General features: G+C 35.8%; 1 protein-coding gene across 4 annotated transcripts; it reads left to right on the top strand.

Annotated features, from left to right (window-relative positions):
• The first annotated feature begins 65,199 nt into the window (after positions 1–65,199).
• Positions 65,200–142,275, top strand: LOC145662273 (methylmalonic aciduria type A homolog, mitochondrial-like). 4 transcript variants are annotated; one of them, XM_081727662.1, is made up of 7 exons: positions 65,200–65,288; positions 119,298–119,420; positions 121,439–121,609; positions 128,179–128,264; positions 129,216–129,365; positions 136,183–136,344; positions 141,909–142,275. In XM_081727662.1, exons 1-7 carry the CDS (start codon positions 65,264–65,266, stop codon positions 142,038–142,040), a joined length of 849 nt encoding a protein of 282 aa, XP_081583788.1. In that variant the 5' UTR covers positions 65,200–65,263; the 3' UTR covers positions 142,041–142,275. The 4 variants fall into 4 exon arrangements, with proteins under 4 accessions (XP_081583788.1, XP_081583787.1, XP_081583786.1 ...); XM_081727660.1 differs by lacking the exon at positions 65,200–65,288 and adding an exon at positions 112,763–113,546; XM_081727663.1 differs by lacking the exon at positions 65,200–65,288 and adding an exon at positions 112,765–112,983.
• Positions 142,276–144,179: the final 1,904 nt, after the last annotated feature.

Here is a 144,179-nt window from a genome sequence, read left to right as displayed (position 1 = left end):
TACAATACTTTCTTGTCTTCAACATCTTTTCTTCAATACAAACGTAGATGAATGCTTATTACGTCACTTCTTCTTATACAGGATGTTCATAAAATCAGGCTCTTCACAACATTATATAGAGTGACCAAAATTCAAATTCTCTATTTTTCTTTTTCTTTTTCTTTTTTTTTTTTTAAGAAAAGAAGCTATTAAATTCCAAAACTGATTCTTCTCTTTTCATTCGTTCTAATAATAATTAAAATGTGCCTTAATCTTCATAAGTCCCGTTACAAAACAAAACTAACCAATTGGCTAAACATACCTTCACTATTAGGAACACACAATTCACTGGCGCCTACTAATACTACGAAAGAGACTTCACTGATATAGACTATTCATACCGGATGTGAGCAATCCTTAATAAACTGATATATTTATTCATCACAGTGATGACACTTCTACCCACTTTGAGGGAAATGATAAACTGTTTTTGATCCTGCTTAGTTGGGAAAGAACTACAGTGTTATTACCATTATGAGTATATTTCACAACAAGTTTTTCATAGTGATATTGGTGTATTATAGTGTTTATAGTGTTTCCTTGTGCATAAACAGTATCTCAAGTGTTTCAGCGTTGGTACAGTTGCCTTTTACTAATTACAATTGTGTACTTTCTCAAAATAATCTTCCAGATTATTTTTTTCCAGTGTGGGGGGTGCAAGGATCCCCACATCACAACAGACGCACGTGTCAACTCAACACGTGCTATTATTTATAAACAACATAGCAGACAGCAAGCCAACGCGGAAGGACACCGAGGAACACCGAAAGCAGACGGACCTCACGAAAGGACCCGAGCAGGACAAATAAAAGGAGGAACACCGAGAGACCCAGCATCAGTCGTCCAACTGATCAAATCACCTACACCGTCCTGAGGTCGCACTGGACTAGGGGACACCCATCCTTCCCGAGGTCGCACTGGACTAGGGATCCTTTCAACAACAAAGCCTTGCGAAGCTACCTTGAGCTGAGGGGGCTATCCTTCCAAACTCACCGAACCGGCAGGCGCCTTGGAGACTGCTTTGAGAGAAGGGGCACCGTGCAAAACACCTATACTCCTCTACTTGGACATTAACGAGGAAACAGCATTATTCTCTTTGTAATCAAAGACGTTTTGTATTTATCAAATTTTATAATAAAATTGGTGAAGGGATAAATCTCGGACCATTATTGACTCTACCAAAAACATTACAATATATTTTAATAAAAGAAATAAATCTCGCCCAAATCATCATTTAGTCTCTACCTATAAAATCGTTACAATATTTACAGTAGATCAGGGGTAAAAGTGATAGCGAACACGGGGAACGCTGTCCCCCCACTTCCAGAAAATAAGTACGGCGTCCCCCAGATTCTAAAAAATTACAATGCACAAAGATAGCTAGGGGGACGACGTGACGTCATGCCGCTACGTACCGCCCCCTACCTTTCCAGATTCACTTTTACCTCTGCAGTAAATAGATGTCAATGTTTGTTAATTTTGCTGTTAAGGACAATAGGCCGGTACCTAGGATCAGGGGCGGATTCAGAGGGGGCGATCGAGGCGATTGTCCTCCCCCCCAGAAGAGGAAACTTTCTTATTTTACATATATAAATAAAACCCATCCCAAAGTTTGGAGCCCTTAAAAGTAGCAGTATGACAACCCACCGCCCCCTCTAGAAGTCGGTCCTGGATCCGCCTCTGCCTAATATAACATCTTTTGTGGTCATACTTGTATATTTATGCTGTTAAAAATATAATACGCCAGGGCCGCCATCTTCGATAGAGGTGTATATAAATTACAAAGAAATGATAAGTATTTAGTAAACGCAGGGTATTATCAGAATAAGAAATAGTTTAATTTCTTGAAACAATTATCGTAGTAAGTTGTGGTGGTAACTAGAGTAAGCTTAATTGAACTGTGGCAGCAATATTATAATTTTAATGAAACAAGTTGAAGAGATTTCTTCAGCATAGGATAGGATGAATGGGGAAGTTGTTTCTGTGATGATAAACATTTTTAATCCTTGAACTATTGAATTTAGTATTAAAATTACTCGGAGGCGAAGAAGTTATTTTACACGATCGTAGCAAAAGCGTGGCCAAAACTATAATCATGTTTATTTTTTTTATATTAGATGGTTATGCACTGTTAATGATACTAGACCCCAACCTTGAATCAACACCGGAACCTCACACACGCAATATAACCATGATAATCTTTTACTATTTCGGGAGTATGAGCAATGGAGTACATGACACAACAAAAAAGTTTATTCTCGTATTTTGTGGGTATTAATTATTCTCTTTCTTGTATACATGAAATAATGTTTTCGAGTTGGAAGGAAACACGCAAAACTTTAAACGTGTCCAATTAATTTCGTATTTAACTATTTTTTTCTTCTGTAATTCACTTTAGCGTGTAAAATAAGGGCAATATTTTAATTCCTAATTTTGATTCGCTAACCTGGATAAAATGTAGAAAATGGTGCCTGGATGACTTTTATTTTTTATTATTTTTACTAATCTTTATTACGATCCTGCCTCGTGCAATTTAGAATAAAATTTGAACATGCAATTTCAAATTGTTTCTTAAAATATATGTTTACATTTTTTAAAAGTATTAATTAATTACTTTAACCTTCGTTACTTTGTTTGGTTCTTTGAAATGCCTTTCATTCCTCTTTCTTTTAGTTTTTATCTCTTGAATAATTTTAGTTTATCTCTTGATTTATTTTTTATTTCGACTTGCGTTTCTCCCTTGAGAGAACACAATACACTATTTCGCTTCTTGAAACTAAACGGCGTGACAAACATCTTGGCCTTTGAAGGCGGCGCTCCAAGTTTCCCTTTAAATGCTGATAGCAAATGAGAGGCCAGCGGTATTGCCACGTTTATTTTGTACACATCCACGTCTATCCCCTGTCACCTGATCGCGCTGTAGTTTGTCTGCTTACCCATAGCCACACCCCTTTACCACTTGGCAACGTCGCGCCAGAGCTTACGTTTTATTCGTTTAGCTGAAATGCCAAGATGTTTGTCACAGGCCTTAACTCACTTTACCTGTTGTACAGTTACATATCCACTATCATTATTTCGGATCCTCGTCTGGAGACACAAATTGCACTATGTGGCAACGTCGCAAAGAACTATAGATTAGCTCCACCAATCCATCAAACTGTTACATCCATTCTTTTCAGATGACAGTTAAAGTCGATAGATGTTGACATTAACACCACTTAATTAGAGTAAGAATAGATGTAACTGCTTCATAGATTCGTAGAACAATGCTAATGGTTCCAAGTTAATCTACGATGTTGCCACATAGTGATTTTCCAAATTTCCCATAGCAGCTGAAGGAGGCCCCAGAGGGTATAATATCCCATAGCATTTTCTCTTTATTTTGGCCTGTAGAACAGTACTATGTTGTCCATGGGCACTATTTTTAGAACTCCCGATATATATATAAAACCAACCAAGAAAGTTCTGTCGCTTTTCCACCCACCACCTTCGAACATCGATATGTCACCTAAGATGTACCTGGAAGATTAAAAATAGTCCCCATCAGCATCGACGACTTCTGCCAACGTTCTGGAAGGCCATGGATTCCATCGCGATAAAATTTGGTAGGCCGTGAAGCGAAGAAGGTATCAAGTGCATTTTGCATCTCTAGTAGGGATTTGAACTGGCAACCTCTAAGGCGATTGTCCAACGAATGGAACAGGTGATAATCGGACGTTGCAATGTCCGGGGAGTATGGCGGATGCAATAGTGTTTCCCATCCAAGGCGTAGAATGATGTCCCGGGTCATCCTAACCACGTGGGGCTTAGCGTTGTCCTGTAACAGGAGGTAGAGATCTACGCGGGCCGGACTTGGGCCTACAAGGCATATATCACTTCGGGCCCGGGCCGGACTCGGGCCATAAATTTTTAAATATGCAACCATATTTCTCGGGCCTTTTTGGACCTAAGTTTGTAAACGCACCGTACAACGATATTTATTCGTTTGGACCGTTCTTTCTGCAGAACTTTTAAAGCACAACTGAAAATTAAACTTCTAATTGCTGTAAATAAAAATACAATTTTGCGTAAATTATAGAGTTTCTGTAATTCGGGCTTATTTCGGGCTCATTTGATTATCACATGAGCTCGGGCCGGGCTCGAGCCTAAATACTAAAACATCTTTCGGACTCGAGTCAGGCCTCACATTATAAATTCACGGGCCCGGCCGGACCCAGGCCCGAGCTAAAAATTCCAGCCCGTGCAGATTTCTAACAGGAGGACACCTTTGTGATTCAGAAGTGTTGGCTCCAGAGTTTTGAGTTTTTCTTGAACATTGCTCAACTGCTGACAGTACACAGTTGCATTGATGCTCGTCTGACCAGCTGATAGCAGTTTCCGTTGCACGATGCCGCAAGCAGTCCACAAAACACACAGCATTACCTTCTTCTGGTGCAGTGCTGGTTTCGTCTGTTTTGGAACCGGTTCATGGGATGCTAACCATTGATGACAGCTCTGTGGAGCTGCGTACAGGACCCACTTCTCATCACATGTCAACACCCTATCCAGAAATGGTCCTTCCTCTGACGAGACAGCAAAGAAACACAGGTGTCTGCTCGCGTTGCTTTCTGGCCCGGAGTCAAATCATGTGGGACCTATCGACCCAACTTGTAGTGCTTCCCAAGTTGATGGAGATGCTGGCGAATGGTTTCTCCACTCATACTGAATTTTAGTCTGAGTTTCTCACATGTCTGGCCACTGTTCGTCTCAATTGTTACCTGAAGATCTTCATTTTGCACATGTGTTGGTCTTCCGGCACGTGGTGCATCTTCGAATGTTTTGTCACCGTCCTTAAACTTGTTAAACCACCGCTGCACTGTCCGTGTAGTCACGACACCCTCATCAAAGGCCTAGCATATCTTCCACTCCGCTGCACCGGCGTTTGACCCCAGTTTGAACTCGTACAGCATATACGTCTTTATGACGCTCTGTGGAGGTTCCATTTTCACTCTGCTTTCCGCAAGTTCACGGTTAACTGAACTGCCACAACCAGATAGTATGTTGGATATACTACACCAACAACTGCCCTTCACCTTATCTCCATTCGCATTCAATTCACGGTGTGAGGGCCAATTGAACACAGACCTCCACAAAAAAGAGCACACGTATAGACTAATTGTTTTCATTCTTTTTAATCCATTTCGTCGCCCATTCTTTTGTTTCGTGTTGATTGGTTCTTGATGTGGAAATAACTGGGAAGAGGGTAGACTTTAGTTATGATTTCCTCTCCTTTCCTGTACAAAACATTCCTTCATTATTTATGAAACCACAGTACTCAGAATCTGGAATTTCTCATAACTCAATTCGTTTCTTAATCTTTAATTTATATTGATATTTTATAGTTCTGCTCTAAGGTACTAAAGTCTTGTGTTAGATATATCTTGGCAAAAGAAATCTTTGTGTTTTGGGGTCCCAATGCCTCGACGGTGACAGACAGGTGTCATTCTGAGTCCCAACCTGTGTGGAGTTGCTTCATATGTCCTCATAACAAGTGTATGAGTGCATCATTTGATTGAAAATGTTAAAGTTTGAATATTTCTTTAATGTTAGGAATGAATTCTTTATCTTCAGTTTTGCACTGTTGTCATTTTTCCAACAGTAAATTCCTTGATATTGTTTTTGTCGACTTGATCTCCCGTTATTTCAGTTGCTCGGATTTATACGCAGAATGTCGTCAAGGGGGGGGGGGGGGGCTCAACCTCTCAAGTACATAGTATTTCAGTTGTGTATACACGGAGCTTTATATGAAATGAAATGAAATCTTTCAGTTTAACGTCCCACGATTATGCCTTTTAGGCTAAGGGAGACGATGATTAAGGCAAGTGAATGACGATGGAAGAATTGGTGGAATGAGGGTGTGGGAGAAGACAAGAAAATGAAATGAAATCTTTGAGTTTTACGCCCCACGGTTACGCCGGTTAGGCTAAAGGAGACGGTGATGAGAGATGAGTGAAATGAAGAAAGTGGGAGGAAACGGGAGAACCCCAAGGAAGCCCACGAGCACGGTGTTTGTCCACCACAAAGTCCACACGGCGCGAACTGGGATCGAACCAGGGACCCTAAGCACCGGAGGTGAACGCTCTACCACTGAGCCACCGCGCCCCCTGGAGAAAACAGTACCCCGAGAAAACCCACGCGTATCTTTACATGACAAATGCTTATTTTTGCACATCTTGCTCAAGTAGGAAGAAGGGTTAAAACACCACTCCCCTTTCTATTTTGGATACTATTGTATATAACATATGTAGGCTGTATTATGAGAGGGTGGTGTATTATGGAGGTCAAAGCACATTTTTGTCCCTAGGAAGGGCAACAGTCCTAAAAAGCGGATGAATCACAAGATGGTCAACGGCATGGAGAAGTGGAAAGAAAGTGGGAATATACCACATTATCTTTTTCCCAGAAGAGACGAAGGAGAAGGATAAATAAATATAATGATGGTTCTTCCTGAGGTAAAACATTCCGGAGGTAAAATAGTCCCCCGTTCGGATTTACGGGTGAGGACTACTCCGGGAAGAACCATCAGAAGAGAAACCGAACGTTTTAAAAAAAACAAAAAAGCAATGTACATTTTGGAACAAATCATTTTTATTAATCAATGTATTCCCCTTCTGCATCGATACACATATTTGCACGCTCCAACAAGTTGTCAAACGACTTCTCCATGTCCTTTATTGGAATGGTCTTTAGGACGGCGGTCGTCGCCTTCTCAATGCATCAATCGATGCGTGCCACTTTTCTTTCATCGCCAAATGCAGTTTCGGGAACAGATAGAAATCGCACGGAGCGAGATCTGGTGAATAGGGCGGATGATGCAACCGAATAATGTGATTTTTGACCAAAAATTCAGTTACAAGTCGCGAACGATGTGATGGTGCATTATCGTCCAAAAGAGTCCAACTGCCGATTTCGCGATATTCGGGCCGAATACGACGAATTCTTGCCAGCAAACGCTTCATGACGCTCAAGTAAAACTCTCCAGTGACTGTCTGGCCGGGCTGAACAAATTCTTTGCGGATAATTCCTTTTGAATCGGAAAAACAAATCAGCATCACCTTAACTTTTGACTTCACCAAGCGACTTTTTTTGGGTGTTCCTTCATCCGGCGCTCTCCATTCAGCACTTTGCTGCTTTGTTTCGGGCTCATATTCAAAACACCACGTCTCGTCACCAGTTACAATCGATTTCAAGAAGTTTCGATCCTGCCGAGCACTTTTAATGATGTCTTTGCAATGCGCAATTCGATCAACTTTTTGGTCTTCGGTGAGTTTGTGTGGTACAAACCGCAAATTAACCTTCTTAAGGCCCAAAACTTCGGTCAAAATGCGGTATGCGGTTGTTTGAGGAATGCCTAATTCCATTTCAATAACTTTCACCGACGATTTTTTGTTATGTTTGATGAATTCACGCACTTTTTCGATGTTTTCTTCCGATAATCCGGTTCTGGGACGGCCTGATCTTTCGTCATCATCCAGCGTCTCTCTACCCGATTTGAATCGCCTGAACCACTCGTAAACTTGCGTACGGGATAGACACTCATCATCATATGCATTTTGTAGCATTTGGTGCGTTTCACTAAAAGTTTTACCCAGTTTAACACAAAACTCAATTGCAGCTCGTTGTTTGAAACTCATTTTCCGACCGATGTACACAACACACTGACAGTTGAAACGCAATAACTTTGTTGCCGTGCATCCAAACGTCATGACATTTATACCAGTTGTCAATGAGGGACTACGCCATCTACCGGTAAAATATTACAACAGATGGCACTAGTGGTACTATTTGTTTTTAAAAGTTCGGTTTCTTTTGGAATGGAGGGTGTATATGATTAGATTAGTGACATATTGCATCAGGAGAGTGTAAAAATGGATTAATTGTTTTCCTGACACCAAAGGATCTTTAGAATGTAGCTAAATACACATTAAAAAAATAATTTTGTTTAATTTGATCGTAGAAAAGTTATGATTTTGTTGAGAGCTTCAAACTTGAAATAATCACAATTGAATGAAAAGAACTTAAAAAAAAAAAAAAAAAAGTGTCAAACAGCCTAAGAGCCTGCCTTACTAAAAATAATGCAAAATTTACAATTTTTCTTTTACTTGTTTATTCATAAGTAAAAGAGGATAATGAACTGCAACTTACCACAATCATAGGTAATGTTATTCTACAACACAAATTATGAATCTGAAGAATTTTCAGTGTTGCTATCCATAGAAATTACAATGTTACCAGAATAAGAAATCCCCCAAAATCTAAGTTAAGGCAGCGACTAGAGGAACGAACTCAATTGCATTTGTTTCGATTCCCGGCGGGAGCTGATGTGGTTCGGATTCCACGTTAATCAGTAGGTCCACGTCTCATATAGCCTCGCTGCTGAACGGAACGTTAAACTCAAAATCAACTCAACTCAATTGCATTTGTTTACGTATCATGTTGTTTTGATTTCCCGTGAACTGCTTTTTAAATAATAGTATTATTTAGTTTTAATAACTGTATGTTAAAACTATTTTGTTTATTACAAACCATATACAACTATTATTTAGAAAGTAGTTCACAAGATTCCAAGATAATGTAATAGATAATGAAATACAGTTAAGTTCGTTCCTGTATTCACTGCCTTAATTTAGATTTTGGGGGAAATTTTATTCTGGCAATACTGTAATTTCTATGGATGGCAACATTAAAAATTCTTCAAGTTCATATTTTCTGTTGTAGAATAACATTATCTATGATTGTGGTAAGTTACATTTCATTATCTCCTTTCACTTATGAATAAACAAGCAAAAGAAAAAATGGTAAATGTATTATTTTTAAAGTAAGACAGGCTCTCAAAGGGACGGGCTTCCCGACATTTGGCATTGTTGCCCCCTTTATGGGCGGCCATGCTTGTAGAACACATTAGTGAGACGAAACAGTCTCGATGCCCGAAGTACAGCTCACAAATGACGAGAAGAACCCTAAAACAGGGCTAGCGGGGAAAGGTCAACGACATGGTCAAGTCCATTTTCGGTTTTTGAGGTGTGGTCTATGCTTAGATGTCGTCTGCTACTCCGGGTAGTTATCTGTGTGCTATTCCATGGTGTCATTTGAAACACCCGTGCAAAAAGTGGGCGAGCCCATACCTACGTCACACTCCTGCTAGGGTTCTTTCTCGTCATCTTTGAGCTGTACGTAATGCTTGACCAATCCATTAAGAAGTAGTCAAGGGCGGTAGAGCGTTTACCTCTGGTGTGTCGGGTCCCTAGTTCGATCCTCGTTCAAGTAAGCCTGTGATGAATAACATATGTCCGTGAGTTTTCTCGGGGTACTTCCGTTTCCTCCAACATTCTGATTCGATCAATTCTTCCTTCATCATTCACTTGACTTAGTCATCTGTCTTAGCTTAGAGGAAAGAATCGTGGGACGTTTAACTGAAAGATTTCATTTCAAGAAGTAGTGCATTTCAGTCTAGAAAACCGCAGCTATGAGCAACGTCAGTCAATGTACTGACCACACAAATCCATAGCAAAGCACGTAGTTCTTTGTGAACTACCATTTCAAAGCACTCCTATGCTGTATATTGAACTATTCTAACGTATAATATTAACTTGCTGTAGATTAGCATAGCACTGAAGACTATTTTGAATTCTGTGTTTAAGTATTCCTTGAACTTTCTTCTTCTTAAGAGTCTTCATCCCGGCGAAATTAATATACCGCTAAATTTACAGTAATTAAGTGATATCTTCAAATAGATAAAAAATAATCGAAATATGGAACAAGAGCGCCCTAGACAATATTATTTTACATGAGATACCGTTATCACGACTCACTTATCTGCTTTCGATTTCGAGCCATTTAGAAAATCGGCATTTATTTTCGCGTTTCTAACCAGCTGAAAACGGAAAGCCACTAGGTGACTTGTAATAACGGTACTTCACGCAAAATAATATTGTTTAAGGCGCTCTTGTTCCATATTTCAATTATCTATTTGAAGATATCACATAATTACTGTAAAATTAGCGGTACTTTAATTTCGCCGGGAGTGCTCTCTGGCCTGTAAGATTATTGAGCTGACCATTTGATGTTTAGTCCTCTTTAAAACCGTCTTCTTCAATTGAAGGGCTCCTTTAATGAAAAATCGATTCTTATCTCAAACACTTTAATCGCTTTTCTCTCTCTTTTCTTTTTTTCTCCTCTTGCGCATGGGTCTCAGATAGGCAATTACGGAGAATTTCTTACAATTACAATTTATCTACTATTTCACTTTCTCATATTCTACGTGATTTTTCCTGTTTCTTTTTCTGAAAAGTTTCCGTAAAATTCCCGAATGAGTCTAAGGACGTTCTCTTGTAACATTGATTTTCTATCTGCGATCATTTTACAAGATCACTAACGTTAATTACTCCTTTCTCTGGATTAAAATAAGAAAAATTAGTAATATGTTGCTTTAGTTACTTCCTTTTTACTATTATTCAAGTGTTCTTTGATATTGGTCATTTTCGATGATTTTATATATCTCCGAGCTCCCCCAAGTTATGAGGCTGAATTTGGATTTAAACAGCATCGGAGGTGTCACTGTTCATCTCAGCAACCCCGAAAATTATGGATTCGACAATAATATCTGTCATTTTCGATCATTTTTATATATCTCCTCTCCTCCTCCTCCTCTTTGATAGGTCGTCAAAGTGAAATAATAAAAACCATCCCAAGCCTGAACATCATGTTTGAGTCACTACAATATATATATAGGGTGTTTCAAAACAACACCGACAATATTTGGGAGATGATTCCTGACACTAAGACAAGACAAAAAGTATAGATCAACATGGGTGCACAAATGCTTCCTTTCGGAGTTATAGGGTGCCGAAAACATGAAAAAATGAACTTTAAAGGTCCACTAGCTTGGACCTTTTTAAAGCTCCAAAACTATTGAACCTACCGTAGTCGGGTCAAGACTTCACTTAGGAACTAAGATGTTCCCTATCCAAATATCCATGTTCCAAAATCCTGAATGGGGATGCGCACGAGTCGAGACATGTCTCGAATCTCGACTCGACTTAACTCGAATTCAAGTCGAGACACACTTTGTAAAATTCGAGACAAGTTCAGACAAACGCATTTCTCGACTTGAATTTTCGAGTCGAAACTGCTCATAAAAATCTCGACTGGACTCGAATGCCTCGAAAATCTTTCTATAATTTCTAATATTATTTCGAAAAAAGTATTCACTCAGAACCAGTCTCGAAAACAATTCCAGCAATTATTACTTTAGAAAGGTACAGAACGCATAAACTTACGTTAATCTTTCGAGGTCAAGATTTAATTTTCAGCTCAATTCAGTTAATTAAAACTAATAATTTATGTCGTGATATTTCATTATATTTCAAATATAATAATAACAACAATAATAGCAATTGATTCTCTAGTTTGTAGAAAACTATTATCCGTAGCCTGTATCTAGTTTGTATAAAACTATTGCGATGAAGTGAACTTCATAAATTCTCTGAATGAGCAATTGGCAGTCTATAGTAATTTAGCATAGTTATAATTATTGTGTTTTCGTTGTCATGAACGCAATAGGTCTACATAACTTCCCCTCTCCCATCTCATTACAGATGTCGGACGTCGTAGGCTGGGCAGACTGGTAAAACAGGCCAGGCAGCGAACTGTGGCGGAACTAACATCAGATGCTGGGCAAAGTACAAGTGTGTCTGAACATACAATGTACCGAACACTTCTAATGATGGGCCTCCGCAGCCGACGACTCATCCATGTGCGAATGTTAACACTACGGCATTGGCAACTACGACTGAAATGTACACGTGACCATCGAGACTGGACCTGGGCGCAGTGACAGAGTGTTGCATTGTCTGATGAATCCCGATGCTTTCTTCATCATGACAATGGGAGGGTGAGAATCCGTCTTGTTCCAAGGGAACAGCTCCTTGACACCTGCACTGCAGAAGGAGACAAGCTGACGGCGGCTTATGCTCTGGAGAACACACGTGAGCACACACTGCTTGCAGACTATGTACATCGCTTCATGACGACCATGTTTCCCAACGGTAGTGGCATTTTTCGGCAAGATAATGCACCATATCACAAGGCCAGCAGTGTGATAGAGTGGTTCCAGGAAAACAAGGACGAGTTCCAAGTGATGTGCTGGCCCCCCAACTCGCCGGAGCAGAACCCAATCGAACACATCTGGGATGTGATTGAATGCGACGTCAGAGTGCATTGCCCCCCCTCTTCGAAATTTACGGGAATTAGGTGACCTGTGTAAGCACATATGATGCCAACTCTCTCCAGCGACCTACCAGGGATCATTGCGTCCATGTCAAGGCGCGATGCCGTTGTTCTCTGTGCCAAAGGTGGACATACTGACAATTAGGTAGGTAGTCATAATGTTCTGGCTGATTTGTGCGTACATTTTAAATCGTACATTTTGCCTTGACTCGAATTTTAGAACGTCTTGTCTCGAATTCGAATCGATTCGAGACAGAAACTGTCGAGTTGTGACACGAGTTGAGACAAACATATTTTCAAGTCGAGACACGAGTTGAAACAACATTTTCTAGAGGCGAGTCGAGACAGGCTTAAATTTCGACTCGACTCGACTCGAGTGCATCAATAATCCTGAAGCACTTCAGCAACGATTTTTATTGAGGTAGTTGGTATGTACTTCAAATTGTATGTCCGTAGCCAAACTGCCTCTAAAAAATTGTTGTGTGAGTACCTTAGAATACTGAAACATTGATTTTTTTTTTTTTTTTTTTTTTGGATAGGGCACATATTAGTTCCTAGGTGAAGTCTCGACCCGATTATGGTAGCTCCCATAGTTTTGGTGCTATGGACCTTTGAAGTTTATTTTTTCATGTTTAGGCAGCTTATAACTCCGAAAGGAAGCATCTGTGTACCCAGGTTGGTCTTTACTTTTTGTCTTATCTTGGTGTCAGGAACCATTTCTCAAACTTGGGATATTTCAATGGTGTTATAATCATTAATGTGTTTTCACTTGAAAAATGTATCTGTTTATTTTGGAAGAGGCCAAAATCGTCTCGAAAAATGTATCTGTTTGTTTCAGAAAATCTGTCTCTGGTCTCGAAAAAAATGTCTGTTTCTATTGGAAGAGCCCTGTCTCGTCTCGAAGAAATTACCTCTTTCAGAAAAGCTCTGTCACGTCCCAAAAAATGTTTCTGTTTCTTTCGGAAGACTTCTCTCTCCTCTCTAAAATGTTTCTGTTTTTTTTTTTTTTTTTTTTTTCGAGAGAGTTCTCTGTCTCGTCTCTAAAAATATGCCTGTTTCTTTCGGAGGAGCTCTGTCTCGTTTCAAAATATGTATCTGTTTCTTTCGGAATAACTCTGTCTGGTTTAGAAAAATGTATATGTTTGTTTCGGAAGAGCTCTGTCTCGTCTCGAATCTTATCCAAATTATATTTCGCATGTAACCTTAGTTCATACTATGAGTTAAGTGCCTTGCCTCATGATCTACGATTACTCTCGATATGGGCGCACACCCAGCACTTTTATTTCGGAGAGGTCTAAAGTTTTTTTTTCTGGGGGGTCCAATATGTCTATGTAGTATTAAGCCTGGGTTATTCTGGCCTCTCCATGGGTGCGGCCTATCTAGAGACCCGGCAAGCAAAGGAGAGTCTGGTCTAGTCAGTATTTTGATGGACAATATTGGGGAAAATCAAGTGATGTGAGAGGGTGGTATTCACTCATTGTCATGAAAATAACGGAGGTGCTACTTGTACGTAAAATGTGACGTCAAGGGCTCCAGATCGCCAGTTGGCAGTTTAAGTTCTTCGTAGCTGCCATGAAGTTTAACTTATAAAGTCTTCCATGCTCCACGGTCTTCCGCTAACCTCTTCGTCTTCACGTTCGATGTTTGTGTTTTGATATCGTCCATTAATTTTAGCCTCCTTCACCCCCTCCCTCTCTTTCCTGCCACCATATCCTCTAGTACGTCCCTCATGATACAATTTCTTCTTAGGCAATTGTCCCTTTCTCTTCTTAATAATATCTAAAATTGTTCTTTTTCTCATTTCTAACATCCTCTTATTCCTTTTGCGCTCGACCCTAGCTAATTTTCTCCATTCTTCTTCATACCCAGATTTCAAAAGCTTCCGTTCGTTTTTCATCATTTCTTTATTTTTGCGTAATGTGGTAAAGATGGGAGATTAGTACATTTTCATACAGCGAAAAAAAAAACACCGATCAATTGATTATTAGCAAATTTGATTATAAATAGCTAAGCACTGCACTTACTTCCAGTAACAAGTTTGTAAGTTTGCAAGTTCGGGCCGAAATTTGATGTCCAATAACTCGGGAACTAAAGATCTCTACTTGACGAAAATTTGAAATATTGGCAGAGTTTAACAAACTTAATATGTGTGTGATAAACTGTGGTGTGCAGGTATTTGGTTCTTGAATTATTGACTTCCAAGCGTTTTGAAAAGATTAGGTTTGATTTCATAACAATTTTGTTTTTTACTCTGACGTCGTTGTTTACATGTTAAATTCCCTGTAAGTCCAAAAAGTAGAGACGCTGAGCAGACTGAGCAATTTACAGTTGTAGAAGCAGTGTTGGCAGGCAAACAAGAATATCAACGATCAGAGTTGATAATCTTAAATCACTTGTAGACCTAATTGACCCAATTCGTGATGTATGCACTCACGAGATATCAACTCACGTTTACCTCAACCTCATCGTCAAGAACTGAGCGTGAGGTAAGTGAGCTCGAGTTCCAAATCATCATGTGAGCCTGAGGTCGAGATGTCATATTGTTTACCTTGAGCTTTGAATGAGAGTGATGACTCCATAATGAAAGTTTGAGATGTCAGATTGTAAGCGTGATGTTGGACTGATGGCGTGAGCGTGAGCTTGAGTGACGTCATATCAAAGTGGGCTCCAGAATTTATGATCAACCACACACTACAAATTAGTGTTGCCCACGAGACTAAAAATGAGATTTTCTCGTCTCGTTTCGTAAATTTTGTAGAAATCTCGACTGATGTAAATTTTTTGAAGAACCCTTTCTCGTCTCGGAATTTTTCTCGTCTAACTGTGCAAAATGTACAAAATTTTCGCCCTGATTTTGATGTTAATTTCATCTAGAAATTACCATAATACTTCCGCATTACAAGAGAAATTACCACAATATTTCCGCATTACGAGAGAAATTACTACAATACTTCCGCATTACGAGAGAAATTACCACAATACTTCGATATTACGAGAGAAATTACCACAAATACTTCCGCATTACGTGAGAAATTATCACAATACTTACGCATTACGAGAGAAACTACTACAATACTTTCGCATTACGTGAGAAATTACCACAATACTTCCGCATTACGAGAGAAATTACCACACTACTTCCGCATTATGCGAGAAATTACCACAATACTTCGATATTACGAGAGAAATTACCACAATACTTCCGCATTACGTGAGAAATTACCACAATACTTTCGGATTACGAGACGTCCACGAAGGGTGTTATATAATAACTTATAGACCATATTTATTATTGGAGTATATTGTGGAATGACTTGCGTGTCTAAACCTTGACAAATGCTCTCCATTGTGTTCTTACAATCAACTTACAGTTTTTATACTATGAATCATGTAAGATTTTAGATCTAAGAATTGGGTAAACTAGTGGTGCCCGTGAGACTCGAGAAATTTATTAGGACAGGGATTAAGAGTTAGATTTCTGCGCTTTTGGGAGCTCAAACAATAGAAGAGAATTTGTAATTTCTCTTGTAATCGAACTTAAAAATGTACTTCTCGTCTCGGGGGCAAAACTATTGCCAAAACTTCTTAACACTTACCTCGTGTAAACCTCTCAGCTTCCTTGTTCTTACTGTTTCTCAGGTTCTATTCATGTACACTGACTAATTCGACCTATTGAAAACTACTACTCTAGAGATGTAACAAAATCAATTAAACTATCTCCATCCGAAATGCCACAATAAAATCAAATTGTTTCCATGGATCCAAGAATAGCAGAGGCAGTGAAAAAATGAAGGAAGAAAATTGGACGGTACACCAGTCAACTACTGTGGAGAAAAGAATTGGAAGAAGAACAGGTCAATTTATTGGGACTCACAAAGAAATATTTGAGTCACTCATCACAGATTTGAGACTTCCAACCAGGTGCACATCCAGAAATTCTTGTTGGAACGTGCCCAAGGTTTTAGGAGTTAGTCCAGTACTACAAGGCACTATATTTATGTAGTATTGAACGGGCATTATTCTGTATCTGAAAAGACAATAAGTAATTATAAAATAATTCCAGGAAAAAAGATGATAGAACTAGATTGCATTTATAAGAGAAACAGTACAGATGAAGTGTAAAATAAAATTTTCATGCTACGTCAATCATTTCCCTGTTAAACAAGTATGGTTTTATTGAGATAGCGTACAATGTGTTGAGTACGGATATTTTGGGATGGTCCGGACACTCGTGGTGAACCTTGCTTCCAACACAATACTAAGAGTCTCTATTTTTGGGTCACCCTGTAGAAATTGGCCAAAAGTTAGAAGTCTTATCCTACTTCATCCCGCCTCCATGAAGTGAAATAAATTGACTTGTCAACTATTTCAACCTCTAGTAACTGGAAATCTGTTCACAGCTGAAACAAAATGTAAGACAAAAGAAATACCGTCGAATACTTGCCTTCCTGTATTTGCTAGCAAGGGCAATCTAAATGCCATGAATGATATCCGCTTAGTGGAACTCAAAACAAAGAAACACTGATTACATAGGAGTAAGCAAAAAAGATGTGAATACCGCAGCTAATGTACTTACTACAGAGAGAATAGCGCCACCTGGGTTATGTATAATACTACAAATGTTAGAAACTAAAACAAATGTTGCAGGGAATGAGGTTCCATCAGCTGCAGAACGAACGTCTCCTTAATTAGTTGATTACAAACATCTCCCCCTTTTTTCTACCCTCTTGACGCCTAGCCCACATCAAATAAATACATAAGAAAATATGTACAAAGATAAAAATCTCTTCCTCTGTTAATATGACTTTCCCTCTGTTAATAATATTCATTAGTTCCATACCTTCATTTGAGGATATCTCTTAGCTCCCCCCCCCCTTTAAAGTACTTTGTTTAATACTCGCTTTCACTTGGCCGATCGTATATGCTATAAGTACGTTCCATTCCCGGTAGAAGAAAATTATCAGTGTTGACCCAGTATCGTGAGACAATTGGGGTGGTTCAATTAAGGAGTAGCGACTCCGCTCCAAGAAACCAGAAATAAGGGCAGTGGTTCTTATCATCACCGAAAGAGGTCATATATATTTGAGAAAAAAAATACGGAATACTTTCGATTTCAATTAACCAACAAACGTTTACTGCTTTTCTAATTTGGTCATTCGCTTGAGCTCTGCATCATCTATAGTATATATTAAAATGCTAGATAAGCTTATTTATTTGTGGAGGTTTATATATTTGTGGCCAGGGGGCCGCGGTGGCTCAGTGGTAGAGCGTTCGCCTCTGGTGCTTGGGGTCCCGGGCCGGGTTCTATCCCAGCTGACGCCATGTGAACTTTGTGATGGACAAACACCGCGTACGTGGGTTTCCTCGGGTTCCTCCCACTTTCTTCATTCCACAATTTTATTCATTACTCATCATCACCGTCTCCTTTAGCCTAACCGGTATAACCGTGGGACGTAAAACTCAAAGGTTTATGTTTGTAGCCGATTCTTTTGACAACGATATCTCGGAAACAAAAAGCTCTAGAAAAATGCCGTTTTCACTGATCGATTGCAAATTTTGTGTAGATTCTCCAGTCCCAATTGAATATATGGTACTTGTACCTATTATCACCCGGGTCTCTAATATGGCCCACCAACCATATCTCTGCAGATTTACGTTGGTGTTACTAGATGACAATATAAACTATGTCCTCTGAGCCGCGCAAATATGTTTACGCTTGTCATGACGACATATTTTATATTGTTATCTAGTAGCACCAACGTAAATCTGCAGAGATATTGTCTGTGGGCCATATTAGACACCCGGGCCATAATCGGTACAAGTACCATATATATATAAATGGTAGTTATATCTTTATTACATTTTTTAGGGGTACACTGGAAGTGTTGAAATTTTAGAAAACTAAAGCATCATAATCTACGAGTTATACTTTCCAACACCACACATTTATATACGAGGTTAGTATCTCTCCGGCGTTTGTTTCATGGCCAAATGATAATGAAAAACGAAGGATAACCATTTCTCCAGTCTAACAAGGTACATTCGCGAAGTGTCCCCTCGGGATTCATGTAAAATTGACTCAAATGCAAAGTTATCTGCACCCCAATGTGTAATGTACTAATGTTAGCGGCCCATATGGGTAATAAGCAAATTTATGGGCTTTCATATATCCGCAATTCAATCATACACTACTATAATTCTCGGACAAAATTGCTTTTAGTTTCTTTAGATGTAACTGGACATGAACGCGGGTATATGCAAAACAAATTGGATCAAGTACTGCTTCTCTGACACATGCTGCCCACCTCGGTCGCCATCTTGGATTCCGCTTTCGATTTTTCAAATAGGAATAGGTGGATGTGACACATCAGATTTATGTACAATTTTCTCATAAATTCATTGGTGTAGTCAGTTTTACCGTAGCTTGTACCGTTTGGGAGGTATTACATGTTAAATCCCTCCACGCACTTTGCGAATAGACATTGCAGAGTAATATCAATTACGCTTACGTTTTTGATGTTGACAAATCAAAACAATTTCTAACAGAAAAATACTGTAGACAGGGCCGGATTTAGGAGGGTGCAAAGGGGCACGTGCACCCCCCTTCGTTGTAAATATACACTACCTAAAGTGAGAAGCTAGCAGTCAGTTTTCCAAAATCAATTTTTAAGTCAATTTTCTGAAAGTTAAAGGAAAAGAATTAATCGAGAGCAGACACTGAGCATTTCCAGAGCAATTCCTCATTCACACAATAGATTCCTAAAGGCATTTAAAAAACTCAAATTTAATTCAAATGTACTGGCTGTTATTTGATGCACCCCATCCCTCAGAAAATCCTGGATCCGACCCTGACTGTGGGTATAAACAAAATCTTAACAACATTGGTGTCATAATCTTATTACATTTCTTTGAGTGATTGTTATTACTTACATGTTATACTATAACAAGGAAGTATGTAGGTTCAAAATACCTAATGTAAATCCAGATACGACCAGTTTTGGATGAAGACCTACGATTTCCGTATCGACGTCTGTGTGTCTGTATGTATGTACGTTCTGAGAATATTTCGTCAACGATAAATTACTAAAAGATTACATATACACACACAGGATCCTGCACAACTTTCTATTTGGTTCAATATTCGTGAAGTGCCTGACATCTAACATGCAATACCTTCCAAACGGTACAAGCTACGGTAAAATTTTCTACACCAATGAATTTCCAAGAAAATTGTACATGAATTTGATGTATCACTTGCACTTATTCCCACTTGAAAAAATGAAAGTTGAATCCAATGTGGCGGACCCAAGATGGCAGACGGGGTGGGTAGCATGTGTCAGAGAAACAGTACTTGATTCAATCTGTTTTGCATATGCCTACATTCATGTCAAGTTAGATCTAAGGAAACTAAAATCAATTTTGTGTCCGAGATATAGATTGAATTCCAGATATATATATATATATATATATATATATATATATATATATATATATATATATATATATATATATATATATATATATATATATATATATATATATATATATAAATATATGAAGGTTCATAAATATGCATATTAACCTTATGAGGCGCTAAAATTAGTACAATACACATTGAGGTGAGGAGAACTTTGCATTTGAATCAATTTTACACGGATCCCAAGGGGACACTTCGTGAATGCACCTTGTAAGATTAATCTTTATTGGCCAATGAACTCCATATATCACTGACATTATAATTAATTGTGTGTGTAAGTAATATGCTTATTACATACTGCATGCAAGAAGAAAGAAAATTCTGATCATACATGAATTAGAAACTCCAACCGGAAGTAGGCTCAAATCTTCCGAACGGTACGAGATATTGAAAAAAAAAATGATGGGAAAAACCTTCCCTTTATGGTACCCCTTGCCGATTTTTATCAAGACGTCCACCACTTGTGTCTGTAAAGCAATATGTACCGATGTTGTGAGGAGTGACAAGGGGATTTATGCTCATATGTGAATGATGCACTGTGTTGAGAGCACAGGTTCAGGTAGTTAGAATTAAATTTAAGAAAACTTAGTAGGCCTAATTTACCTCCAATCTTCAAAAGAATCACAGAAAGAATTCATGTATAGCCTACTATCTGGTTGCAACAGAACAATAAATACAAATTTGATTTATTAACAGAATGCTATGTGCATAATTTCATTTTTTTTCTTTCTTTTTTTTTTATTGAGTGCGCATCTGTGGGTCTCGTATTTATTATAATCTTCCTAGTCCCTCCAAAGAATGCCATTTCTACACTAGAGAGAGAGACGGAAAGAACGGAAGAATACTTTAACTTTGTACACAAGAGAGAAAAAAAAGACTCCCACGTCCCTCATGTAAGCATAATTCCATTTATTACCCATAACATTCCATATGAAAATAAGAGAGAGAGAGAGACAAAAAGAAAAACTAGGTAATAAGATGAGTCATGCAATGTCATTATAAGATAATTTATGAGAAGGAAGAGGACATACTTCTCCTCCCCCTCTCTATACAAACACACATGCAGGCATGAAGTGAATTATTTTTCCTCTACATGGAATGGATATGTTTACGTCTGACAATAATTTACCCTTGTATAATGTTTATTTTATTGTATAATCTTGTTGCAAGACCAGCTATTGATTCTAAAATATCACTAAGTCATGTATATATTGTACTAGTTGAAATTTCCTGCTCGGCGTTGCACGGGAAGAATAATGTTTAGGCACAATATTTGAGAACATAGAGATGAGTAGAATAAATGAAGAAGAGCAGGCGTAGTCCCTGTCAATTTCGATCCAACTGCCTTCGGCGTTCCCTGTGTCAAAAGTAATGAATTGGGTAAAATAAATATCCATGAAAAACGCGTTGCCTCTGTCAATTGCCGGACCAGTTGAAATGCATGTTCATGAATAAACTCGGGCTTAACCCCTCATGCCTCGAGTTAAATACCCATCGGCCGCTGCGAGATGTAGGGAAGAAAAAGTACAGAAAAATGGAAAGTTTAGCTCAGAATAGAGAAGAGGAGAAAGATGTGTCAAAACAATAATACAAGATATAAGGAAGAAAAAGTACAGATAAATGGAAAATAGGATGAGTAGGAAGCTGTGTCAAATGATGGGGCCTAATACAAGCTATAGGGGAGAAAAGTACAAGACATGAAGTCTGGCTCAGAATAGGGAAGAGTGGAAAGTTGTGTCAAACAATAATGCAAGATATAGGAAAAAAGAGGTACAGAGAAATTGAAAGTCTGGCTCAGAATAGGGAAGAGTGGAAAGCTGTGTCAAACAATAATTCAAGACATAGGGAAGAAAAAGTACAGAGAAATGAGAAGTGTAGCTCAGGATAGGGAAGAGTGGAAAGCTGTGTCAAACAATAATGCAAGATATAGGAAAGAAGAGGTACAGAGAAATTGAAAGTCTGGCTCAGAATGGGGAAGAGTGGAAAGTTGTGTCAAACAATAATGCAAGATATAGGAAAGAAGAGGCACAGAGAAATTGAAAGTCTGGCTCAGAATAGGGAAGAGTGGAAAGCTGTGTCAAACAATAATACAAGACATAGGAAAGAAAAAGTACACGGAAATAAAACTCTAGCTCAGGAATATAATGTTCAACGTAGACTGGAATATCGTTATCAGAGCATTGAAGAATCTGAAAGTGGATTACAGAAACAGAAGAATAAAATACCAACTTTGTAGCAACCAGACAGCTGTTATAGGAAGAGATCAGAAGGAAGGAAGAATAAATAAAGGAGTAAGGCAAGGATGTGGACTTTCACCTTTCCTGTTCAACGCCTATATAGAAGAGGCTATGAAAGAATTCTTTGATAAAAACGAGAAAGGCGTAAAAGTAAATGAAAGGTTTTCAGCACAATTAGGTTTGCTGATGACATAGCATTGATAGCGGAGAACGATGAGGACATGCAGGAAGCACTTTCAAACCTGAACGACTAACTGGAGAAAACGTGCAAAATGAAGATAAATAAGAAGAAAACCAAAGCGATAAAGTGCACAAGAGCAGGACAGAAAGGGGAAAACGTATGGCTAGATGGTGAGAAAATCGAAGACGTTAAGACGTTCCGCTATTTAGGAAGAAGTAAAAAAAAAAAAAAAAAAAAAAAAAAAAAAAAAAAAGTAAGTTTCCGAATAGCGCAGGCTAAACAAGCATTCAATAGAACAAGGGGACTGCTAACATCAAGAGATATGTGGTTGGACGTTCGAAAACGTTTTATTAAGACTCTAGTACGGAGTGTGACGCTTTACGGATCAGAGACGTGAACACTGAGAAAAGCTGAAATATTCAAGCTCGAAGCATTTGAAAGGTGGTGTTGGTGCAGAATGCTGCCCGTATCATAGACCGTAAGTAAAAGGAATGAAGACGTACTAAAGGAAGCTAATTAAGGACGACAAATCATGAAGATAATAGGAAAAAGAAGAAACAGCATGTTTGGCCACCTTATCAGGTATTCCTGTTGGATCACCGTGTTGATAGAGGGAAAGGCAGAAGGAAAACTAGGAAGAGGAAGACAAAGAATAGAATATCTAGATGCAGTTACGAAGAAGAGGCCTTATCAAAGTGTAAAACAGCTCTCCCAAGGGAGAAAAAAGTTATAAAATTTCCATTTGCTCACCAACCTATGGTTGAAGTGAATAAGAAGAAGTTCAGGATAGGGAAGAGTGGAAAGCTGTGTCAGACAATACTACAAGATATAGAGAAGAAAAAGTACAGAGAAATGAGATGTGTAGTTCAGGATAGGGAAGAATGGAAAGCTGTGTCAAACAACAATACAAGATATAGAGAAGAAAAAGTACAGAGAAATGAGAAGTGTAGCTCAGGATAGGGATGAATGGAAAGCTATGTCAAACAATACTACAAGATATAGGGAAGAAAAAGTACAGAGAAATGAGAAGTGTAGCTCAGGATAGGAAAGAGTAGAAAGCTGCGTTAAAGCAATCGAAATATTTCTGACCTGAAGAGAAGATGAGTCATAGCATCATAAAGATAAAGTGTGATCCACTATTCCTGCTCCAAGTTTAGAAGAAATCGATATAAGTATTAGGATTACAGTATGAGCTGTAAAATAGCTTACAAGAATATTTCTTTGAAGGAAGAAAATTTGTTTAATACGATGCAGAACTGTATAATATTATAGTATAGAAGAGTGTGAAGTTAGAAGAATTTGAATACAAAAAAGATACGGACTTTTAGTAAGTTTGAAGGACTAAAATCCTTAAATTGTCACACATAATAATAAGACTAAAAAGAAAAACTCTTTACAAAATAAAAAAGGGAATATATCACAAATATGGCTATTATAGATTAAACATTAATTTTGTGACTTCACAGCAGAATCTTGTGTTCTACTGTTTATACACATATCGCGTTGAACACAGAGCAAATGGTTCGGGAAAAAGGGGGGACGGCTGTGTTACCCACTCCCTTCTGTCTTTTCTACCTTGACACTGAAGTTAATCTACAGTTAAAGGGAGATTGATTCGGTATAATGAGATCTCAAGTTGGGCTGTTTATAACATTCATGACGTAGCACGCAATGTGAAATGAACCGAGAAACTCATGCATAACGTTAAAGGAACACTTCATTTCATTACCTAGCAGCTGTCATCTGTTCTTCATTTACCCAATACATCATCAACCAGCTTAAGATTACCTTTCATTCATTCATAAATTTGTATATATTTAAAAGTTAGTGGACAATATATTTATGGGAATAAAGATATATATGAAAGTAACAATATTTGTGACTCTTGAACCACTCAACCGATCTAGATCAAATTTTCAACATAGGTGAGGTTGTTTGAGCCCGGGATGATTTTTATCATTTCACTTTGACGGTACAACTTAGGGGAGGTGGAGGGGGAAATATATAAAAATAAATAAAATTGAAAGTGACTAGGTTTCTGACTTAATAACTCTTGAACCACCCGACCGATCTCGATCAAATTTTCAACATAGGTGAGGTTTGGGCCTGGGATTTTTTATTTTTCATTTCACTTTGACGGTCAACTTTGGGAAGAGGAGGGGAAGATATATAAAAATGATCGAAAATGACTTATATTAGTGTCGAATCCATAGTTTATGGGGTCGCTGAGATGAACAGTGACACTTCCAATCCCGTTTAAATCCAAATTTAGCCTCAATTAGTATTTTATGTCCAAAATGAATCATATTTTCCCCTTGCGAAGAACAGGTATCCTGCTAGTACATAAAATAAAATAAAATAAACTTTTAACTAAAATTTATTTTTGTTCAGTAAACCGTACGGACTCAGCTATTTTAAAACATAAAATCAAGGAACTGCCGTTATTTATACAACAGACGCATAATAATAATATTTATAAATTCAATTTCAGAGTGACATGTATTGTGCCAGTGTTGAACATTAAAGAAATAATAAATGGGTTCAATATAAGGCAATAACTTAAATTAAAAAGGTGACTATATGGAAACACGTGTATAGCTCAACAGTGTTCGCATAATTTAACGCAGAGTCGCACATGCAGTTCATTAACACAAGCGTTATGTTTGTTAATTGCTAATAAAGTAACAACAATAATAATTTATAACGTAATGTAATTGCAAATTTTCTATCCTTTCTAATTGTTTTTTAAATATATGTTACTTGTCTTCAGAGCAACACTTGAATGTAGTTTTTGTATGACTTGTTGAAATATATCAAATTTCTCACACGCTTGTCCGTTCCCTTACAGTAAGCGTGATTTTAGAATATACAATACATGCATAAAAATGAAATGAAATCTTTAAGTTTTATATCCCATGCTTATGACGGTTAGGCTAAAGGAGACGTAATGATGAGAGATTAGTGAAATGGTGTAATGAAGAAAGTGGGAGGAAACAGGAGAACCCCTAGAATACCCACGAGTACGGTGATTGTCCACCACAAAGTCCAGACGGCGTGAGCTGGGATCGAACCAGGGACCCCAAGCACCGGGGGTGAACGCTCTATCACTGAGCCACCGCGCCACAATACATGCATGTATATATCTTAACCTAATGAATGTATTTTGCTATAATATGTTGTTACAGAAGGGTTTATTCCGTTTAAGAGAGAGAGAAAAAATGGTTTGATGATATAGATTCAGGAAGGGTAGCGGTGCTTCAGTGGTAGGACGTTCATTTCTGGTACATGGGGTCCTTGGTTCGATCCCAGCTTGTGTCAAGTGAAGTTCGTGGTGGACAAACGCCGTGTGCGTGGGTTTTCTCGGAGTTCTGCCGTTTCCTCCTACTTCATTCATTCCACCGTTTCATTCATTTCTCAGCATCACCGTCTTCTTTAACATAGCCGATTTTTTAATATGGATTCAGGGTACGAAGAACACGTTTTATCTCCACCCCTATCTTTCTATTAAAACTGGAAGTTTAAGGGATCTACCAGTTATGGTTCGAAATAGAATTTTCATAGCGATAAAATGATAAGATATAGCGAGAAAAGTTTTATAGGTGGATTCAGCGTAACGAGAAAAGGTTTCATTTCATGTCCTATCTCTGTAAAACAGGAAGTGGAAGGGATCAACCACTTACGCTTTGAATATAGAATTATCATAGGCAGAAAACGATAAAATATAACGAGATTTTTTTATGAGGATTTAGCATAGGAAGAAAATTTCATCTCAGTCTCTATCTCTCTATTAAAACTGGAAGTGGAAGGGATCTATCACTTATGGTTTGGATATAGGATTATCATAGAGAGAAAGCGATAAGATATAACGATGTTTTAAAATCTGGATTCAGCATGGTAAGAAAATGTTTTTATCTCCATCCCTATCTTTACATTAAAACTGAAAGTGAAAGGGATCTATCACAAAGTGACCGAACCGATTTTGATTAAATAGTATAGATGGAGAGACCTTGGAGATCAGTTAACATGAGTTGATATTAATGATCACCGAATGTCCATGGAGTTCCTATAGGAACGGAAAGCAACCTCGTGGATAATACCTTCTTACAAATATTAGGATCTCAATTTTATATTAGGTTTCCCAAAACTCTTTTATGTTTTTATATTGTCAGTCCGTCTGGAAGACAAAAAAATTATCAAGAACTACTTTAGAGGGACAATAGTTAGTAACCGAGCTAGCTGATGCAGCTGATCCATCTCAAGATATAGCTCTCCAATGTTGAATTCTGATAAAAGAGTTACTATAGATTAATTGCCGCTTTGTAGTATGCAAGCCAACTGTACGTAAATGTCAGGTTGGTTGCATACATATCATTCCATTACTTTCGCTATTCTAAGCAAACTCCTTCATGTGGTATACACATGATATTATTACTTGTTGATTTATTTTATTTTATTTTCTATAATTTTGCCTTATTTTTATTGCACTTTATTACTTTTTATTCAGTGTATTTTTAATTTAAATATTCTATATAACTATAAATCTAACTTTAAAGTAAGTCCCATATGTTTTGTTCGTATTTTCTGTTTGTTTAGTTTTTATTTCTACTCATGTTCAGATATTTACCGACAGTAGCATGATAACATATCCACACAGAATACATAAATAAAATAAAATAAAAGTTCTGTGCATACGACTCCAGGATATGCATTCGATATATTTTGCTACGCTGAATCCAAATTTCGAATCCAGGACGATCAATAGTGTCAATTTTGTTTTATATGTCTCCTTCCTATCCAAAATTACTAAACTTTTTCATCCATAAAAAGAAATGGCACTATCAATCGCCCTGGGGTTTCGAAATTTGGATTCTGTGTAACAATACACATCGAATCCGTACCCTGATGTGCACTACACAGAAGTTTCGTTTTTTTTTTTTTTTTCATATGATTGTGTTACGTATATATTCCCTTTCCAAAATGAAATCTTTTAAGTTTTACTCCCACGATTATGTCGGCTAGACTAAAAGAGACGGTGATGATGGGAAATAAATGAAATGGTGGAATGAGAAAGTGGGAGGAAACGAGACAACCTTGAGAAAACACATGCACACGGTGTTTGTCGACTACAAAGTTCACTAGGAAACGGGAGAACCGTGGGAAAACCAATACACACGGTGTTTGTCGACCACAAAGTACACTTGGCGCGAACTTCTTATTCAAAATCGCTAAAGTTTTTCGCCCATAAAAGAAATTGACATGATCGATCCTCCTGGGGTTTCGAAATTTGGATTCTGTGTAACAAAATACATCGAATTCATACCCTGAGGTCCTGTAGACGGAATTTTTATTTATTTATTTTTTCTGTGTGTGTGCGTATGGCTGTGTTATTCATCGGCTGTGATTGCGTGAAAAGTTACAATGTTCGCTTCGAAATATGGATACAGCAAGTAGTAATCATCTACCTAGTTATAATAGTTTCTCCTTCAAAATTTGAACACTTTTTTTTTTTTTTTTTACTGGAAATAATATGTGCCTATATAGACAGGTTTCACTGTATACTCTTGTACTTAAGGAACTAACATCTTACCGATGCTTAACGCTGCATTTTTTTCCGACAGATAGAGAGGTAACAACTTGTGACCTTGATTCGTTTGTTGTATGCTGAATAAAACTAGCATTTACTGAAATACGATGAGATAATTGATACGCGAACAACATGCTTCTCCTCTTTGTTGATAATTGACGATCTCACCTTTTTACTCTTTTAATTGTTCTATACGATAATTTCATTTAGGCCAAGGCTACTTGTATAAGTTCTAAGACTTCCTGTCTTGCTTGTAAATTCGTGTGTATATATGGCAATAAACCTATTTCTCGGGGTCTGTACATATATAGGGTGTCCGATGAAGAACACAACTTTTGAGTACATAATAATATAAGCTACAAATTTATTGACGAAATTAAGTACTTTACATATTTACATATTTTTGCAGTGTATGCTTCCTGTAATTATGTATGAAATATGACATCACTCAAATGCTCTTTACTGCTCTACAGGCATACTTTAGTTCTTTCGATTAGGCCTAAATTTTCCATTACTTTCCGGCATATTTGCACCTCTAGCTCTGAAATTACACGCTGAATTTCATCCTTGAGCTCTAGTTTCTTGGCGTAGACACAAGGTTTCAAATACTCTCAAATAGTGTCAAATCACAAAATCTATGGTTGGCCAATTCACATCACTATTGCGAGAAATCACCCGGTCATCGAATCTCTCTCGTAAAATGTCATACAGTTCCTACCCGTGCAGAAAACAGTTGACGATCATGCGCTATTCGGCGTTCCATGCTTACTAACCACAAATACAACAAATGAAAATCGTTCAGTGCTGCCAACTTCCTAGAACAGAAATGGTGGGTATTTTAAATGTTTCGTTTTTTTTTTTTTTTTTTTTTTTTTTTTAATGGGACATCTTTTACTACTGTCTTTCTATGACTTGATAAAATATAGTAGAGTTAACACTGCAGGGACGAAAGTTCACTTTTGGACTTTATCCAGTTAGAATTGGTATTAAGTACGTCTTCAGAGGTTCCCATCTAGTGCAGAAGCGGCTTTAGGATTTTAATTTTGGGTAGGCCCGTTTCTCGCTAATGGACACACATACACATTTGATTAATTAATAATAACAGTAGGAAATTACTTTTACAGTAGTGGTTGATGTTATTTGTTAAATACTTATATACCATTAATATAAATAGTGGAAAATATATTTACTCTTTATTGTAACTTTTAGCGTTTATATATTTTTCAAAATTTTTGGCTAGGCTCGTGCCTACCTGGCCTACCCGCTAAAGCCGCCATTGATTTAGTGTTAACCATGAGACTAGAAGTGCATTTTAAAATTCAAACTGAGACGAAGAACATAACCATTGTCGTCTTGTTTTCGGGACCAGACGAGAAATTTCACGAGCCTTGTGGAAAACATTAGTTCAACCAAGTCTTAGAAACAATGTTTCAGAGTGATGTAATTTATAGAAACTGTAACTTAATAAAATGATTCAACGAACACATTGAAGAGTATTTATCAACTTCTAAAGATATAGAAGCAATTACACAATATACTTCAATAATAATAACTATGGTTGAAATGTTCTTATCCATGTCGGTCCCGGCGTCCCCCACAGGGGACATAAAATATGACGCAGTTATTATTTCTTTACAAGTTTAAAATCAGACTGGCAACATTGAAAACTGTTTATAGGGGATGATCTATCTATGATCCTGCACTAAACAGTTTTCAATGTTACCAGTCTGATTTTAAACTTGTAAAGAAATAATAACTGCGTCATATTTTATGTCCCCTCTGGGGGACACCGGGACCGACATGGTTATACTGTATATCACTCTTCGTGGACCTCTCACGACATGGAAGGATTGTAATCACTGCTAAATGAAATTAAAAGAAAAACCAGGCCTAAAGCGTAATTACATGCTGAAGCTGGACTTATCTAAAGGTTTTTACAATCTGGTGCTCCATCCCGCAACCCGCCAGTACTTCGGCATTCGCCTGGCAGGTCTTTATTACCGCTTTTGCCGCCTTCCGATGGGGTGGTCCTTGAGTCCTTTATTCATGCAGGTAGCAGTCCAACAGGAATTGCGCAACCACTTGCCTCAATCAGTGAAGTTTATGGTGTACTATGATGATATTCTCTTGCTAGGATCGTATGATGATCTCTGTGATTCAGTGCGTATTTTGTGTGATCTCTCGTGGTCAATTAACTATGATAAGTCAGTGCTTCAACCGGTCAAGTCTTTGACCTTTCTCGGTATTCAAGTGGACTTTCTTAACAATACTCTCTCGGTGTTGCCTCGTTACCTTACCATTGTGCGTTCTGTGCCATGGGAGCTCTTAGCCTACTCGCGTCATGCTCGCCAGGTCCTCGCAGGATATATTACATGGATTACACCGGTCACCTCGTTATCACAATTTTGTACATAAAACAAAACGAGACGGGAGAAATATCGAGAGAACACTAGATAAGCTTTTCGAGAATCGAAACAAGACGAGAAAGACTTCTTCGAGAATCGAGACGAGACAAGAAACTCTTATTTCTCGACCCATCTCTTGGCAACACTATGACCATGTATATAGCAAAGTTCTTAAATTCACTTACTTCACAGAGCAGTCCACTTCTTTGCTTACTCAATTATTCTGAGCTCTAATAGCCCCACTTTTATTTAAAATTTTGTTTGTTTATATGTGTATTATACAGGTTTTGCACAAATCTTTGTTAATAAGACGTTTAAAATGTTTCACTAACCGACACGGAGCCTTCTGATGCATAAAACACTTCATAATTTCATGTGATATGTTCCCTCAAGAAGGATTCTGTTTTAAATTTACTCAGTGGGAGGAACTTAAGGTACAGCCATGCTTGAAACATTATATTCCTGTAGAAAATCTGTCTTCTTATGTATGTTTTAGATTTCTTATTAGGTCCTAAATTTGTGTGGACTAACAAAAACTGGATATATTGTAAATGTGATAGTGAAGCGATAACTGGTTTATCTCTAATCTTTTTTATTATAACCGTTATAGTACTATGAAAGTATGTGTACTCAACTAACCAATAAGTAATGTTTCTAATAATCCTTTCTCTATGAGTTGGATCTCCTGCCAAGAGCAGCGTGGAGCTCTTGTGGTTTGTTGGTTAGGAATCTCCTGCCCAGAGTAGCGTAGAGATGGGAAAGGAACCTCTTGCCCGTAGCAGCGCAGACGTGGGTTATTATCTCCTTCCCAATACAGCACGGAGATGGGAAAGAAACCTCTGCCCGTAGCAGGGTAGACGAGGGTTATTATCTCTTGCCCAATGCAGCGCGGAGATCTGTAATGTTGGGGAGTCTCTTCAGCCCAATGCAACTTGCAGAGAAAGGTAGAAAGCAATCAGCTGGAAGTAATGTCTTCTGCCTATTGACGTCTGCTTTTATAGCCAGTTTTGGAGGCGAATCCCATGAAGGGGTTGTAGCTCTTAATGACTCGTCCTGTCCTTCTCGTATTTCTTCGGAGACGACATCCGTCGGCTGCTTAGTGATCCTTGTGGAGAAGCACCTGGTGTTGTTCGTAAATATATATAAAAGGGGTATTGCAATATGCATGCACAAATGCACTAAAACGTTAGAAAATATGCACTACAAATTACTTAACATGCGCTTATTAAACACATTACTCATTTCAAAATTATTTTTTTCTAATGTTGAGTGCAGAAAAAAATTTGAGAGTACGATCTAATCCCAAGCTTCATATATTGACTGTTAAATCTTTAGGTCAAAATGAACTTACAAAATCAAATAACGTAATTGGACAATATTTGTGGAATGGCTTAGAAAGTTCGGAACATTCTCTCGGCAAAGATTTACTGATCCCACACATGTATTGCTTGAATCTTTGCTAATCCTGAGTGTGAGCTAAACGCCCTATTCAATTTCTTTATAACCCTTTCTCCAGTTTTACCATGGGATGGACTTAAAGAAGTTTGCTTAACTATTTTGAATAATCGTAGAGCAGAAGTATCATTTGGGGCTCCATTGGAGTCAATTGTAACCCTTCTGAGTTTAAGATTTGTATACATTTTAATCGACAGAATAATAATAGACCAATCTACTCACGCCGGCTGATCTTGCCTTACAAACAAAATAACAAATGGCTCTGCTGTCGCAGAGTGATGCACCTTGAGTTTCCAGACGACATTTTTTAAAATTATTATTGTCGAAAAATATGTGTAAAATTAATATCTTAATAGACAATATATGTATCTTTTGTAATGCTAGGAAAGAGTAAGCAAGATATTTTCTTAAATGGTCTAACATAAACGAAACTACCGATTCAGGACGTTAAAAATATTAAATTGATTCGTAACTTCAAATATCTATATATAGAAATATTCGAATATTCTTAGAGTATGCTCTAACCTTCAAAATATACATTTGCTAATGGGCATGTGCATTTAAGAAAGAAAAAAAAAGTCCGGACCGTACTTATTAGTAGGTAGTTTCAATTATTTTTTTTTCCTCTGCCCTGTGAAACTTCAAAGACTTACTTTCGTCATACCCCCTGTCTGGGCTCTCCCACCCATTGGTATTTGTTTTCGACCCTCTAAAATTTCAGTGATGCACATTGAGAATGAGCTACCACCTTGTAAGAATTCCTGCACTTCCCTGAGATAGTATCTTATGTTATTCATCCATAATTTTATTTCCCACCCACCCAAAGACCTTTTTCCATAAGTTTTCCTATTAACACTGTGCACCCCTAATATATATCCCATGCGGGTCAACGTGTGTCTCTTTGTAGTCAAGAGATTAAAGCTTGTGTTTTCTATGCGCCTGTTCCCGTGTTCGATTTCTGACATGGGATAGTAATATCACGATAAGTTTTACATTGACTAGTATCGCGTTTGACGCTATTAGTCTACTTCTTAATTTCTCAATCTTTGTTGCCTCGAATACCAGCCCCAGTAATAGTTTGGGCCAGTGCCGGATTTAGATTTGATGGGACCGAAGCTATTGAAAGGGGTCATTTATACGTCAGAAACCCTTTACGCGTCATATACGTCAAGCTTTCTTTCTCAGCGACGAAATGGTTTTCGCTGGCAGCTTTTTAGGTTTGAATATAAGCTATAGAGTAATTCGGGGGGAAGTGAACGTAGTAAGCAGTGGTGTATTTACGATTTTGTTTCGGGGGGGGCTAACTTTCGGGGCGGGGCTTTGCCTGGAAATGTGAAAATTCTGCAAGATATTTCATTTACTTTACTATAGTAGGAAAGTGCAAAACTCTTACACAGAAATAGTAGCACGGCTGATTGATTGATATATATGAATAGGACAGACCTTCTGCATTCTGAAAATACAAGTATGGTTCATATCGTATCTCAAGTAACGTGCACAGAAAGAAATGATTCGTACAAGGTAAATTATTCACTTCACCCCACACGTGGGGGTAATGTGAATATACACATGGGGTGAAGTGGTGAGAAGAAGTGTCCTTGACATAATGTAAATGACAAAATATAAACTGCTATATAATGAGTATACAGCTAACGAAGAACACCTACATGATGTTAAGGTCCATGATAAGCTATTGTTGCAGAAATACTTAAGAAGCAAATAGACGTACCAACCCGAGATCGTGTCTAAAGTATCGTCTTGGGGGCATTGAGATATTTGATTTTAAAAGAAAGAGCATAATATTTGAGTTTCCAATAGGTCTTGAATCCAGATTTCTCTTATACGTAACTGTGCTTTGGAAGACACAAGAAATAGTTAGATGTGTAAATATGTTCTTTGGTCCATATTGTATACATGGAATGATGATGATTAATGATATATGACATAATTAACAGGAGTAGTCACATCATTCCCGTCACGTCACTTCACCCCATCTCGTCGTCTTTTTTCAAAACATGTTTTGTATCTTTATGTTCGCAATATATTGATGCATATCTATATACATGCGTACCTAATAATCATCTCACCCTGCTGTAGAAGTATTGGGTACAACACGATTAGTTGAGGAATGAATTGTCTTACTTCCTTACTGTTCCATATTACAATAGCAACAACAACAACAACAACAACAACAAAAAAGGCTACAAATCTATCCATCTTCGCTGCTGTCCGTGCTTGTTGTATTCAATAATTCGCTTATTTCCTCCGTACACTACCTTCTTCATCGGCTCAGACTCAATACTGCACATACAGGGGCTTTGCAAGGTCAGCGCCGATCATACTTTGTTGTCACATATCATTAACCTTAAGGGGCCGCGGTGGCTCAGTGGTAGAGCGTCCACCTCTGGTGCTTGGGGTCCCGGGTTCGATCCCAACCCCGCCAAGTGAACTTTATGGTGGACAAACATCGTGTACGCAAAACTCGATGTACCCTATAGTTTTCTCAGGGTTCTCCCGTTTCCTCCCACTTTCTTCATTTCATTCATTACTCATCATCACTGTCTCCTTTAGCCTAACCGGAATAACCGTGGGACGTAAAACTCAAAGATTTCACTTTTCATTAACCTTAAGTCTATTCACTTCACCCCTATGGTTACTTCCCACGAATTACTCGGTGCTAATTTATGGACCTACTGGATATGTAAATTGAAACAAGGGCCTATTACAAGCAAGGCTGGGAAAAGGGGGGCTCCATTTTAGCAGAGCTGGATAATAGGGGCTTCATTACAAGTGGGGCTTCATTAGAAATAGAGCCCTATTACTTGCTTCATAAAAGTCTAGTACATAACAATAAAAAACACCATTGTTTTATGTGCGTGTCAACTTATTTGCTTTTTCTTGTTATTTGGAAATTACATTACAATCAGTTTTTTCTTTTAATTTTTTGGGCCCCCAAGCGAGTGAGGCCCTAAGCTATAGCTTGTTTAGCTTACACGTAAATCCGGCACAGGTTTGGAGGCCACTCTAATAATTAGATCTTGTCTCACATGACCTCGCTACTAAACAAGAACGTTAAACTTCAATCGACGTATCTATAGGGTTAGCCTAAATGATTCATCGCGTTTCAGCACACTTTTATTTATAAGCATACAACGTACCAAGACGGATGATGCATGAAAATAGATACATTCAACGGGAAAGGGGTGCCCCGTTATATTGGAAGATGGAATTCCTGGAAACAGCATTCAGTGAAGGGAATAGCTGCAATAACAGCTTATTCAACAACTCCAACAGTTACTTGACACTATGAAGGTGGTTACTTGTTTAGTTTGGGCTTTAATGTAATGTGTATTTGTGATAAGAATTAGAAAACCGCAATATTCATAGATATTTAGTGGTCATTTGTTAAATATGTCATACTTGAAGGGCTAAGTGATGGAAGAACGCCTGTTTGAATTCTTGTTTTTGAAATTATCATTATACGAATTTATATATTTAAACATCTTCACTTTCTCAATGTTTCAACCTTTCAGCGGGTACTAAAAGATTTTCATCTTGTTGATTTTCGTATTACACATTTTCGTATTACACTTATTTTTCTCAGTTCCTCACTCAAATTACATAATAATTTTAAATAATTATTTTCTTCTAATGCCATGCCACCTACAAACCGTATTGTATCGAACAAGTTTTCATTTACCTGTCGTATTTTTGCTTTTTATTTGTTTGTTTCCTTCCGTATATAAATTCTACATTTTCAATTTTTGCTTTATTTGAATGGCTCGTGAATTGCAGAAGCACCGTAGGCGAGTGAATAGGCCTGAATGTCCCCTTTCCTGATGCTCTTGAGTCTTATGCAAACAATATTTCGAACCTATGAACAGGGAAAACGGCTTCCGGCTCAATTTTTATATCAATTGATTTAAGTACAATCAATAATAATTATTTAATACACGGCTGATTTTTTTTCAAGCAAAATCAACAATTATTCTCAATGTACGTTTGCAGGTTGTTAGAAAAATTTGTCACAATATTTTGGGGAAAAAATTCTCACATCAAAATAAAGTTCATATGGATCTGTAGTCAGAAGTGCATAGTTTTGTAGTTCTAGGGTGCGGAAAACGTGAAAAAGAGAAAATTTAAAGTTCCATAGTTTCACTACTATAGGACCGATCGTAGTCAGGTCAAGATATCACTGAGGAACTATGGGATTTATCGAAATATCCATCTTTCAGAACCTTCGGTACCTGCACAATCATTTTTAGAGACATTGTTTGGGAGTACTTGATCACTCTCCATCTATCTCTCTAAAAATTGGTGTGCAAGTACTGGAGCATTCTTAAACATGGATATTTGGGTAGTTCATATACCAGTTCCTAAGTAATGTCTTGACCCGACTACGATAGATCCAATAGTAGTGGAACTATGAACTTTTAAAGTTCACTTGTTTCACGTTTGCGGCATCCTATAACTCCGAAACTATCCACTTTTGAGCACAGGTCCATATGAACTTTCTTTCTTATTTTGATGTCAGGAATCTGTTTCCAAAACATTGTAACACATTTTTGTAACACCCTGTATATGTTATTTATATACAAAAATTCTATACCAATGTTGTTGAATAAGACATAAATATCTGATCCGCGGTGCCTAAGTACACGCTCACAGCGGTACAGCGCTCACCTTTGGCGTATGGGTCCCTGGTTCCAACTCCTTTCAACTGGACTATGTGGTGGGTAAATACTTAAGCGTGGATTTTCTTGGATTCTCCCGTTTCCTCGTACTTTTATCATTCCACCATTGTCATCCATTTCACCACCGTCTGCTTTAGAATCAGTGCATAATTGTGGAACGTTAAACTAAACTACTAGTATACTATTATTATTATTATTATTATTATTATTATTATTAATAATAATAATAATAATAATAATAATAATAATAATAATAATAATAATAATAATAATAATAATAATAATAATAATAAATAGAATATAGAACATACGTAAAGTAGAAAAAACCGCATACATTGCTGGGTCTTTGTGTTGTAGGCAGTGTGGTTGTGGTGTTGCTCCACCACGAACCACACATAATAAGCCAGAGGATTGCTATCAGGGGAATTAGGGGGCCAGGTGTCGGGACTGGTGAAGTCGTACAAATTGCCTTGTGCCTTTTCAGTCAAGAGTTGGCCTTTACTCCTCTCGTAGGAGTGATAACGAATATTCTCGTTCATGGTTGACGGGGCGACACCCATTTCTTGCGCTAGATCTCGGGTTCCCTTTCCTGCATTTCCCAGCACATTCTCTTGCAATTGGTGCATGAATTCCTGTGTGCGGCGACAATTGGATCGTCTTCTGTGAGCTTTTCTAGTAGCCACGGTTTTGCTGTGACCGTTGCACTTCTGCATTTCACTTCGTATCGCTTTCACAGTATTCAAGGAGCGCTCACCAGCTGTCTTGATTGGAGAATTTAGTTGGCCGGCACGAATCATCATGATGCAGATAACTCTTTCTGGATATTCTGGTGGCTCCCACTCGTCCATTGTAGTTTTGTTTGACTTCTCAGCTGTATCTGAAACCAAAGAGAAGTAATATGTGAGAAAGGCAATCCGAAAACTCATATCTACATGCAATAAAACCAACTGTCAAATCCTATATATATACAGGGGCGGATCCAGGATATGATCAAGGGAGGGGCTAAACCATATTTTGTCGTTTTATCCAGTGTAAAGCAGGATTGAAGCCCATTTTATCCAGTGTATACCTGAGTGTCAAGGGGGGGGGCTATAGCCCCTATAGCCCCCTGGATCCGCCACTGGATATATATATATATATATAAATTGATTACACGACGAACACAAGCCCCCAGAAGAGAGATAAATAAAACCCATCCCAAAATTTGGAGCTCTTAAAAGTAGCTCTAAGTAGCTGTATTACAATCCACCGCCCCCCCCCAGAAGTCCGTCCTGGGTCCGCCCCTGCACGAACACAACGAAGAACATTTAACAACGTTTAACGATGAGCAAGTCATTACATAATTTACTAATTTAAATGTTGTTACATCACGCCTTCGTCAAACTCTCGTGACGAGGAAGGAACTTCTAAATAAAACTAAGAACAAAAATCAGAGCTTAAATTTAGACATTAGTTTACGATACGAGACCTGAAAATCTTTTCAAGAATCGAGACGAGATAGGATTCTTCGAGAATCTAGACGAGACCTCGACAAAATTTCCGAGACGAGACGAGAAAACCTTATTTTTCTATTCGTTTGTGGGATTAAGATTAGTGTTATACACTAGTTTGTAACTCCATAGTTGTAGTACAATCAGTAAAATTGAAATAAATACAATAAATTTATTTAATCTTTAGGTTCTCAGCGTCTATAAAACTATACAGTCTAATGTGAATTTAATGGACTGCAATATGTTAAAATCATGAACCGTCTTTAAAATTTTGCTATCTCATTTCATATACACTGATTTTAAAAAAAAAACGTGCGTGGTGTACGCAAAAACCTACGCATAAAACGTAGGTTACATTCATAAATCCTGTAGTTTTTGGACTTAAGAGGCCTATCACTACGAAATTAAAATACCGCTAATTTTACAGTAATTATATGATATCTTCAACTAGATAAGAGATAATCAAAAAGTGGAACAAGAGCTCCTTAGACAATATTATTTTACATGAAATACCGTTATCACGACTCACTTATCTCTTTTTGATTTCCAACCATTTAGAAATTCGGTATTTATTTTCGCGTTTCTAAATGGCTGCCAACGAAAAGCTACTAGTGACTCTAAAGCGATAAATAATAAATAATATTCTCTAAAGCGATCTTGTCCCACATTTTGATTATCTTTTATCTATTTGAAGATATCATGTAATTACTGTAAAATTAGCGGTATTTTAATTTCGTAGTGATACGGCCTCTTAACGTACAATCCTATGTAACATCCAGCACCAGATGTATAGCTGAAAACGTATTTATACGAATAAATGTACTTTTTAAGTGTTCCGAATAAATGTACTTTCCGTACAAACGAGAAAACTGTACGGTATATAGGCTTTCAGTACTTCACATACAGATGGACGTATGTAACATATAGCTGACGTATGTAATATTCCGAAGACTATTAGATTTCAGAATCGTACAGGGACATAATGTAATATTTTAAATCAGTGTAGTATATAAATAACGTATGCTCCGTAATGATTTCCGTAGTAAACATAAGGATATCGTATATTTGTACAATATACCGCTGTCAAACTGAAAATTCTTGTTCCTGCAGAAACTGGTACGTAGCAATAAAAATGTATATCAGAAATTGCATGAGGAAAATAGATAAAAAATATATGTATATAATAAATTAAGAGTTGTTAAGCCTAAAGTACAGTACCTGCACTACAGGTATTTGGAAACTAAATAAATTCAAAATGAAGAATGGTTCAAGTTATAATATAAATAATTCTACAACTATCTTCAATCTGTACATAAATCAGGAACAAACTTGTTTTGTTGATTCATGAGATACTTTAATATTATTTCATGCTAGTTATAAAAAGAAAATTCATAAATATTTCAGGCACCTTTATTTCTAAACATGACACCTCCATGCAGTTTAATATTCGGCAAAATGAAGGACTATTTCCTCAATAGTTCAAATATTAATTATAGTATTCCTTTTTGTTCCATAATAATAATAATAATAATAATATTTTCGCATTGTAGTTGTCTTTTATGGTTGACCGTAATGTATTATAGTACGTTCTTAAAAACTCATTTATAATCTCGTAAAATTATGTTTTTTTTAACGACTTAATAAACAAAGTGCTATTACCAATTGACACGTACTTTTGACACGTGGATTAACTTGATGTTAACCAAAGTGCTAATTAAGAGCAATAACCTGGAAAAATTATAAAGAAACAGCCATAAAATATCACCAAATTATATTGCACATTAGTAATTAGTGTATGCACATAAAAAGCAAATAAAAGCAATGTATAGTATAATAATAATTGATAAATTTGTTTCAATTGCAAATTAGGACAAATGGATTGTTAACTTTGCTTGTCGCACAAGAAAATGCACAAGATTTGATTCTGTTCTGGTTATTTCTATATGATTTGTTAGTTTTTTGATACCGAAAGACAAAGTTATGCTCTATTGTGATACTTGTGTATCACGATATAAAAGATAAAAAGTATCTTGATTAGAATGAATTACATCTTTAAACAATAGTAATTTTTAGCCATTAGGCACAGATGCACAAACAGTGGACCATCAATATTCATATTCTGGTTCCAACTCTGATTGATTTTGCACTTTTCCTATTTTTGTATCTGCAATTTCTTGATTGGATTTACCACCTTTCAACTGTCTACTGCCCAGGGCCAGAATTTCCATTTCCTTGTATTTTTTTTTCTAAATCCCTACATCTTGAATTATTAGGATCACGCAGTTGAACTCAGTAAGATTGAAATACTACGCGAAATTCTCAAATTATAAGCGGGATTTCTTTTTTTCTGTTTCATAGAGAAAGTACGCGAGTCAATTACTGTTCTTGTTCAAGGTATTCCCCATGTACACACACACACACACACACACAGACACACACACACACACACACACACACACACATACACATACACATATACATACACATACACACACACTTGTCCCATCCATATCCACGAGGCACAGAATTCTTTGGGACAACCTTTTAACCGTTTCAGCACTTCGTCGTTGGTGTGGAATTTTTGTCTTCCCAAGCACTCCTTGAAGGGGCTAAAGATATAGAAGTCGCAAGGAGACAAATAGGGGCTATACGGGGGATTGATCTAGGTTCTCCCCACCGAGTTTGGTGATAGCTTTAACCATTGTCTTGGTCGTATGATTACGCGCGTTTTCATGCAGGATGATGACGCCACCCTTCACCCTATGTGGATCTGAGGCTGTTTTCTCCTCAAAGCCTCTTTGACTTTGATCCGGAGAAGGCTGCTGTAGTATGCCGTATTGATTGTAACTCCACGTTCGAGGAAATCAGTATAACTCCGTCTTTGTCCCAGAATACCGTCAGGATCACTTTGCCAGCGGACACTTGTGCCTTGAATTTTTTCGGTGACGGCGGGTCTGGATACCTCCACACCTTGCTGGAGCGCTTTGACTTCGGAGTGAAATGATGCTCACAGTTCTCATCGCAGGGGATTATCTTTGCAAGGAAGCTCTCATCTTCTCTCTGAAATCGCTGCAGATGCTGAGATGATATGTTTTCCCTACATTGCTTCTGATCGAACGTTAGCATTTTGAGAATCCATTTGGCTGTGATTTTCCGGAAGTGCAGGTGTTCGTGGATGATCGTTTCCACACTTCCCACGCTGATGTTTGTTTTCGCACTCAAATCTCTCACACTGATACGTTGATTACTTAGAATGAGCTGCTCCACCCGATGAATGTTGGTTTCGTTGACTGCAGTAGCTCGGCGTGGAGTACGGTCCATGTTAAGAACGGATTCTCTTCCTGCCTTGAATTTTGAACTCATTCGTACACTTGCGACTGAAAAGAGAGTTTCTTCACCATCTTACGCACTTAATCTTCTGAAGATTTCAGCAAGATAAACGCAATTCTTCAGGAGGAACTTGATTATGCAGCTCTGCTTCAGTGGAGCCGCCAGTTCCACATTGCCAGACTTGTTAGTATCGTCCAACGCTGCTCTCTGAGGCTATATCTCCTCAACTGTCGTTGTCACAGGAAAGTATCAGGACTACCCTATCACATGATGGAAATCCCATTAAGATGCCTCATATTTTAAGAAAACACTTCAAGATTAATTATCAACATCCATAAACCTCTGAGAACACGAAATGGTTATTCTTATGTTAATGTATTTTGGGATCAGAAGTTCCAGAAAATTTTCCTATTTGTAACAGTTTACACTGAGTTAAGTCTGACGGATTTCTCGATGGTAACTCTGCGACTAACGTGTCCTATGAGGTGGTATCTCTTTTCTATCTCATGTATGTGGACAATTAATTCCGTTTCCACATCGGTTTTGTTTTTCATTACCTGTTTCCACAGTTTGAAACATCCTTTCTCATGCGTTGTGCTGTACCTACACTGCAGATGTTTCTTTACAACCATTCACCTTGCAAATTCACTGCATTTCATATTTATAACTTCCCTGTTGGCTACCGTCAGTACCTGGTAGCTATGCAACCACACATAGCAAGTATGAAAATGTCAACCATTTTGTATCTGTTTGCGATGGAATCATTGTTACCAGGGGGATCACCTCTCCATCCATACCCATTTTGACTCATTTTTACTTAGCAGATTATCCGGGAATCTCCACGTCCCTTTGGGGAATCCCTTGCGCACACATCACAGGTTTTAAAACGTGTATTTAAATAGAGTAGGTATGGCTTCGAGAGTGATTTTTTAAACCGCACTCTTTAAGTTACACACACACACACACACACACATATATATATATATAATATATATATATATATATATATATATATATATATATATATATATATATATATATATATATTAATATACGATTCTGAAATTCGTCCAAAGGAGGAAAAGTTGCAAATTAATCAATTTATACAAAAAATAAGTTTTTAAGTATATAAAAAATTCAAAATTATCATCAAGCATCACGAACTTCAGCTGCTAATCTCTGTTGCTTAGTATCATCGCTAGTTCGATTAGGGATTGATTCTACGAGAGCCTAGAGGAATAATTGTCTCGAAGATGATTCCCATAAGGTATTTTGAACATTTCAATCAGAGAATGAACTAATTGGTTTCATTCCCTGAAGAATTTACATTCCACTTAATAAAACTGCATTCTGCACCATGGTTTCAGTAAGGAAAACTCAAGCGTAAGACAAGGAAAAATCTTTTGGGTTTCTTCAGTGTCACTCTCTATTTGCAACATAGTTTCTTTATTTTAGAAGAACTAATTTATAAGTAGTGTGTGTCACTGGTAGGATTATGTGTGTCACTGTCAAGAGAAATTAAACACCATAGATACAGTAAATAAATAAATAAATGATCTATTCCATCAGATTAAACCAATAGATACAGTAAATAAATAAATAAATAAATGATCTATTCCATCAGACTAAAACTATCAAAATGCTTCAGTAGTCAAGGAACGACATGCATCTTTCACGTAAAAAACACTTTTTTCGATTTTCTCAAAAAATACGCATAAGAATCCATTCTCAAACATGTAATTTTGTTAAACATGTGATATATTGTTTGATACATGTCTTCTCCTTAGATGATAAGATAATTAAATAAAAATTAAAAGAGTTTCTTTACAGTACAAGCCTTTGGTTTCGGAGATCCGTAATGGTTTAAGTGAGACGGTATGCGTGGTATGTAATACCGCCTCTGGTTTCTCAGTGATAAAGGCATATAGCCTCTGGTTTCTCAGTGATAAAGACATACGGCCTCTGGTTTTTTAGTGATCAAGACATACAGCTTCTGTTTTCTCAGTGATCAAGACATACAGCCTCTGGTTTCTCAGTGATAAAGACATACACGTACAGCCTCTGGTTTTTAGTGATCAAGACATACAGCCTCTGGTTTCTCAGTGATAAAGACATACAGCCTCTGGTTTTTTAGTGATCAAGACATACAGCCTCTGGTTTTTTAGTGATCATGACATACAGCCTCTGTTTTCTCAGTGATAAAGACATACAGTCTCTGTTTTCTCAGTGATAAAGACATACAGCCTCTGTTTTCTCAGTGATAAATACATACAGCCTCTGGTTTCTCAGTGATAAAGACATACAGCCTCTGTTTTTTTTAGTGATCAAGACATACAGCCTCTGGTTTCTCAGTGATAAAGACATACAGCCTCTGGTTTTTTAGTGATCAAGACATACAGCCTCTGGTTTTTAGTGATCAAGACATACAGCCTCTGGTTTTTTAGTGATCAAGACATACAGCCTCTGGTTTTTTAGTGATAAAGACATACAGCCTCTGTTTTCTCAGTGATAAAGACATACAGCCTCTGGTTTCTCAGTGATAAAGACATACAGCCTCTGGTTTCTCAGTGATAAAGACATACAGTCTCTGTTTCTTTAGTGATCAAGACATACCGTCGCTGGAAAGTCAATGCTAATATACTTTTCATAAATCAAGTTTTATACACAGTACCTGACAAATTGCTTTGCAGATCAAAGATTTTATTTCTTAGGTAAAAATACTTTCAAGTTGGCAACATCAACATTTTTGTTATAATTTTCCTATGTTTTGTTTTTAACTCTTTTAGGATTTCCACTTTTTGAGGTAAATTTTAGACTTTCACGAAAACAGCTACTTCTTCCTTACTATTTATCGTAGGATCATGGTTCATTCCTTTAAAAAAAATAGAGAATCCTTTCCAATGGTGCCACTTGCTTGTTCGTATTACTCACCAGAAACGGTAAAATCGGAGAAAACCAGTTCTTTCGAAAACTAATTTCAAAATTTTTGCGCCCCTCTGGCCGGGCTTGGGTTCACTTAGGGATCTGAAAATCTCTTGAAAAATATGCAGTTATGTACACAATGTATGTGCGAAATTTCAGTCTGACTCTAAAAATTTCCTACAACATTACTGTTTAGTCTAAAATCATGGTTCAAACGTCATTTTCTTCAGTATAACACACCCTTTCCAACAGCACCACTCATATGTCCGTATCATACACCTGAACAGGAACATTCGGGAAAAAGCGGATTTTTTTCTGAAAAAGTCACCTCTCGGAATATTTGCGCCCCTCGGGCCCAGGTTCACGTAAGGATTTCAAAAAAAGTTGAGAAATATTCAAAGGTGCACACAATCCGTATGCAAAATGTCAATCTGATGTCTTAAAAACTAAGGGAGTGAAGTTTCTTTTACTTCGAACACTGGTGATCCGGGTTCGATTCCTGGCGGGAGTTCATTAGAATTAGGATTAGGATTTAGATTACTGGTCTTTCGGCATCTAAGGCCATATTAGGCCCTTCATGTACTCGTATGAGGGATGAAGTCCCTCTGCGATCACACTATACGCGGAAAGGGAAAGACGAACGGATTGAAGAAGGGAGAAAGCAGACTGAGACCAATATGTGAGGTACCACCCCCAGTGGCGAAGCATAATCCCACAAGTAGGGTAAGACCGATAAACTAATAACACAAATAAATTTTAATGTATCATAAAATGTTTAAAATTATAGTCAAAGTTCTATTTTCCTTATTGAGTTAAAAAAACTATCAAATCTATTTATTTTAAAGAACTTTCTTAGCTGTATTTTAACACTGTTTAGAGTTAAATTTATGTGCATGTATAGGTAGTAGTTTTTTTTTTTTTTTTTCAAATATTTTGAAGTGCAGTTAATATTTTCTTCTGTCTGGGATTTGCAAGGGAGTATGAGGGGAATTTTCTCCTCACTAGCTGTTTTTATTTCCTGCATATTTGAAAATGGAGGGACAGAAAAAGAAAGTACATTCTTACAGTTAGCTGTCAAACTTCTTGGATACTCGTTTGTTACTTGCATCTCCCACTTTAAAGTAAGTAGACTGCATTTAATTAATGCATCAATTAATAATGACTTCACTAGAAATGACAATACTTAGAAGGAACTTCATTTGAAATGAAAATGAATGAAATTTTCATTTCAAGTGAAGTTCCTTGCAACGCAAGATATTTAATATTGTATTCTATGCAGTGGTATATCTAAGGGGGTGAGCAGTCACCGAAATTTTATCGCAACTTTTTATTGCTTTATATGTATTGCAGAATTTTAATATTTCTAGGAATAAAGTTAGCAAAGAACCTCCCGAAAAAAATAAAGCCCCCCAAAAATTCATAAATACGCCACTGATTCTATGAAATGGAAAACTCAACTAAAATTACACACGAATAATTATTGTATTCTTGTTCGGTAACGTTTGTAAATTTATACATGTGTTTAATGTATCAGACATATATTCCATATGCTATTAAATACCAGGCCCCATGCAGAGGAAAATAACAGCTACTCTGAGTAACTTCTGAAAGTATATACCGAAATTAAACAAGTTATCACTAATAAAAATACATAATTCTACACAAAAACTTCTACTCTGTGCTAAGGTAATCATTTTACAACATATTAGCATCGACAGATGACTTCAACGCTAAAACTAAACACCCAGAGGCGAGCATTCGCAACTTCCCATTAACGCGTGCAATCCGCAGCGATAATAGCTTCATTCTCTCAGCAGCATAATCCGTAAACCTGTCTAGCGAACTGGTGAGGCTCAGACGAAAGGGTCTCCAAGTGTTTCCAACCCACTATTTTGTTACCGAAAAAACGAAATGTTGAAATCTTGATTTTATTTTATAAGGAAACAAATATAAAGAAAATATACGATAGGAAACAGGGTAGGCCCGGCCTCAGAGGCTCATAGTACGCTTCGCCACTGCCACCCCGGCATTTGCCTTGTATAAATGAGGAAAACCTCACTCAGGATGCCTGACCTGAAAAAGCCTTTACACTTTTTTCGACCGAGTGTTCCCACCGGAAATCGAACCCGGGACCGCTCACACCAAATACGAGAGCATTAGCAACTACGTTACACGGAGCCACGGCTGGAGTTCATATGGTTTGGATAACATGTTAAGCTGTAGCTATAACTTACTAATCGGTCAAATACTAAGAATGTTATCCGTTGACTCCAGTGGAATCAAATACTTTAGAGCATTCGTCGCATGGTGTCAGTAGTAAATATAAATGGTCCAGAGTTGCGCTGCGTGGTGTCTCAACTGACGCTAGTAATTATAAATGATCCAGAATTAAAGTTACGATCCAGAGTTTGTTACAATAGAGGTGCTATTGCATTTCCTGACAAAGAATTGATGGTTAAGTAAAACGCACTTCATATTATTTTATCTGGTATGACACCAAAAATCATAATGCGGGACATGTTTTAATCCTGTAGGAAACTGATAGGACATGAAAGTATTTGGCTAAATCAACCGCTGTATTAAGGTTACACTAGGGAGTCAAGCAGTGGCGGCGATTGGACGTTAAAAGTGTGTGTGTGTGGGGGGGCAAGACATGATCTGAATATTTGTATATCAATGTTAATATACGAATTTCCCTGGTTGAAACTATATACATTAATAGGCCATTTCAGAAAAGTGGGGGAAGGGCAACTGCCCCCTTTTGCCCCCCCTAATCGCCGCCCATGGAGTCAAGTAAACGTTTGTGTCATTTTGGATATATTTCATTTTAAGTTCAGTATCTGAAGCTCTTTTCACAGCTTAAAAGATTTATGTCCAGGTGTTACAAATAACTCTTGTAATGTAAAAATAGTGTTCACTTTCCCATCTATATGCTTAAGCAGAGCATGCAACCTCTTTGTCTCTTTTTCTAACAACTATGGTAATTTGACTTAATTCCCTTGTGCTCTGAGCGAACCAAATATTTAAATGCACATACTGTATGAACTGCAGTACATACAAAAATGCAGGATGTTTGGCTTCAGATTGATTGAAGGATCAGATAGGTGAACCTTATGTTAACCGGTTTATTAGAATATTTTATCACTTGAATGTTCCTTTACAGCAAGGGAGTTAAACTATACTTCCGCTGCTTCTAACATTCCTTGCTTGTAATGGAAACGTTGACAGACATATTTGTCTGGTCCTTATCCACACCAACAAGGCGCCATTTGTACTTTGTTTATGATTCATCATAGAGTCTAGTGAACCCTGTGATAGTCACGCTTTGGTTAACTTTTAGTCAATAGTTTTGAGACGAATTTACCGAATTTACCGTGTCTATTTCCGTTTGTAGATTACATTATATGACCTTTCTCAACAAGTATTATCTTCCGAACTTTTACAAACGTTCAGACCGTAACAAACATTGACTTCAGTAAGGTCATGGCTAAGCTAGGAATATCAGTTTTATCTCATGTAATGTTTCCTATTTTTTGTTATTCAGAACAAAAACAAAGGAAAAAAACGCACAAAAGAAACAATATATATATATATATATATATATATATATATATATATATATATATATATATATATATATATATATATATATATATATATATATATATATATATATATATTGCGTTGGCATAAACATACTTTCATTATCTTCATCTTTCCAATTATGAGAGAATCTTGCGGTTTGGACAAGCTCAATATCTAACATTTTATTTATAATTACACTGCAGAATTGGTTTTAACATTATTACAGAAATGATTATACGTCGCAATAATGAGGATAAATATAGAATATATGAAAATGTTAGTATCTGTTTCGTAACCATCTGTAATCTGATGAAAAAAGCGCTTACGTCCTGTTGGTTCACTGATTATTACTTGCAAAGATAAATAGACGGTAAGGATTGGTCAGGGTTTTAAAAAAAAAAAAAGATGGTATAGTCACATGCCAGATTCTACGTGTGAGGAGTGGATTGCTAATGTGTGTTTAAAGAAAAAAAGCTCTTCATGATTATGCAACAAGGCTAAGGATTTAGGATTTAGGATTTAGGATTGTCACGTATGAGGATGACATAGAGACCTGCACGGGCCGAAATTTTTCGGCCCGAGCCCAATCCAGCCCGAATGTACCTAGGCCCTGCCCATCCCGGGCCCGAAAAATTTTGGAGATTTTCGGCCTGAGCCCGGCCCGGTCCGATAAGTTTTTTTAAAATTCTTGGCCCAAACCCGGCCCGGGCCCGATAAATTTTAAAAGTTTCATTTTGTAAAATTTTTCACGGACACACTTCTTCAACGTTTGCCTTTATTCTAATTATCGTTTAACGAAAGTCAATAATTATTAAAGAATTGCAATTAATCGGCCCGACCTGAAGAGAAATCAGTGTCGGTCCGCCTAAGCCCGGCCCGTGCAGGTCTCTAGGATGAAATTTCTCGGCGATCACATTGTCCGGGGAAAGGGAAGGAAGAAAGGAAGCGGCCTGGGTCCTATAAGTTAGGTACAACTCCGGCATTTGCGTGGTGTAAATGAGAAAAACCCAGGAAAACCTCATTCAGGATGGCTGGCCTGAGAAAGCTTTTACACTTTTTCGACCCAGCGGGAATCGAACCCGGGACCGCGCGCACCGAAGCTAAGAGAAGCGGTGATGATGAGATGGGTGATAATAGTAGAATGACGAAAGTGATAAAAAAAACAGCAGAAAAATCGAGAAAGAATATCCACGCATACACGGTGTTTGTCCACCACAAAGTTCCCTTGTGACTATCTGTTGTTGTGGTCTATAATAATTGACTGACAGACTATCATAGGTTCTGTTGAGATACAGATATCTTAGTAGCTGCTTAACAGAACACTACGTATAAGAAATTACAAGTAGATATACTAGAAAGTTGTGGATGTTATAAAGTATGTTAAAATATTACATACATACATATATGGTAACCCTATGACTTATAGCTGGGTTGCCATGCTGCAAGAATCTTGCAGCTGTCATTAAAAATCTTGCAACCCGATCTTTCTATTTACTATTTACACGTTACAACTTTCTGAAAGCAAGAAAGATATCTCCACCCATGCAGCACTGCACTTTAATGGACAAATAATGAACCTCCACATTAAAAACATGTATTTTGGCGCTCTTCCCCTCCCCATCCAAAAGAATCCGTCGTTTCGGAAGCAGCGAAACCGTTTTTCTCTTTATGTCAGTGGGAGGGCGATAGCAGGTAGCAAGCAAGACGTCCCAGAAAATTGCACATGGTTTGACTCCTTGCACGATGAAAAATTTCTTGCATGTCCCTTTCAAGACTATGTTTACATGCAGAAATTTTGTAAGGTTGCAATTTTTTTTTTTTTTTTAAGTTAGAGCTACAAAATTCTTACAGCATGGCAAGCTAGTTTATCTCAGTTCACAGTTACGGAAAAAAAACTGGTGAGTATGAATTTTGTTGGTGTCTTTTGCGCCTTTGCCATCCCGTATGTTGTATGCAACGACTTACGTAATAGGGGAGACCGGGGATATTTGAGTCAAGGGCTATTTGAGTCAAAATAAGAAAAAGCATTCATTACACATTTACCATGCACAGCACCGTCATAAACTTCTGGTCAGTTTTTAGTTTATTACTCATATAATAAGTTGATGTTTTAATTATTCTCAATTTATTCAACAGTTGCCGAGAATGTGAATATTTTCCTAGCAAGGAGATTTGCAACACCTATTTCCGTGACCTGGTATACAGTGCAGTCAAAATAAAGTTTGAGTTAGACATTTAGAATAAAAAGATGAATCCTCCTGGAATTCGTTCGTGATCTCATCCTCATTAGCCTCCAGAAAATCCCAAAAATTGTAGTTGCGGGTTTTCCGCCATTTTGAATAAATAGTCTGTCATCTCGGATTTCTCACATGCACTTAGTTTATGCCACATAACTACTAAACTAATTAACGCAAAAGGATCATTCTTTCTTTATTATATTTATAATATTATAGGCAATGTACCAAGTTATTATCACTTTTCTTCGAGTAACCATGTTTACATAATTTTAGATAAAGTGAAAAATTGAAATCTGTATTAGGGGACTATTGTTTTCATTGCCTAATACAACTTAACAGAGTAGAAATATGAAACAAGTACTCGAATAAAAGTTGTTGGAAATTTCATATAGCTTTAAAACGATGTATATATTGTCATTATATACAATGTCAGAGATGCGTAATGAAACTTCAAAATTCATCGAACTTCGGACAATATCTGTAGAAACATATGAATGAATCATTTAACATGAAGGAAAAGAGAGATTATTTAGTGATTTGAGACGGCTTTTCATTGCAATTTCTGGTATGTATCAACAGCTTTGGAAGTCCGGGTAGTTCAGTAAATATTTCTTAAACAGCGGCGTCGGCAGGGGGTGCTCAAGAACTCTGAAAGTAGACTTTCGCACTATCTTTTTGTATGTAAGCCTACGTGTCCGTTGAAATTATTGTTTGAGATAAACGTTTCAAAAACAAGATGAAATCTATTGAAATATGTTTTACTGATGTTGTTATCCTGCGAAAAATCCAGTTTCGGGTTTTCCGCCTTTTTGAATAAATAGCCCTAGTTCATTGCACTTACGACAAAAATCGATCAAACTTAAAGATTTTTTTAAAGAGAAAATATTAAACCTGTTAGAATATGTTATATGTATTGATATTGCACTAAAATAGTCCCAAAACTCTAGTTGCTGGTTTCCCGCCATTTTAAATAAGCAGTACGCCATCTTGAATTTTCCCCAGCACTTAGTTTTTGCTTTATGACTTTTAAGCCAATAAACGTATAGGTATCATTCTTTCCTTATTATACTTCTAATATTATAGGTTATATAATAAGTGATCACTTTCTTCACGTTGTCGTTACCAAAAGTTCTATCTACTAGTGCTTGAAAATATAAATTTAGGAAAAATTAAACATAGTGATTTAAATAAAGGATTAATTATTAAAAATGAAGAAAAATATACTCACTGGAATTATTTGAGGTGCGTTTTGTATCCTATTCACAGCAAATACCATCATATCCTGTTTCATGATTTTCACTATTTCGCTATACGTACTAGCTTTTATAATTGTGCTTAGATTCTTCTGCGCATCTATTAAACTGCTAAACTTAAAAGTATTGTACTTATAAAAAGGAAGATAATATACACTGATCACCAGTTGAATTATAGACACCTATCTAACAGCTGTAACACCACCTTTCGCTTTGATAACGGAGGCTACCCGCTGCGGCATGGACTCCACGAGGTGCCTGAAGTGTTTTTGTAGAATCTCAATCCATATCTGCTGCAAAGTGTCCCACAGAGCTTGCAGGTTAGGTGCAAGAGGGTCCACAGCCGAAGGCGTTGTTCCATGGCATCCGAGATGTGTTAGATCGGATTGAGGTCCGATAACCGTGTTGCCAAATCAGAGGAGTGCTCATCAAATCAATTTACTGCACTCCTAGAGCGGTGGGCCGGCTCATTATCCTGCGGCAATATGAGGTCACCACCTGGATGTAGCACCCAAGCAAATGACATGACATGGTTGTCCAAGATATTGTGGTAGCGTTTACCTGTGAGGGACTGTGTTACTCGTGTTAGGGGACCCATTTCACTCCATGTAAACATACCCCAGATGAGAATACTACCACCACCGGCCTGCACAGTTCCCTGCTGTCACGATGGATCAATTTCCTCTTGGGGTTGGCGACACATCTTAACCGGTTCATCGGTATGTACCAATGTGAAACTGTCCAGGAAACCTTTTCCCACATTTTCACGGTCCAGAGGCAGTGTTCCTTTGCCCATGCTAGACGTTATTTCCTGTTTGTGCTGTTAGAAGGGCTCGTGTGGGTCGATGGCTTCTGTATCACATGGCGAGCAGGTGGTTGCTAATTGTGTGACTGTTGACACTGCGTTGTTGTCTTACATTGAACCTCTCCGCGATTTGACGCACTGTGGCCCGTCTATCGGCTGTTACGATACGAGCCACTCAGCATATACCCCTGTCGTCAACACTCCACTGACCGCAGCAGTTTGCCCTGTGGGTATTTTACCAGAAGCCAGGTACTCACGATACACCCTTGACACAGTTGCCTTTGAATATCCGAGTGCCGCAGCCACTTCCGATATCGAGCCACCCAGTCGTTTGGCCCCTACAATTTGACCACGGTCAAGTGCACTCAGGTCGTTCGTCTTGCCCATCGCACACTGCACTGACAGGGATAGCGAGAGAGGAAGCACATGACAGCAGTACACGCGCGATATGTTTCATTCACATGCACTGGTTGAACATCTGCAGGGCGGTTTCTGCAACTTTCCTGCGGTCTCTAATTCAACTGCTGATCAGTGTATAATGGCAAAGTAAAAAGCCTTGCGACGATAAATGAACTTAAACAGAAGTTCTAAATATACCAGTGTACTTTGAGACCTACTTTCCTCGATGGCGTTTTGCAGTTGAATGTCCACAGTTTTTGTTAACTTCCCTCTCAAAGAAGTTGGTTTTGGTGACAGCTTCATCATCACTTCTTTCATCTGCATCTTCAATTAAAGTGATGTTATTACCACATTCATGTCCACTACTCTGCTCACAAAATGATGTACAATCTAGCTCTCTTCTTTTACACCCACAATTGTTTCCGCAGTTCGCTTGACAGTTCATGCTATAAATTTTAATAAATCTTCTGGAACAGGTTGTTCAAATGTTGTTACAGAAAAAAGGCAATCACCACAAATTCTCCATCCCCATTCAATTGGAGTAATCTCTTGATTTTTCTACTGCTGAACTTGATAGAACACATGGATACTATGGTGATTTGCAGCAGCTGTTGTTGGAGATATTACTGTTAAGTTGAAAGCACTAATGCGTTGTTTGGATATATTCTTTCTCTACATGCAGAATCTTGCATAATCTAGATTTTCTTTCTCTGCACATCTATATAACGCTAAGGACATTTTTTTTTCTCCAGCAGCTGCCGCATCATCAGCAGATGATGTTGGGTTGCTGAAGACATCCATTTCTCGACGCAGTTCTTCATTTTTTCCTAGTATTTTGTACGCAACTTTCTTCCCTTTACTGTGTGAAGCAGAAGTTCTATCACAATCAGTGAAGACAAACAGAAATAAAATGCAGTTCATCATATTGCAAAATGCTCTCTGAAGTTTGGAACTGTTGTATATTTTATGCGGTGGCTTCGAGCCAGGAATAAACATGTAAGTCTCAGCTGTTGCGAGTGCTACCATCAGGACCAAAATATCTGAATCTTCTTCCATTATTGCTGACTAGCCAGATTTTGCAAGATTTGTTGCGATTAACACAACTAATATGTGTGCATCTCCATGTGATTGATATACGGTACAACCAGATTTCTCGAGATATTTCGTCGGAAGTGATATCAATTCGGATTTGTTCTTTGCGTTAGAAAAAACTTCCTGTTGAGATAAACGAACAACGTGGATGTTATCCTCAAGGATTACGCATATTCATAGTTTCTTTGTTCATGTCCACTGTTTTATATCCTTTACGCTAGGTCGATCATCATAACCATCAAATACAATAATTTATTTACCATAGTGTTTTGTGATAAATCTCACATATTGCTCATATAATTGGCCGCAAAACATATGGAAAACCAACAATTAGAGTTTTGGGACTCTTTTAGTATAATACCAACACATATAACATTTTCTAACAGCTTTATTCTTTTTTTAAAAAAAAAATCTTTAAGTTTAATCGATTTTTGTCATAAATGCACTGGAATACGGTTATTTATTAAAAAAGACGGAAAACCCGCAACTGGATTTTTTTTTTTTTTTTTTTTTTTTTTTTGCAGGATAACATCAGTAAAACATATTTCAATAGATTTCATCATCTTTTTGAAACGTTTATCTCAAACAATAATTTCAGTGAACACACAAGCTTACCATATATACAGAAAGATAGTGCGAAAGTCTACTTTCAGAGTTCTTGAGCACCCCCTGCCGACGCCACTGTTTACGAACTATTTATTAAACTAGCCGTACTTCCAAAGCTGTTGATACATACCAGAAATTGCAATGAAAAGTCGTCCCAAATCACTAAATAATCTCTCTTTTTCTTCATGTTAAATGATTCATTCATATGTTTCTACAGAAATTGTGCGCAGTTCAATGACGTTTGAAGTTTTATTGCGCATCTCTGATATTGTATATAATTACAATATATACATTGTTTTAAAGCTTATGAAATTTCCGACAACTTTTATTCGAGTACTTGTTTCATATTTGTACTCTGTTAAGTTGTATTAGGCAATGAGAACAATATGTCCCCTAATACAGATTCCAATTTTTCACTTTATCTAAAATTATGTAAACATGGTTACTCGAAGAAAAGTGATAACTTGTTACATTGCCTATAATATTAGAAATATAATAAAGAAAGAATGATCATTTTGCGTTAATTAGTTTAGAAGTTATGTGGCATAAACTAAGTGCATGTGAGAAATCCAAGATGACAGACTATTTATTCAAAATGGCGGAAAACCCGCAACTGTTTTTTTTTTATTTTCTGGAGGCTAATGAGGATGAGATCACGAACAAATTCCAGAAGTTTCCATCTTTTTACTCCAAATATCTAGGTTTGGCCCGTTTTTAATGTAATTTGACTGGACTAATAATGTTATCTATACAGTAAATAAGGCACGAAAGCTTTGTGAGTCATATATTAATTGAAACGTTTGCATATGTGTAAGACACAATGTTTGCATAGCTTTGGACGCCATTTTGTCGCCATTGTCCGTAACGTCTGTGAGTGGCAAAAGCAAACAATAGGGCTATTTGAGTCAATTGAATTTTAGAAGAACTATGAGATTGATATTTTCTGTTCAAACAATAATATCATGAAATGTGTGTATGAGCTTCGGGGAAAAACAATTTGTTTGTGGCAAGTGCTTTTGAAGGGATTATTTCCTTAACAACTTCCAAATTCTCTTGGTTCATAAAGGTGATTTTGATCTTTAACATACTTATGAGTAAAAAAAAAACTACAATTCAAATCGACTACAATGTATATGTTCTTCATTCGACTTGTTTTAAGAAATCATTTACAGGGATAATATATATATATATATATATATATATATATATATATATATATATATATATATATATATATATATATATATATATCATACAGAACTCATCAAATTTTGTCTAACAAATTTGGCGTGGATGTAGATCTTGATACTTGCTCAGTAAGTCATGTAAAATATGTTCCGAGTTATGGACTCTTAAACTTAAGTTTCGACGTAGACAAATTTTTGCAGAAACTTTCCCTAATTGACATTTAGAAGACGAATGAGGGGGAAAATATATGCAACAAACCTTTAAATGTTATAAGTAACTTCAGATTAAACGTTAACTCAGTCCAGTGTGTACTTATAATAAATAGTTGATTAAATTAAGGAAACACGACTATTTTTCTGTAATTGGATATCTCATTACAACTTTTTCATAGTATATTTCCAATTCATTTTACTGAATTTAATAAACTTTTAATTAATTGAACTTTTAATGATTATTTAACTGTTGAAATTAATTCTAAATTTTCAAAATTATTTTTTTAATATTCAATTCCACTCAAATATGAACTTAATATAATAATATATGGTAATTTATTATAACATGAATGTAATATAACACGGACCACTTATTCAACTTATACGGTTATTAATTAATTTTTCGGCTTCATAATTAATCAAAAATATTGACATTGCGTTATATTACAACAATTATCAAATTCTTGATTTTATATTAATAGATTTACGCTTCTCTGTATGGTTGAACATTTTCATATAATTAATGAATTCGAGGAAAGTGCTGGAAGGGAAGACAGAAAGAGATACTATTCATATTAACACATTGCTGACGACACCCGGCTCTACCATATGTGCAACACGTGCATTTGCACTGGGCGGCAAAATCTGTCATAACTATATTAGTTAAAATAAATGGGCCTTATGCAGAGTCGTTTTGACGCATGATTAGTGTCATACGAAAGAGTTCGACTAACATGTTTCGTGCAGTAGTCAGGCCTTTAGTATGACGCTAATCATACGTCAAAACGACTATGCATAAGGCGGAATATTTCTTGTTGGAAACAGACTTCATGATGAAGGTAGTTAAATTTACTAAGCTGACCTTCTATTTGAACATGTTCAGGACGCATTAGTTTAAGGTCACAAGGACAGTGCTAAAGCAAATGGTCAAACAAATTCCAACATGAAGTGCTTTATTGTTGTCAAATGCAAGAACTCAATTGTCAAACAGTTGCAAACACCTGTTCCATTTAGTTAGTTTCCAGAATTTTGATATGAAAACTAATCTTGTCTTTGTCACAAACAAGTTTCTTATCATTGAAGATAGAAACAAGTTTGTTTCAATTTTTTTTAACAGATGTAGACGGAAAATCAAAAAGTAAAGATAAAAGAGCTAAATGCACTGGAATTACAAACTGATATATTGAGATTGAAGCTCGATATTGAATTCTATAAAAAGGATTACCATCCTTCTTCTGCAGGTGTGTTTGCTTTATCTTTCAGTAATATAATAGATTATTATGAAAAAAACACTAGGAGATTGTAATGTTTAGGTCTTTCTGAGTACGAGTGCTTTTTCCACCCCTTCGTTGTTCATAATACGATAGCATACTTAATCGTGGCTTTTAAGATTTATTCTTTCTGGAAAAAGGGGATGGCAAATGACGCCACTGCACGGAGCGACAAATTGTCTCGGGCCGGCCCTGTTGACGACCTATGGAGTTTTACGTGACTGTGTCTAATTATAAGTAATTAATAACTTAAGAAGGGTTGCTAAAAAAAACTAATTTTTCACAAGGAATTCATATATTTTCTAATGATAATAAGGAAACAAAACAAAAAATAATAATTTCGACAGTCATGCAGTGCTTTTTTTCTGGCGGTGTGCTACATTTTGAAGTACATTATACGCAACGGCATTTTTTTTAATTTCTAAATTGCTGTTTTTATATCCATTTTTTAAAATTATTGTATATATGAGATGAATTTTTCATATTGAATCGATTTGAAGACGAACAAGAGAATATAAATTATATGCATTTAAATGACTGCTTAATTCTTAGATTGGGTCACCTCCAAATTTCCTCAAACTTCTTTAGATTATGACGCTAGCCTTCACAGCCAATAAGAATGTGTAGAATAACATGTTCTTGGTGCAGTTCAATTCTGGCTCAACTTAATACTAGAACTCATAAGCATATACTTACTATTAGATCAATTTACTAGACAGTAATTACTCCAATTATTCATAAAATATTACACCATTAAGTTTTTCATAACCACTCTTCTCAGCCACTAATGGGTTATAAAAAGAAAAAGCAAACAAAGATTGTAGTCCTTGGTCAAGCCAACTACATCGCTTAAATTTGTCATAAAGATAAAAATGTATTTTAAGTATGAAATTGCATAAAACAGTATTCATTAGTTACACCACAAGCTGCAACTAAAATAGTACGAACATAAATCTGAATTTGAATGTCTTAAATTGTAAATTCAATCAAAGTACATGTACCAAATGTAGTTATTTTCGCGTCGAATATGTTCTATTTGATCTATATGTTATGAAAATGTACGTAAAATTATAAATTGTCCATTATTTAAAATATCAAACGATAAAAGCGTATTAAGGATAACTTCAAAAGTCTGGTAGTTATCCGCGGACACAGTTTTATTTCAAGAGTCTAACCGCAATAGTCTTGTCTTGTCTTCGTCACCATTAATGGTGTTTATTAATTAGGTGAACCAGCAACTTAGGTCAAGTGTGCTAAAAAAAATTGTAATTGAATTATTTGTTTAGAAAATGAAATACTTTTAATAGAAAAAATGATTAAAAATTTTACAAATGACGGACGCCGCCATTTGCAATCGTTGGCTGACATGAGAGTCGAAGTGCCTGAATTATATACGTGTATTTAAGAAACTGACATAGGTTTAAAATAGAATTCAGTATAGTCATGATTAGGAAAAGAACATGTCAAAATCAAGGAATCACAGAATTGTCATAATAAGGATGAATCAAGGTCAAAATCGGGAAGGAGTTCCAACGGGATGAAGAGGGCCAGCTACCCAGATTGTCGGAGTGTAAAAGTGAAAAACAAATGAAATGAAGATGTGTAAAGTGTTTGTGAGTGTATGTAGATGTATTTGTGAATAAATGTAAATGTGTGTAAATAATGTAACATGTGAAATTTTTACTTAATCCCCTTCCTCTTCTGCACACCACACAAGGGGATGTTGACAGTTTTCAAAACCTCGCAAGAGTCCGATACAAATAGTTCTGAGAACTGCTTATTGTTTTCCTTCCTTTTTATGTCTGTCGACAGCATGTATGAAATTGTTAAATATTTATTATCCGGAGCATAAGTGCACACATTTTTTTAAACAGGAAAAAAATCATTGCCTACAAATGTGGTTTCTAGCTTCCTTATTAATAAAATAAGTATGTAAACACTGTTGTATGCTGGTATATAAGGAGCACTCATTTTGACTTTTTTTTTTTTTTTTTAAAAAAAAAAAGTTCATCTTATACGCCAGCAGACAGCTAGAAGGACAAGCGTGCGATGTATTTACCATGCAACATTTTAAATTTTGCTGAGATTAATACTGCTAAGATTAATCTACATATAGGATGTTCCGGGTGGAAACCGATGAACTTTGTACATGTTCCTCACATGAAAATAAGATAAAAGTTTATTTTACACTTTGTTGAGAAGTGACTAAATTTGGAGATAGAGGCAATTTTATGCAATTTAGTGATAATGATCCAGGTTGGCTACACTACGACCATCAACAAACAATCTCAGTCAACGTGTTCCTTACATTAAAAAAGTGAAAACTTTAGTTTCTACTTTAGGCTACTGAGATAAATATATATATTTTTCTTGTTTCGATGTAAGGAACAAGTTGACTCAGTTTGCTTTTTGATAGTGCAGTGTAGCCAATCTGGGGTCATTATCACTAAATTGCTTACAACTGCCTGTATCTCCAAAACTAGGCATTTCTAAGCAAAGTGCAAAATAAACTTTCCTCTTGTTTTGAAGCCAGGAACATGTGTACGAAGTTTGTTGGTTTGCTCTCGGAACACCCTGTATTAAGTGTTCTGGGTAGTAAGGGGCCTACTTTTCAAAGCAACAAATCTTACAATGGGTTTTTGCAAGTAGTAAAATATCATGATGTGCAAATTCTAGAATAGTACAGATAGTAAAAGTTATTTCTAAATACGAATCCTGGTATCTCTAATTTGTCATGATTTCATAGTGTGTACAATTGTAAAATATTTGATTTAGAAAAAAATTACACTAGTATTAGAATACTACTAGTTTTGAAAAATAAGCCCCAGGAATCCCACATATCGAGTTTTTTTTTAAAAAAAAAAGAAAAGAAAGAAAAGGAAAGGATGTGAAGGGACCGTCTACTCGCAACTTGGCGATCGTAGCGCAACGTAAAAAAAATTATCATTAGTTTGCGATTTTACCTCTCGTGTAATTAAATATACCGATGTTAGTCGCATCGCGAGCAGGGCCGGCTCGTCCATACTCAACCTTTTTTCTCGTATACCCCTAGACACAGTTCGCTATTCAATTGTGTACCCCTGAAGCTCTTTAAAAGAAATTAAATCGAAATGAACTCATTAAATTTAATACACATATTCAGATATAAATATAAAGACTACAAGCTACATGACAGGTATTTTTGTCAAGTTTCCAAAAACATGGGATGATTTGCAGTAGTTAATGGATTCGTGTGTGTGGAAAAACAAATTCTGAGACTGTATGCAATAAATAATAACTGACTACTTGAAAATATTAGACGTGCGTGACGTCATCTCGAAAATCGTCCATTGGAAAGAAAAAAATCTCCAACTTTGATCTTTCAGTAAATATTGGAAATATGCTTATTTTAGGATTGCGTACCCCAGAAACATATTCGCGTACTCCTGGAGGTACGCGTATCCCCGGTTGAATAACACTGAATAGACAACCTAGACGGCTGCCTAGAACGAAAACATGTAGGGGCGGAACGGCAGGCTTTTTTTTTTTTTGTGCGGATATCAACATTAGCCAAAACGTACGTGCGCCAGCGCTCTACACGTTTAGGAAGAGGAAGTTAATGAAATGTTGGATCACCCAAGATTGATTACTGGTCACCTATATGAAGTGGGGGAACATCTATCTGGCCATAGTACGCTTCCGTATTTCTACTGTTCATTCTATGATTAAAGAAGATCTCCTGCATTATCTGAATATCTAGACTCCGGATGCTCGGAGAAATACGCTGACTTAAAGTTTCTACATAAGGTAGTCAATGGAAACTTAAGGTCTTAAGCCCTACTTCAAGAATTATCTTTTCACATTTCTACCCGTGTAGCACCAAATACCCTCCTCTTCCACCTTTCCCGCCCTAGACTGTCGATTTTTCAAAGGTCCTTTCTTCACAGAGCACCAAATTTATTTGATGTGATTTATTTATTTATTGTAACAACAACACAACAGGCGTCCTGCCCATTTACAGTGTTTGTTTACATATATGATAAAATATCATTATTTTTACAGAATAAAAACATACAGAAATTTTTATTGTTTCATTAATTAACTCAGCTCATCATACTACAAATTGTGTTCCTAAACATTTTTTCAGACATATTGAATATGTCTATCATTTCACACTTTTCTTCAATATTATTGTAGTGAGAGCTCATTCTCCATAAAGGGGATTTATACAGGATGTCAGTGCGTGCTTTCTTACAGTACATGGTACTACTATTGCTTAACCTCGTTCTAGACGTCGGAACATGCAGAAATATATTAGAACTTAGTTCTATGCAATCAATTTTATTATTTATTATTTTATGTAGAAAAACTAAATCATTAACATACCTACGTTGCTCTAATATCGGTATATTGAAATTGTTTGTTAGTTCTGGGTGTAATATGTATGCTGGGTACATTCCAGTTTTTTTATACATTAGTAATCTCAAAAACTTACACTGCACTCTTTCAACCATCTGGATATATTTTCCATTATGAGGAGTCCAAATAACAGAAGCGTATTCCAGTTGGGATCTGATGTACGAATAATATAGTTTTAAAATTGTCATGTGGCTACGGAAGTCTCTACTTACACGACAAACAAATCCAAGACTCTTATAAGCATTGTTTGCAATAGTTTCAATGTGATTTGCGAAAGTCAGTTTTGGGTCGAAGGTAACACCAAGGTCTTTAACAGTTTCCGGCCTACAAAGATTTATACCGTCAATAGTATAATCATAATTTATGTATTTTCCTTTTCTAGTAAATGTAATAGCTTTACATTTAGTTATGTTTAGGCTAAATTTATTCACGTGGCACCAGTGTTTTACATTTTCCAAGTCTTCCTGGAGGTTTTTACAGTCTTCAAGTGATTTAATTTGAGCATATAATTTTAAGTCATCTGCAAAGAGTAAAGTATGCGATTTCTTGATGTGCTTAGTTATGTCATTGATAGTGATGAGGAATAATAAAGGTCCAAGGTTTGATCCTTGCGGTATTCCCGATATAGCATTAAAATTGTTCGAGATATGACCTTTGTAAGCTACAGATTGTTTACGATCACGTAAGTATGAAGTGAAAAGTGCTAATGCTTGCTTAGAAAGATTCATAAGAGCTAGTTTTTCAAGCAAACTGTCGTGGTTAACTCAATCGAACGCTTTCTGAAAGTCTGTATAGATTACATCCACCTGCCCTCCTTTGTCTAGTTCTGAAGCTATAAAGTTTGTTATAATTGTCAAATTAGTTGAAGTGGATCTATTCTTGAGAAATCCGTGTTGGTATACAGAGATACTGGATCTAACATGATTAAGTAAACCATTGTGTATTATATATTCATAAATTTTTGCAAATGGGGATAGAATTGCAATTGGTCTAAAGCTTTCTATATTTTTAGCATTGCTAGTTTTTGGAATAGGACATATCAAGCTTTCTTTCCATCGGTCTGGAAAAACATTATATATTTACGGACATGTTTAATAGTATATGTATAGGATGTTTTATGATATCAATAGTTCCCTTTATTATGTAAGGTGGGATAGCATCAGGGCCACACGCTATTCTAGATTTCAACCTTTTAATGGCATGTTCTATTTCTGATATTGTTATTTCAGTGATTTGGAAAATATCGAGTAATATATTTCTAGGTTCGTGTGACATTAGAGCATCAGTGTTATAACTCACAGGTTCATGATTGTAAACAGACTTAAAATAATGTGCAAAAGCCTCCGCAATATCCCTGTTACACTGTAGACTTTCACCATTTCAAGGGGGCCATTAGTCAAATGCCTTGTTTTATTTTTGATAAAATTCCAAACGTTTGTTGGATCATCTGCTATGCAATTCTCGGAGTTAGCTACGAATTCTTTGTATGCTTTCGCAATTTTTGTCTTTACCTCCGTCCTTAAACTACAGAATTTATCACGGTAATATGTATTATTGTCTATTGTGTTCTTCCACTTTTTGTGATAGTACGATTTTTGTTTGATTTTTCGAATTATTTCTGAGTTAAACCAGACAGGAAAGATTTTATTGCTGGGATTCTTTTTAGTTGGAATGCATTGTTTAAATGCGTCGTCAATTAATTGATAAAAAGTTTCTACAGCTTTATTTACGTCATTTAAATATGAAAGGCAATTCCAATTAACTTTTGAAAGTTCTAAATACAATTTATGATAATCGGCTTTTCTGAAATTAAAACCAGATGATCTATTGTTTACTTTTTGTTTCGGAAAACGTTTAACTGAAAGCGCTATAATTAAGGGGGGATGGTGATTGTCTATAGGTACCAATGGTGAATTTTCACGGTTTACTTCAATCTCGCATGCATTCGAGAGTACTAGGTCCAGTGTACGGTTATTGGTATTTTGTATATTATTATACATAGTTAAATTATACAGTGACAGGAAATTGAGGAGACTTTATATAATCACATAACAGTTGACGTGAATATTTTTGAAGCTACTCAGCATTTGACAGAATAATTTCACAAATCCAAAACACAAAGCTGTTTATAGTATACCTGTTAACTTTTGATTTCCTTAAACAGGGAAAAATTAAATTTTTGGACACATTGCAGTCACTAATCACGTTTTCAATGGAATCTTTTTTTTAATTATTTTTTTAAAAGAAGGAATTACACCATCTTCTTTTTTATATTTACAATGGACATGGTTTACATTACAATAAAACTTTAATTTCCTGTTGCCCTGTGGTTATATTAGTAAAATTTTGTTCCAAATGGCATTTCAATAAAAATGTTTTTAAAAAATAATTGGCTTATAGATTACTTATTAATACCATAGAGAGAGGCATTGGGAGTGAGTTTTCTTTTATTTAATGCTTAAACAAATGGTAACAATGTGATGATGTGGTGAAAATGTGAGGGAAGACAAGGCTTCACTTTGGTTTGGTTTTGGGGGAAGAAAGAGATTAGGAGGCGCAGACATGTTTTCCGTCTAAGGTGTAAAATTCCTAGAGCCGCCCCTGATCGCAAGTGATATTTAATGCCGTTTGTCGCAAACTGATCGCAAATATTGCGTTGTGCTCATGCAAATCAGTATTTAGTCGGGCCCGTTATGTTTTTATAATTTTACAGTTTGATATCCATTTGCATAACTAGGATATTTTGGTAGGAGGAACTATGGTCCCTTACTTCTGAGAATTGAAAAAACCTTTTAGTACCTATCAGCCCGTGGTCTAACGGTATTCTGGAAGGAGTTTGCCCCCTCTCTAGTTACGCCTATGCTAATACCCTTTATAGTTCACATATGATGACTGTACTTTTAATTGTGAACCATTTACTCGCATTTTCGAGTCCTTTAGATAGTAACATTTTCACGAGAGGGAGAAGAAAAGAAACCATTTGTGTGAAAAAGTTCAAAAACATAGCTTCAATGAATCTGAAGGTCTTTTATTATTATATGAGTTATGGATCTAGATTTCTATAGGAAAGAATTAAAGAGAAAAAAGAAAACAGACTTTGAAATGATTCGGAATCAAGATGGCACTGTGGTAACAAATTCAAGAACATCTTCATTTTTCATTTTATACCTGGAAACGTTTTAAATTTTTGACCAATTTAGTTTTGAAGCGGCTTCATTTTGTGTCAGAATACCAGTGTTTTAACAATTAGCTACTGATGGAAAACAGTATGTAAACAGAAATTTTCATATTTGTTTTGCAGTATAAACTATTAAAACAATCTGTGAACAAAACAACTTTTAGTGACATGGTCGATAAAGCTATATGGCGACGACCATAGTTAGTATTTCCTTTTAATCTTTAAGAAAGATAAATATTTTGCCATGAATGACTTTTAGACTCATATCTTAAAACTTAATTTTAAAAATGGTCCTTCGAAGTGAGAAAATGATCTTCTAGAAATACGAGGATAAATCGAGAAATAAGTATACTATGGAATGTTAATTTCCGTGGCAATATTTGCAGATGGATCTGTTGCTCAGTAAAAGTTGCTTTTTAACTGCGATTTGTCTTGCAGTTATACTCGACCGGAGTGAGGCGAATTGGTAAGGTTTACTTCGTCATCGCCAAAGAACTTGAATTGTCTGTCTATTCTGCTACAGTCGATACTTTAATGAATTTATAACACTTGAGTTTTTTTTAAAAAAGGTTTTTTCATCATATTGTAAAAAAACTATATATATCAAAAAGTTTTATTCTTAGTCAAACAACCAATATTGTTTTCTACTGGTAGAACTAGCAATTATATGTAAAAAATATATGTATAAGATAATACTTAATTAAGTAAAAAAGGAATTTAAAAAAGGAATTTTAATGAACAGTAACACTTATCGTGGACTAATGAGGTTCTCCGGCAGTCACGTAGCGTGAAGAGTAATTAGGAGGACAAACAAAGCTGTTATGGAGAACCTCAGGGTCTGGATGACGAAAATTATAAAATATAAAAAGGTAAGGGAAAGATCCAGTCATCATCCAGAAATCAATCAGTAACTCACCTTGTAATTAGTCAAGTCTTAATCCAATGATTGCTGGACAACATGGGTGGACATCACTATTCTTACAGTAAGTTGTATTTTTCATTTTGTATATCAAAGACTGTCATTTGTATAGACTCCAAGCTCAGCGAATTGGTTTCCCAAGTAAAAACAGAAAATTATTTTGTATCTTTAGTCTTTTAGTTCATAAAAATAAAGCCTTGCTAGTTATTAAAAAAAAAATAATCTGATAATAGACATTATCCTTAAATTAATTCGATATCTGACAGGCAGAAATACTTAATTGGCGAGGATAAATACTCAAAAACCCTAAGCACCTCACTATTTAAACAATACATTAGTCTTATAAACCTCTATCGTTTCTTTCTAATTTCAGTCGGAATTATCTGCACAAAAATTTGGCACTTGATTCTCTTCTCTTTTGTGGACCCACAGTAGAACACGCGACAATTTTGTGATGGGCACATTTTTTTCCCCACTAAAGCAAACTATACCAATCTCTTGTGTGAACTTTTAACTAAGACCACAGTATCTTACGAAACAGTCTCCAATCATGTAGCAGCAGTATCAAAAACGAACAGATAGAATAGCCTCTTCATTGGCTGCTCGTGAGGTTGCTACGTCTAGTAATCGAAGCCAATCACAAAATGCCTTCCTAGTCGTTCAACTGTATGATGAAAAATGTTGAAGCTAAACAAATATAAAAGAAAAGAAAAAAGCATTACCCTTACAGCAAGAAATCGGCATTGTACCCTGTGTAAGACAATTAGGGAGAACTTTACTTTTGTTAGGGTCGGTATCTATATTAAATGAATAAAATCGTGAGGAATGAAAGGTACTTGAGTTAAAATACAGCGTACTCTAGTGTAGAAAGCCAAGAAGCCAGATCACACATCGCTTAAATAATAAAAATAATAACAAATCATCATCTCGTGGATTGTAATGCAAGGAAGTTTCTCAACCATTTAATAAAAAAAAGTAATTTTTTACGCAATAGATAGCTCAGTCTTTTTCAGTCAGGAGGGAAAGAAAATTTATCCCTGTAAGAACTCTCATTAAAATGTTTACAGATTAACTAAGAAAATTTGTTTCCTCACAGAAAATTCCCTTCGGAGTCCTCTTAGAAGTCATTTTTGAGTCTATTTTTGTTCTCTTCGGGCAAAATTTGGACTCTTCCTGAATTCATTGTTACACACACCAATGATGTTTTTTCCTTAACGTTTTAGAGAAAACGCAACAATCAGGAGCTTTTCCCAGAGGCAATTCGCAAGCTGGTTGACACCTTCACCACTGTTGGATCTTCTAGGAACCCATGAACGACCAAACACGGCTTTTTACATAAAGTTCCCCAAACTGAAAATACTTTGTCACTCTTTTCTGGTTCCTGGATTTTCCTTGACACCTTTATGCAACGTCCTTAGAATTCTCAATAGAAGGTCTTTTGCGGCTAAACAGATCATCAACAGTCATTTTTCTTTTTCTGAACAGTCGGAACGAGTTACCAACTTCGTCTCTTTCATCTCAAATATCTTTATCAACTGTTATTCTTTAAGAATAAAATTCTTTTAATAATACAATAGATGAGGTAGACTTATTGCGTTCTTAAAACCATTATGAAATAAAGACAAATAAATACGCGAAATAGAAAATAATTCTGTCAGTTTCGTTCTTTCTATTTTCTCTTTTTTAACTAATAGAAAATAATTTTACCAGTTTCGTTCTTTCTCTTTTATCTTTCTTAACCAATATAAAATAATTTTGTCAGTTTCGTTTTTCTCTTTTCTCTTTTTTAACCAATAGAAAATAATTTTGACAGTTTCGTTTTTCTCTTTTCTCTTTTTTAACCAATAGAAAATAATTTTTGTCAGTTTCGTTTTTTCTCTTTTCTCTTTTTTTAACCATTCTTTAGAAAGTGTAACCGGTAACAGTTGGTTATAGTTTAATGGAGAGTTGAGCAGCTAGGTTGTTTGTTTCCATCACGACATATTGAATAATAGGAGCTGTCATTGCTACTGCATATCAGAGAAGTTGCAAAGTAAATGCAAATCACGAAGTCCAGAAATATAACTGATGTACAATAATTGAGAAAGTTGCTAATTAAAAGGGTACACGTCACCAAAAATTCGAAATTGAAATTTTATTTGAATATTAATTTTCGGTTGCATCTCTATCGAATGCAATATACAGTTCCAACCAGAAAAAAAATACTTATCTGTATATTTTATCTCTTGCAAAATTGTAGTTTGCATGTAATCAGATCATAGCCGCCGAGGATTTATTACCAAAAATTGTTGCAGGTGGAACATATATTTTTGTAAGGCAGATCCTCAATTATATATATTCAATGAAACTTTGTGTAATATACGTTACAAAGTAGGATCGGATCACACATATTCTAGTGACACAGAACCATTGTGTTGAATTGACACAACTTTTTTCTTTTTACTTTATAGATAAGGTATTCAATAGTCAATGTTATAAGTAGAAATTGTGTTTGTAAATAGAATCTTCTGGATGGGTCTTCCATGGATTCCTCACAGATTCCCACTCAGTAAATGTAATTAATTATGCATGTATCCGGTATTAAATGTTTGTATTTCATAACGTATTGAAATAATCAAAAATTGGAAATTGAACTTATTAAATATGGAGAGAAAACTGTCCAGCACTTTTCCCTAAATTTCCATATCTTGATCCATTCATATCTTCCTCCAGGCGCGCACTCAGAAAGTTTTGTATGGAGGAGGTCCAATCTTTAGGACAGGCTCCAATACTAAAAGCCACTATTCCTATGTAGTATTAAAAGGCACATTTCTCCACCCGCAGAAAACAGTAAGTAATTATAAAATAGTTCCTCCTATACTTTCAGAGAGAAAAAAAAATGATATCAGTAAATCGTTTTTATAAGAGAAAGACTATAGGTGAAGTGTAGTAGATCGATTTTCATGCTGCACCAATCATTTCCCTGTTATACATGTATAGTTTCATTGAGAAAGTGTACACAGGTATGTTGAGTTTGAAAGTTTGGGGAGTCCCCCATGGATGTGCCCCTGTCTCCCTCACCCTACGATTCGTCCTAGAATTAGTAATTGTAGTCACGAAGCGAAATGTAGAAGTCTCTGCTTCATGGTTGTAGTTTATATAAAAAATCAGTTATAACTGTTCTGCTTTGCTTCTGAAATGCGAACTATTGTATTACGCTGCGCGTTATGTGGTTCATGGTAAGATCCTGCAACACTTTTCGTAAACGGAGACCCGGGTTCGATTCCCGGCGGGAGCTCAGGTGGTTCGGATTCCACTTTAATCAGTAGGTCCACGTCTCATATAGCCTCGCTGCTAAACGGGACATTAAACTCAAAATCAACTCAACTCAACTTTTCGTAAACGGTCCGCGGCAACAGCAGACTAGAAACTGGAGAGGTTGGCATGGAGAGTGTGTATGTATTTTGAACACGATGGTACGTAAAATAAATGGAACTTGTAAGATCTAAAGTTATGATTAAAAATGAACAAAATTCAGAAGAGTGTATAATTATAATTTAAAGCTGAGAAAGACATTTTGATTCTTTATAATGTTAAATGTAGAAATGACAATTCTTTTGTTATGTTTTACTGTTTCTTTAAGAAAAAAGTTATAATTACCCAACATTGGAAGAGAAAACGACAAAAAGGTTCTGAGAAAGATAAAAAGAATTAGAACCATTTCAAGGTAGATAAGCCTTTGTTGAATTAAACAAATTCTTAAAAAACAAAAGTTAGAAAGATATGATTATTAGATACCTCATATAAAGTGTGAGAAAAAAGAACTAAATGTCATTCTAGTTTTCTTCTTATACAAGTTCATGAAAGAAAATATCACAGCAATTTTTGTGTAAGAAAATAGTAATTAGATATAATGATGTTGCTAAACCTGTGTAAATATATGGACTACCGAATAAGTTCATGAGCTTTCATGTAAACTGTTAATGAGGATTTTCTTTAAAACAGTACTAGTTACCTGAACCACTTATTTTCACATGTATCAAGACAACTCACAAAGAACAATATTCAACGCATGTTTGCTACGGTTGTTTGTGGACAAGCACATAAAGGAATTTACTTCAGAAAGGGTCCGAAGCCAATTTCAATCTGAGGGGGAAATCATCCCTGAAACTAAAATGAATTTACAGAAATTTCGGGATTTCGGATCCCCAGAACTCATCCTTACATACATCTCTGCCCTTAGTATTTGTATTCCTTGATTTTACTCAAAGTAGAATCCATTCTTCAGTATTTTGGAGTGACCTTGTCTAATCTCTTTTCAGCCTTAGAGAAAAGTGGATGTAAACAAACCCACCTGACTACCAGTGGATCGATGACCAGTGATTGGTTGTTGATCTCACTGTACTAATATCCTACCGCAATATAATCCCTACTAAAATAATAATTTCAAATGAAAATATCCGAATTTATCCTGTATTTTGTAATAATAAACGCAATATATATAATATTTAACAACAGATGTAGCTTTATTTCAACCTCATCCGTCCTTGGTCATATAGTATTTACTGCGCACGCGTATGCGTTCGAGCGCCGATCCCACTCATTTGAAATTGTAGAATGCAAAGTGTTCCATGGCGAAAAAGTGTTACAATAATCCACCTTCTTGTCGTGTTATAGAACACCAAAGATAACAACAGGAACAGAGACAATCTCGTTTATATAACGATTTAAGAAAATGCTATTTCCAACATAGCAGTAGTCAGTGTCTGTGCGTTAATTATATACCAACCAACAGAGCCTTAAACTTTGCAAATTATGCGACGACAGTAAGTAACCAGACGATCTTGCTATTCACGTGTGAGCCGCGGAGTAATACATTTCGCTTTGTTTACGTCTACTTTGTTCTAAGGTTGGAAAGACTTTAGGTTTATAACACAAATCTGATAAAGAACTTTTAACTTCAGAACCTTGACTTCATACTGGTGTTAAAAGTAATCGGTTTTGCTGAGGTAGCATACGTCAGCATTCATGCGGACAAACCCGATTTTGAGAGTAAAATGTTCCGTACATATTCTCCTTTTGGAATTCCCTGATTTGTCCACGTTTTCTAAGCTTAAATATATTGTGTTCCTAACGTAGTATATCGTACTGGTAACAACATTCAAGAGGAATGTAGGCATTGGCTATCTTGGCATGACAATCATTCTCATAGCGTGTTGTGTTAGATTCTTTTTTCGTTCCTTCCGTATATCGTTCTGCTGAATATATTGCAATGATAATATGTGTGTTATAAATGACAATGGTCCGGTACATAAGATACCCTTTTGTTGACAGACAGAGCTGTATATTTATGCTGTTATATATTGTGGACACACTTGTATATTTAGGCTGTTAAGACATAATAAGTGAGAACGCCATCTTAGAAGGATGCGTTTTCGGAATTACAGCTAATAAATGATAAGTATTAAATAAATTCAGTGCCTTAACAGAATAAATAAATAGTTTAATTTCTTGAACTAATTATCGTAGAAAGTTTTGTTATCAAATAAAGTAAGTTTAATCGAAGTGGGGTAGCAAGCATTTTTGCCAATTCTAAACGTTTCAGTATTCGCGCGCTACCCTGTATTATTTTCGCGCGCTACTCTAGCCAGCTATTTTAAGTTGGTCATGTAAACTGTACAGAAAAATTTGGGCGTCTTTAATTTGCCTATTTGATGTCGAGAACAGAACCAAACCAACCCGTGCAGGGCTTCTAACTCGTTCCTACTCCTACTCCTATTACTACTACTACTACTACTATTACAACTACTACTTTTACTACTACTACTACTACTACTACTACTACTACTACTACTACTACTTTTATTATGGATCTGTATAGTAAAACTGCAACATTATTTTAATGAAAAAAGTGTTATGAAAATTTTTAAAAATTCGTTAAATCACTTTTTAGAGTATTATTTTCAATCTTATTTTAACGAATGAAGTGTTATAAAAATTCTAAAAAGTAAAAATAAAACTTTCTTTGGACCGGGTTTGAACCCACGCCAAAAAAGGCTTTTTTTTGTTAGCATGTTGCGCTAGCACGCTCGGCTACGAGAGCATAAGGTATTCGGTGTTTACTTTAAGCTATATAAGTCATGGCTCGTGATGTCTATCAGTATCGGCCAATAAAATCAGAGGATATCTGAAACGTTTGGGATCCGCAAATATGCAGGCAGCAATAAATATTATAATTTTAATGTTATAATATCATATTTACATGATCAAATCTATGCACATCGTGATTCTGTTTCTTCTTCTTTCTCGTATGCTTGTTATATGCTTTCAGCATATCAGTCAGGTGACGAGGAAAGTAATTCTAAACAATTCATGTTTGTATAACGAATTGACTAGATCCTCGTTTTGGAATCTTACGATACTTTAACCTTACATCTTGCACAATTCAATCTCATATAGCATTTTAATAAATTATACTCTTAATCATAATCATGGTTATAATTTATTGTATTCGTTCATCGTTATACAACAAAAGTGAAAATATCAGTTTAAACTAGTTGAGAATGCTCCAAAAGCATTGCCAGAACAAACTTAAAAAGAATGGAGGTATGGAGTGGGATCCGCACCTTGTTCTGTTTTTCGCAGAGATATGGCTCATGAAATCTCCCGATATTCGAATTTTTTGACACATCTGGGGAACGGTCGCCAGTTGGCCAGTGGCCACCGGTTACTATTTTTGGTACATTCCGCATCAAAAAATTGCGACAGTTAACGCCCTGCAGTTAGGCCATCCAATATACACCTTCTTATCCCATAATCGTGTCAGGTAAAGAGGCCCCCTCTCTCTCCTCCTCCTTTCTTCTCTCCCACACTAAAATTAGCTAACAACATGAGCGCAATTTTTATTTCAAACTACACATGTAATAATTTCGATAAAATGAAATAACAAAACCGAGACGAAACAGTATTCATAGGTTGATGTTGGGAGAAACTGAAACACACACACAATGAAAAATTGAAACCAATGAATGTCTATTACACAGAGATTTATAAATGAGGCAGAGAGAGAGAAGAGGAGAGAAGAAGTAAAAGAAAAGGGAGAACAGATAAAACTGTGAAATTCAAACGTAGTAAGAAAAGAACCTAACATTATAAAGTTCCGTTTCCAGAAATCCAACAGTAATATAGAAATAACGTTTGTTTCTACATAATTTTTCAGAATTATTCGAATATATAGAGGATGCTTTAAACATTCATTATGTTACTTTCATAATGGATAGCATACTCAATTTCAAGTAGAACTGTAAATCTCCGCGACACATATGGGATAATGTCAAAAGTTTAACACACATGCTTTGTTTCCGCGTGGTTCGATTACAAATTCGGTAGTGTTCATTGGACGTACTGTTCCAAAAGACATTCTAATATACCCAGTAGATAGCATTGGTCATATCCTCCATATCAGACTACTAATGCAAACTGATCAAAAAAGCAAAAAAGAAAGAAAAGAAAGAAACGAAACAAAAAGAAAGGAGAAAGAAAGAAAGAGAAAATTGAATATTTCTATTTTACTATTAAATTTCTATCAGAAATACCCTATATTAAAAGTCTAAACTGTATCGTAATGAAAAGTTACAAATGTTGGAAAGGAAAAGTTTATATTTCTCATAGATGTAGCATGTTTCAAATTTCAACCCCCTTCCAAAAAAAAAAAAAAAAAAGCATTGAATTATAGGATGGGAACAAATTTTGTGTCGAATTAGTATAAATAAAATTTTGTTTTCAAATAACCAAAGAGTTACCATTTTCTAGTCTTTTCCGAAGATTTATCTGTTCCGAACATCCAGCATTGATTTCATCTCTTCCGGATATAACGTAATTTGCACAGATAGAATGAACACGCTGAAGAGCTCAAAGGGAAGGGGAGCAACATTTAAAAAAGAACGAAAAATTACCGATATAAGTGGCGAATCTATAATTTTCGGAGTCGCTGAGATTAACAGTGACACATTTTATGCTGTTTGAATCCAAATTCAGCTCCTCAACTTGGGGGAGGGGGATACATATAAAATAATCGAAATAACCAATATCAGTGTCGAATTAATAGTTTTCCGGCTCGCTGAGATCAACAATGACATTGCAGATGCCGTGCTCCACAACATAGGGTGAGGAGGGGATATATAAAACACATCGAAAATGACCGACATCAAAGAACGCTTTAGAAATCCTAAACAGTGACTGAGTAACGGAACATATTGCTATTTTTTCTCAATTTAACCCAACAAAGCTTATAATTGATGTTAATAATAATAATAATAATAATAATAATAATAATAATAATAATAATAATAATAATAATAATAATAATAATAATAATAATAATAATAATAGACTACTATACTCTGAATGTTGAACATTTATTATTATTATTATTATTATTATTATTATTATTATTATTATTATTATTATTATTATTATTATTATTATTGTTTGCGTACTTTTGAACTTGCATGGCGAAATATTACTGCAAAATATGTTTTATTTCTTTATTATTTCCTCGATTCTATGTTTTTCGTTTATCAGTGGACAATAATTTCTCTCTAGGCCGTCGAATAAATCAATTTCGTTCTGCACTTTGGTGCAAATAACGTTACAGGAAGAAGCTGGTTCTTTCCAAAGATCAGGGCTAAAGTAAGTACTATTTGGTTTATCATTTCAGATGGCGTGATAGTGTAGGGGAAACGTAATGCCCTTATGAATTATAGACCTATCGAACGTAAGTTCAAATCCTGTTCACGCAGAAGTTAAACTTTTTACAAAGTGATTGTGAAGAATCGACTTATCATGCTGGACAAGCAATGCATAAGAATGTGGAAGCAAACACCTGTGTCATGATTGAGACGATTTACGAATGCTGGTTGGGAAAGGGCAAGGGAATTACCAGGACATTCCAAAGATATCATTGATCTGCAGTATACACTTTCGTGTTATCGTTCTAAGAAAGAAACACTACACCATTTGTTAAACAAAACTTGGCTAAAGCAATCGGTGGTGTAGTAGTAACGTGCCAGACTTCCAAATGGAAAATCTAGGTTCGATTCCCCATCAGGTAGTATCATTTTTTCGCATAAAATAATGGCTTATCTTCTGATGGAGAACTTACAAGGCATCACTAGCGATAATTCAAATAAACAGTGAGTGCGTTCTATATCATACACTGTAATGATAAGTATGTTTCATATTTATATTCGACCCCCTCTCTGTGTCTTGACGTTTCCCTATCCTGTCTTTGCATCTTTCACTTCTCCCCCTCTCTCTCACACACGCACTTCATGTTCCAAAGTTAAAACGGAGCAAGAGCTCGATATACATGCTCTGGAGAATCTAATTAACTGTTAATTTCGGCGTCGTATTTTTCGTGCTCTGGGGATAACATCTCCAGTCCTGGTCATATCTAACAGAAATACTGTTTAAACGCAAGGGAATAAGTAAAATCTCTTTTTTATCCTCTGGGTTACCGAATCTCAGTCGAATTACCGAGTCACTACGGATTTGAATCCTCGACCCAGTGGTGGTCTGTAACCTAACCAACATCATCCGACTGACAAGATGATCCATTTGAGCTCTTAGCGTGTTCATTCTATCTGTGCAAATTATGTTATATCCGGAAGAGATGAAATCAATGCTGGATGTTCGGAACAGATAAATCTTCGGAAAAGACTAGAAAATGGTAACTCTTTGGTTATTTGAAAACAAAATTTTATTTATACTAATTCGACACAAAATTTGTTCCCATCCTATAATTCAATGCTTTTTTTTTTTTTTTTTTTTTTGGAAGGGGGTTGAAATTTGAAACATGCTACATCTATGAGAAATATAAACTTTTCCTTTCCAACATTTGTAACTTTTCATTACGATACAGTTTAGACTTTTAATATTCAATAGTAATATACTGATAGAAATTTAATAGTAAAATAGAAATATTCAATTTTCTCTTTCTTTCTTTCTCCTTTCTTTTTGTTTCGTTTCTTTCTTTTCTTTCTTTTTTGCTTTTTTGTTCAGTTTACATTAGTAGTCTGATATGGAGGATATGACCAATGCTATCTACTGGGTATATTAGAATGTCTTTTGGAACTACGTCCAATGAACACTACCGAATTTGTAATCGAACCACGCGGAAACAAAGCATGTGTGTTAAACTTTTGACATTATCCCATATGTGTCTCGGAGATTTACAGTTCTACTTGAAATTGAGTATGCTATCCATTATGAAAGTTACATAATGGATGTTTAAAGCATCCTCCATATATTCGAATAGTTCTGAAAAAATATGTAAAAACAAACGTTATTTGTATATTACTGTTGGATTTCTGGAAACGGAACTTTATAATGTTAGGTTCTTTTCTTACTACGTTTAAATTCCACAGTTTTATCTGTTCTCCCTTTTCTTTTACTTGTTTTCTCCTCTTCTCTCTCTCTGCCTCATTTATAAATCTCTGTGTAATAGACATTCATTGGTTTCAAATTTTCATTGTGTGTGTGTTTCAGTTTCTCCCAACATCAACCTATGAATACTGTTTCGTCTCGGTTTTGTTATTTCATTTTATCGAAATTATTACATGTGTAGTTTGAAATAAAAATTGCGCTCATGTTGTTAGCTAATTTTCGTATAGGAGAGAAGAAAGGAGGAGAGAGAGGGGGTCTCTTTACCTGACTCGATTATGGGATAAGATGGTGTATATTGGGTGGCCCAACTGCAGGGCGTTAGCTGTCGCAATTTTTTTTGATGCGGAGTGTACCAAATTGTTCACCATCTTCTTAGGTATTGATCAACACCAATATAATCCCTTTATAACTCATGGTTCCCGAGATATGACTCCTTAAATATCTGAAAATCAGCCATTTTTGGGTCAATATCACGAGAACGGTAAGTTATAGAAAGATGATATCGGTGTTATCAATACCTAAGAGGATGGCAAACATTTTGGTACCGATATTAATTGGTGACTATTGGCCAAGCCAGTGACCAGTTGGACAGTGGCCAGCGGTTATTTGGTACCTACATATTTACCATCCTCTTAGGTGTTGATTAACACCAATATCATCTCTCTATGACTTACGGTTCCCGAGATAGGCTCCTTAAATCTATGGGAATCGGCCATTTTTTGCCAATATCTCGGGAACGGTAAGAGTGACGCAAAAAATTTAATCACTTTTTGAGATAGTTTTTGATCGCTCTATCGAATGCATGGTTCAAAATTGAAAAATTCGCAAATAACGGACAGACAGACACACAGACATAGAGAATTCAGTTGAATCTTATACATAAAATATACAATTATTACAATGAATTGTTCTAGAATCACTAATATAATTACCTTATTATACATTCAATTGTATTTATGCGAATTATGTTGAACATATTGTTCAATGACAGAGTAAAATCAAATACTTTAGAGTTTGATTTTAAATCTGTTTGCAGAAAACTGATTTTTTAATACATGATTGAAGTAGATTGTATAATAGAGTACCTTTGCGAATGACTTATTTATTAATTATTATATATGTTGGTTGTGTATGTGTGTGTGCAAGTGAGTATTTTTTTCTTGTAATTGTGAATATCTTCATTGACAATAAATTCACTACTATATATATCCGGACGAAATCTAGCCTGCCCAGAACCTCGCGGAATAAAACTTAGCCATCTAAAATCTCTCGGGACCAAACCTTGCAGTACTGATTTCTTCTGTATAGAATGTTTAAAATATAAATGTTATATATATATATATATATATATATATATATATATATATATATATATATATATATATATATATATATATATATATATATATATATATAGATATATAGATATATAAAGTTTTAAACAAAAATTTTGGGAATGATACAAAAAATGGATCAAAAGATTGCGATCTTGGCCAAGAATTTTAGGAATGATCCAAAAATGCATCAAAAGATTGTGATCTTGGCCAATAAATACTTTTTCAATCAGAGTCTACAAAATTTTTGAACGGCCCCTAAATCGAATTTTCTTTTTTCTTTTCTTTTTCTTTCTTTCTTTTTTTGAATTAAGCACATCATACTGAGTTATGTGATAGTTGGGGTTTATCTATACTATATGTAGTTTTCCAGATATAGGCCTACAAGAAAATTTTTGCCTGGAATATATTGGATCTTTTGATACAAAAATATTTCTGTATGGACAGTTCTATGCAGAACTCCTGCTAGTATCCTTACCACTTTCTGTTGTGTTCTAAAGATGACGAAACTTTTAGGTAACCTTCTCAGAGCATCAATCCATATTTTATTATAGATTGGACATTTGAGTAATATATACACTTAGCTATTTTTACATCAATCTTGTCTCTTACACATCTAATTGTCTGACACAGTTTGCTTATCTTACTTCTTACATGTTCTACTCTGGGCAACACTCGGACAACTTCACCGAAGTTTTAATTTATTCATATCCTTCTGGAACCTGCAAAATTGAAACAGTGTTTGTTGGTGATTTTGTAAGTCAAATAGATTATTTATTTAGTTAAGAATCTCCTAGAAACAACTGTCATTTCATACCCATCATAATAAATATTGGGCTATCACTGACGTGTCACTTGCCGTAAATAAGGAGTTATCATGCGCTACTGTGTTCAGCTAAACTAAAAGCATTATCATCAATATTTTGCTTTCCAAAATAAGGAATGTAAACTTTAAAAAAAATAAAATTTATAACTTTAAAAGAAATATCTGGGAAGATGAGAGAACAAATCATGACATTTCAGGTATGTGCGTAACAGTAATATGCAAAAGAAATAAAGAAGTATAGGCCTACAATATTTCTGAGGGTCTAGATCATTTGGACCCAATATTGGTATTCCAAGGATTATTTTTCACTTGATTTTGAGTGAATACATTATATATTTCAAATTAATGTTATATTGGTTCTGTGTTTCTTCTTTCAAAGTGTATTAATCAGTGTATTTCAGCAATGACATAATTTAAAATTATAACTTTTTATAAATCATTCATGGGCTAATATATAATTATTTCTGTATTTAAAGTAAAGTGTAAAATCTTTTCATTTTAAGTGTTACAATAAATCGTTATGTGTGTGTGTGTGTGTGTGTGTGTGTGTGTGTGTGTGTGTGTGTTATAGGAATCTACAATTGCATCACTACTGAACAAAGAGACGTTTATCCTTGTTTTCCCGACGTAGCTCACAACATTTCATAATTTTAGGGAAAAATACCTGGCAACGTGTATCACTTCTACTCTTCTGATTCATTTAAAGAACTAATTACCGGTTGGTCGCAAACTGGAATTATTATTTTCGGCTGAGGAGCCTTGAAACTTTCAATCAAATTTGTCCGATACATGAACAGTAACGGCCTTGTCGCAAGTTGGAATGATGAAGAATCACAAGGAATCAATAAAAAATATATCCACAGAAAGCTATATTAGTCCATATATCCACATTCGTGAATACTTCTATTTTGTAGTTGACATCCATCACAACAGAGTTAATATTTGATATGTTGATGATTTGCGGGTGAAACATCGTAACCAAAATCTCGTGGCCCACAATCACGCCTGGCGAAAACCTCGCATAGTCAAAATTTTGTCGGACGACATCTAGCCTGGCCAGAACCTCGCGGGATAAAACTTAGCCATCTAAAATCTCGCGGGACCAAACCTTCTTGCAGTAGTGATTTCTTCTGTATAGAATGTTTAATATTTTGAAGGGACCACTCCGTGGAAAACGTTTCGATACAATTGACGAAGCTTCCAGTGAGGTGACTCGAGTGAACAGTTCAACAATGAAGGTGCCCTATCCGGAATACAGAATTTACCAAAATGTTGGGAAGCTGTCATATGCAAGAGTGGATATTATATGGAAGACCTGTAAAGGTATTTTGTACAATAAATTATTTACTTCCAAACTATCTTTCAGTATGCAGAACTTTTGAAATGGCCCTCGTAAATGTTCCATTAATAAATCTACATTGTGATATACGGTTTCTTTACTCTTTTGTTTCTGTCATTCACTTGTACGAGTTCCATATAGAAGACACAGAAGGTGAAGGAGCACCAAACACTAACCACAAACACATTTGCTAGTGCAGTGAAATCTTTCTATGTTGGTCATCAACGGTTTCATTGGGAAAGTGCAACATGAATTTCATCATTTGTTCTAAATTTTCTGCAAACTCTCCAGAAGGAAAAGGAATTGAAGATACAGAACACTCAAATCCTCCTGAACTGAACTACAAACTAATTTGCAGTGGACGTAAGTGCAATAAAGAGTACCATTGTATTTTAGAGGAAGCTACTTTCAATGTTCAATTTTTTACCTTTCTCCATTCGGTTTACTACATACTACAATGAAAGATGTTCTGAAAAGTTTCTAACAAATGAAGATCACGAGCTCTTTCTTCTTTTAGGCCTCCACTTCCCACTGTTGTTGCTCGTTATTTAAGTCTTATTAAAGAGCCTCCACTTGCCTCTTTCATCATTTAAGTCTCTCCATACTTTCGTTGAAATTTTTGGATCAAAAGATCCGATACATTTATTTCAATCAAAAATTTCCTTGTATGTCTTATATCTGGAGAACTACATATGGTGTAGCCAGACCCAAACTATCACTTAACTCAGTATGCTGTGCTTATTCTGTAGAAAATACGAAAATTCGATTTAGGGAACCTTCAAAATTTTTGTAGCACCTGATCCGAAAACTAATTATTGGCCAAAATAGCACATTTGATGCATATTTTGGGACCATTCCTAAAATTCTTGTTAGAGTTTCTCTTTCTCTTATTCGACTTACCTAGCCCCAGATGAGGGAAGGGGCGAGGTACATTATTGATATGGTACCTTTTAATATACATCATTACCATTCACCTACTTTTTTATTTTTGTTTCTTATGTGTTTCTTCATTTTAATTTTTATATTAATCACAAAGAATATATAGTTAGTACAATTCGCAATCATGTAGGTGTCCAACATACAGAAGTGAATTTAACATTGGCAGCATACGAAAATTGCTATCAGTGTTGCCAGATTCAAAGACAGATAGGTGGCCAATTCATAGAGAAATAAGTAGTGCGTGTCTTAAGCATGTTAGCCAACTTAGAGAGGTGGTCAAGTTAACACATTTTACTGTGTTATGATAAACTGAAACAACATACACTTTTTTGAGTTTGTCAGAAGTTACCACGAAACTCACAGTCAGTCGACAGCAGAGTAAGTGGAAAACAGTTCATTCCTGACAATAATAAAAACATTCTAAAAACTCAAAGTTGAAATGTTCGCCATGCATGTTCTAGGACACGAAAAGTAAACGTCTTATGTCATATATATATATCAACAATGGTTGTTCTTTGGCAGAGGGAGGGGCAGTAACAAGCGGAAAATCAAATCCAGTTTTCAGTAATTGTTTTTCAACTGACAGTTCAACAAAAGCAAGGTTTTTGAACCCTAAATGTCATGGTAGAAACGCGTATAAAAAGAAAGAAAGAAAGAAAGAAAGAAAGAAAAGATAAAGCATTTCCTCTACTTAAAATCTAATTAACACCATATCTTACACAGGTCGCGTTCTTAGAGCGCAAAGGTTCCATGTCCAATTTTCTTCCAAATTGAGTTTATATATATATATATATATATATATATATATATATATATATATATATATATATATATATATATATATATATATATATATATATGTATGTATGTATGTATGTATGTATGTATAGATGTCATATCATACAATGTTTTACATGGCATTAAGGAACTTTGCGAATTTACTACTGTTGACAATAACCAATGAATGAAAATTTGTTCTATATCCTATCAAAAGTTTTTTTTTTTTTTTTTTTTTTTTTTTTGTAAAATCGGACATAGAATTTTAGTTCCTTCATATTCTTTGTCATATGGGACATACACAGTATGTCGAAAAAATAGGGGAACTTTTAAATTAATCAAAACAAAGTAGGCATTGTACCAATTGTAGTTCTTTTTATTCCAAATACATCCCTTCCGCATCAATACACCGCTAGGCACAAAGTATTTAATGTCCTTTTTCGGAATCGCCTCAATGGCCCTCGTCACGGCAGGCTCGACAATGTGTAACATTGTCATAAAATGTTCCTTTCATATCCATTTTTAATTTTTGGAATAGGAAATAGTCACACGGCGATAAATGAGGCAAATACGGAGGATGTGGAAGCACACATGTTTTCTTTAAGCCAAAAAGTCACGAACTAGGACGGATCTCTTTTGGTCATCAGTTAAGGTGTGCGGAACAAATCGAGGAGAGACTTTCCGTTTCTTTAAATCCTTTGTCAAACTTTCGTGAATTATGTCTCTCGTCGCGTATTTAATTCCTCCGCCATACATCTTACAGTCGAATTCGCATCGTAAGCGACCATTTCACGCACTTGTTCCACAAACTCATCGTGATTTTAGTTTTTTCGGTCTGGCTGGCTTTGGATCGTCTTCCAAGGACTCGCGACTGTCCCGGAATCACGTAGCCTATACTATTCGAACACACGTGCATGAGATAAGCACTCATCACTACAGTGCGGATTTATATGCAAAATGCATGTTTATAGTAACATGCAGAAACGTGTTGAAAGTATTTTTTTCCTTTCCAACGGACTTGTAAAGATTCATTTGTGACTCATATGATAGCGCATATAAGTGCATATTTTGAGTGAATTTCAATGTGCATGCATATTTCACAAACTTTCCTGGATACTACGTATTTCAAAAGTTTATTGCTGCATACTTACATACTCCAGAGTATATCATAAGAAAGTAGGTTATATTTGAAGTGAATTGAATCACTTTCTAAACGCAGATGTAGAATAAAACGTATAGAGTAATAGAGTAAAGTAGAGATGCAAGGGCTCGGAAAAAAAACCGGCTTTTTTTTGGAAAAAAACTCGTTTTTTTCTGCTTCGCTTTTTTGCTTGGGAAATTTTGGGCTTTTTTTCAAAATTCTGCTTTAAATTGATAAATCAGATTTTGTTTCGCTTCTCTATAACACAAAAAGTCATTTAATTAGTGGTTGATGTCGATAATAATATAAAACCTCGAAAATAAACCATGAATTTCGAAAAGATATTTCAAACAATTTTACTTCTCAACATATTTACATTATGAATTCCAAAGGATTAACCAATGTATATAATAAGATTTTTTTTAACCTCCTACATACAAAAGTAAGCAGGGTTGGCAAGAACCATGGTTGTTTTTGAAAATGCCAAAAACTCGTTTTTTTTGGGGGGGGGAGTTTAAACTAGGCTTTTTTGGCTTAAACCAGTTTTTTTGGGGGGGGGTAGATATTTTGCTTTATGTATTTATATTACATATTGACACAAATAATTTTCTTTCGCCTTGGTGTTATTATGCAACAACGGGGTTATGCTGGAAGAGGTCACATAAGCTTAAAGAAGCCCGGTCAGTAAATTTCTTAATTCGGAAACTTCCGCCCTAGCCATCGGGAAAATCCCGTCATTACTCTAAATGTAAAACAATAATGGAAAATCCTGTTATTGCTTTGCATGTAAAATTTAAAGGTCAACGTATCATAATCAGTACGCTAAAACGGAGGTATTAAATTACAAATTTAGCATGTACATATCATTGAAAGTCCAATTCAAGCTAATGTTGGAAGCTACGTAGGCAATCGATAAATTATGCCAATTTCTATCAATATATTTAAGCAACCTTGACTTCTTTATAAAACAACAGGCATTCAGGCATGCAGAACTATACAATTTGGTTTCGTTTCGTATGTTCAGGCTTAACATCCTTACGTAATACCGAGGTTATCAAGGAGAAGACTTTCGCCTAAAGTTACATCCGAACCTCTACTTTGTTTACGCATGAAAGAAGGGTTGTGGTTCAACCGAGAATTGAATATGGGACACCATGTTCAAAAGGTGAAAAGGAAATAAAACTAATGCAGATTGTTTGATGTGTGGAAACGTTACCATGAAGTTTACACGATTCGTATTTTTCATTCTTTTTATTTTTTTGGTTTAAACCAGTTGTTTATTAAAAAAACAAAACAGAAAAAAGCAGCTGGTGTAAACCAGCCAACCCTAAAAGTAAATACTTCTTTAAATAAAATACACAAATAACTAGCAAAATTCTATGTAGTATTTTTACTTTAAAATATTCCATACCCTCTGTTTGGAACAAAATAAAATTAAAATAAAACATAAGAGAAGGACTTAGATTTATATAATACACTTACAGGCTGCACATCTAGAGGTTTTGGTTCTGTATATTCTTGAAATTCTATAGTTTTGTATGACCACCCTCACGGTTTACTCAGTCCTCAAGTTTTCTGAACTTTAACAAGAGGGATTCAACATATGAAGGGTGTGAGGTAAGAACATGGTAACCCACAATTTTACTATTTTAAGAAATTAGAGATTTTCTGCTGCACAATCCATTTTGAAAGTCGGAAAGCTGATTTTTCACATAAGACTATACATAAAGGACTAAACGAAGAAGTATGCGTTGCTGTCTTATCTGCTGCATGACTCAGCAATTGAAAATTTGTTGGTTACCATGTTCTTGGCTCACACCCTTCATATTAGGGTTGGCAAAAACCATGGTTTTTATTTAAAAAAAAAAAAAAAAGGTTTTTTGGTTTAAATAATTTACTCTACGTATTTATATTAGATATGGACAGAAATTTGCTTGTTTCGCCTTGGTGTTATTATGCAACAACAAGGTTATGCTGGAATCCAAACCGTTTCTCGGCTTACATCCAAAAGAAATTGTCCATTTGGACACGAAACCGGGACTAATTGGTCACAAATGCTATTGCCGACTCACTCACGAAGGATTCCTGATAAAAATACATTGTACTGATCTTTACATAGGCCTATTTGTTAATATAATTGTCAAGAGTCATTTCAGAAGGACATAAAGATAAACAGTTACACAAGTAAAAACATTATACAGAATTATATACAAATCGGGAAACTCCCGCCTTAGCCATTGGGAAAATCCTGCTATTGCTTTAAATGTATTTGTATGTAAAATTTTAAGGTCAACGTATCATAATCACTACGCCAGAACAGAGGTATTAAATTACAAACTTGGTATGTAGATATCATTCAATAAAATAAAAACAAAGTCAAATTCAAGCTGACGTTGGAAACTACGTAGGCAGTTGATAAATTTTGCCAATTTCTATCAATATATTTAAGCAACCTTGGCTTCTTTATAAAACAACAGGCATTCATTCAAGTAGAAATATATAATTTGGTTTCATTTCGTATGTTTAGGCTTAAGATCCTTATGAAATACCAAGATTATCACGGAGAAGACTTTCGTTTAAAGGGACACCTCGAATCGCTACTTGGTTTACACTTGAAAGATGAGTTGTGGTTCGACCGAGAATTGAACACGGGACCCCTTGATTAAAAGGTGAAAAGTAGATAAACGTAATGCGGATGGTATGATATGTGAAAACGTCACCATAAAATTCACACGATTTAAAGCATTTTTCGTTCTTTTGGGGGGGCGCGGTGGCTCAGTGGTAGAGCGTTTGTTTGGGGTTCCTGGTTCGATCCCAGCTCGCGCCGTGTGGACTTTGTGGTGGACAAACATCATGCTCGTGGGTTTTCTCGGGGTTCTCCCGTTTCCTCCCACTTTCATCATTCCACCATTTCACTCATCTCTCCTCATCACCGTCTCCTTTAGCCTAACCGGCATAATTGTGGGACGTAAAACTTAAAGATTTAATTAATTTTTTTTTTTGGTTAAACAGTTTCTTTTTTTAAACAGCCGGTTTAAACCACCTTGGTTTAAACCAGCCAACTCTGCTTCATATCATTACCGAACTCTCCCACCCCACTACCACCAAAAAAGGACTACGGAATATATTTAAGTTAAGATAAATAGAACTGCACAACAAACATGACTGAGTGGAGCTTTTGCGCTTCTATCGGGAAGTTCGGGATTCAACCCTTCATGTGAAGTAGAAATAGTGCGTGTACTGTGAGTTGGCCGACTTCCTTTCTTATTGTTTTTAAATCGTTATTATTACTAATTACCAGCAGTGACGATTTTGCGAATGTTAGAGGGGTGGTCTTTCGGACAAGCCTGTTCCCCAAAATTACGGAATGTCTAAAACAAAGGAAATATCTATTAGTTATGCCTTTACTCATAAACTTTAAGCTCCCCTCAAATAAAAATTACGAATGTTTAGAAAAACTAAACATTAGTAAGAAAAACCCCTCCCAAAATACTCTTCTAAATCCGCCACTGATTCTCAGTACAAAATGATCTTCAAGGTTGTATTCGGAAGATTATAGCTAAATATATAAACGAAACGAAATACTGTATTAGTTTTGCCTGTACTCATAAACTTCAAGCTCCTCCCAAATAAAATTAGGACATTTTAAAAAACGAAACAATCAGAGAAACCCCTCCCAAAGTACTTTTTTCAATCCGTTACTGATTATTTGTATAAATTTGTATTCAAGATTGTATCCGGAAAATTATTGCCAAATCGTTGCACAGCTACAGTATAACAGAAATGTGGAAGTACGGTTTGACGGATATATTGAAAAACGTACGGTTTGACGGATATATTTAAAAACGTACGGTTTGACGGATATATAGAGAAACATAAGTTTAACTTTTGCGCTAGAAGGTAGAGTACTAAGCTCTTAGAAATGAAACACGGATGACAAACTATAATGATCTAGAGAAGGAAAAAAATGTCGATAACTCAAAAGTTGAATAGTCTCTGAAATTGCCCTCAAATACTACATTCTTTATGTTAGCTTTAATTCGTAAAACATGTGCTCCATCCATCTTGATGGTGAATTTCAGAGCGAAATATGGCATTTAGGTCATGGAATTCTTATCTAACTATAGAATATACTATAAGAAAGCTATTTAGATAGAAAAATCATGAAAATGAAAAAAGCCAAAATTTCCAAAATTCTCGTTTTTTCCCCCCAAAAAAAGCCGTCTTTTTTTTAAAAAAAACCATCGATTCAAAAAATCCGGCTTTTTTTGCATCTCTAGAGTAAAGTGTTGCATTCTAAATTAGTTCTTGAACTCCCTCGTGACTAAGCGGTTAGTGTACGCGCCTTTGGAGTGGGAGACCCAGGTTCGATTCCCGGCGGGAGCTCATGTGGTTCGGATTCCACGTTAATCAGTAGGTCCACGTCTCATATAGCCTCGCTGCTGAAAGAGACGCAAAACTAAAATCAACTCAACTCTAAATTAGTTCACCTGACTTGTCTTGCACACGATGTTCGTCGCGTACCAGAAAGAATCAAATGCCAATATCTGGAAGTTAGAACGGGCTTGTATCGAATGTAAAGAAAGTATTTGTGAAAGCTCCATAGCGCGTACGTATCTTTCGAGAAGTTCCGCAAAAGATTCCGATACCAACGCAACTAGTTTTAACATCATTGTGCTTGTGGCAAGAAGCTGTGTCGTATTATGCAAATAACTTAAATCAAGTAAAGGCAGTTGTATACCCACTAAATCCCGATGATAAAACCGATACTTATGTGACACAAAAATGTTTCTCTACAAGTGGCTTTGGAAACAAAATTAAGTACATACACAACCGCTTCTATTGAATATCTGAAACTAGCAGACAGTTGGAATCCCGTAACAATGCTTTGCAGCATTCACTATCCTTGTCGCGCGAATTATGACAGACTTTGTTCAGTGAAAATAGCCTCAGATAAACTTCGCGAAACATAATGCAAAAATCCCTGGTACAAAACATCTGTGACATTGCAAATATACTTAATGGTGAAAACATGGAATTGGAAAAGGACTTAATACAGGAAGACATTTGGTGTTTTTCATATACACGAATGGTTTCTACTTATATAGAAAGAAACTTTTCGATCCACAAAACGTTTCTCACTGTTAAACGTAGGGTTTACAAAAGAAAACCTAAGGAAGACCTTCATAGTTCATTGCAATAGAGGTCATTAAGATAAAATGTTTTTGCACAAAATTGAAATTATATTTTCCTTGTGTACATTTCAGTCATATGCTAAAATTTTAAATGCATATTCTAGTGCATATTTTTGATAGTTTTCGTGCATATTTGTATGCATATCTTGAGATTTTTTGTACATGGAAATCCGGGCTCTACTCATCACCATACATTTGTTTCACCATTTCCAATGTTTGTGTAAATGTTTTATCTAGCTTGAAATAAAATTTAGTATTGACTCTTTGTTCCATCGTGTTTTTGTGACGAGGTGACACCAGATACACTAACTTTTCTCGCTGTAACTTGACACTTCGTTAATCGGTTTTCATGATTGTGGTCTCGTTTTGTTGAACAGATATTCAGCTTTCCGATGGTTCGTTGCTTCAATAGATGGAGCTAGTTGTTATCTGCAAAAAAAAGAAAAGTTCCATCACTTTTCCGATATACTGTGCTCCAAATACTACGCGTAATATACCAAATCAGCACAACGGATGATTCTATAACAGTTTTTTGCAGGTAGACCCTGATTCCAAATTTATTTCCGCTTTTAAAAAAATGCATAATTTTCTTCTTTATTATATGTTCGCTGGCACTTGACGCCATATGATGTCATTCATACCTATTGCTGTGTGCCATCGACGCCATTTGGCGTCAAGAGATAGTTCTCATTATAGAATTCTCTGTAAAGTGGCACGCAGGTATACTATTCTGGTGGCACATGGTGTTGGCCTGGTCATTTTCTGTAGTGTGCTTGTTTTCCGCTAGATGTAGCTAGTTTGTTGCATAAGACTAAATGTTGTAAAAGTGTAGGTGGCACATTGAGTTGGGATACTGGCAACGGAAGAGTTAAAGAAAAGGCAGAAGGAAAGAAAAACTTCAATGTAACATTATTGCGCAAAGATAATAAATTCTCTCGTGTCTACTTCTGATAGAATAATCTAATAAACAATCATAAGCTGTCATGTCTGTTAAGTGTAGTTTGGAAGATGTTGCGCGCAAAGCGTCTTACACAAGTTAGCGGATAAATTGAGTTGAGTTCAGCAGTGAGGCAATATGAGATGTTGACCTACAGATTAACGTGGAATCCGAACCACATGAGTACCTGCCTGGAATCGAACCTAGGTCTCCTACGCCAAAGGCGTGTATGTTAACCGCTTAACTACGAAATACTTCAATTAGCGGATGAAGATAGTACAGTAGCAGTTTACTTGAATCAGACTCCAATCCATCAATATTACAAGATGGATAAGACCCAGTTACGTACTATCAGACTCCGATCCATCAATATTACAAGATGGATAAGACCCCTGTTACACAATCATGAGATAAGGACAAAATTATACTGATTTTTGTCTAGACACGGTTAATTTGTTTGTATTGTCATCAGCTGAATTACACAAGGAAATGATAATGAGAAGAGGAAGTGTAGCAAAAAGTAGAAGGAAGGAACCTTGTCCTGATTAATGGAAGAAAAAATGTGCACGTTAACAGGCAAAGAGTACATTAATAGACGAAGGAAAAATTATTCTTTAAAAAGTGTCTAGAAAAGTTGAGTGTGAAAAGTGTCGTTTCACATAAATTAACAACAACGTCACACAATTTTGTTCGCTAGGAAATTCTGACCAAAGTTTTTTTCGTTTTTTTTAATATTTTAAAGAATGTTTCTAAGATTCCTATCATACAAAAACGTCCGCGCACCAAGTAAAATAAAAAGAAAAGGTGCAAGCATTTCAGTATACTTCAGTATAAGGATGGAAAGAGTTAAAGAGCTTCTAAAAATTCTTGTGTGGTACTTTATAAATTAGCAAAAAGGAAAGAAAGAAAGAAAGAAAAAAGAAAAAACTGTGTACAGTGCATGAAAGAATACATCTAGCATCTACAGTGGAGATGGTTGGCGAGGAAAAGCGCGAAGTAGCAAACTGTCAGAAGAACAGTCATGGCATGTGCGTGCTCATATAAATCTCTTTCCTAGAATTTAACCACGATATTCTCGCTGAGATTTTACATTCGAGTATTTATTATCAGATCGGAGTTTATCCAAGATTTATATACAGTATATACAGTAGTTAGGATGTGTGTGTAGGGGGTGGGGGACACAGTGGTTCAGTAGTAGAGTGTGTGTGACCTATGGTTCGATCTCCGGTCAAGTAAGTTTGTAGTAGATAACATTTGTCTGTGGGTTTTCTGTAGGTAGTTCAGTTTTCTCCCACATTACCATTCCACCAAATATTCCATCATCATTTACTTACTCTAATCATCCGTCTTCCTTAGCCCATGTTTGTGGGACGTTAAACTGTAAGATTTTATTTCATTTTTCCTGTATTTATGTCCTGTTTGTTTGTGAGTACATACGTCAGTCCGTCTGGAATTGATAGATCACCATCAATTTCGGCGAGGTCCAGAGGGACAACAGTTAGAAATCGAAGTCATTGATGGTGATCCGTCCACCGGAAATGGTTGGAATCAAACATTTCCAGTTTTAATATTGATTATTAAAAAGCAAAATCGGTAATGGATACTGAAGCGGTTACCTATGATCGATTATGTTTCAAACATACATTTCATCTTCATTCATAGCTGCAACTTCCGGTTTCAACATTGATATGGAACTAAAACGATATATATTTTATCACTTAACCCTCTACTCAAATCGGAAGTGTTATAACGACTCTATAGAAAAGCGTCGTCAACCTGGTTCGTTTTGTAACATATAAATTACGAAGCGATAATTACTTTTCTCAATGCAAAAATCAACTCAGATATTTAAAGATTATTATTCTCACCTTTATTGCTTGATATGTCTTAATATTCTTTTTAAGACCGTAAAATACATAAATTCACTTGACTAAGTCAACACATAACATGTACGTAGTCACAACTATCCCATAATAATCTCTCTTACAGATATTAAAAACATTCTTCTTTTCTGTTAATTTAAAATGAACATTCTACTAAGTATATTACATATTTATGAACACTTTTTGCCCACGGTACAGGTAAATATTATGCAAACTAAAGTATTTCGTTATAGAAAATGTCGCCCGATAAAGGGACTGAATATAAAAGTCATGAGTGGGCTTGGCTTTTATATTCAAGAATCACTGGTCAGATTAGATTAATGTTCGTACATTACGTATGTTCTTTATATTTCGATCACACCTCGTACATATCTTCATTACATTTTGGTTAACCCTCATATATATATATAAAATATTAGTTATTATCATTCACATAAATACATTTACAATAAATCTTTGATTTCATTAATATTTCTCTTTTATTGCATTATTATTTATTCTTTATCATTAAAAACATCGTCGCTTATAAATATAATTAACGAGGGTGAAATACAAACTATCAAGATTACTAGTTTCGATCATTATTACAAACGATGATATGACAAATAATATTTGTTCTTTTCGGGCGCATTGTATAACAAATAAGTTAGATGTTGCAATTGTAATGTATACATAGTAGCACTAAGATGTCCAAAATAAAAAAAGAATTTCACTCAAGGTAGTCATTGAATAATTGATTTTATAGAATGGATCTTATTCTTAACATAATCTTTGATAATTAAACACAAATCAATCTAATATAAAAATAATTTTTGTCTTTAACTAATTATAAATTGAATTATGATTCTTCATATTAATAAGAAAGAATAAAAAATTAAACATAACCTACGTTTGAATAATCAAATGGAAGTAAATAAATTTATTTTACAGAAACAAAAGACACCCTTTTGTTATTAAATAAACGCATTTTTCATTATTATTGTTATTTTTCATTCTTATTTATTTGATCAAGAATGTTGGGTGATACTAACTCTTTAACTAGATGCATTTCAAATATTTATAACCATCGTTTTCATTATTAATATTAACACAAACTTTAAAACGAAAATTCACAAGAATCTATAATCAACATGGGTGTAACCTAATTTCGTTAACGGTAATCATGTTACATTCGCACTGGCATATGAATCTAATAAAGTGCATTGTACCGCACAATCGTGGTTAGGTTCTACATTAGGTTGTACATGTCTTTCATCGTGATTTGAATTTGGATACGAAGTACCATCTCGTGAACAATGATTATATCTATACATAGGATTGGTAGCATCTCTAGGATTTCGATATGTATTTCTATTAATTTTGTGTCTACTTCGGTTGCTTAGGTTAGGCGGATTCCCTACATAACCTTGTCTATTTTGTTCATTTTGATTGCTAGAGTATATTCGTCTTAGGTTCGGTTCATTATTATTCACACTTCGGATATTCAAATTCCGAATAGGGACAAAATGATCTGAATTATTCTTATTTTTACCCATTCCTGATTGTGTTAGATTCATAGCATGGTATTGAGTTTCGTAGCATTGTACAAGCATTAATAAATGACTGAAACTCATACACTGTGTGGAAAATAAGATCTGCTGTAATTTAAATGGAAGCAAATTGCGAATCGATGCAATTATTCTTGATTCCGATTGCAAGGGATTAACAACCTTTAATTCATTATAGACATTTACAACAAACTCTACAATAGATTTGTGCAATCGAGGATTGAAATGTTGATTTCTAAGAGTGGCATCTCTGTTTGCCAGCAAAAAGTCATTTTCGTAATTCGCGATCAATGCCGCTTTAAATTCCTCATATGTACTAATATGATCACGTATTGCCTTAAACCATAAGGAACAAGGTGGGAGTAATACATGGGGTATTAATTTCATGTATTGTGATCGGTCGATAGACATTATATTACATTCGTCTTGGAACTTCTCTAAGAAAGAACTAGCATTTTCATTGCACTTACCACTAAATTTACTCATGGCTTTGATTTCGCTCATCTTGACACTTAACTTAACCTTTCTTTTCTCACTCCTTGTTCTTGTGGTGTGATTGTTCCGGTCCGTAGCGTGCTGTGTCATGATACCATTTATATTTCGTTCATCAGTGATCTTCGGGCAATTTTCCTCTAATATAATATCCTCCTCAGATTCCGGCGAAGGCGTATTTATATCCGGTGATCGGGGAAACTCGAAGCGATCACTGCCCAGATTATTGCGATAAATGTTATCTCTCGCCTGTAACATTTTAATTTCTTCCTGCATAGTAGCCAACTGGATCTTTTGATGCTTAACGGAAGATTCTATTGACGTTAAATCCTTTTTTACAGCACAGATTTCATGATTTTGATGATCGTGCTTTTCTTGACATTCATCGGCTAACCTTTTTAACTTCTCTTCAAACTGCGAGGATATGTCGTTCATCACCTGGACGATTGTTTGTTTCGTATCGTCTGATTTCAGTTCTATCCGTTCTATTCGTTTACTTAATTCTTCGTACTCCTTGCTAGCTTCGTTGAATTTCAATTCTATCTTCTGTTCCATGATCTGGTTAGCTTCATAGAACTTCTGTTCCATGGTCTGGTTAGCTTCATAGAACTTTTGTTCCATGTTTGCGTTAGATTCATTGAGCTTCTGTTCCATGGTTTGTTTTATCTCAGTCGTCATTTGCATAATTTGTCGCTGCACAGCTAACAAAAGTCGATCCTCAGATGACAAACTTGGCGTTGCACTAATTTCATCTGGATTACTGGTATTAGATTCCTGTTGCACTATTTCACTATCCATTTTTCTTTTGATGACCTTACCGCTTCGTAATACGGTTAAGTTCGTATTCATAAATGGTAATATCCAAGTAAATTCAGCCCTACTTTCCTTCTTCGGGAACTGAATTTTCAAAAGTCCCGGGTTTGGTAAACCAAATTTTTATAACGACTCTATAGAAAAGCGTCGTCAACCTGGTTCGTTTTGTAACATATAAATTACGAAGCGATAATTACTTTTCTCAATGCAAAAATCAACTCAGATATTTAAAGATTATTATTCTCACCTTTATTGCTTGATATGTCTTAATATTCTTTTTAAGACCGTAAAATACATAAATTCACTTGACTAAGTCAACACATAACATGTACGTAGTCACAACTATCCCATAATAATCTCTCTTACAGATATTAAAAACATTCTTCTTTTCTGTTAATTTAAAATGAACATTCTACTAAGTATATTACATATTTATGAACACTTTTTGCCCACGGTACAGGTAAATATTATGCAAACTAAAGTATTTCGTTATAGTGTCAGAAATCAACCATTTCCAGTTTTAATGTCGCTCGCTTTAAGAGTTAAAACAGTAATAGATAGTGAGAAGTGGTTTTAAGCAATCAATTGAGCGTCCAAAGAACATGGTCCTGCTTCACTTTAATCTTTCTTCTAAAACCGGAAGTGCTAGAAATTGGAATCGACTTACGATTCTTTCAATATTAGTTGGAAAAAAATATGAAGCCGTGCAAACCAAATATCTTGACATGGTGTACACATGACACTGCTACTACCATTAATTTTATGTGAAACTATTTTAGGCACATCAAACACAATTTTGAATACTATCCATTTTTGTAGCCTTCATCTTTACTAGGGGGCGCGGTGGCTCAGTGGTAGAGCGTTCACCTCCGGTGCTTGGGGTCCCTGGTTCGATCCCAGCTCGCGCCGTGTGGACTTTGTGCTGGACAAACACCGTGCTCGTGGGTTTTATCGGGGTTCTCTTGTTCCCTTCCACTTTCTTCATTCCACCATTTCTCTCATCGTCACCGTCTCCTTTAGCCTAACCGGCATAACCGTGGGACGTAAAACTTAAAAGCTTTCATTTCATTTCACTTTTTCCATCTTTATTAGCAATGGTGAGAAATCTCATTCTAAAACTCAAGCTATGAAACTGACCGAAACTTAAAAAAAAAATGAACGTTTAGATAATAAAATGGTTTTCGCCCTAGGCGCTGTATGTGTCCTCAATATCTTTTAAACGACGGATGTGAACGAAAAGAAACAATTCGTATTTATCAAACCACGAGCCACGTGGACTCTTAATTGGATAGTGGCTCATCCCTCACCGCAGGGGTGTACACAAGCAGAATTGGAAAGGGAACGAGAGATACTTGTGGGAAATTCATCAAATGGATATTAAAAGGAAAAAAATCTCATAGTGTTTAAACAATACAACTGACAATTACAATTTCATGTGAAATTTTTAGAAAGATGATTAAAATAAAAGCCTCTATTGTTCAAATGCAGTTTAACTAAAAGAAAACACAAAAATTACAGTGTGTCTATTGTTTTACTATCATTATCAAAACAATGTTAGTAACACAACGTTCGCTAGCAAGAAAAGGCTATTTTAAACAATATAACAGATTTTAATTGCTACAGGATAAATAGTGGCGTATTAGGGAGCTATCGGGCTCAAGTCCCCGAAATAAATTTGTTAGTTATTTGCATTCCACGTATAGCAATAATATTTCTTACCATTTCTAAGAATTTCATTGACTTTCTATTTTCTTATGCTCTTTGTTCATAAATAATACTGTATTTGTCAAATTTCATTCCATGTAAGAACTGCGTTCTTTCTTTCTTTCGTCCATTCTACTCTTCTGTTTCTTTTTCATAGTTGTTACTTTCTTTCGTTTCTTCTATCATACCTTCGACCGTTGTTAGTTGTGATTCAAGTCGGCCGTCGTCAGTAACACCAAAACTAAGAGAAGCTGATAAGCAAAACTGGTGTTCCATACCAACTTGAACGGATATCAACATAACGGAACTTAAGTTATTATAACAAAGGAATATTTACGTCGTTTAGTTATAAAGAAAGGTAAATATTTGAATTAAAGAAAATCAAGAGGAGGGAGGATATGTAGTACGGGAGATTAGGCCAAGGTGATGCTTCCTTTTTTTGTATGAATAGAATAAAAGGTTAGATTCACTGCTAAATTTTTGTGTGTATGATATCACATAAGGCTCACAAGTCTGCAATTCTTGCCATTAAAACTGCAATCAGTATATTTCAGCTTCAACTTGTCTAAACTTTTTTTTTTGGGGGGGGGGGGGGGGTAAAAACGTAGACAAATAAAACTGAGTATTTCCATATTTTTCTTTCTAAAATGAAATCAGTTAAACTGAAATATGATTACAAGTATTTAACGTGTGTTTGCAGGAGCGACATTTCAGATTTGCCTGGAGGGTAAGATCCTCCACCGACATACGAGTTTCAAGTTTCTTTCCTAGTATATTAGTAGACAATCGAGTTCTGAAACTAGGGTGGGCAGTTGCTCCCCTGCTTCCCCGTGTTGTGTGCATAGCCCCCAAAACAAAATCCTACATACACCACTGTGTATATATAAAGTGTTTAACCAAGCCACATGTATCGTCGATTCGGCGTAATTTCGAAGGATATTGGTTTCCCAAACCTCCTTTATATGTTGACACTACCCGTCTATCCGTCCAAGAGACACTACTAAATCTCAAGAACTAATTAAGAGTCTTCATCCCGGCGAAATTAAAATACCGCTAATTTTACAGTAATTATGTGATATCTTCAAATAGATAAAAGATAATTGAAATGTGGAACAAGAACGCCCTAGACAATATTATTTTACATGAGATACCGCTATCACGACTCACTTATCTGCTTTCGATTTCCAGCCATTTTGAAAATCGGCATTTATTTTCGCGTTTCTAAACAGCTGGAAACGGAAAGCCACTAGGTGACTTGTGATAATGGTACCTCACGCAAAATAATATTGTCTAGGGCGCTCTTGTTCCATGTTTCAATTATCTTTTATCTATTTGAAGATATCACATAATTACTGTAAAATTAGCGGTATTTTAATTTCGCCGGGATGAAGACTCTTAATGGACCAGCACCAAATTTGGCCCGGATGTAGAGGATCAAAAGTTAGGACTAAAGTTTATTGATGGAAGCAATGTTCAAACCGGAAGTAGTTGAAATTAATGATTCCCGGCTTTTACGGTGATCACTATAGAGCAAAACTGGTAATTAGGGTTACCAACTTTTGAGAATTAAAATACCGGAAACTTTCCTGGAGTACATATACACTTAAGATTGTGACATCATCGCTCGTTAAAAATGTGAACAATCTGAAAGTGGTTATTTCACATAAAATTCAGCGATTCGGAGTTCTAATGTAATAACTTGTTACTTTTGAAGGATTTATTAAACTTTTGTAGTCTACCATCAATAATACATCGTATTTAAAACAGAAAAACAAATATAATTAGCAATATACGGGTAATTATGACATGTGCAAAATATACTTGAAAAATAAGTCTTCCCTGCTTTGCTGGGGCTGGTAATGTCTCATAATTCCTACATTACCGCATCTGGATACATTATTTAATTGGAAGATGTAGCTGAGGATGAAGCAGTGCCAACTGCGTTCTTGAAGCCTTCAACTCTTCAACAAATTTCGCGCACGACAGGTCGATCTCAAAGGGAGTCATAAGCTCTGCTTTAACCATGTTCATCGACAAACGATTTCTTTCGTCAATCCAAAATATTTTGAATAGAATACAGAATAGGACTAGTAAGAGTAAAAATTTACCGGATATTTAACGCCTGGTTTGAGGTCATACCGACAGGCCGGTAGCCAGCCCAAAAATGTAGGGGAGGCCCGGCTGAAGTTAGGGGGGCCGATCCAACCATATTATAGTTCATCACCATATTATAGTTCATTTGCAAGTCTACCGTGAAAATTTTAAGGGGCCAACAAAATTTTAGGAGTGGCCGGTCCCCCCTAGACCCCTGGATACGGGCCTGCATACCGAACACCGGCCAAGGAGGTCAAAAACCGGTCTGGTCAAAAACCAAGGAGGTAAAATACCGGACGGTTGGCAACAGTAGTAGGCCCCGACGTTGGCGCGAATGACTCATCCTCACTCTCTTTTATGACCGGGGTGAAAGGTCAATGACCTTGGCCCGGGGTCAATGACCTAGGGGTACATAGGAACACCCCCTCTAAATTTTGGCAGGGGTACCATGGCCCACCCCCTAAATTTTGGCAGGGGTACATAGGACCACCCCCCTTAAATTTTGGAAATTGCCAAATCTAAAAATTTGGTGTGGTAGCCTAGGACCGTAGTATGTACCCCTATCAGTATTGGGTGTCTATGTCGTTCCCTTTTATGAGTAAAAAATTGCCAAAAATTCAAATTTCGGGGTTTTTTGACCTAATTTATCCCCTTTGATGAGGTGTTATTACCTTATATGGTTATATGGGCGTATACAGGGGTCCATTACCTTTCATAAGACATGGGTATATTAATGCACCCCTTGAAAAATTTGGGAGGGATACCTTGGCCCACCCCTTAAATTTTAGAAATTGCCCAATTTAAACATTTGGTATTATAGTATAGGACCCTAATATGTATTATGATAAATTTGGATGGTCCACCTCGTTCCCTTTTAGGGGTATCAAATTGCCAAAATATAAACGTAAGCAATACGTAGTACCACGTGTTTGGTTTTGACCTAAGTTATCCCCTTGGATGAGGTCCTATTACCTTATATGGTTATATGGTAATGTATAGGTGTTCATTCCCTATCATAAGACATGGGTATATTGGTGCACCCCTTTAAAAATTTGGGAGGGGTACCTTGGCCCACCCCTTTATTTTTAGAAATTGCCCAATTTAAACATTTGGTATAATAGTATAGAACCCTAGTATGTATCACTATAAATTTGGGTAGTCCACCTTGTTCCCTTTCATGGGTACAAAATTACCAAATTTTAGTACAACCACGTGTTTGGTCTTTTCACCTAATTTATCGCGTTTGATGAGGTGTTATTATCCTATATGGTTATATGGGCGTATACAGGGGTTCATTACCTTTCATAAAACATGGGTATATTGGTGCACCCCTTGAAAAATTTGGGAGGGGTACCTTGGCCCAAGCCTTAAATTTTGGAAATTGCCCAATTTAAACATTTGGTATAATAGTATATGACCATAATATATATTACTATAACCTCGTTCCCTTTTAGGGGTACAAAATTGCCAAATTTTAGTACAACCACGTGTTTGGTCATTTGGACCAATTTATGCTCTTGGATGAGGTCCTACTACCTTATATGATTATATGGCTATGTATGGGTGTCTATTCCCTATCATAAGAAATAGGTACATTTGTGCACTCTGGGAGGGGTACCTTGGCCCACCCCTTAAATTTTGGAAATTGCCCAATTTAAACATTGGGTATTATAGTACTGGATCCTAACATGTATAATGATAAATTTGGGTGGTCCACCTCGTTCCCTTCTAGGGGTACAAAATTGCCAAAGTTTAGTACAACCACATGTTTGGTCTTTTGCCCTAACTTATCCTCTTGGATGAGGTCCTATTACCTTATATGGTTATATGGTTATGTATAGGGGTCCATTACCTATCATAAGACATAGGTACATTTGTGCACCCCGGTAGGGGTACCTTGGCCCACCCCTTCAATTTTAGAAATTGCCCAATTTAAACATTTGGTATAATTGTATAAGACAATAATATATATTACTATAAATTTGGGTGGTCCATCTCGTTCCTTTTTATGGGTATGAAATTGCCAAATTTTAGTACAACCACGTGTTTCGTTTTTGACCTAATTTATTCCCTTGGATGAGGTCCTATTACCTTATATGATTATATGGTCATGTATAGGGGTCCATTTCCTATCATAAGACATAGGTAGATTGATGCCCACCGGAAGGGGAACCATAGCCAATCCCTTAAATTTTGGAAATTTTCCAATTTAAGCATTCGCTATCATCGTACATGACCTCAATATGTATCATGATAAATTTGGGTGGTTCACATCGCTCCCTTTCATGGGTAAAAAAATTGCCAAAATATAAAGATAAGGAATATGTTGTACCACGTGTTTGTTTTTTGGCCCAATTTATCCCGTTTGATGCGGTCTTATTATCGTATATGGTTATATGGTCATGTATATAGGTTCATTTCCTATCATAAGACATGGGTACATTGATGCACCATTTAAAATTTGAGAGGGGTATCTTGGCTCATTCACTCAGTTTTAGAAATTGTTTAATATAAGCATTTGGTATCTTCGTACAGGTCTTCAATATGTACCACTATAAATTTGGATGGTCCACATCGTTCCCTTTCATGGGTAAAGAACTACCAAAAATAAATTTTTCGGAGGTTATTTACCCCTTTGATAAGTATTTATCACGTTATATGGTTTATTACCTTTATATGTGTATGTGCCCTTTTAAATTTGGGAATTATCAAATAACAAAATTCGGTACACGTTTTTCTAGGACCCATTGTAAATGTTGGTGTTCCTTTATGGCCAAATATTCAAAATTTAAAGGTTATTGACCGGCTTTATTATTGAATAACTACAGGATTTATTACTTTTTCATAAGACATAGGTGTATTTGTGTACCAATCTTAAATTTTGGGAGAGGTACATTTCTTATTGTCGTATTAATAATTGGTAATTGTTCTTAAAATTGGATAGTATCTCATTCATTGGATAAATCATTGTCAAATATGAGTATGATCACGTGATCAGTTATTGACCTATGATGGGATTAGGATTCCAGGACAGTGGTACATTTAAACTTTGTAGGATAATTTGAGAATTGTCAAATGAAATTGCGTCATTGGTTTCGATTATTACAACCTATGGACCAAATATAAACGTAAGCAATACGATGTACCACGTGATTGACCTTGATGAGGTAGTGTACAGGGATACATAGCTAACCTTATTGAATCTTATGACTCATAGTCTTAAGGGAATACATGCTACATCACTGGCAAAGTTATAAAACTAACTAACTAACTCTATGGCCTATGGAACCCGGAGGTTCAGTGCCGCGTTCACAAAAGCTCTCCACTGACTTCTATCCTTAGCTAATTGGATCCAGTTTCTACTTTGTATTCCTATCTCTGCGAGATCCATCTTAATATTATCCTCCCATCTGCTCCTAGGTCTTCCTAATGGTCGTTTTCCTATGGGTCTACCAGTCAAGACTTTGAAAGCGTTTCTACTTTCTTCCATTCTAGCTACATGACCTGCCCACCTAAGCCTCCTAGACTTGACGACCCTAACAATGTTGGGTAAACCGTATAAACTATGTAGTTCCTCGTTATGGAGCTTCCGCCATTCCCCATTCTCGTTCCTATTGGGTCCGAATATTCTTCTCAGGATCCTGTTCTCAAATACTTTCAGTCTATGTTCTTCCCTCAGAGTAAGCGACCATGTTTCGCAACCATACAGAACAACAGGCATGATTATCGTTTTATATATTTTAAGCTTCAAATTCCTCGACAGAATTCGCGACAACAACAGATTTTGAACCGAATAGTAACACGAATTCCCTGCTTTTAGTCGACATTTAATTTCTTCGTGAATATGATTTTCGTCTGTTAATATTGATCCTAAATATTTGAAAGTATCCACTTTATCAAAAGTATTATTTAATATTTTAACGCCTCCACAATTTGCCGTTTTACGGTCCCGACACACTTCCATGTATTTAGTTTTCTCTGCATTTACTTCTAAACCCATGTCCCTGCAAGCGTTTAATAATATCTCTGCATTTATTTCTACTGTTCTCCTATCATCCCCTATTAAATTTACATCATCAGCATATGCCATAACCTGGTGAATGCCGTTCAACTCTAGGCCCTGGTTGCTATCTTTGATTTTCCTTATGGCGTATTCCAGCACAAAGTTAAATAATAATGGCGACAACGCATCTCCTTGTTTCAAGCCATTTTCGACGTGGAAGCTCGTGGACAAAAATTTTCCTACCCGGACTTTACTTTGGGATTCACTTAAACATATCTTAATTAATCTAATTAGCTTTCTCGGTATTCCAAGCTCTGTAAGAACGTTGTATAATGTTTCTCTCCTAACCGAGTCGTAAGCCTTTCTAAAATCAATAAATAGTTGATGTACCGGGGTATTGTATTCCCACTTCTTATCGAGTATTTGGCGAATGGTAAATATTTGGTCGATAGTTGATCGATTTCGTCTAAATCCGCACTGATAATCTCCAATAATTTCATCTGCGTATGGGGTCAATCTTGCTAACAGAATATTTGAAAGGATTTTATAGGATGTTGACAGAAGAGAAATGCCTCGATAATTATTACAGTCAGTTTTGTCGCCTTTCTTGTGAATTGGAACAATGATTGACTCTTTCCACTCTTGTGGCAATTCTTCCTTGTTCCAGATAAGGAGAATGAGTTTGTGTATCTTGTTCCACAATTTTTCGCCTCCAGCTAAAATTAACTCAGCCGGAATTTCATCTACACCCGGAGATTTGTGTTTCTTTAATTTCTTTATAGCGGTTTCTACTTCTACTCGATTGGGTTCTGGAATATACGGTTCTGCGGTGTGTATCTCCTTTTCTCCACGCACATTAGTTTTTGGCTGCGTGTTCAACAAATCGTCAAAGAAATCTTTCCATCTATTTAAGAGGCTATCCGTATCAGTGAGAACTGTGACAACTGGCAAAGTTATTGTTGATGCAATTTGATTGGTTGATCACTATCTTTCGTGCAATCTGATTGGTTGCTGATTTTCAAATCTTTGCTGCATTCAGTTTTAAGTTTTGTTTAACATTTAAAAAAGTTTTTGAAATTTTTGTTTGAATCTGGTTTGACATTTTTTCGTTTGATATTTTTAGTTTGAAAATTTTTGTTTCGAAGTTTTTGTTTGAAATTTGTTTTGAAAATTTTTGTTTCAAAATTTTTTGTTTGAAACAGGTTTGAAATTTTTAGTTTGAAAAATTTGTTTCGAAAGTTTTGTTTAAAAAAATTTCTTTGAAATTTTTGTTTAAAAATTTTTTTTGAAATTTTTTGGTTTGGAATTTTTGTTTCAAAATTTTGTTTGAAATTTTTGTTTCAAAATTTTTTTGAAAATTTTTGTTTCAAAATTTTTTTGAAAATTTTTGTTTTGAAATTTTTGTTTCAAAATTTTCTTTGAAATTTTTTCGTTTAAAATTTTTGTTTCGAAATTTTTGTTTGAAATTTTTGTTTCAAGGTTTGATTTGACATTTTTAAAAGTTTGTGCACTCATTAGTAAAGAACCGGAACTGTTTAAAACAAAAACCTCTGGCAACATTGTTTATCATGATGCAATAGTACACGTCAGAATATGGGGTTGTACTTGAAATGAAAAAACACAAATCATTGAAATGGATCATTTTATTACACTCCACATACATCCATACCAGATAGTGGTTCTGGATATTGTCGATACAATGTATTTTGAACTTCTTGCACTAGTTTATCTTTAGCGTATAATTTTAATTCCAGTTGAAGTCTTTTAAGGTCTATTGCAATATCAACATGACCTTGATGAGGTAGTGTACAGGGATACATAGCTAACCTTATTGAATCTTATGACTCATAGTCTTAAGGGAATACATGCTACAACACTGGCAAAGTTATTGTTGATGCAATTTGATTGGTTGATCACTATCTTTCGTGCAATCTGATTGGCTGATCACTATATTTCGTGCAATCTGATTGGTTGCTGATTTTCAAATTTTTGCTGCATTCATTTTTAAGTTTTGTTTAACATTTAAAAATCTTGGTTTCGTTCAACATTTTGCACTCTGATAAATATGGTCAAAACCGTTTATTTGTTAATCGAATATTTAAAAATCGGATAAAGTTTGACGGTTAACCGTGAAACGTAAAATTTTTTAGTTTGAAAATTTTTTGTTTGAAAGTATTTGTTTGAAAACTCTTGTTTCAAATTTGTGTTTGAATTTTTTTGTTTTTGAATTTTTGAAATTTGTTTCAAAATTTTTTGTTTGAAACTTTTTTTTGAAAATTTTTAATTTTTTTGTTGCAAAATTTTGTTTGAAGATTTTTTGTTTAAAACTTTTTGTTCGAAATTTTTGTTTTGAAATTTTTCGTTTCCAAATTTTTTGTTTAATTTTTTTTTGTTTCGAATTTTTTTCTGTTTAAAAATTTTGTTTGAATTTTTCGTTTCCAAATTTTTTCGTTTCAAATTTTTTGTTTCAAAGTTTGGTTTGACATTTTTAAAAGTTTGTGCACTCATTAGTAAAGAACTGGAACTGTTTAGAACTAAAGCCTCTGGCAACATTGTGGTGCAATAGTACACGTCAGAACATGATAATGCAACGTCATCAGTTTTGCATCATCGTTTGAGTTAGTATTCATGATAACATCATCATGGCTACTTGTCTGCAGTTTCTAAATACACGTGATGTGATGAAATCATTTACCAAGATTACTGGTTTACAACAGAATGTACCTTATAGAATCTTAGCTAGCCAAATGATCCCTACAAAGTTTGGATTAAGAATCGTAGTGAAGCTTGAAAATGATAAGAATGTAATTTTACCAGCAAGATATTTATCCATGGAAGCATCAAAACAAGAAGAACTGCTGCGTTTCTTAAATACTGGATCTGTATCTTTATGTTACAAAGGATTCCTGGGTCGAAGTCATCAATTTGAATTTAGTACACAGTCAGATTCGTCAGCAATTGTGATGAAATCATGAATTCAAACGTCAGCACATTAGACATAGTTGTATGAATTTGGTTGGTCAGCATGACGTCAGCAACTGTGATGAAATCATGAATTCAAACGTCAGCACATTTCTTTCCAATGACGTCAGCCGTAGTTCTATAAATCAACAAGTACAGTGTCAGCCCATGTAATCATTTGAGCAAGTGCTTTTCAGGAGGAAAGATGTATACTTCTAACGATAAAGAGTTCATCTTCGCAAGCTATTATCCAATAAATATATTTCAAACAAAACATGTGATGATTGGTATCAGTGCTAGAACATTTGAACCAGTGATTCGATTGGGCAAAGCAGAAAAATTTGGTGTACAACTGATCTGTGAAGAATGGCAAATATTATGTTCACGAATCGATCAAATGAACGATTATTTTCATGATGAGCTAAATGTGACCATAGTCAAATCATTAGGCTCAAATCATGAAGTGGTGCTGCGTACAGTCCTCGAAGAGAAGATGGTGCTGTTACGTAAAAAGAGTACATTCCATGTCCCTCGCAACATGGTGTATCTAACGCAAACGGAATGGAACAAATTCATCAGCATATTTCAGTGTGTTAAACATGCAGTGGAAGTGTGCAACAAAACAAGTATATTCCTGAAAAAGTACTATTTTGAAAAATGTATCATACATATTGTACAACATGTATCTAGATATTGTGATGGTTGTCAACATCGTTCGTGGGTGCATACCTGTATTGATAAACAGTTTATTTGTGATCAAATGGACATTGAGTTTCCACCAATTGATATTGCAATAGACCTTAAAAGACTTCAACTGGAATTAAAATTATACGCTAAAGATAAACTAGTGCAAGAAGTTCAAAATACATTGTATCGACAATATCCAGAACCACTATCTGGTATGGATGTATGTGGAGTGTAATAAAATGATCCATTTCAATGATTTGTGTTTTTTCATTTCAAGTACAACCCCATATTCTGACGAGTACTATTGCATCATGATAAACAATGTTGCCAGAGGTTTTTGTTTTAAACAGTTCCAGTTCTTTACTAATGAGTGCACAAACTTTTAAAAATGTCAAATCAAACCTTGAAACAAAAATTTCAAACAAAAATTTCAAAACAAAAAATTTCAAAAAAATTTTGAAACAAAAATTTCAAACAAAATTTTGAAACAAAAATCCCAAACCAAAAAATTTCAAACAAAAAATTTTGAAATAAAAATTTCAAACAATTTTTTTAAACAAAACTTTCGAAACAAATTTTTCAAACTAAAAATTTCAAACCTGTTTCAAACAAAAAATTTTGAAACAAAAATTTTCAAAACAAATTTCAAACAAACTTCGAAACAAAAATTTTCAAACTAAAAATATCAAACGAAAAAATGTCAAACCAAAGTTTCAAACAAAAATTTCAAAAACTTTTTAAATGTTAAACAAAACTTAAAACTGAATGCAGCAAAGATTTGAAAATCAGCAACCAATCAGATTGCACGAAAGATAGTGATCAACCAATCAAATTGCATCAACAATAACTTTGCCAGTGATGTAGCATGTATTTCCTTAAGACTATGAGTCATAAGATTCAATAAGGTTAGCTATGTATCCCTGTACACTACCTCATCAAGGTCAATCACGTGGTACATCGTATTGCTTACGTTTATATTTGGTCCATAGGTTGTAATAATCGAAACCAATGACGCAATTTCATTTGACAATTCTCAAATTATCCTACAAAGTTTAAATGTACCACTGTCCTGGAATCCTAATCCCATCATAGGTCAATAACTGATCACGTGATCATACTCATATTTGACAATGATTTATCCAATGAATGAGATACTATCCAATTTTAAGAACAATTACCAATTATTAATACGACAATAAGAAATGTACCTCTCCCAAAATTTAAGATTGGTACACAAATACACCTATGTCTTATGAAAAAGTAATAAATCCTGTAGTTATTCAATAATAAAGCCGGTCAATAACCTTTAAATTTTGAATATTTGGCCATAAAGGAACACCAACATTTACAATGGGTCCTAGAAAAACGTGTACCGAATTTTGTTATTTGATAATTCCCAAATTTAAAAGGGCACATACACATATAAAGGTAATAAACCATATAACGTGCTAAATACTTATCAAAGGGGTCAATAACCTCCGAAAAATTTATTTTTGGTAGTTCTTTACCCATGAAAGGGAACGATGTGGACCATCCAAATTTATAGTGGTACATATTGAAGACCTGTAAGGAAGATACCAAATGCTTATATTAGGGCCGTATGCATAGTTATTCTGCGGGTTACTTAGGGGCTACGTACGGGACACGTGATAATTTGCGTTGCAGAGTTCTCCTGCAGGGTCAAACAAGCCTGCAACCTTCCCGTAAGTCAAGGGGATGGCTAGGGGTGCTTCAACGCACCCTTTGCTAGCCCGTAGCAGTTTCTGTTGTTGTATAAAATGCATATGCTCCATGCTGACAAAATATTTGAGTATGTTAATGAGTTTACCGAATTCGTTGAGCTGATTAAGCGATAATAAATGACATATTGATGGCAACTAATTTAAAAATATATACCAATTCCTGAAAGAAGATTGCAGGATATTTTGCTTCCGCTCGTACAAATATTGAATACAAGGTCAAAGAATGGACTAACAACTTCTACCTGAAATAAAATAAGCGAGACATGCTTGTTGTTACAGTATTGGTACTGAAGTAGATTTTAGATTAGATTGTAGATTAGCTTCAGAATTGATTCTAGGGGTCCAGTGGTGATTCCAAGGATCGGCCGGGGGGGGGGATAAATTTCTCCCCGAGAACCATGACATTCCCTCAGGACCACATAGCCTATCGTGCTCAATGTGAATTCTCAGTATTTTCGTTACTAATACATTTCATCCGCAGTATATTGAAATCGCCACACACACACACACACACACAAAAATGGAATCATCACTGATGGGAAAAATTGACTCAATAGTTACACATATTTCATCGTGAAAACGTTATTCTAATGTGTTTTACATCCTTCTCCCTGTTGGTGTTTTCCTACATTTCTCAGTTAGCATAGGTAAAGTTGAGGAGCGCTAACATCCCTTTTTTTCACTAATGATCTAACGTCTTCTGCATTCTTGGTTTCTTACCTGACCACCAGCTGCGTACACATTTATAATATGCTTGCAAACTTATATATTATAAATAAATAAGTGCGAAAAACCATGCCTAACACAGGAAAAGTTTGCATTTATTCCGATTCCAAGCTGGGCACAATTTGAGGGATCACGCATGATTCTGTCCGCTGAAGCAGACACATTAGTGTTGGTGATATGCGTATAAGGAAAGACAAGTGGAAATCATCGAACTCGTGTTTATCGACGCGCTGTAATTGCTCAAAGTATGCATCGGTTCACGTGATTATGGAAACAGTGTTAAGAAGTATGGCTCATAATTATGCAATTATAATGCAAAACTAGGTTCTAGTGACCACCTACTACAGATAGATGCATATTTTTATACTAATTTGATCATTATTCTAGTAAACCGTTCTATCAAATTTTACACATTTCTTACATTTTCAGGTTAGGTTAGAGCTTTGCATTTCTTTTAGCAAAGTATGTCTATATGAAGAGCTCCATTACTACTTGCAGATTAACTAAAGGAGGGCTCAGTATAAATACAGTGTGGGCGTATAACAAAAACTACAGTACATAAGATACGAATCAATTTGTGCTATGTGGTTAAAAGCACGAATGCTGCCTAACTGAGTTATGGTAGGAGCGCATCAGGCGGCTCCGAGTGATAGTGAGCGGGTGCGTCCATAGGGAGCAGGCGCGTCAGCGATGGGGTTATACGTATATACGAGGATAGTGGAAGAGCACACTTACACATACAATACTTTCATTATCACTTAAATCATTTCAATATGCTGCCATTGATGGTAATTACTTATATTTACTCTTTCATTCCTTCACGAAAAATGTATGGCTTCACATCGTATTTTACCTATAAATTTTCTATTTCGTAAAAGTGTCTGCTCGAGTGAACCCCTAATTCGTTTACACACCATCGCAAACTCGCCCGTTCCCTACGGACGGACCTCGATTGTAGCCCTCCAGCTTCACCTTGGCATTAAACCGTAGTAGATGCAAAAGTTGTTTGTAATAAGCAGCTTGCAAAGTTTGGTGCGTGGTTTTGAGACGTCTGGCTTTCACTATATGTATGTATGTCTTATACAATTGTACGCAATTAGATGATAACACTCTAGGAATAAGTAGATAAGAAGTTTTACGCTATTTGCATGGAATATCCTCCCAAAAATACTGTATTTATAGCCATAACTTTTATGCCCTCCTAAGGTTAACTTTTACTGGCAAATTGTTTAGAAAATACATTCACAAAAATACTATGGGCTGATTTTGTCCAAAAAAATTACAGTGTATATGTAATTTATTTCTAGTGGGATCTCTATTGTAAAGCTACAGCCCCACACGTTTTCTAGCTACATATCCATATTTCTTTTTGCGAGTTAACAGACTTTACCTGAAAATGAAAAAGAAATGTATTGCTAATCTACACCGATATTTTCCGCTTTTCTATATCACTTTATAACTAGTTTCAAGTTAACAGACTTTATCTGAAAATTAAAAAAAAAAAAAAAAAAAGAACTGTATTCCTAATCTACACCATTATTTTTCCGCCTTGGCAAGAACAAAGTTCAGGACATTTATTTCATTTTTTGATATAGCATACGTTGTATCCATGCAGTTGCTGCTTCGATGTTAATTCTTTATCATAGTAGAATTGAGTTTCGGAGTTCTACCTTCAACTTTTTTTTGACAAAATTTTAGCCTCGCTCGAGGTGTACTAGACCAATCAGCTCTCAGTGTTAACCGTACCTGAGGGATCACTTTGGAAGCTTTATGCATTGCACAGTCAAGGGGAAGGTTGAGGAAGCCCACAGGTACGGTTCGTCTAGGGGACCCCTACGTGGTCGACTATGCATATGGCCCTTAAACAATTTCTAAAACTGAGTGAATGAGCCAAGATACCCCTCTCAAATTTTAAATGGTGCATCAATGTACCCATGTCTTATGATAGGAAATGAACCTATATACATGACCATATAACCACATACGATAATAAGACCGCATCAAACGGGATAAATTGGGCCAAAAAACAAACACGTGGTACAACATATTGCTTATCTTTATATTTTGGCAATTTTTTTTACCCATGAAAGGGAGCGATGTGAACCACCCAAATTTATCATGATACATATTGAGGTCATGTACGATGATAGCGAATGCTTAAATTGGAAAATTTCCAAAATTTAAGGGATTGGCTATGGTTCCCCTTCCGGTGGGCATCAATCTACCTATGTCTTATGATAGGAAATGGACCCCTATACATGACCATATAATCATATAAGGTAATAGGACCTCATCCAAGGGAATAAATTAGGTCAAAAACGAAACACGTGGTTGTACTAAAATTTGGCAATTTCGTACCCATAAAAAGGAACGAGATGGATCACCCAAATTTATAGTAATATATATTATTGTCTTATACAATTATACCAAATGTTTAAATTGGGCAATTTCTAAAATTGAAGGGGTGGGCCAAGGTACCCCTACCGGGGTGCACAAATGTACCTATGTCTTATGATAGGTAATGGACCCCTATACATAACCATATAACCATATAAGGTAATAGGACCTCATCCAAGAGGATAAGTTAGGGCAAAAGACCAAACATGTGGTTGTACTAAACTTTGGCAATTTTGTACCCCTAGAAGAGAACGAGGTGGACCACCCAAATTTATCATTATACATGTTAGGATCCAGTACTATAATACCCAATGTTTAAATTGGGCAATTTCCAAAATTTAAGGGGTGGGCCAAGGTACCCCTCCCAGAGTGCACAAATGTACCTATTTCTTATGATAGGGAATAGACACCCATACATAACCATATAATCATATAAGGTAGTAGGACCTCATCCAAGAGCATAAATTGGTCCAAATGACCAAACACGTGGTTGTACTAAAATTTGGCAATTTTGTACCCCTAAAAGGGAACGAGGTTATAGTAATATATATTATGGTCATATACTATTATACCAAATGTTTAAATTGGGCAATTTCCAAAATTTAAGGGGTGGGCCAAGGTACCCCTCCCAAATTTTTCAAGGGGTGCACCAATATACCCATGTTTTATGAAAGGTAATGAACCCCTGTATACGCCCATATAACCATATAGGATAATAACACCTCATCAAACGCGATAAATTAGGTGAAAAGACCAAACACGTGGTTGTACTAAAATTTGGTAATTTTGTACCCATGAAAGGGAACAAGGTGGACCACCCAAATTTATAGTGATACATACTAGGGTTCTATACTATTATACCAAATGTTTAAATTGGGCAATTTCTAAAAATAAAGGGGTGGGCCAAGGTACCCCTCCCAAATTTTTAAAGGGGTGCACCAATATACCCATGTCTTATGATAGGGAATGAACACCTATACATTACCATATAACCATATAAGGTAATAGGACCTCATCCAAGGGGATAACTTAGGTCAAAACCAAACACGTGGTACTACGTATTGCTTACGTTTATATTTTGGCAATTTGATACCCCTAAAAGGGAACGAGGTGGACCATCCAAATTTATCATAATACATATTAGGGTCCTATACTATAATACCAAATGTTTAAATTGGGCAATTTCTAAAATTTAAGGGGTGGGCCAAGGTATCCCTCCCAAATTTTTCAAGGGGTGCATTAATATACCCATGTCTTATGAAAGGTAATGGACCCCTGTATACGCCCATATAACCATATAAGGTAATAACACCTCATCAAAGGGGATAAATTAGGTCAAAAAACCCCGAAATTTGAATTTTTGGCAATTTTTTACTCATAAAAGGGAACGACATAGACACCCAATACTGATAGGGGTACATACTACGGTCCTAGGCTACCACACCAAATTTTTAGATTTGGCAATTTCCAAAATTTAAGGGGGGTGGTCCTATGTACCCCTGCCAAAATTTAGGGGGTGGGCCATGGTACCCCTGCCAAAATTTAGAGGGGGTGTTCCTATGTACCCCTAGGTCATTGACCCCGGGCCAAGGTCATTGACCTTTCACCCCGGTCATAAAAGAGAGTGAGGATGAGTCATTCGCGCCAACGTCGGGGCCTACTACTGCAACCCTAACGGTAATAGATAGCAAGAATCTGTTTTCTGCGATTGATTAAGCGTTCCAAGAACCGAAAGTGACAGAAATCAACTACTTCCAAATTTACAGTTAATCGTTGTAGAATAAAAACCATAAATGATAGCGAGAAACGGATTTCTGTAGTCAGTCATTCTACTTTTACTCTGATCTCTCGAGTAAAACCTGAAATGGCAGAAAATCAACCAGTTCTGGTTTCAATGATGATTTGAAAACGGTAATAGATAGAGCAAAGAGAGCGATGTACTAGTCTATCGGCAAGTTCCTGAAGCCTCAGGTTTCTGTAGTATGGAATTAAATGATTTGATAGTTTGAGATTATAAGCAAACCGTATACAGGCATTTTGTATAACTTGTAACTGATACACTAATTCTTCATAACTGTAACTGATAGAACTATAAAACAATATTCAAGATTAGGAAATATTTGACATTTTGCAAGAGGTAATTTTGTGTCAGTGGGTAGAATTTTCTTTAGTCTAGTGAGTGAATCCAAAGACCAGAACGCTTTCTTACATATAGCGTTGATGTGACGTTTCCACTCAATAAATTGATCTATTATTATCCCGAGTTCGTGATGGCTTCAGAAAATAGAATACCTGTTCCATTTATCTGTACTGCTGGTATATTCGACCGGAATATTTGTAAAAGTCATTTAGAGAAGACACAAATGCATTTAGATTTAAGTGAATTTATGTTTAACCCATTTTCTTTTGACCACAAGCAAATACGGTGGAAATCCTCATTCATTTGTTGAAATTAATTTTTCAAGTTCTCGGGTTGACCTGAGATATAGAGAAAATCATCCGCTTATAGGTGATACAGTATTGTAAAACAGGAGGAAGGTCATTAATGTATAGACAGAACGAGAGAGGGCCAAGGACGCTTCCTTGAGGGACACTGTGAGTGAAATTTCGCAGTGAAGAAGAAGTGTTGGATATTGTTACAAATTGCTGCCGTCCCCGTAGATAATTTTGAACCCATTTCACAGCAACGCCGGAGAAGTTAAATTTTGTCACCAATTTATGAAAGAGGATCTTATATGTAATTGATTGAAAAGCTTTAGTGAAATCTAATAGAAGAGCAGTTACCTGCTTTCTATCCATTGCTAGTCTAATGTCGTCAGTATCATAACTAATAGCTTTAGCAGTACCAATTTTTATTTTTGACAATTCTCAAATTTAAGGGATGTTCCTAGATACTCTCCCAAATGTAAGAGGAATGCATCAATGTACCCACGTCTTATAAAATGGAATAGACCCCTGTACACAACCATACAATCATATAATATTTCATCAAAGGTGATAAAATAAGTAAAAAATCTTCGATTTTTATTTTTATTATTATTTTCTTTGGCAATTTTATACCCATGAATGAAACGAGATGGACTAAGCAAACTTACAGAGATACATACCTCGGTCCTATACTACCACACCACATTTTTAGTTAAACAATTTTCAAAATTTAATGTGGTGATCCTAGGTATCCCTCCAAAAATTTAGGAGTAGGTCAACAAGCTCTGCCAAAAAGAGGGGGTTGTTCTCTATGCACACCTAGGCTATGGACCTTGGGCAGGAACCGGAGCACAAACGTACGATCGTCACCCCATTACTACTGATATATTAAAATAACAGCAAGTAACAATAATAATACAACGTTGAAAACAGGTTCATTTCCGTGTCATCTGAGGCTGCGATATGACAGCCGGAAAATTTCATAACATATAATTTTGAATATGAAATAAACCGAGAAACAGTTTAATATTAGAAATTTAACCAAGTATGCACTAAATTAAACTCGATGATAAAAAACTAAGTTGAGAAAGAAATTATTATAACTGGCAACTTTGAGTAGAGCTTCCAAAATATTTTTACTGGAGTTGGCAATCCTGAGAGTGACGAAGTTTAATTTAGTTAAGTGCAAGGGTCGACGAAAACAGTAAATAGAAACTTAATGATTTATGTACAATAGGAGGCACCTTGAGGAAAGATAATCTTATTGAGACAGATACTTAAGATTACTTATTCGCAGGATCAAGATTATTTCGTTAGAAAAATAATATGGAATTAGTTCGTGTAACTGTGAATAATCTGCCGTGCATTAAGTATATTCTTTACCTTCGAACTGCAAAGACGTGTAATTCAATTCGTCATTCTTCTATGTGTGCGCGAAATGTAATATCTTCGTCATTGCTTCCAATATTAGCAAATGGTTTTGTGAATAAAAACTGTATTTTGTACCTATTTAAACGGACTGTAACTAGTAACAGTAAATATTGGACCAAATCATTAACACAGTGCAAATGTAGAAAAATGCAAAGTGTATATATTCAATCTTGTAATGCAATATGTTGCTCCATTCACCAAGCACAGTTAGTAAAAAGTTGTAGTAATGCTGGTTTAGATAGTGAAAGTTTGCATACAAAAATTGAATATAATAAACTCATTAATAGGTCTTTGTCGTCGGGTGGACCTCAACATGTTTTACAGCATAACACAAAAGTACAAGGACTATTCAAGGGACTGGTAGAAGGGAAGAGAAGTTGTTTATCAGAAGCAATTACTTTAGTGGAATCTGTTCATCCCCAGAAAATAGCTCACGCTCAGTTACTACTGGATTTGGTTTTAAAGCACAATAAACAGAACAGTAAATTTGCCTTTCGTGCTGGTTAGTGTAAAGCAAGAGTACAATTTACTGGACTTAATCCTAAGGGTTGTTCAAATTGAGAATATCCAGACCATCTAAACGGGAATTTGGCTAATCTTTCGCAGATGGTGGTTCCAAATTAGAGCCGCATTAACCTAATTTTAGAGTTTTATTACGTTATTTGTTGTTATTTTTATACATTTACTAAGAGTTACTAGTCTTTTATTTCCGTTGATCACTAGGTACATTTTGATCTGTATTGTATTACTGCACATTACCTTTCAACAGTTAAATGTTGTAAATTATGTGCTATTTAGAAATAACAAAAATAATGAATCCTTATCTTATGTTCCCAACGAGCACTATCAACACCCTACAACAGTATTATATAAATAAATTATTAGAGGAGAATTGGGGGCGGAGGTCCTATCAAATACTTTTCCCTGGAAGCTCAAAAATTCCAAAACATACTTATTCTATGTTTTGGGTTGATGAAAAAATACTTCTTTGCCTTACTAGATTGTCGCACAAGGAGATACTTATATTCATGAAATATAAGCTTCTCTTAGCAGGAAATAGCAGGAACTGCCGTAGAAAGCGTGTAAGGAAGGAGTTGCATTAATAGATGCGGATTGTCTTTAGGGGAGCTGATTATAACTTAGCTAAAACTGCAGTCTATAAAACACGAATTAACTTAAACCAGCTTCTGCTACGTGGCCACTAAAGAATACGAAAAACTATCTAATCGAGTCAGCTAGAAGCGAAGAAGGGGGACCCGAGCGGTAGCGAGGAGATACGTCTGTAGGGAGCTGGGGTGTAAGCAATGTTGAGTATATACACATAAACGAGAATAGTAGAAAACACTTCATATGGCATAAAAACACGTGCCTTGTGTTTGACAGAACTTTGCGACATTTCTATGATTAGTTTGTATATTGCCTTCGCATAACACATCACTTCATGTCTTACTTAGGGAGTATTACATGCTAAAGACCATACTTTTTATTTCGAATTTCTACCTTAGTATACATGAAAAATGCAAGATCCTGATACATTTTCATTACTTGTACAATCATATTGTCAAATCAAGTAACACATTTCTTCCGTAGATTTTACAAATTTATGCCTCCATAAAATGGGTTAGTACCCACAATTTTGCCCCGTTTCACTACATTTCGTTAAGATGCAAATCCCCTTTCATTAGTTTCCTCTCTACATTTCTGTTTTCCCTGCATTACTGCACTATACACATCCTAGATTAGCTAAGAAGACAGAGGATTTGAAACGCTGCCACATTGTGCTGTACTGCCTGTTTACCTAATATTGGATCAATATGCGAACTCATATAGTCCAGAATTTAACTTAATTTTTCTCCCTAATTAATGACACCATAGATTAGTAACCTTTAGTATCTTTTTTGTTACTCTCCGATGGCATTTCGTCCGATAATTTCCTTTGTAAATATTGTATTTCGGGGCCGCTATCTGCGACATTGACATGGAAATTTCATTAGTAAAAGTATTAGTAAAAATGTCACAAGTTAATAGCATCTTGCAGTAGAACATGCAAAGAAATATAGTAGCACGAAATGTTGTAGAGGAATTAGTAATAAACCACTAGAGTTCAATACATACATAGGTCTTCGTGTCGCGGAGTAGGTCCAGTATTTTCAGGCTTAACAACATTAAAATGTCATTTATCAGGAAATTCACTGTCACTACCTTAGTAAGTGTTCCTCGGTGCACATTCACTTTAAAAAGACTTCACTGTTTTGCCTGTGAATACTGCGTCCGGAAATATGCCATAAATCACAAATCAACCTGTCCTAGATGGACACTAAAAAAGCACGACTATGCTAACCGAATGAAGGAAAGAGGGCAACAGGGAGCCCTAGCAGTAGAGAGCAGGCGCGGCAGCGATGGTGCGTATGGATGTAAACGAGGATGTCGCTAAAATCACTACATTCGTTCCTTAATAAATTCACTGCGAGTACTTACTTTCATACACTGCCTTCAGGAAACTAGACAACTGACTTGTTTCTGCTAGAAGACATGAATAAGTACTCTGATAAATAACCTTCCATGTGCTTTATTTTTATTTATTTTTTTTTTTTATTTTTTAAAATTTTTTTCACAATCAACACGTTTCAATGTCATCGTTCCTCCATTTCATTATTTTCAATGCCTTGCAACACTTTCTGCTTTATTTCAGTTTTTCCGTGCTGCTCCAAAAAATGTAATAATTCTTTTTCTTCACCAGCATGCGTTCTTATAAAACTCAAAATTAAAATGGTACATCGAGCGGCCATCTTTGAATACGGGGAACTAGATGTCTCACGTCAGCATACTTCCACTCAAAATAGTGCCAACAACGTAGCTGTACACATTTCAAAATACCATATTAAATTCGTTTAGTTAGCATGAATTTCGCAAAAAAAAAAAAAAAAAATCTTTCGCGTAAGTTTTACGTATTTTCATATTTCTGGACCTACTCTTCGGCACTTAACCCTATACATACATTCTAGTGTTGTGTCCGAGATGATCAAATCTCTGAGCTGTTCTTCATTCGCTCTCCCCATCTTTAGCACTACCCGGTAGTCACGAATGTTACCGTATCCCCTTGTTCTTGCATACTTACAGTTAATAAAAGTGTAAAGTCACTGATAAGAGATTTACGACATTAGGAGCCATATTAGACAAAATGCATTTTATTAATAGCTATAATTATATGCCGACATATTGCTAATACGTGTAATAATCGGTAGGAAACTGTACAGGTTCTGAAAGAATTCAAGGCATCATGAGTCGATTTTTGCTGTAGTCGTAGTGTGGTGGCCTGGATGTTCTCAATTTCACTATTACTCATGTGGGAGGTTACAGTTCTTCCCTTCAAAAAGTATGCTTCTTCCGTTGTGTGTGTATATTATTTGGTTTCTCATTAATGCGAGGGGCTTTCAAGTTCATCAGGGACTTTTTGTAAAGAGTCAAGGAATGGGAACTTTTATTTTTCCACACAATCCTGTGCTGCAGTTATACAATTATCACAACATTTTAGTAATGCCTGGAAGGATTTGATATTGAAAGATTTGAACCATTTTAGAACATTTCCTGTTTACCTTAGCAATACCATGGGTCCCTTATAGACCACAATTAAAAATAAATAAAATATTGATGTTCTAGACAGAAATTTTATTCAGATACATTTAAAAACAATACTTTATTGCATTGCACTGTAACTCAGGCTGTCATCTTTAACATTATTGACACCATCGTCATCCAAATTAGAAAAGTAATATTTGATGACCTCGTCACCAGGTAACAGGCACAACTACAACCCACAAAGGCAAGTCATGTCATCTTCTTGGAATCGTTGCTTGAAGTGATTGGCTTTAGCCCTTTGAAACTAGAGACTGTGTTACTCACAAGCTGTTCAAATAAGTAATCAGGTTTCAAGTTATCTATCGCTTCAAATAGTAACCTGAGGAAGAAAGAGACATGGTCACAATGTAGTGTAATGTAGAGACCTGCACGGGCCGAATTTTTCGGCCCGAGCCCAATCCAGCCCGAAGGTACCTAGGCCCGGCCCAGCCCGGGCCCGAAATGTTTTGAAGATTTTCGGCCCGGCCCGGCCCGATAAGTTTTCTAAAATTCTTGGTCCAAGCCCGGCCCGGGCCCGATAAATTTTAAAAGTTTTTGGCCCGACCCCGGCCCGATAAATTTTTTTAAAAAAATTAGCTCTAGAACCAATCTTTCTCAAAATTTAGTACTAAATTTGACCTAACCCTCAGAAACATTTTCTAAACTCTGGTTCACAACCTCACGCTTGCCTCCCGAATGGTACCATTGCCTCCTAGAACTTTGTCTATCATCGAGAGAACAAAAACTCCATTCCCTGTAACAAACATCTAATTTAATTGATTTTTAACATAAAGTGAAGATGGCAATATTGTTTAGCGACAGGCAAAATATTCCCACCCCTTCTTGTTATATTTTGAGTTCAGTGAAGGTCAAGATCAGAGCTCAATTTACCGCATAATGCCTGCAATCCTCTATAGTGAAAGTGGAGCTGCTAAGCAACACAAACTGTAAATAGCTATTCCATCCTTTGTAACATTTTTCACGGACACACTTCTTCAACGTTTGGCTTTATTCCAATTATCGTTTAACGAAAGTCAATAATTATTAAAGAATAACAATTGATCGGCCCCAGCCCGGCCCGACCTGAAGAAAAATCAGTGTCGGCCAGCCCAAGCCCGGCCCGGTCCAAAGAAATAACAGTGTCGGCCCGTCCAAGCCCGTGCAGGTCTCTAGTGTAATGTAAGAGAACTTTATTTTTGCTACACACCCAACTTACTTTATAATGTCAATAATGCAGTAATTTTCGGAAACAATATATTAGTAGTTTTTGCCATTTGTTGAGCATTGTGTAAACTACTAATTTTGCTCGTTTGGTAAGAAGAAATAATAATAATAATAATTGTTTACTTGCATGGGTACTACCTTGGGTCCTTTTACGACCCCAGTGGTAAACAATCATTTTCTTACATAAAAGCAAAATAAAAGAAAGCGATATTTTGTATTCAATATATTAAACATACAGGAGAGAAAATGCAAGAACAGAATTTTAAATACTCATGTCCATTTAAGAGATATACTACATTCTCTCTTGTGTTCGGAGAACTTCAGCCCTTACGATCGTAGTTTAGTAGATTTCTATACCTTTTCGTCTTGCAATGTACAATTATAAATTTTAAGAAGAGAAAAAATGGTATACATAGGGTCAGTGAGCGTAATTATGAGACCCCCTCGCTGATCTTCAACCACTGTAGATAAATACAAATTAAGAGCACAGGCATTTAGTAACATCCTTCACAATGCTCTGTCAACATTTTTATGTTTCAGTTTACAAAAGTTTGGATTTTACTTTTTTTTTTTTTTTTTAATAGCAAACTCATTAAGAAAAATTTGTTTTGAAATTTGAAGTCCTACCATTAAATTGTATATCTACTCGTGCGGTAATATCACTATTGTGAAACCAATGGGTGTTGGTGGAAGCGTGATAGGTCAACAGCTACAGGTTAAGTTGAATTTGTCCCATGGGCTTTTGTTTCAGAGTTACAATTTTTTTTTTTTTTTTTTTTTTTTTTTTTTGTTGTTGTTGTTGTATCTCATTTTGATTATATGGAAACTAATTTTGAGACGCATGCTGAAATATGTCTCTGTATCCTAGTATGTTAAGTTTCAAAAAAGTTCTATTCTGTGGTTTAGGCAGTCCTATAATCTTGTTTCGTAGTAACTTTCAGAATTCTAGACCTACATTATTTTGTTGAAATGGCCTAGCTATTAAAATAGGCAAGCTCTACACTTTGAATGAAGGAAATTGGTATCTAAGGTTATTGTTTCACTTCGAGTTCTAACTGCATCGTATTTATGCGTATTTGCCCAAGTGCATTAGGTAAAAACATCTTATAGAGAACGTCGGGCGAGAAACCTTTGAACTGTTCACTAAAGATTAAATATATTTGGGTAAGTTGTCTGTTAATAGTGTAATGGTGTCGGGAATTGGACGAAGTCTTATGAAAAACTTATAACAAAATCTATTCGTATTCGTACGTAATTATATTCTGATAGATAAGTTAGTAAAGACGTAAAAGTGACGAAGGTTATGTGGCTGTCGTTTGCAGAAGTACTGCTTAAGTTAATTGTAGCTCACCAAATTTTTAAATATGACTAAACTTTGTATACTAATACTTGTTCCGCTCCTTCTGTATAGGATTATCTGGACCGCCGGGTGCAGGCAAGTCAACATTCATTGAGGCAATGGGGAAATTTCTCACGGAGAACGGGTATAAGGTGGCTGTGTTAGCTGTTGATCCATCTTCATCCACCACAGGAGGTAACCACAGGGTCAATTTATACTTGTACTTACTTAATCAATGTACTTAAACTAGATTTTTTCCTGGTTACAAATAAAGTTATTTAGTTTGTCACTAATATAGCATTATGACTTATGATTTGGGATTAAGTAGACTTGCGGGATCTGAATCGTATATAATATATATTAATCTTGTATAAGTAAAGCCGGGCACACGGACATATATACAAGGTGGACCAAAAGTAGGTATACACCCCTGCATTGATTAAGTATAAAATTCTGGTTTATGAGTTTATTTGCTTCGGCTTTTCGGAGCTTAATATGTAAGTAAAAACACATTAAGAACAAATAATAAAGAAACTAAATCTACCTGATGAATAACAATAAGAAATGATATAAAATGCAGTACGGTACTGTATACCTACTTTTGGGATACCTTGTATTAGTATGCAAGGAATCGTATATACATACACACACATATATATATATATATAATGTCCTCGGTATTAAAAGGAGGTAACTGACATTTTTGACGAAATTGAGATAAGTGCATTTTTGAACTTGAAATAAAAGACCCTTTCATCATGTAAAACGGTTATAACTACAACCCAATCAATCTAGAGATACCTAAAGATATAACTGACACAAAGGTAGACTGTGGTTCTGTAAAAAGTGTATAAGTGGCAGATGTCTCCTTATTACATATTATCATTATAACTTTGTAACCTGCAAAAAGGGGATAAATACCACTTACCATTTTTTCGCTTAACTTTTCTCTCATCATTATCTAATAATTCCCCAGCAACCAGAAATGTTTGGTTTGTTGCCTGACGTTGAAGGATATGCAAAATGAAGGTGGTAATATACTTTTATCCACAGTAGTACAACCTGATCTATTTACGTTTACATTTTATTATTTTGCTCACTTTAGTATCCTTATAGTTACTATGTAAAGAGCATCCCTGTGGTAAATACAGATTGTCAATTTCTTTGCACTATTGTTCCAGATAACCATGAATTTGGCCTTAAAAACATGTTACGCAAAAAGGAGATATCTACATTTTAAAAAAATGTAACCGGAAGGTATCTGGGACAAAAACTCCTCTTTTCTTTTTTAAATTTGTGAGTTTTTGCCAATAACAAGTGTGACTCAGTAGTCTGTGCATTATTATACCAGATAACGATGCATTTGACCTAAACAAATATGTTATGCAAAAATGAGGTAACTATATGGACAATTTAGAAAAACAAATCTAGCCGCGAGGCACATGTTGCAAAAGTTCCTATTTTTCCTGGAATTTGTGTGACTCATTATGCAGTAACATTTATATAAGTTTACAGTTGTTATGACTCATACATAATTTGGAAATAAGCAATGTCAACCTATTTGGCCTTCTGAAAAATTTATAATTTGTCAGTTATCCCCTTTTTCAAAATAGTGACGATATGTATAGGCTATATGAATATTCAAACTCTGCGCAAAGACAAGTTTAGTAAATAAATAATCCATGCAGTTCTTTGATAGTATATTTCTTTCGTTGTTGAAAGCGTTTCATTACTGGAAGGACGTTTCAGAGATGTTACCTTCGTTGCTGAGAGAATTTCATTATTGGGAGCACGTTTCAGAAATATTTATTTCTTACGTTGCTGAGAGCATTCCATTATTGGGAGCACATTTCGTAGATGTTTCTTTCGTTGCTGAGAGAATTTCATTATTGGGAACACGTTTCAGAAATATTTCTTTCTTACGTTGCTAAGAGCATTCCATTATTGGGAGCACATTTCAGAGATGTTTCTTTCGTTGCTGAGAGTTCCAATATTGGGAGCACGTTTCAGAAATATTTCTTTTTTACGTTGCTAAGAGCATTCCATTATTGGGAGCACATTTCAGAGATGTTTCTTTCGTTGCTCAGAGATCCATTATTGGGAGCACATTTCATAGATGTTTCTTTCGTTGCTAAGACAGTGATATTATTAAAAACACGTTTCAGGAAAGTAAAATTAAGTAATGCTAATGCCTTTTGTTGTTTTTATGACAGGATCATTGTTAGCAGATAAAACGCGTATGCCCGAGCTGTCAAGAGATCGAAATGCATTTATTCGCGCGTCTCCCACTGGAGGGCATTTAGGTGGAGTCACTCGATCAACTAACGAAGCTATTGTGTTATGTGAGGCTGCTGGCTATGATATAATATTTGTAGAAACAGTGGGTGAGTATACCATATGTGAAGTGTGCTTTACATACCTTTATCCCTTGATGGATTTTTGTGTATGGATTTTTAATTTATGGATTTTCTTTTTTCCTGAATGTCAAGATTCATACAATGAAAACTAACGTTTTTGTAACTAGCACATAAATGCGGACATCGCTAGAAAGTTATTTAAGAGAGGAGCAAATTTAAAGAAGTCCAGATTATCTGTATTTTTCAGTAGTAGTTTCTGCCTTTTCCACCCCCTCTACAATGATTTTTTAAATACATAGATAATGTAACTTCTGGACAGATGCAATGTACGAAATTCTGAGTGCAGTACACTAGAGGTAGAAGGATTGGAGGTTGTAAAGTGAAAAATTGTTCCTGCAGCACCACCAAAACGTGGATAACGTATTTCAAGACTGCCATTTCGCCGTTCAAGATAAGTTCCGCAGTGGGCGCTCTCCAACTTAAGAATGACCTGGTAACATGTGATGCTGTTCATGAACTGATTCTTCAGGATAGGCGAATACCTAGATTCTGAACATCTCGCGGGATCGTATTGGGTTCAGTATGTGAAGGGGAAGGCCGTAGCGTGAAAAATAAATTAATTATTATGCAAATTGAATCAAAATTTAAATAAATTTGAATATGCTACTCTTGAAATGCTAATGTTCTGAAAAATATGTAAATAACTAGCTAAGTCGGTAGAGCTTTTAAGTTTAAAATGTCGGTAGAGCAAAATATGTAATATAAAAGATAAAGTAATTTAATGAACAAAATGAGAGTAATTTAGGATAGCATTTCAAATCAAAAGAGAGAGACTAAGTTCCAGGTCTACTGTTTCTCCAGGTGGTTAGAGACAATACTAATTCTCACTCCCACAACAACACTTGGTTGTTGGGAGACCGCATTTTACCGGACATTGACAACTCCAGGGCAGCTGAAAGGAAAAACACGATAATATCACACTGATCACATACCTTGTAAGACTTCCTGTGGAGAATGATGTGCACACGAAATTCATTGGATAAGCTTTTAATTAGGTGTAATAACACACGCAACAACACTATACACTGTGACTTACAATAAAAAAAAATAATTTTGAAATTTTCAAAATTGTTTCGCCGAAACGTTTGATTTTTAAACTAAGATCTTATTTGTTTGTATTAAATGTTCGTGCACGCTTTATCGCATCTTCAATGGTTCTCCTCTTCTCCTGGATGTCTTCCTGGTCATCTTCTTGCTGCTCCCGATGGCTCTGCTGTTTTCCCTTTTTAGCAGAACGTAGGTCCCGCGGAGGTCACGTTTTCTTCCACATTGAACATGACAATACTCTGCTTTCCTCCTGGTTTGTCTCCAGTCGAATATTCAGAGAATAATAAACAATCTCTGGATCTTGTGTCTGCGGTGGATCTTGGCACAGGTTGTTTCGCCTAACCTAACGCGATCCAGCCTGTTAGGTGGCTATTGCTCGACTAGCTAACTTTATCACCCTTATAGAAAAAGGGAAGATGACACTATCGGGTTCGCTTCACGGATTATAATATCCTGCTCATATATAAAAAAAAATGTTCGTACACCACTGTGCTGTACTAAGCGCACACATTTGCAAAGTTCGTCGTGCAGGATTATGAACAAGAGATACTATATATACACATTTTACGAAGAATATCTGAACTAAGATATATATTGACTATATGTATGATTAATAGTATAAGTATTTACAAAATGTTTGCGTACATAGCTCATACCATGAGCTTAAATGTTTGTAGCTAACACTGTCTCTTAGTATAACAGAGACACCAATTTCTCTGTTCGTCAAAACCCGAGTTTTTCTATGCGAGCACACGAAGAGTGATACCTCTCTCCCGATCACCAGACACGAATTGCCTTTCTTCCCCCTGCCTCCTTGGTTTTGTCAAAACCACCTTCCACATAAAAAGATGGGCTCGCATCACAGCTTTTGCGAGTCTTAGACGGGGTGAAGTGGGGAAGAAAAGGGGTTGCCTACAGAGGTCATTGTCCCCTCTGACCTGAATTTACACTTTCATTGTTTCTAATGTACATCATTTAAAATTGTTAATAGATACTCGCAAACTGATGTATCTACAGTGTAGCTGAAATGTCCAGCTTTAAAATGATGCCTAGCACTACACTAATCATGTTCTTATTAAAATGTATTTCACGTTTTTCTCACCAAAATTGTTAAATTTTCAGCTGATAACACACGCTGCTCTCATGCAGACCTGACGGTCCTGACACCTAGCGGGATTTCTCCGCGACCACTCACCTGTGTGAGGGGTTGCTATGTGAAGTTGTCATATCTTCATTGTTTTTGTTGAATTAAAGTGTTTGTCAACATAGCACACACGAGAATTAACACCTATATACAAGAAGACAGCTTATTTGTAAGTGTGACATGCTGTCATATATTAAAAACATAGAAATTTTACATTTTCTCCCATGTTGGTGCAGTTTCTCCCCTCAGGACGTCGCCTGCTAACATAAACGATGTTTATGCTCTTACATCTATCATGCATTCCTTCCATGAAGTACTGCCGGACTTGCCGTCCTGTACTAAAATAAGCCTTTTTTGATACGACACAAAAATAACACAATACAGCGACTAACCTAAGCTATATTCTACAATAACGAAATACCAAGAAAATCTTTACAATATTGAAAGAATTGTGGAAGTAAAATTATCTACAGGGGTGAAGGATTCTACATGGAATGCTCCGTTCCTCGGTTTTTCTCCGGTGAGGTGAGGGGAGCTGCGAAATTCGAGGTTGGATTCTAGCTGGCCGAATTTCCGTTGGAAGGGACGCTAGCTGCTCAAAAAGTGTTACTTCTGGCTAACTTCTAAAATTATCACACCTCTTTGTAATCGAAGTTTCGCATGTACTTACGAACTCCAGCAAGCAAACTTAAACAATGGCTGTTCCCGACTTGGAGTCTACAGGTACACATCGTCTCTGACCATAGTAATTTTCCCATATGTATTTATCACAGGTTTATGCACACTGAAGATTCATCCATATTCTCTTCTTTCTAAAAATTTTAGTTAGCAACCCTGGACCAGCTGCACTTAAGTCTTGGGTGTTCTTTTCCTTGAGACAAAGAATCTCCCAACTTTGTTTTTTTTTTGCTCTGTGTGCTGGGTTCATGCGATGTACCGTCTAGCTTCCTAAGATTTCCAAAGCATTGCTTTCTGCACATATTATTCTCAATCGAGGTGTTTAATTCAACTTCTATCTTGATTTAATCCTTACCCTTACATTTATATAACACACATCATAATAATAATAATAATAATAATAATAATAATAATAATAATAATAATAATAATAATAATAATAATAATACACACAAAAATGAAATAAATTATACACAATTACTTCCACAACTAATCCTTTACTTATTCTATCTTAAATGCAAATTAATATACGGAAAGTGTATGTGAATATGTAAATTTTAGGCAAAATTAATTATATGCACATCACGATTTTAATATATTTACATAAGCTAATGTATGTACGTTACAAGTATCACCAATATACTGGACATGAGCAAGATTTTAGCAAAGCGGATTCCGGAATGTTTCAACAGTAATCAGAAGAAGGAACAAGTTGAAACATCCAAGGCAGTTTTGACGCGTTCTGAGGCCAGTGCCCCGCAATTTTTGGTCCGGTTAGTGACTCCTACCCCGGAACTATAGTATCACTGGCATTATGGTATCCTATTGCACCAGCCGCACGAGGCAATTAAAACAAAACGCCGTGAAAAGTTGTCCAAAGCGTCTTGTCATTTTGAATGTCAATTGCCCAGCTCACATGTTGCACGTTGTGGCCGCGAAATTGAGCACCCTGGGATTTCAATTGTGCAGTTTTCCCTATTCGCCTGACTTTGCTCCCTCTGATTACTATTTGTTCCCAAACTTGAAGAAAAACCTCAGGATCATCATTTGAGGACATCCCTAACGTCCAACATGCTGTGGAAACCTGGTTTCAGGCTCAACCAAAGGAATTTTATTTACGAGTGTTAGGAAAAGTGCAACATACATGTACCAAATGCAAAATGCAGCAGGCTCAGGGGGAATGTAATTTCTCTTCTGCAACTCATTTTTTTCTGTAGGCAAAGCAGGAACGTTTCAACACTTCCTCGTAATTGTTGCACTTATCTTCCTACAGAAAACATGAACTTTCTATTAGGTATTTTTTTTAAATCTCCAATATTAAATGTGAATCGTATACCATTGGCAAGTATAAGACAACAAACTAGTAATAATTAAAAAAAAAAAAAGTGCTCGGTGTATTCGGTTTGTCATCCCGTTTACCTCTGGGGTAATGCACTCGAAATTATGTGAATTTTATCTATCTAGAGAGACTCGAGTTCGATTCCCGGTGAGGTCATTCGGTCGGAAAAAATTTAACAGCTTCTTCAGGCCAGCCACGCTGAGAGAGGTTTTTTTTTAGGTTTATCTCATTCATACCAGATAAATGCCTGGATGGTTCCTAACCTGCAAGTTTTAGGTTGCTTCCTTCCTTTCCCATATCTCTGGATGGTGTGCTCGTCGAGAGACTTCAGCCCCCATACGTGACGAGCTAAAACAACCATAGATGCCGAAAGCCCAGAAATATGATTCCTAATTCCTTTGCCCACCAGAAGTTACATTGTATCTATTGTATTTAAAAATTAATTGCTATGCTGACTAACTTTAGTAATTAATATTCTTTCATTCTTCTTTACTGGTAACAATTTTTCCGTTAATTTACCTTCCTTTCTTGACAAAATAAAGATGGATTGTGACCAAAAAAAAAAAAAAAAAAAAAAGTAATTATATGTAAGCACCACAGTACGGAATTAATGTATCTTCGGTTTTTATTTTTCCATTAAAATCGTCTTTAAAAAATTTGATTTCTTCATAAGTAGAAGCTTTGCTTTGTTATAATTAAATATAAACTAATTATTTGCTGAGCAAAACTATATATTTTCATTAAAATTAAAAAGAGAAGAAAGATATCTTAGCCGTTGTATGTATATGCGATTGTACAGTTATCCTGTATCACATAGTGTCTGATGAAGCCAAAGAGTTAGTTGGCGAAACCGTAACACGTGTTGAATTTTAATGAAAATGTATAGTTTTGCTCAGCAAATAATTAGTTTATATTTAAAGTTGATTTCGTATTATATTTAAGTCGTACTGTATTTAGGCACGATATATTTTGTTTAATTTCGTTTTTTTCTCTCTCTCTCTCTCTCCATACAATGAAGTGCGTATTTGTTTAATTTTGCATGCTAGCAGACAAATAGATCGCCTCAATCTACTGATAGAAGCTATAGGGCACATATTCATAACAAAGCAACTTATCTTGTGCCTGTGTGTTTTTCATTTAATTACATATTTACTTCCTCTTTGAGAGCGTAATCGTTTTTACTACCTTATCGGATTATTTCCATTACATCTCTTGTAGTATTTGGTCTCCTACTCTGGAGAAATTGTTGTTTATAGGATAGCAGATACTACAGTTGGAGATGTAAAAGGAAAGAATCCGGTAATGCAGCAAAAATTGTGTTGATGATATTCTCAAAGAGGAAGGAAATATCCAATTAAAATAAAAACACGGAGGTACAAGGTGCAAGGTGTGATCAAAACGTACGGTGAATGTAGTTCCACAGTGCCATCTCTCGATGTTGTATCCATTTCAGCTAATAAACCCGGTGGCCTAAACCTTTGGTACAGTCAGTGTCGAGTTTGAACGAGTTATGACATGTTAGTTGGCTTCCAGAAGCAGAAGAGTGACAACGTTTTAATAGTGTCTGTCGAACCCCAACTTTCAGTTTTATTTTAAGGTGCAAAAAGTGTTAAAAAAGCTCACAAAATGTCGTGTATGGCGATGAACCGGTGGCATTGGAGAGTATTTACAAGTGGTATGAGCGATTGAAAAGCGGCAAGGAGTCGGTTGGAAACAAGCAATGATCGAGACGTCCTTCGACGTCAAAAATAGATGAAAACGTAAAAAGTGGCACAAATGATTTGTTCAAACAGACGAATGGGTATTGGAGAGCTTTTCTAAGAACTAGACATCTCGTATGGGTCCGTGAAAAGCATTTTAACCGCCGATTAAATGGGCAAATGGCTTCCTTCTTCACCACGAAAACGCGCCGTGCCACACCGTGGTTTTGAACCGCGAGTTTTTGTTCTTCCCAAAAATCAAAGCCCTGCTTAAAGAAAACCATTTTGACACCATTCCTGATATTGAGAGGGCCACGGCAGAGCAGTTGAATGCCCTTTCAAAAGAAGCCTTCCAGAAATGCTTCCAGTCATGTATTCAACGGTGGGTTAAGTGCATTACTAGCCAAGGACATTACTTTGAAGGAGATTAAATCAAATTCCATGTAAGCTTATTACTTTGTTTCTAATAAAATTATTCACCGTATTTCATGATCACCCTTCGTTAAGTTGCTTTAGTAGATCGCCACTGTTTTTATTTCTTCCTTGGATTCTTACTTAGTAAGTACTAATGTGTGAAAACAGAGGAGTGTTTTGATCTTCGCAATGTAGTTAGGCTTTCTACTTTCAGGTGTCGGACAATCCGAATACCATGTGGTTGATATGGTAGACATGTTTATCCTACTGCTACCCCCGGCAGGAGGGGATGAATTTCAGGTAAATAACTGTTGATCAAGGGTGGTGTTTTGTAGCGACTGAGATATTAGGCATTATATCAATATTATGAAATCCATCCAACTTCTTAATGTATTTTGAAACAAATCGTACAGTATGTTGTAAGGGACTAATACATACCATTACTGTTCTCGCAACAACAAGATGGCTCTGAGTGGGTAGTATTCGGAACTGTCCAAACAGTTGTATGCTCTTACTAGTCACATTGTAACTTAACGTGTCTCCAAAGACGTTGCCGTATTTTTGGTCACCTTTTAACTGTGATCAATGACTTACACATGTGGGCCGTACACATTGACCATTTTGCTTTTTCCTCTCCAGCTTCGGCACCAACGAAAGGTAGATGCCCGAAAATGACCACAGTGACCAACTCCTGCATATGGTTCATTCCTTCTCAACGGAAGAAGAAAAAATTTCTGCTGAAAGTGTCAAATAACAAAATAACACAAACCATTCGAGTTTTCAGGCTACTTTTTTCTTCGCCAAAACATTTAAGACATTGCATTCCTTTCTCAAGTGACAGAGAAGATCAGCTTTTACTCACCCCCTATTCTGGCCGAGAACTATCAAACAGTTCGGATTTCTCGGAGTCACCGCATTTCGGAGAAAATATCTGTTTCACTACCATGTAGTGGGAGGAGAAGGCTAATAGGTCAGTTTTCTATACCACCCACTAAGACTTTTAAGCTTTTAAGCTAGAAAATAACATGTATTGTCTGATGCTGCTTTTTCAGTATATAATTTGTAATAAAATAAAAAAGTAAAAACGATTAAAAGGAATTAAAAAGTTTTAAGAATTCTGTCACATTGGTACTTAATTTGTGACTTCACTTCATGTTTCCAATTTTCTTTAAATGTTTCATGTTTCTTTGAAGGATGTGATCTTCATTCTAAACTCGTTTAAAACATTGAGATAACTTCATTTTGTTGTAGGGCATAAAGCGTGGTATAATGGAACATAGTGATGTTGTGGTGGTTACAAAATCCGATGGAGATCTCGTTCCCTCAGCTCGTCGGATTCAACATGAGTATATGTCAGCTGTAAAGTTTATACGGCCACGAGCTCCTGTTTGGAGGCCTAAGGTACAAAACTAATGTAATTCTTGCTTGTGTATGTTAAATGGGGGAAAGTGCCTTTTTTCACGCCTTATCCTCGATATGTGGATCTCATAGAGTGACTCTGAATGGCTGAATACAGATCTCATGAGTGAAAATGTATGTTTAGCCAAGGAGCTTTTCATTTTATTTATTTACAGTGAAACCTGTTAACTTGGCCACCTGGTTATCTTGGCCTAGTTCGTCTTGAACCTGCGTTTTCCCATAAGAAATTCGTTACTTATTACTCTATAAGTTGGCCACCTGTCTATCTTGGAAGTTGGCCACACTGAAGCAATGTTTACCCTATGATGATAATGATAAATTTACCTGTGTATCTTGGCCACGCAAAATACAGTTTTGTTATTTTTCTTAACTCTTTCGAATTCCCATATGAGAGCCAGATGTTCTGTATTTGTGACTGGACACAAAGAAGCATAGATTTGCACGATTTGTTCTTGGAGGTCAATGGCCAGAACACTACCCTCATAAAGGGATAGTGAAGGAAGGTGTGAATAAGAAAAAGCACGTACAGGAATTCAGGAAATGGTTGTACGTATTTGTTTACCCTGTCTGTTTTGGTAAAACCATTAGCTATATCAACTCCTCTCATCAGTGGGGAGCTTTAGTAATTCCGGAAAATTCTCAAGGTTAAAACTAACCATCTCAATTGTCAACTATTGGCACCTGTCGGCTTGTCAAAAGATAGCGGAGTTTTTGAGGTATTAATTCCCTGGAGATTTTCTCAAAACATCTTTTGCTCCGAGGGAAACACTTCTAGCTCATTAACAAGTAGTAGTTAACTACAATATTAGAATGTGCATATCTGCCAAAAAGAATAAAACAAATACGTCTAGAATGAACCACCATTCAGTAACAACTGAAAAGAAGTCATATAAATTGCATATGACTTTCTCAATTTACAACTTAGCTTTTCTTGTTTTCAATCTGAATAACTCAGTGTGCTATAATATCAATTTCAATAAACTGCGTACAAACTCTTCTATTTCATGGTTGTTTGTGTTATTGTGTTTTCAATCCGAATAATCCAATGTACCAGACTAGTTTTCAGGAAGAGAAAGGTATGCATATATATTAAACATACTATAGTTATATTTTCTAGTACTGTATATTTTTATGATTGCTCTATATACATTATTAAGTAGCTGACCACTGCTTATTAAAATTTTACAATCAAGTAATACTAGAAATCCTATTCTGAAAATACACAAATCACACTTATTTTCTGTAAGTTGGCCACTTTTAGATGGAACCGATGGTGGCCAACATAGACAGGTTTCACTGTATTTGTTTTAGTTTAATATCTCTGATTATGCACAAGGTTAAGGAAGGCGGTGATAATGATGAGATGGCTGATAATGATGGAATGATGAAAGTGAGAATAAACGGAAGAACTGTTGCAAATGTAAATGTATATGTGTATTAAAGATTTGCTAGAAAAACCTCCGTGAAGGACGAATCTTTTCCGCAATAGTGAAACATTAGTCTAATTTCTGATACGGGCTGAAGGCATATTGTCTTATATTCCAGAACAATTATTTGTAATATTAATAATAATAATAATAATAATAATAATAATAATAATAATAATAATAATAATAATAATAATAATAATAATAATAATAATAATTCATAGCCAGAAAACGTGAGTATGTAAAAATTAAAAACAGACAAGAATACTGAAAGGTAAACAACAGGTGACGTGTTGGAAGTGAAAGTGAAAGTGCGTAGTCTTGTTATGTATAAATACTGAACCTGGAAATCACATGTTATCCTTTATCCTTTGGATCTTGGCTGACTTCCTCTTAGAACGCACATCAACAGTCACCACCAATATGGTCTTTTCAGCTGGAATAACGTAAGTTTTCCTTTCATTATTCCTTGCTAGATATTTTGGTTTTGACCAGGCTGATTATGATTTAGGATGGTTTCCCGATAGGCAAAATTTATTGTTATTTCATTATGTATGTTGTTTTCTTAAAGATATATTTCCACTATACTACCGATACTCTCATGTTAATGAGATTATGTAGTTTAAATTTTAAGTTAGATTTGTTTCTCGTCTTTACCTGTTTTATTGTTTAGCAGTAAACACAATTTGTTATTTGTATTATATAAATGTTCGTATCACAAAAAGGCATAAAGATAATTTGAATGTACTCTTTACTAATACCCTTACATAAAGAACATTCTCGTTCGTCCATTTGTTTTGTAAATCCAATATACAGCGTGTTTCAAAACAACAACAACAACGTTTGGGAGGTGATTTCTAACACCAAAATAAGACAAAAAGTATAGACCAACCTGGGTGCACAAATGCTTCCTTTCGGAGTTATAGGCTGCCGAAAACATGAAAATATTAACTTTAAAGGTCCATAGCTCCAAAACTATCGGACCTACCGAAGTCGAGTCAAGACGTCACTTAGGAACTAGCATGTGCCCTATCCAAATGTCTGAGTTTCAGAATCCTGTGGTGCTTCTGCAATAATTTTTTTAGAGGTAGTTGTTGAGTACTTGAAATTATATGCCTGTAGCTAAACGCCCTCTATAAAAATTGTTGCATAAGTACCTTAGGATTCTAAAACCTGTATTTTTGGATAGCGCACATATTAGTTCCTAAGTGAAGTCGTGATCCGACTACGGTAGGTTCCATTGTTTTGGAACTATGGACCTTTAAACTTAATTTTTTCATGTTTTCGGCAGCCTATAATTCCGAAAGGAAGCATTTGAGCACCCAAATTGGTTTATACTTTTGGTTTTATCTTGGTGTCAGGAATCACCTCTCAAACGTTGTCGGTGTTGTTTTGAAACACCCTGTATAATTGTCAATTAAAGTACTATAGCTAGAATATTACCCTTATCATTTCCTTAATCATTTTAACCATTTAATTATTAAAATCTCATTACTTTTAAATCAAGAGAAACAATCTTAATTTTATAAAGTACAATCTATAATTTTATAAGGTACGACACAATATTTACATATAAATTTATTTATGGAGTAAAGTGCCCAACTCAGCTTCATTGCGATTTTAGGATTTAGGATTAGATTTCTGGGCTTTCAGCATCTATGTCCATGTTAGCCTGTCACTTATGAGGAACGACGTCCCTCGACGAGCATACTATCGGGGGAAAGGGAAGGAAGAAAGAAGGAGAGAAGGAAGGAAGCGACCTGGGACCTATATGTTAGGTACCACCCCGACATTTGTCTGGTGTGAATGAGTGAAACCTAATTCAGGATGGCTGGCTTGCAAAACCTTGTAACACTTTTTTTGACCGGTAATCGAACCCGGGACCGCTTGCACCAAAGGCGAGAGCGCTAGCGTCGTTGCGATTTTACTGCAGCTATTCTTGGATAGTGATTTTTAAGAAAAGTTATACTTTATAAAATAAAATTTTTCGTTCTCCATATATATTAAACAGTTTTAACTTTTTTTAGATGAAATAATTTTCATGGTAATGGTGAAAGTTTGTAGCCAAGACAAAAATTAAACACGATAAATATGAAGCGTGCATATTACATTGCTCCTAAATATTTCCCATATCCGTTGAGACATCTTCTTATCCACTCAAACCTTTCTTATGGGTACTGGGCCTATACAGGTCTGCAGTCATCTCCAAAATGGATTGAACAAAGCCATTGAAGTTCCTCACGTATAATGTAGTCAGAAAGTGCCTCCACACATGTGGACCCGTTACTTGCAGAAACGGTGTGAGCAGATGGAAAAGTATATTGATTGTAATGGAAAATATTTTGACAAATATAATATACAGTAAATTCTGAGCTTATGTGGTCTGAGTGGAGAGCACCGACTATAGGAGTCAGAAGGTGTTTGGCTGTTCTTGGAAACGGACTGGGTGACATAGTGGTTAACGCATTGGCACGATATGCTGGAGGTCCCGGGTTTCAGTCCCGGTACAATCAATCACTTTTTAACTCTGTATATTATTGGATTCGTATCTACAGAGAATTTGGTGTGTAAAAATAAGTTTAAATCTCTTGTTTCCTTTTTTCATAATATATGAAACCATAATCTTCAAAAGGTGTTCTTATCCAGTGTATAGATGGACAACACTGGATTGTCCAAGCACAACAGCTAGGCTGTGGTACAAGTTATTAGGGATGGTCTTTTTCGAAAAATCTGTTTTTCGATTTTCGGAAATTTCGTTTTTCATTTATCGCTTTTCGAAAAATATTTCGTTTTCAAAAAATTTTTCGTTCTTTATTTTTCGTTTTCGAAAAAGTATTTTTCGAAAAAATGTGGCCATCCCTACAAGTTATGTGGTCTGAGTGGAGAGCACCGACTACAGGAGTGAGAGGGTGTTTGGCTGTTCTGGGAAGCGGACTGGGTGACGTAGTGGTTAACGCATTGTCACGGTATATCCGAGATTCCGGTTTCGAGTTCCGGTCTCACTCTTTGTATGTTCCTGGTCCATTGTGTTTGAATTTTGAGTACCTATAACCTTTCGATGTTAAATCAGTGTTTGTATTAAACATTAAAATTAGTTTTTTGCGTGCAGTGTTGTACGAAAAAAAAGAAAGAAAAGAAAAGAAATTCAAAGCACAATAAATGGGAATTAAATAATCAATCTGGAGTCTAACGCTTGTAGTTTATTGACTACTTAGAACCAGTCTTTACTTCAGATATTTTTGGAGAACTAAATTCCTTTTTTTTTTTTTTTTTCCTTTCTTGTAAAGAAACCTAACACTTACAAGTATTAATTTGGACTAATTTTGATGTTGGTATGTATCTTTCATGTAATAATGGCCGAAATTTTCAATCGAAACACCCATTTTTCTCAGTACCGTTAAAAACAACGAATTTTTAAACTAAGTCTTTGTTGGTAAACGAACGACTACTTAAAAAGTGTTTTACGAATACGGAACAAGTTATAAAACTTTGTATATTTCTGTTGTGTGTGTTTGTTGAAGCGAGCGTAAGCGAAGCTTCTACTATTCGACTCGATTGGCATTTGTGTGTCTGTCTGTCTATTCCACGATAACTCTCGTAAAGCTAACCCGATTTTAACGAAACTTGGTGTGTACCTTCCTTCAACATGCAGAAATAATCCTGTTGTTTAGGGTTGCAATCTATCAAGTATAAGAGGAATGAAAGGGGCTAAAATTCATTCCATGATGCAAGTTTGCACATGAACATGCAAAACAATTTTCCAGTATAAACTACGTAAAAATCAGAAAATCTGTCACGAACGAAAGAGTGTGTTCACCCCACCTTCCCACCTCAATTTCAAAAATACGTTCCACGATAATTTTTCCTGTAAAAAAAAAAAGTTTCATTTTAGTGTAATATGTTCGTATGTGTTGTTAGAGGCTTTTCAACCATCTCCTCCACAGGAAGTTAAAATAAATAAAGAATAAAATAGTGGATTTACTCCCTCGCCCCCCCCCTTTTTTTTTAAGTTCCACGATAACTTACATGAAATTCACTCGGTTTTGACAGTGTCTTATTATATATGTTCTTTGACTCTTCTCCGTCAAAAATGAGCGGTGAATTCATCCCCCTCCCTCCATCATGTGTGATGGATTACTTCCAACACTGCCCCCTTCCCCTTCTCATTTTAAAAATACGATCCATGATAATTTCCGTTACAACTGTTTGATTTTGGTGTAACATGTCGTACATTTCCGTTAAGGCTCCCAATCATTCATTCTGCAGTAGTAAAGAATAGAGTAGTGGTACTATCCCTCTAGACTTTTTTCGAGTTCCACGATAATTTAAAACTCATTCGGTTTTGATACAATATCATATGTATGTTTTTTGTCTCTTTTCCGTAATTCTCAGTACTTGGGATTAAAATCGGTCAGGAAATGAGCGTTGAATTTAGCCCCCTAATGTAACATGAATTACTCTTCCCCCTCTCAATTAGAAAATACGATCCAAGATATCACATTTTGATCCAAAATATTACATTTTCATGAAATATGGCAGTGCCCGCGGCGGCTTAGTGGTCTAGCATTCATCTCTGGTGTATGGGGGTCCTTGCTTCGATTCCAGCTCGCACCAAGTGTGCTTTGTGGTGGGCAAACACCGTGTATGGGGGGTTTTCTCGGAGTTCTCCCGTTTCCTCCCACCATTTTGTTCATTCCACCATTTCATACATTTCCCATCATCGTTCCTTTAGCCTAGCCGGCATAACCATGGGACGTAAAACTTAAAGATTTGATTTGATTTCATTTTATTTCATGAAACATGGCGTATGTTTTTCACAATCCATTCCCATTACTTGGATTTAAAATCAATTTGGAACGCAGAATGAATCATTTCCCTCACCCGAGTTGAAAAAAATATAGGATGTTACGATAAATTTCATAAATGTTATTCGATTTTAAGAGTATGATGTATGTGTTTATTGAGTATTTCATAATCCCCACTCTTGTAGTTGAAACCAATCAAATACGAGCACTCATTTAACCTCCTTCTTCTCTCCCCCCCGAAGTTTAAGTAAAAATTGTATGTTAATTTTTTTTAAAAATAAAATTTATATATGGTCTATTTTTTGTAAGAATTTCCAATCGTTTCAATTGCTTGTAGTTGAATGAGAGAGCGAGTTGTTCTCAATTTTGTATAACATATTTTACTGAGCATTTATTACAAGCACTCAGATTTTTATAGATAGAACATTGTACGTGTTTTTATTGAAGATTAGAGACTTACTCCTATAGTATGGGGTTCTTATGAGTGGGAGGGAATATAGCTTGCTTTAACAATGCATGTATGAAAATAACCTTTTTCTTATTACTTTTGCGTATTACTTCAACCAGGTAGTCCGAGTGTCTGCATTACAGCGTGAAGGTCTTCCTGAGTTATGGGAAATCATGCAGGAATTTTTTAACGTGATGAAGGAGTCAGGAACTTTCTTCGAACGAAGAAAACGACAACAAACAGTGTGGTTGTGGAACCATGTTACTTCCATGATATTGCAGGTAATACATGTGAACAGATAGTTTTCAAGTAATAACGTGGGTCTGTGAGTAATTCCTTCTTCTAGATTAAGTTGAAGTAATCAGAGGTTTGGGAGAGCTTCATATAATTCTTTGCTCTGTCAATACACAACGGTACGTAGTACCAGTATCTATATCCCTTTGGAGTTCTAGGACCTATTTTTAGGTCCTAAAGTAGTGTCTGTATTATTCGATTGAAAAAAGAACCAATAAAACTTTTTACTTCGTCTTTGACGTCATAAGTTTTTTTAAAAGCCTATTTTACTATTTTTTGGCGGGCTTACTTTTGCACCTGGAAGATTGAAATTTTGCACAAACATTCAGTCCACCGAGTAGTATTTATCATTTTTTTTTCAGATCTCTGCGTTAACACAGAGGGTCCAGAGGACCAAAATAATAATAATAAAAACGTTTTTCGCGATTTTCCTGCCTCAGATACATGATGGAAACATATAAGTAGTACCGTTTGAAAGGACGTTCTAGTCTGAAGAGAATGAAGTACGAAACATGATTCTAGGGTAAATAGGGATGTATCAGGAAATTTTTTACCTGAGATTAGGGTCTTTTTGAGTAATCTAGGGCATTGCGGGGATCATTTATAAATATTTTTCCCGTCCTTACTATTCAAGATGGAAGCTTGAAATTTTGTACACACCTTTAATACTCCCCTAATATTTTTCAGTTGACTTTCAGATCTCTGCGTTAACACAGGGGGTCCTGAGGGGCTCAAAATTAAAAAAAAAAAAAAAAATCAGAGAAAGATCTCGGTTTCCTTCAAAATTTCCCGTTTCTGGTATATGACACGGACAAGCGAGTGGTACCGTGTAAAGGCTGCTCTATTATGAAACAAACGAGGTATGAACCATGATCCTACGATAAATAGGGATGATACTGTAACCGCTTGACTGAGAGTCTATATAATTTACCTAAAATAGCCGGAATTTAAAACCGATATTCGGAATTTTTTTTTTAATTGTTATATCACTATACATTTTATATTTTTTGAATAGATGAAATGAATTTTTCAATTTAAATTGATCTGTAGACTAAAACAAGAGTATATTCTATTCATTTAAAAGGCAATACAATGAATAGATGACAGTATCTACTACTTTCTTCCCCTTGGTTAGATTTCGAAGATAGTAGTCGTAGTCAATCAGAACGCGAGCGATAACATTCATTATGTAGGTACTGATAGTTTATTTTTTCTTTCTCTTTTCATAAGGGACGTGTGCTAGGAGGTATGGTGACAGGAAGGAGAGGGAGGGGAAAAAGGAGACTACAGTTTATGGTCGATATCAAAACAGAAAAATTGTACATGAAGACAAAGAGGTGTTGCGGAAAGTGACCTACCAATAGTGACAGAATACCTATGATGATTATCTTCAGGGAAAAAAAAAAAAAAAAAAAAAACACTAGTTTCACTCAACATAGTAATAACATTTTTATGTGCCAGATGATTTAAGAATTAGCATTTAAATATAATTTGATATATTTTGGTTCTTATCGATTTTATGAGTTACTACATTTTTCTGTTGCTTTTGTATAAGTAAGCTGAAGAAACAAAGCTCTTATTTCATTTCTGTATCAATACCAGAAAGAATTAAATTAAAATTAAAGTTTCTGGCTTTGTAGTCCTCGGAGAGCTGCTATGGCCAACCAGAAAGGCTTTAATTATTAATGAACTTAATCTTAGTATAACTTCAAAAATGTGAAAAATTTCGTCACATATTTCTTCTCTACGATCCAGTTTTATATGTACAGGTGATTATAATTAAAGTCCCATTTTCAAAGTGCTGAAAAAAAAAGAAAAAAAAAAAACCTAGTCAGAATAACTCTAAATTTGAACTGAATGTACTTCGGTTTTTAATTGTCCTTCGGCCAAAAACAGCATAAAAAGCACATAATGATTCGGGTTTTAATTATCCGTAGGCCAGAAACAGCACATAGAGACCGCCCGCCTACAGTGCCATCTATTGATACACTTTGAAACTTCTTTGTTCTTATGCCATACCGTTTCCCCTTCTTCAAGTATATTCAGTTGAAATTTGAAGTAAGTCTGACCAGAGTTCTTTTTATACAGCATTTTCAAAGTTGTACTTTAATTATAATCACCCTGTATACCGTATATATATCTGGTATGCATATGAGATTGATTGTAATTGTTATGCATTATCAGTGTATGTTATGTGCTTGTCTTCTTTTGATGATGTTGACGGCAAAGCCAATGAATCAGTTAACATAACATTAAGGATACAAAGTAATGATGTATTTAAAATGTAAGTAAAAAGATACTTGTTTGGAAATTGCAAATATCCTACGGATTTATTAATGTGTGTCAGAGAGCAGTGATATTGCCCCATTTCAAATAATTACAAAAAAGAAAATATTGTTTGGAAACCCGAAAAAACTAAGGAATTCAAACTGCGTTGCAGAATACAACTACTCTTAATTTTTCTCCTCATTTATTGTCCAGTATAAAACTAGGTCATCTCTTTAAACACTTGGATCTTTCAGTAACACAGAGGAGGGAGAATATAGGAAGACATTTTGTTGTTGTGGCACTTCTCTTTCAAGACGTTACATACGAAGAGAATAGAGGAGAGGCAAACATGTAAAATGGCATTTTGCTTTTTTCTTAGAAAGACAGATCAGTGTAGTTTCGTTAATTGTGTGAAGTGAATGAAAAGACTGAACTGTATAGTTCTTTTCTCTGGAACAGTTTTCATTTCATGTAAAGAACTTCTAAGTGACTCACAAAAAACTACATATGAGAGAAGTATAAAATCGAACTTAAAACAAACTCATTCATTACATATCTACAAACTTTTTCTAAGTTCGATGCATTTTTTAAACGCTTCCCGATTCATTATTATAATTCTAGCTCTATCTATCACAATATTGCGAGCGGTGATGATATTTGATAAGAAACAAACAAAAGGCTAATACTCACCTAAAAAAAATAACAGTTTTTGTAGGTCACTTACTGTAACTAAGAAGCTTCGTTGCAACTTCTACTTCTTCATCTTTACGCATGGTTTTTCTGTTTTGATACCGTACATCAACTGTAGCCACCATACCCTCTAGCTAGGGTTGCCAACTTTTGAATATTGAAATACCGGACACCTTCCTGGAGTACATATACTCTTAAGATTGTGATATTATTTCTGTTCAAAAATGTGAACTGCCTGAAAGTGACTACACATAAAAGTGAGCGGTTCAAAGATCGAATTTAATAATTTTAGGTACTTTTGAAGCATTTATTAAACTAACTTATTCCAGTTTTGGTTGAGTCGGTACACGTAATTTTTGTAGTCTACCATCAATAATACATGATATTTAAAACAGAAAAGCAAATGTAATTGGCAGTATAATTATGGCATGTCCAAAATATACTTGAAAAATTAGTCTTACCATCTTCGCTGAGGATGGTAATGTCTCATAATGCCTACATATTTTTTATTGGATCTGGATGCATTATTTAATTGAAAGATGTAGCTGAGGATGAAGCAGGGCTAGCTGCGCTCTTGAAGATGTACTTTTGTTGACCTTTAGCAGTTCTGATAAGTTCAGTAAATTTTCCTACCTTCAACTCTTCAGCAAATTCTACTAACGACAGGTCGATCTCAAAGGGAGTTACAAGCTCTGCTTTAACCACATTCATCGACAAACGATTCTTTTCGTCACTCCAAAATAATCTCAATAGAACAGAGAATAAGACTAGTAAGAGAAAAAAAAATACCAGACATTTAACGTCCGGTTTTGAGGTACTGGGCACCGAAGAAAGAAGTCAAAAACCGAACTATCCGGTAAAAGACCGGACGATTGGAACTCTACGTTAGCTCATCCGTCATGGTACAGTTCTTTCTCAGTCAATGTCACACCTCGAAAGCTTCTAGTCTTTTTTAATCGCTTTTGCGTAATGTCCAAATTTTGCCCACACAGTACTTAGCTCTAGAAGGTAAATAAATATAAATTTATAGAATTATATAAGTATGTTTTTAACTTTTTTTATACTATATTTTAATCCTTTCATCTGAAGACAAGGTCTCCGAGAGGTCCTGAAACATCGTTGAGTATATATTAATGAAAGGAGGAACAACCGAATTTTTTACACATCAGATCCTCTGTAAGTCCGAATTCAATAACACAAAGAGTAAGAAAGTGAATGGCTAGACCGGGACTCGAACCCGGGATCTCGGGCATACTGTGCCGATGCCTTAACCAGTACGTTATCCAATCGGATTCACAGAACGTTCACTCTCTCGCTCCTGAAGTCAGTGCTTTCCACTCAGATCACATGGCTTGTACCACAGCCCAGCTGCAGTGTTTGACGTGTTCTCAATATACGGACACTAGATTGTCCAAGCACAGCAGCTAGGCTGTGGTCTGAGTGGGAAGCACTGACTTCGGGAGTTAGTGAGTGTGTGGCTGTTCTTCGATGCCGATTGGGTAACATAGCGGTTAAGAGCCTGATTTACTAAAAGTGATACCAAATATACCATTTTCCTTTTCCTTATTTATTATAAGTGAAAGGAGATAATGAAACGTGACTTACCATAATCATAGATAATGTTATTCTACAACAGAAAATATAAACCTGAAAAATTTTCAGTGTGGCCATCCATAGAAATTACAGTGCTGCCAGAATAGCATATCCTCCAAAATTTAAGTTAAGGCAGCGACTAGAGGAACGAACTCAACTGCATTTTATTACGTATCATATTGTTTTAGTATCCTGTGAACTACTTTTTAAATAACATTTATTATTTAATTTTAATAACTGTATATTAAAACTACTTTGTTTATTACAAACTAAATGCAACTGTTATTTAAAATGTAGTTCACAGGATTCCAAGACAACATGATATATAATCATATGCAGTTGAGTTCGTTCCTCTAGTCGCTGCCTTAACTTAAATTTTGAGGGGAAATGTTACTCTGGCAACACTGTAATTTCTATGGGTAGCCACACTGAAAATTCTTGAAGTTCATATTTTTTTGTTGTAGAATAATATTATCTATGATTGTGGTAAGTTGCATTTCATTACCTCCTTCCATTTATGAAAAAAAGGAAAAGGAAAATGATAAATTTTGTATCAGGCTCTTAACGCATTGGCACGCTATGCCGAAGAGCCCGGGTTCAAGTCTAGATCCAGTCATTCACTTTTTCAGTCTGTGTGTTATCATTGAGTAGAATTTGTGCATTGGAAAAGTTAGTCTTACTGTTTTCAGCATCATAGTGAAGAGCCGTTCTTAAGGTTGATTTCTATTATAACTAGAGGAATTTAAATTCTTTGAAATTGAAGGATGCCTGAAAAAAATAACTACGAAAACAGCATTAACAAATGAAAATATTACTGCTAAAGATTGATTCGTGCACACGTGAATTAGAGTTCAATCTTATACTCTCTTATGTTTTATACTCAACAGAAATGTGTATCATTCTATTTGAAGTCGAGTAATAGTATTGCCAATTGTTATTACTGTAAAGCTCGATTTGCAGATGTTCCTTGTATGTTTTAATTGTGTTTTCTTTTTATCAGGATCTGAAGTCACAACCAGAAGTGAAGAAATTAGTGTCTGAATTGGAGAAGAAACTGGAAGATGGTTTAGTCACACCTGGAAATGCAGCTGACCAATTACTCCATGCGTTCTACAACACTCAAAGGCAGTAGTTTGATTTTTTTTTTTATTTTTTAATTTTTACGAATAGAAAACATTGTTTTAAAATGATCAAACTATCAAGTTATTTCTGCTATAAATACAAAGCTCTCAGGAATAATTTGGATTTCATAGATATATCTGAATAAGTCTGTATTATTGAAATAATGCTGGAAATATACAACAACCTTATGGGAGAAATAATCGTATGTACATTAAGTAATTTTAATAATAAATGCGATATTTATTTATTTATTTCATGAGTTTCATTTCCTTTTATGTGACTCATGTAAAAGTAATGTTCGAATTTTAACTTCTAGATGAGTTATTTTACTATCTTAGCACATATTCTCAGCTTATTGACTTTATACGGGGTGTTTGAAAACAACACCTACTACAACGTTTTGGAGATGATTCCTGATACCAAGATAAGACAAAAAGTATAGACCAATCTGGGTGCACAAATGCTTCCTTTCGGAGTTACAGGCAGCTGAAAACATGAAAAAAATAACTTTAAAGGTCCTTAGCTCCAAAACTATGAGACCTACAGTAGTCGGGTCAAGACTTCCGCAACAATTTTTACAGAGGTAGTTGGTGAGTACTTCGAATTATATGACCGTAGCTAAACTCCCTCTATAAAAATTGTTGCCTACGTATCTTAGGATTCTGAAGCATGTATTTTTGGATAGCGCACATATTAGCTCCTAAGTGAAGTCTTGATCCGACTACGGTACGTCCCATAGTATTGGAGCTATGAACCTTTCAAGTTGGACAGTCTATAACACCGAAAGGAAGCATTTGTGCGCACAGGTGGTCTATGCTTTTTGTCTTGGTGTCAGGAATCACCTCCCAAACGTTGTCGGTATTGTTTTGAAACACACACTACTAAGTTGTTTGGAAATAAATGACCGAAATTCATAGTGGCTATATTAACCCTCCCTGACTTCCAGTGCAGTGTTGCAAAAGAGAGATTTATGAGTGATTTTGTTGGGCAAGTTCAAACTGGGATAGAATGCGGCAGAAATGTATCTTAATGTAGTGGGAGCATGGAAAATAGACTGAACTTAAGGGGATCTTATGCCTTTTACCACTGGTTTCTTAGTTCCCACAAGATAACATGTAAATTTTTCTTCATGAATATCTAACGAAATATGGTACATAACAAATTAAAATTTTCCATATGAATAGAGAAAATCAATAGAAATTAAGTAGTTGTTTCAATTTCATGCTTATTGACGTAGATCGCGAGTAATGAACTTTTTTTGGTAACATTGTAGTGGACTATATATTACATAGTGGTTGAAGGTATCTGCTCCAATTTGGTCTTCACGAACAGATGTGCTGCTGACAGGCAGAATTTCCCTCCCCCTCTCAAGTCCTTTTTCAGTGGGTGTGGTAGAACGCTCCGGGATGCCACCCTCATCCTATTTGTTTCCTTCGTTTCTGCAGAGCAGGTAGATTTTCTGGTAAACGCCAGAAAGAAAGAACACGACAATTTGAACTCTTTGCTTCTTACGATTTCCTGCTGCTGCATTAGTTAGTTCCAACTTTATAATAGCATTGCCTCAACTGTAAAAAAATGATACTTTGGGTAGTAGGAACAACAGTTCGATACAGATCATGGCTGAACTGAAATTTAGCGTTCTTTTGCAGCACTAAGTTTGTCGTATGAGACATTTACATGAATACAAAATACATAATTCCCTCTAGTCTAGTGACCAGGATTTGAAATTTGTGGCGGGTAGTTACTTCCGCTTCCTGGCAACATTATTCAAATTTTCAGGAAGTAATGAAAAAATCAACTTTACTTCAAGATCCATTTAACAGAAACGATGGACCAAATTGCCTGTGGATAAATATACGTAAGTAACATTTCAAAAATACAGCAGCTCTTCCCGTTGGTATAGTGCCTAGCTCGCACATTTTGGAGCACGGATCTCGGGTTCGATACCCGATGGAAGAGCCTTGAAATTTCAATGCCTTACTAAGGATACGGATCCCACTTAAGGCTCCATAATGTCCAGTCTCTTACAACACTGGGACAGAAAAGTGAAGCTAAACTCTAAACCCACAAAGCCAACCAAGCTAATAAAGGACGGACGCAGTAATGTCACCATAACTTAGACTACGTGGGCGATTTTATAATGTTTCAG

This window comes from Thermobia domestica, chromosome 10, assembly GCF_964235325.1.
Source record: "Thermobia domestica chromosome 10, izTheDome1.hap1.1, whole genome shotgun sequence".
In the NCBI taxonomy this organism is placed as follows: domain Eukaryota; kingdom Metazoa; phylum Arthropoda; class Insecta; order Zygentoma; family Lepismatidae; genus Thermobia; species Thermobia domestica.
The sequence above is the reverse complement of the archived record's forward strand: the minus strand, read 5'-3'. Positions and strand labels throughout refer to the sequence as shown.

What these genes read in the sequence shown, in the direction of transcription:
- LOC145662273 (XM_081727660.1), top strand. Translation starts at nt 112,940, where the DNA reads ATGGAATTAGTTCGTGTAACTGTGAATAATCTGCCGTGCATTAAGTAT. An exon ending in AATATTTGTAGAAACAGTGG is followed by an intron (nt 121,610 to 128,178) that starts GTGAGTATACCA and finishes TTCTACTTTCAG; the next exon opens with GTGTCGGACAATCCGAATAC. An exon ending in CTCCTGTTTGGAGGCCTAAG is followed by an intron (nt 129,366 to 136,182) that starts GTACAAAACTAA and finishes TACTTCAACCAG; the next exon opens with GTAGTCCGAGTGTCTGCATT.